Genomic DNA, 144,179 nt, shown 5'->3' with positions numbered 1-144,179 from the left:
TTAATCTCGGCTGGTGCTGCCAATGCAAGGTGAGGTATACTAATTTCAAGCAAAAAAGTGGAACTCTCTGAAGTCACTTGGAGTCTGACGATATGTGTTTCGAATTTTTGAGGAATACTGAAGATGAATTGACATGAGAAAGCTCTGATGCCTTCAGCACTGCATGGTGAGGTATTCTTATTTCATGCAAGCGAATATTTTACTCTCTAAAGCCTCTTGGAGATTGATCATGCATGTCCTCAATTTTTTAGGAATGTTGCCAACGAATTCACATCAGTAATCTCACATGAATGTGCCTACGCCAGGTTAGGTGCACTAATTTCCACCAAAAAGTGTACCTCGCTGAAGTCCCCTGGAGTCTGATCATGCATGATTTGAATGTCTGCGGACTGCTGCCCATGAATGCACTTCAGCAATCTCTGATGGAAGCGCCAGTACATGGACAGGTATACTGCTTTCAAGCAAAAACGTGTAACTCTCTGAAGTCACTTGGAGTCTGATCATTCATGTTCTGAATATTTTAGGAATGCTGCAGATGATTTGACCTCAGTAACATTTGATGGTGCCGCCAATGCAAGGTGAGGCATACGAGTTTCAAGCAAAATGGTGTTAGCCTCGGAAGTCAGTTGGAGTCTGATCGTACATGTTTTGATCTTTTTAGGAACGCTGCAGATGAATTGACTTCAGCAATCCCTGATGGTGGCGCTTTTGCAAGGTGAGGTAGACTAATTTCAAGCAAAAAAGTGTTACTCCCTGAGGTCACTTGGAGTCTGATGATATGTGTTTTGAATTTCTTAGGAATCCTGCAGAGGAATTGACATGGGAAATCTCTGATGGACCCACCGGTACAAGGTGAGGTATTCCAAATTCAAGCACACAAATATTTTACGCTGTGCAGTCTCGTACAGTCTGATCATACAGATTTTCAATTTTTTATTAATATTGCCAAGGAATTGACAGCAGTAATCTCACAGGAATGTGCCCCTGCAAGGTTAGGTATACTAATTTCAAGCAAAAAGTGTACCTCCCTGAAGTCACTAGGACTCTGATCATACATGTTTTCCATTTCTAAGGAATGTTGCACATGAATTGACATCAGGAATCTCCGATGGACGCACCAGTACAAGGAGAGGTATGCTACTTTCAAGCAAAAACAATGTAGTGTCTGAGGTCACCTGCACTCTGAGGATATGTATTTTGAATTTTTCAGGAATACTGCAGGGGAATTGACATGAGACATCTCTGATGGATCCGCCAGTGCTAGGTGAGGTGTAGTCACTGCAAACAAAATCGTGTAAATGTCTCTAGTCACTGGGAGTCTGATCATACATTTTTTGAAACTTTTGGGAATGCTGCAGATTAACGGACCTCAGTAATACCTCATGGAGCGGCCAATGCGAGGTGACGCATCTGAGTTTCAAGCAAAAATGCGTTACTCTCTGAAGTTACTTGGTGATTGATCACACATGTTTTGACTTTTTTAGGAATACTGCCAATGAATTGACGTGAGAAATCACTGATGGACCCAACAGTGCAAGGTGAGGTGGACCAATTTCAAGCAAGACAATATTTGACTCTCTGAAGTCTCTTGGAGACTGATCATACATGTTTTCAGTTTTTTAGGAATGTGGCCAATGAATTGACATCAGTAATCTCACATGAACCTACCAGTGCAAGGGGAGGTACACGAATTTCAAACAGAAAGGAAACCTCGCTGAAGTCCCTTGGATTCTGATAGCACATGGTTCAAAAGTTTAAGGAATGCTGCCGCTGAGTTGAGATAATTAATCTTGGCTGGTGCTCCCAATGCAAGGTGAGGTATACTAATTTCAAGCAAAAAAGTGGAACTCTCTGAAGTCACTGGAAATCTGACGATATGTGTTTTGAATTTTTGAGGAATACTGAAGACGAATTGACATGAGAAAGCTCTGATGCCTTCAGCACTGCATGGTGAGGTATTCTTATTTCATGCAAGCGAATATTTTACTCTCTGAAGCCTCTTGGAGATTGATCATGCATGCCCTCAATTTTTTAGGAATGTTGCCAAGGAATTCACATCAGTATTCTCACGTTAATGTGCCTACGCAAGGTTAGGTGCACGAATTTCCAGCAAAAAGTATACCTCGCTGAAGTCCCCTGGAGTCTGCTCATGCATGATTTGAATGTCTGCGGACTGCTGCCCATGAATCCACTTCAGCAACCTCTGATGGAAGCTCCAGTACATGGACATTTATACTACTTTCAAGAAAAAACGTGTAACTCTCTGAAGGCACTTTTAGTCTGATCATTCATGTTCTGAATATTTTAGGAATGCTGCAGATGATTTGACCTCAGTAACATTTGATGGTGCCGCCAATGCAACGTGAGGCATACGAGTTTCAAGCAAAATTGTGTTAGCCGTGGAAGTCAGTTGGAGTTTGATCGTACATGTTTTGATCTTTTTAGGAACGCTGCAGATGAATTGACTTCAGCAATCCCTGATGGAGGAGCTTTTGCAATGTGAGGTAGACTAAAGTCAAGCAAAAAAGAGTAACTCCCTGAGGTCACTTGTAGTCTGATGATATGTGTTTTGAATTTCGTAGGAATCCTGCAGAGGAATTGACATGGGAAATCTCTGATGGACCCACCGGTAGAAGGTGAGGTATTCCAAATTCAAGCACACAAATATTTTACGCTGTGCTGTCTCGTACAGTCTGATCATACAGATTTTCAATTTTTTAGGAATATTGCCAAGGAATTGACATCAGTAATCTCACAGGAATGTGCCCCTGCAAGGTTAGGTATACTAATTTCAAGCAGAAAGTGTACCTCCCCGAAGTCACTAGGACTCTGATCATACATGTTTTCCATTTCTAAGGAATGTTGCACATGAATTGACATGAGGAATCTCCGATGCACGCACCAGTACAAGGAGAGGTATGCTACTTTCATGCAAAAACAATGTAGTGTCTGAGGTCACCTGTAGACTGAGGATATGTATTTTGAATTTTTTAGGAATACTGCAGGGGAATTGACATGAGACATCTCCGATGGATCCGCCAGTGCTAGGTGAGGTGTAGTCACTGCAAACAAAATTGTGTAAATGTCTCTAGTCACTTGGAGTCTGATCATACACTTTTTGAAACTTTTGGAAATGCTGCAGACAAACGGATCTTAGTAATACCTCATGGAGCGGCCAATTCGAGGTGACGCATCTGAGTTTCAAGAAAAAATGCGTTACTATCTGAAGTTACTTGGTGACTGATCACACATGTTTTGACTTTTTTTGGAATACTGCCAATGAGTTGACGTGAGAAATCTCTGATGGACCCCACAGTGCAAGGGGAGGTGAACCAACGTCAAGCAAGAAAATATTTGACTGTCTGAAGTCTGTTGGAGACTGATCATACATGTTTTCAGTTTTTTCGGAATGTGGCCAATGAATTGACATCAGTAATCTCACATGAACCTGCCAGGGCAAGGGGAGGTACACGAATTTCAAGCAGAAAGGAAACCTCGCTGAAGTCCCTTGGATTCTGATCGCACATGGTTCAAACTTTTAAGGAATGCAGCCGATGAGTTGTGATAATTAATCTCGGCTGGTGCTGCCAATGCAAGGTGAGGTATACTAATTTCAAGCAAAAAAGTGGAACTCTCTGAAGTCACTTGGAGTCTGACGATATGTGTTTTGAATTTTTGAGGAATACTGAAGATGAATTGACATGAGAAAGCTCTGATGCCTTCAGCACTGCATGGTGAGGTATTCTTATTTCATGCAAGCGAATATTTTACTCTCTGAAGCCTCTTGGAGATTGATCATGCATGTCCTCAATTTTTTAGGAATGTTGCCAACGAATTCACATCAGTAATCTCACATGAATGTGCCTACGCCAGGTTAGGTGCACTAATTTCCAGCAAAAAGTGTACCTCGCTGAAGTCCCCTGGAGTCTGCTCATGCATGATTTGAATGTCTGCGGACTGCTGCCCATGAATGCACTTCAGCAATCTCTGATGGAAGCGCCAGTACATGGACAGGTATACTGCTTTCAAGCAAAAACGTGTAACTCTCTGAAGTCACTTGGAGTCTGATCATTCATGTTCTGAATATTTTAGGAATGCTGCAGATGATTTGACCTCAGTAACATTTGATGGTGCCGCCAATGCAAGGTGAGGCATACGAGTTTCAAGCAAAATGGTGTTAGCCGCGGAAGTCAGTTGGAGTCTGATCGTACATGTTTTGATGTTTTTAGGAACGCTGCCGATGAACTGACTTCAGCAATCCCTGACGGTGGCGCTTTTGCAAGGTGAGGTATACTAATGTCAAGCAAAAAAGTGTAACTCCCTGAGGTCACTTGGAGTCTGATGATATGTGTTTTGAATTTCTTAGGAATCCTGCAGAGGAATTGACATGGGAAATCTCTGATGGACCCACCGGTACAAGGTGAGGTATTCCAAATTCAAGCACACAAATATTTTACGCTGTGCAGTCTCGTACAGTCTGATCATACAGATTTTCAATTTTTTAGGAATATTGCCAAGGATTTGACAGCAGTAATCTCACAGGAATGTGCCCCTGCAAGGTTAGGTATACTAATTTCAAGCAGAAAGTGTACCTCCCCGAAGTCACTAGGACTCTGATCATACATGTTCTCCATTTCTAAGGAATGTTGCACATGAATTGACATCAGGAATCTCCGATGGACGCACCAGTACCAGGAGAGGTATGCTCCTTTCAAGCAAAAACAATGTAGTGTCTGAGGTCACCTGCAGTCTGAGGATATGTATTTTGAATTTTTTAGGAATACTGCAGGGGAATTGACATGAGACATCTCTGATGCATCCGCCAGTGCTAGGTGAGGTGTAGTCACTGCAAACAAAATCGTGTCAATGTCTCTAGTCACTTGGAGTCTGATCTTACATTGTTTGAAACTTTTGGGAATCCTGCAGATAAACGGACCTCAGTAATACCTCATGGAGCGGCCAATGCGAGGTGACGCATCTGAGTTTCAAGCAAAAATGCGTTACTCTCTGAAGTTACTTGGTGACTGATCACACATGTTTTGACTTTTTTTGGAATACTGCCAATGAATTGACGTGAGAAATCTCTGATGGACCCCACAGTGCAAGGGGAGGTGAACCAACGTCAAGCAAGAAAATATTTGACTGTCTGAAGTCTGTTGGAGACTGATTATACATGTTTTCAGTTTTTTCGGAATGTGGCCAATGAATTGACATCAGTAATCTCACATGAACCTGCCAGGGCAAGGGGAGGTACACGAATTTCAAGCAGAAAGGAAACCTCGCTGAAGTCCCTTGGATTCTGATCGCACATGATTCAAACTATTAAGGAATGCAGCCGATGAGTTGTGATAATTAATCTCGGCTGGTGCTGCCAATGCAAGGTGAGGTATACTAATTTCAAGCAAAAAAGTGGAACTCTCTGAAGTCACTTGGAGTCTGACGATATGTGTTTTGAATTTTTGAGGAATACTGAAGATGAATTGACATGAGAAAGCTCTGATGCCTTTAGCACTGCATGGTGAGGTATTCTTATTTCATGCAAGCGAATATTTTACTCTCTGAAGCCTCTTGGAGATTGATCATGCATGTCCTCAATTTTTTAGGAATGTTGCCAACGAATTCACATCAGTAATCTCACATGAATGTGCCTACGCAAGGTTATGTGCACTAATTTCCAGCAAAAAGTGTACCTCGCTGAAGTCCCCTGGAGTCTGCTCATGCATGATTTGAATGTCTGCGGACTGCTGCCCATGAATGCACTTCAGCAATCTCTGATGGAAGCGCCAGTACATGGACAGGTATACTACTTTCAAGCAAAAACGTGTAACTCTCTGAAGTCACTTGGAGTCTGATAATTCATGTTCTGAATATTTTAGGAATGCTGCAGGTGATTTGACCTCAGTAACATTTGATGGTGCCGCCAATGCAAGGTGAGGCATACGAGTTTCAAGCAAAATGGTGTTAGCCGCGGAAGTCAGTTGGAGTCTGATCGTACATGTTTTGATCTTTTTAGGAACGCTGCCGATGAACTGACTTCACAAATCCCTGACGGTGTCGCTTTTGCAAGGTGAGGTATACTAATGTCAAACAAAAAAGTGTAACTCCCTGAGGTCACTTGGAGTCTGATGATATGTGTTTTGAATTCCTTAGGAATCGTGCAGAGGAATTGACATGGGAAATCTCTGATGGACCCACCGGTACAAGGTGAGGTATTCCAAAATCAAGCACACAAATATTTTACGCTGTGCAGTCTCGTACAGTCTGATCCTACAGATTTTCAATTTTTTAGGAATATTGCCAAGGATTTGACAGCAGTAATCTCACAGGAATGTGCGCCTGCAAGGTTAGGTATACTAATTTCAAGTAGAAAGTGTACCTCCCCGAAGTCACTAGGACTCCGATCATACATATTCTCCATTTCTAAGGAATGTTGCACATGAATTGACATCAGGAATCTCCGATGGACGCACCAGTACCAGGAGAGGTATGCTCCTTTCAAGCAAAAACAATGTAGTGTCTGAGGTCACCTGCAGTCTGAGGATATGTGTTTTGAATTTTTTAGGAATACTGCAGGGGAATTGACATGAGACATCTCTGATGCATCCGCCAGTGCTAGGTGAGGTGTAGTCACTGCAAACAAAATCGTGTCAATGTCTCTATTCACTTGGAGTCTGATCTTACATTGTTTGAAACTTTTGGGAATGCTGCAGATAAACGGACCTCAGTAATACCTCATGGAGCGGCCAATGCGAGGTGACGCATCTGAGTTTCAAGCAAAAATGCGTTACTCTCTGAAGTTACTTGGTGACTGATCACACATGTTTTGACTTTTTGAGGAATACTGCCAATGAATTGACGTGAGAAATCTCTGATGGACCCCACAGTGCAAGGGGAGGTGAACCAACGTCAAGCAAGAAAATATTTGACTGTCTGAAGTCTGTTGGAGACTGATCATACATGTTTTCAGTTTTTTCGGAATGTGGCCAATGAATTGACATCAGTAATCTCACATGAACCTGCCAGGGCAAGGGGAGGTACACGAATTTCAAGCAGAAAGGAAACCTCGCTGAAGTCCCTTGGATTCTGATCGCACATGGTTCAAACTTTTAAGGAATGCAGCCGATGAGTTGTGATAATTAATCTCGGCTGGTGCTGCCAATGCAAGGTGAGGTATACTAATTTCAAGCAAAAAAGTGGAACTCTCTGAAGTCACTTGGAGTCTGACGATATGTGTTTTGAATTTTTGAGGAATACTGAAGATGAATTGACATGAGAAAGCTCTGATGCCTTCAGCACTGCATGGTGAGGTATTCTTATTTCATGCAAGCGAATATTTTACTCTCTGAAGCCTCTTGGAGATTGATCATGCATGTCCTCAATTTTTTAGGAATGTTGCCAACGAATTCACATCAGTAATCTCACATGAATGTGCCTACGCCAGGTTAGGTGCACTAATTTCCAGCAAAAAGTGTACCTCGCTGAAGTCCCCTGGAGTCTGCTCATGCATGATTTGAATGTCTGCGGACTGCTGCCCATGAATGCACTTCAGCAATCTCTGATGGAAGCGCCAGTACATGGACAGGTATACTGCTTTCAAGCAAAAACGTGTAACTCTCTGAAGTCACTTGGAGTCTGATCATTCATGTTCTGAATATTTTAGGAATGCTGCAGATGATTTGACCTCAGTAACATTTGATGGTGCCGCCAATGCAAGGTGAGGCATACGAGTTTCAAGCAAAATGGTGTTAGCCGCGGAAGTCAGTTGGAGTCTGATCGTACATGTTTTGATGTTTTTAGGAACGCTGCCGATGAACTGACTTCAGCAATCCCTGACGGTGGCGCTTTTGCAAGGTGAGGTATACTAATGTCAAGCAAAAAAGTGTAACTCCCTGAGGTCACTTGGAGTCTGATGATATGTGTTTTGAATTTCTTAGGAATCCTGCAGAGGAATTGACATGGGAAATCTCTGATGGACCCACCGGTACAAGGTGAGGTATTCCAAATTCAAGCACACAAATATTTTACGCTGTGCAGTCTCGTACAGTCTGATCATACAGATTTTCAATTTTTTAGGAATATTGCCAAGGATTTGACAGCAGTAATCTCACAGGAATGTGCCCCTGCAAGGTTAGGTATACTAATTTCAAGCAGAAAGTGTACCTCCCCGAAGTCACTAGGACTCTGATCATACATGTTCTCCATTTCTAAGGAATGTTGCACATGAATTGACATCAGGAATCTCCGATGGACGCACCAGTACCAGGAGAGGTATGCTCCTTTCAAGCAAAAACAATGTAGTGTCTGAGGTCACCTGCAGTCTGAGGATATGTATTTTGAATTTTTTAGGAATACTGCAGGGGAATTGACATGAGACATCTCTGATGCATCCGCCAGTGCTAGGTGAGGTGTAGTCACTGCAAACAAAATCGTGTCAATGTCTCTAGTCACTTGGAGTCTGATCTTACATTGTTTGAAACTTTTGGGAATCCTGCAGATAAACGGACCTCAGTAATACCTCATGGAGCGGCCAATGCGAGGTGACGCATCTGAGTTTCAAGCAAAAATGCGTTACTCTCTGAAGTTACTTGGTGACTGATCACACATGTTTTGACTTTTTTTGGAATACTGCCAATGAATTGACGTGAGAAATCTCTGATGGACCCCACAGTGCAAGGGGAGGTGAACCAACGTCAAGCAAGAAAATATTTGACTGTCTGAAGTCTGTTGGAGACTGATTATACATGTTTTCAGTTTTTTCGGAATGTGGCCAATGAATTGACATCAGTAATCTCACATGAACCTGCCAGGGCAAGGGGAGGTACACGAATTTCAAGCAGAAAGGAAACCTCGCTGAAGTCCCTTGGATTCTGATCGCACATGATTCAAACTATTAAGGAATGCAGCCGATGAGTTGTGATAATTAATCTCGGCTGGTGCTGCCAATGCAAGGTGAGGTATACTAATTTCAAGCAAAAAAGTGGAACTCTCTGAAGTCACTTGGAGTCTGACGATATGTGTTTTGAATTTTTGAGGAATACTGAAGATGAATTGACATGAGAAAGCTCTGATGCCTTTAGCACTGCATGGTGAGGTATTCTTATTTCATGCAAGCGAATATTTTACTCTCTGAAGCCTCTTGGAGATTGATCATGCATGTCCTCAATTTTTTAGGAATGTTGCCAACGAATTCACATCAGTAATCTCACATGAATGTGCCTACGCAAGGTTATGTGCACTAATTTCCAGCAAAAAGTGTACCTCGCTGAAGTCCCCTGGAGTCTGCTCATGCATGATTTGAATGTCTGCGGACTGCTGCCCATGAATGCACTTCAGCAATCTCTGATGGAAGCGCCAGTACATGGACAGGTATACTACTTTCAAGCAAAAACGTGTAACTCTCTGAAGTCACTTGGAGTCTGATAATTCATGTTCTGAATATTTTAGGAATGCTGCAGGTGATTTGACCTCAGTAACATTTGATGGTGCCGCCAATGCAAGGTGAGGCATACGAGTTTCAAGCAAAATGGTGTTAGCCGCGGAAGTCAGTTGGAGTCTGATCGTACATGTTTTGATCTTTTTAGGAACGCTGCCGATGAACTGACTTCACAAATCCCTGACGGTGTCGCTTTTGCAAGGTGAGGTATACTAATGTCAAACAAAAAAGTGTAACTCCCTGAGGTCACTTGGAGTCTGATGATATGTGTTTTGAATTCCTTAGGAATCGTGCAGAGGAATTGACATGGGAAATCTCTGATGGACCCACCGGTACAAGGTGAGGTATTCCAAAATCAAGCACACAAATATTTTACGCTGTGCAGTCTCGTACAGTCTGATCCTACAGATTTTCAATTTTTTAGGAATATTGCCAAGGATTTGACAGCAGTAATCTCACAGGAATGTGCGCCTGCAAGGTTAGGTATACTAATTTCAAGTAGAAAGTGTACCTCCCCGAAGTCACTAGGACTCCGATCATACATATTCTCCATTTCTAAGGAATGTTGCACATGAATTGACATCAGGAATCTCCGATGGACGCACCAGTACCAGGAGAGGTATGCTCCTTTCAAGCAAAAACAATGTAGTGTCTGAGGTCACCTGCAGTCTGAGGATATGTGTTTTGAATTTTTTAGGAATACTGCAGGGGAATTGACATGAGACATCTCTGATGCATCCGCCAGTGCTAGGTGAGGTGTAGTCACTGCAAACAAAATCGTGTCAATGTCTCTATTCACTTGGAGTCTGATCTTACATTGTTTGAAACTTTTGGGAATGCTGCAGATAAACGGACCTCAGTAATACCTCATGGAGCGGCCAATGCGAGGTGACGCATCTGAGTTTCAAGCAAAAATGCGTTACTCTCTGAAGTTACTTGGTGACTGATCACACATGTTTTGACTTTTTGAGGAATACTGCCAATGAATTGACGTGAGAAATCTCTGATGGACCCCACAGTGCAAGGGGAGGTGAACCAACGTCAAGCAAGAAAATATTTGACTGTCTGAAGTCTGTTGGAGACTGATCATACATGTTTTCAGTTTTTTCGGAATGTGGCCAATGAATTGACATCAGTAATCTCACATGAACCTGCCAGGGCAAGGGGAGGTACACGAATTTCAAGCAGAAAGGAAACCTCGCTGAAGTCCCTTGGATTCTGATCGCACATGGTTCAAACTTTTAAGGAATGCAGCCGATGAGTTGTGATAATTAATCTCGGCTGGTGCTGCCAATGCAAGGTGAGGTATACTAATTTCAAGCAAAAAAGTGGAACTCTCTGAAGTCACTTGGAGTCTGACGATATGTGTTTTGAATTTTTGAGGAATACTGAAGATGAATTGACATGAGAAAGCTCTGATGCCTTCAGCACTGCATGGTGAGGTATTCTTATTTCATGCAAGCGAATATTTTACTCTCTGAAGCCTCTTGGAGATTGATCATGCATGTCCTCAATTTTTTAGGAATGTTGCCAACGAATTCACATCAGTAATCTCACATGAATGTGCCTACGCCAGGTTAGGTGCACTAATTTCCAGCAAAAAGTGTACCTCGCTGAAGTCCCCTGGAGTCTGCTCATGCATGATTTAATTGTCTACGGACTGCTGCCCATGAATGCACTTCAGCAATCTCTGATGGAAGCGCCAGTACATGGACAGGTATACTGCTTTCAAGCAAAAACGTGTAACTCTCTGAAGTCACTTGGAGTCTGATCATTCATGTTCTGAATATTTTAGGAATGCTGCAGATGATTTGACCTCAGTAACATTTGATGGTGCCGCCAATGCAAGGTGAGGCATACGAGTTTCAAGCAAAATGGTGTTAGCCTCGGAAGTCAGTTGGAGTCTGATCGTACATGTTTTGATCTTTTTAGGAACGCTGCAGATGAATTGACTTCAGCAATCCCTGATGGTGGCGCTTTTGCAAGGTGAGGTAGACTAATTTCAAGCAAAAAAGTGTTACTCCCTGAGGTCACTTGGAGTCTGATGATATGTGTTTTGAATTTCTTAGGAATCCTGCAGAGGAATTGACATGGGAAATCTCTGATGGACCCACCGGTACAAGGTGAGGTATTCCAAATTCAAGCACACAAATATTTTACGCTGTGCAGTCTCGTACAGTCTGATCATACAGATTTTCAATTTTTTATTAATATTGCCAAGGAATTGACAGCAGTAATCTCACAGGAATGTGCCCCTGCAAGGTTAGGTATACTAATTTCAAGCAAAAAGTGTACCTCCCTGAAGTCACTAGGACTCTGATCATACATGTTTTCCATTTCTAAGGAATGTTGCACATGAATTGACATCAGGAATCTCCGATGGACGCACCAGTACAAGGAGAGGTATGCTACTTTCAAGCAAAAACAATGTAGTGTCTGAGGTCACCTGCACTCTGAGGATATGTATTTTGAATTTTTCAGGAATACTGCAGGGGAATTGACATGAGACATCTCTGATGGATCCGCCAGTGCTAGGTGAGGTGTAGTCACTGCAAACAAAATCGTGTAAATGTCTCTAGTCACTGGGAGTCTGATCATACATTTTTTGAAACTTTTGGGAATGCTGCAGATTAACGGACCTCAGTAATACCTCATGGAGCGGCCAATGCGAGGTGACGCATCTGAGTTTCAAGCAAAAATGCGTTACTCTCTGAAGTTACTTGGTGATTGATCACACATGTTTTGACTTTTTTAGGAATACTGCCAATGAATTGACGTGAGAAATCTCTGATGGACCCAACAGTGCAAGGTGAGGTGGACCAATTTCAAGCAAGACAATATTTGACACTCTGAAGTCTCTTGGAGACTGATCATACATGTTTTCAGTTTTTTAGGAATGTGGCCAATGAATTGACATCAGTAATCTCACATGAACCTACCAGTGCAAGGGGAGGTACACGAATTTCAAACAGAAAGGAAACCTCGCTGAAGTCCCTTGGATTCTGATAGCACATGGTTCAAAAGTTTAAGGAATGCTGCCGCTGAGTTGAGATAATTAATCTTGGCTGGTGCTCCCAATGCAAGGTGAGGTATACTAATTTCAAGCAAAAAAGTGGAACTCTCTGAAGTCACTGGAAATCTGACGATATGTGTTTTGAATTTTTGAGGAATACTGAAGACGAATTGACATGAGAAAGCTCTGATGCCTTCAGCACTGCATGGTGAGGTATTCTTATTTCATGCAAGCGAATATTTTACTCTCTGAAGCCTCTTGGAGATTGATCATGCATGCCCTCAATTTTTTAGGAATGTTGCCAAGGAATTCACATCAGTATTCTCACTTTAATGTGCCTACGCAAGGTTAGGTGCACGAATTTCCAGCAAAAAGTATACCTCGCTGAAGTCCCCTGGAGTCTGCTCATGCATGATTTGAATGTCTGCGGACTGCTGCCCATGAATCCACTTCAGCAACCTCTGATGGAAGCTCCAGTACATGGACATTTATACTACTTTCAAGAAAAAACGTGTAACTCTCTGAAGGCACTTTTAGTCTGATCATTCATGTTCTGAATATTTTAGGAATGCTGCAGATGATTTGACCTCAGTAACATTTGATGGTGCCGCCAATGCAACGTGAGGCATACGAGTTTCAAGCAAAATTGTGTTAGCCGTGGAAGTCAGTTGGAGTTTGATCGTACATGTTTTGATCTTTTTAGGAACGCTGCAGATGAATTGACTTCAGCAATCCCTGATGGAGGAGCTTTTGCAATGTGAGGTAGACTAAAGTCAAGCAAAAAAGAGTAACTCCCTGAGGTCACTTGTAGTCTGATGATATGTGTTTTGAATTTCGTAGGAATCCTGCAGAGGAATTGACATGGGAAATCTCTGATGGACCCACCGGTAGAAGGTGAGGTATTCCAAATTCAAGCACACAAATATTTTACGCTGTGCTGTCTCGTACAGTCTGATCATACAGATTTTCAATTTTTTAGGAATATTGCCAAGGAATTGACATCAGTAATCTCACAGGAATGTGCCCCTGCAAGGTTAGGTATACTAATTTCAAGCAGAAAGTGTACCTCCCCGAAGTCACTAGGACTCTGATCATACATGTTTTCCATTTCTAAGGAATGTTGCACATGAATTGACATGAGGAATCTCCGATGCACGCACCAGTACAAGGAGAGGTATGCTACTTTCATGCAAAAACAATGTAGTGTCTGAGGTCACCTGTAGACTGAGGATATGTATTTTGAATTTTTTAGGAATACTGCAGGGGAATTGACATGAGACATCTCCGATGGATCCGCCAGTGCTAGGTGAGGTGTAGTCACTGCAAACAAAATTGTGTAAATGTCTCTAGTCACTTGGAGTCTGATCATACACTTTTTGAAACTTTTGGAAATGCTGCAGACAAACGGACCTTAGTAATACCTCATGGAGCGGCCAATTCGAGGTGACGCATCTGAGTTTCAAGAAAAAATGCGTTACTATCTGAAGTTACTTGGTGACTGATCAGACATGTTTTGACTTTTTTAGGAATACTGCCAATGAATTGACGTGAGAAATCTCTGATGGACCCCACAGTGCAAGGGGAGGTGAACCAACGTCAAGCAAGAAAATATTTGACTGTCTGAAGTCTGTTGGAGACTGATCATACATGTTTTCAGTTTTTTAGGAATGTGGCCAATGAATTGACATCAGTAATCTCACATGAACCTGCCAGGGCAAGGGGAGGTACACGAATTTCAAGCAGAAAGGAAACCTCGCTGAAGTCCCTTGGATTCTGATCGCACATGGTTCAAACTTTTAAGGAATGCAGCCGATGAGTTGTGATAATTAATCTCGGCTGGTGCTGCCAATGCAAGGTGAGGTATACTAATTTCAAGCAAAAAAGTGGAACTCTCTGAAGTCACTTGGATTCTGACGATATGTGTTTTGAATTTTTGAGGAATACTGAAGATGAATTGACATGAGAAAGCTCTGATGCCTTCAGCACTGCATGGTGAGGTATTCTTATTTCATGCAAGCGAATATTTTACTCTCTGAAGCCTCTTGGAGATTGATCATGCATGTCCTCAATTTTTTAGGAATGTTGCCAACGAATTCACATCAGTAATCTCACATGAATGTGCCTACGCCAGGTTAGGTGCACTAATTTCCAGCAAAAAGTGTACCTCGCTGAAGTCCCCTGGAGTCTGCTCATGCATGATTTGAATGTCTGCGGACTGCTGCCCATGAATGCACTTCAGCAATCTCTGATGGAAGCGCCAGTACATGGACAGGTATACTGCTTTCAAGCAAAAACGTGTAACTCTCTGAAGTCACTTGGAGTCTGATCATTCATGTTCTGAATATTTTAGGAATGCTGCAGATGATTTGACCTCAGTAACATTTGATGGTGCCGCCAATGCAAGGTGAGGCATACGAGTTTCAAGCAAAATGGTGTTAGCCGCGGAAGTCAGTTGGAGTCTGATCGTACATGTTTTGATGTTTTTAGGAACGCTGCCGATGAACTGACTTCAGCAATCCCTGACGGTGGCGCTTTTGCAAGGTGAGGTATACTAATGTCAAGCAAAAAAGTGTAACTCCCTGAGGTCACTTGGAGTCTGATGATATGTGTTTTGAATTTCTTAGGAATCCTGCAGAGGAATTGACATGGGAAATCTCTGATGGACCCACCGGTACAAGGTGAGGTATTCCAAATTCAAGCACACAAATATTTTACGCTGTGCAGTCTCGTACAGTCTGATCATACAGATTTTCAATTTTTTAGGAATATTGCCAAGGATTTGACAGCAGTAATCTCACAGGAATGTGCCCCTGCAAGGTTAGGTATACTAATTTCAAGCAGAAAGTGTACCTCCCCGAAGTCACTAGGACTCTGATCATACATGTTCTCCATTTCTAAGGAATGTTGCACATGAATTGACATCAGGAATCTCCGATGGACGCACCAGTACCAGGAGAGGTATGCTCCTTTCAAGCAAAAACAATGTAGTGTCTGAGGTCACCTGCAGTCTGAGGATATGTATTTTGAATTTTTTAGGAATACTGCAGGGGAATTGACATGAGACATCTCTGATGCATCCGCCAGTGCTAGGTGAGGTGTAGTCACTGCAAACAAAATCGTGTCAATGTCTCTAGTCACTTGGAGTCTGATCTTACATTGTTTGAAACTTTTGGGAATCCTGCAGATAAACGGACCTCAGTAATACCTCATGGAGCGGCCAATGCGAGGTGACGCATCTGAGTTTCAAGCAAAAATGCGTTACTCTCTGAAGTTACTTGGTGACTGATCACACATGTTTTGACTTTTTTTGGAATACTGCCAATGAATTGACGTGAGAAATCTCTGATGGACCCCACAGTGCAAGGGGAGGTGAACCAACGTCAAGCAAGAAAATATTTGACTGTCTGAAGTCTGTTGGAGACTGATTATACATGTTTTCAGTTTTTTCGGAATGTGGCCAATGAATTGACATCAGTAATCTCACATGAACCTGCCAGGGCAAGGGGAGGTACACGAATTTCAAGCAGAAAGGAAACCTCGCTGAAGTCCCTTGGATTCTGATCGCACATGATTCAAACTTTTAAGGAATGCAGCCGATGATTTGTGATAATTAATCTCGGCTGGTGCTGCCAATGCAAGGTGAGGTATACTAATTTCAAGCAAAAAAGTGGAACTCTCTGAAGTCACTTGGAGTCTGACGATATGTGTTTTGAATTTTTGAGGAATACTGAAGATGAATTGACATGAGAAAGCTCTGATGCCTTTAGCACTGCATGGTGAGGTATTCTTATTTCATGCAAGCGAATATTTTACTCTCTGAAGCCTCTTGGAGATTGATCATGCATGTCCTCAATTTTTTAGGAATGTTGCCAACGAATTCACATCAGTAATCTCACATGAATGTGCCTACGCAAGGTTAGGTGCACTAATTTCCAGCAAAAAGTGTACCTCGCTGAAGTCCCCTGGAGTCTGCTCATGCATGATTTGAATGTCTGCGGACTGCTGCCCATGAATGCACTTCAGCAATCTCTGATGGAAGCGCCAGTACATGGACAGGTATACTACTTTCAAGCAAAAACGTGTAACTCTCTGAAGTCACTTGGAGTCTGATCATTCATGTTCTGAATATTTTAGGAATGCTGCAGGTGATTTGACCTCAGTAACATTTGATGGTGCCGCCAATGCAAGGTGAGGCATACGAGTTTCAAGCAAAATGGTGTTAGCCGCGGAAGTCAGTTGGAGTCTGATCGTACATGTTTTGATCTTTTTAGGAACGCTGCCGATGAACTGACTTCACAAATCCCTGACGGTGTCGCTTTTGCAAGGTGAGGTATACTAATGTCAAACAAAAAAGTGTAACTCCCTGAGGTCACTTGGAGTCTGATGATATGTGTTTTGAATTCCTTAGGAATCGTGCAGAGGAATTGACATGGGAAATCTCTGATGGACCCACCGGTACAAGGTGAGGTATTCCAAAATCAAGCACACAAATATTTTACGCTGTGCAGTCTCGTACAGTCTGATCCTACAGATTTTCAATTTTTTAGGAATATTGCCAAGGATTTGACAGCAGTAATCTCACAGGAATGTGCGCCTGCAAGGTTAGGTATACTAATTTCAAGTAGAAAGTGTACCTCCCCGAAGTCACTAGGACTCCGATCATACATATTCTCCATTTCTAAGGAATGTTGCACATGAATTGACATCAGGAATCTCCGATGGACGCACCAGTACCAGGAGAGGTATGCTCCTTTCAAGCAAAAACAATGTAGTGTCTGAGGTCACCTGCAGTCTGAGGATATGTGTTTTGAATTTTTTAGGAATACTGCAGGGGAATTGACATGAGACATCTCTGATGCATCCGCCAGTGCTAGGTGAGGTGTAGTCACTGCAAACAAAATCGTGTCAATGTCTCTAGTCACTTGGAGTCTGATCTTACATTGTTTGAAAGTTTTGGGAATGCTGCAGATAAACGGACCTCAGTAATACCTCATGGAGCGGCCAATGCGAGGTGACGCATCTGAGTTTCAAGCAAAAATGCGTTACTCTCTGAAGTTACTTGGTGACTGATCACACATGTTTTGACTTTTTGAGGAATACTGCCAATGAATTGACGTGAGAAATCTCTGATGGACCCCACAGTGCAAGGGGAGGTGAACCAACGTCAAGCAAGAAAATATTTGACTGTCTGAAGTCTGTTGGAGACTGATCATACATGTTTTCAGTTTTTTCGGAATGTGGCCAATGAATTGACATCAGTAATCTCACATGAACCTGCCAGGGCAAGGGGAGGTACACGAATTTCAAGCAGAAAGGAAACCTCGCTGAAGTCCCTTGGATTCTGATCGCACATGGTTCAAACTTTTAAGGAATGCAGCCGATGAGTTGTGATAATTAATCTCGGCTGGTGCTGCCAATGCAAGGTGAGGTATACTAATTTCAAGCAAAAAAGTGGCACTCTCTGAAGTCACTTGGAGTCTGACGATATGTGTTTTGAATTTCTTAGGAATCCTGCAGAGGAATTGACATGGGAAATCTCTGATGGACCCACCGGTACAAGGTGAGGTATTTCAAATTCAAGCACACAAATATTTTACGCTGTGCAGTCTCGTACAGTCTGATCATACAGATTTTCAATTTTTTAGGAATATTGCCAAGGATTTGACAGCAGTAATCTCACAGGAATGTGCCCCTGCAAGGTTAGGTATACTAATTTCAAGCAGAAAGTGTACCTCCCTGAAGTCACTAGGACTCTGATCATACATGTTCTCCATTTCTAAGGAATGTTGCACATGAATTGACATCAGGAATCTCCGATGGACGCACCAGTACCAGGAGAGGTATGCTCCTTTCAAGCAAAAACAATGTGGTGTCTGAGGTCACCTGCAGTCTGAGGATATGTATTTTGAATTTTTTAGGAATACTGCAGGGGAATTGACATGAGACATCTCTGATGCATCCGCCAGTGCTAGGTGAGGTGTAGTCACTGCAAACAAAATCGTGTCAATGTCTCTAGTCACTTGGAGTCTGATCGTACATTTTTTGAAACTTTTGGGAATGCTGCAGATAAACGGACCTCAGTAATACCTCATGGAGCGGCCAATGCGAGGTGACGCATCTGAGTTTCAAGCAAAAATGCGTTACTCTCTGAAGTTACTTGGTGACTGATCACACATGTTTTGACTTTTTTTGGAATACTGCCAATGAATTGACGTGAGAAATCTCTGATGGACCCCACAGTGCAAGGGGAGGTGAACCAACGTCAAGCAAGAAAATATTTGACTGTCTGAAGTCTGTTGGAGACTGATCATACATGTTTTCAGTTTTTTCGGAATGTGGCCAATGAATTGACATCAGTAATCTCACATGAACCTGCCAGGGTAAGGGGAGGTACACGAATTTCAAGCAGAAAGGAAACCTCGCTGAAGTCCCTTGGATTCTGATCGCACATGGTTCAAACTTTTAAGGAATGCAGCCGATGAGTTGTGATAATTAATCTCGGCTGGTGCTGCCAATGCAAGGTGAGGTATACTAATTTCAAGCAAAAAAGTGGAACTCTCTGAAGTCACTTGGAGTCTGACGATATGTGTTTTGAATTTTTGAGGAATACTGAAGATGAATTGACATGAGAAAGCTCTGATGCCTTCAGCACTGCATGGTGAGGTATTCTTATTTCATGCAAGCGAATATTTTACTCTCTGAAGCCTCTTGGAGATTGATCATGCATGTCCTCAATTTTTTAGGAATGTTGCCAACGAATTCACATCAGTAATCTCACATGAATGTGCCTACGCAAGGTTAGGTGCACTAATTTCCAGCAAAAAGTGTACCTCGCTGAAGTCCCCTGGAGTCTGCTCATGCATGATTTGAATGTCTGCGGACTGCTGCCCATGAATGCACTTCAGCAATCTCTGATGGAAGCGCCAGTACATGGACAGGTATACTGCTTTCAAGAAAAAACGTGTAACTCTCTGAAGTCACTTGGAGTCTGATCATTCATGTTCTGAATATTTTAGGAATGCTGCAGGTGATTTGACCTCAGTAACATTTGATGGTGCCGCCAATGCAAGGTGAGGCATACGAGTTTCAAGCAAAATGGTGTTAGCCGCGGAAGTCAGTTGGAGTCTGATCGTACATGTTTTGATCTTTTTAGGAACGCTGCCGATGAACTGACTTCAGCAATCCCTGACGGGGGCGCTTTTGCAAGGTGAGGTATACTAATGTCAAGCAAAAAAGTGTAACTCCCTGAGGTCACTTGGAGTCTGATGATATGTGTTTTGAATTTCTTAGGAATCCTGCAGAGGAACTGACATGGGAAATCTCTGATGGACCCACCGGTACAAGGTGAGGTATTCCAAATTCAAGCACACAACTATTTTACGCTGTGCAGTCTCGTACAGTCTGATCCTACAGATTTTCAATTTTTTAGGAATATTGCCATGGAATTGACAGCAGTAATCTCACAGGAATGTGCCCCTGCAAGGTTAGGTATACTAATTTCAAGCAAAAAGTGTACCTCCCCGAAGTCACTAGAACTCTGATCATACATGTTTTCCATTTCTAAGAAATGTTGCACATGAATGGACATCAGGAATCTCCGATGGACGCACCAGTACCAGGAGAGGTATGCTCCTTTCAAGCAAAAACAGTGTAGTGTCTGAGGTCACCTGCAGTCTGAGGATATAGATTTTGAATTTTTTAGGAATACTGCAGGGGAATTGACATGAGACATCTCTGATGCATCCGCCAGTGCTAGGTGAGGTGTAGTCACTGCAAACAAAATCGTGTCAATGTCTCTAGTCACTTGGAGTCTGATCGTACATTGTTTGAAACTTTTGGGAATGCTGCAGATAAACGGACCTCAGTAATACCTCATGGAGCGGCCAATGCGAGGTGACGCATCTGAGTTTCAAGCAAAAATGCGTTACTCTCTGAAGTTACTTGGTGACTGATCACACATGTTTTGACTTTTTTAGGAATACTGAAAATGATTTGACGTGAGAAATCTCTGATGGACCCCACAGTGCAAGGGGAGGTGAACCAACGTCAAGCAAGAAAATATTTGACTGTCTGAAGTCTGTTGGAGACTGATCATACATGTTTTCAGTTTTTTCGGCATGTGGCCAATGAATTGACATCAGTAATCTCACATGAACCTGCCAGGGCAAGGGGAGGTACACGAATTTCAAGCAGAAAGGAAACCTCGCTGAAGTCCCTTGGATTCTGATCGCACATGGTTCAAACTTTTAAGGAATGCAGCCGATGAGTTGTGATAATTAATCTCGGCTGGTGCTGCCAATGCAAGGTGAGGTATACTAATTTCAAGCAAAAAAGTGGAACTCTCTGAAGTCACTTGGAGTCTGACGATATGTGTTTTGAATTTTTGAGGAATACTGAAGATGAATTGACATGAGAAAGCTCTGATGCCTTCAGCACTGCATGGTGAGGTATTCTTATTTCATGCATGCGAATATTTTACTCTCTGAAGCCTCTTGGAGATTGATCATGCATGTCCTCAATGTTTTAGGAATGTTGCCAACGAATTCACATCAGTAATCTCACATGAATGTGCCTACGCCATTTTAGGTGCACTAATTTCCAGCAAAAAGTGTACCTCGCTGAAGTCCCCTGGAGTCTGCTCATGCATGATTTGAATGTCTGCGGACTGCTGCCCATGAATGCACTTCAGCAATCTCTGATGGAAGCGCCAGTACATGGACAGGTATACTACTTTCAAGCAAAAACGTGTAACTCTCTGAAGTCACTTGGAGTCTGATCATTCATGTTCTGAATATTTTAGGAATGCTGCAGGTGATTTGACCTCAGTAACATTTGATGGTGCCGCCAATGCAAGGTGAGGCATACGAGTTTCAAGCAAAATGGTGTTAGCCGCGGAAGTCAGTTGGAGTCTGATCGTACATGTTTTGATCTTTTTAGGAACGCTGCCGATGAACTGACTTCAGCAATCCCTGACGGGGGCGCTTTTGCAAGGTGAGGTATACTAATGTCAAGCAAAAAAGTGTAACTCCCTGAGGTCACTTGGAGTCTGATGATATGTGTTTTGAATTTCTTAGGAATCCTGCAGAGGAATTGACATGGGAAATCTCTGATGGACCCACCGGTACAAGGTGAGGTATTCCAAATTCAAGCACACAAATATTTTACGCTGTGCAGTCTCGTACAGTCTGATCATACAGATTTTCAATTTTTTAGGAATATTGCCAAGGATTTGACAGCAGTAATCTCACAGGAATGTGCCCCTGCAAGGTTAGGTATACTAATTTCAAGCAGAAAGTGTACCTCCCCGAAGTCACTAGGACTCTGATCATACATGTTTTCCATTTCTAAGGAATGTTGCACATGAATTGACATGAGGAATCTCCGATGCACGCACCAGTACAAGGAGAGGTATGCTACTTTCATGCAAAAACAATGTAGTGTCTGAGGTCACCTGTAGACTGAGGATATGTATTTTGAATTTTTTAGGAATACTGCAGGGGAATTGACATGAGACATCTCCGATGGATCCGCCAGTGCTAGGTGAGGTGTAGTCACTGCAAACAAAATTGTGTAAATGTCTCTAGTCACTTGGAGTCTGATCATACACTTTTTGAAACTTTTGGAAATGCTGCAGACAAACGGACCTTAGTAATACCTCATGGAGCGGCCAATGCGAGGTGACGCATCTGAGTTTCAAGCAAAAATGCGTTACTCTCTGAAGTTACTTGGTGACTGATCACACATGTTTTGACTTTTTTTGGAATACTGCCAATGAATTGACGTGAGAAATCTCTGATGGACCCCACAGTGCAAGGGGAGGTGAACCAACGTCAAGCAAGAAAATATTTGACTGTCTGAAGTCTGTTGGAGACTGATCATACATGTTTTCAGTTTTTTCGGAATGTGGCCAATGAATTGACATCAGTAATCTCACATGAACCTGCCAGGGCAAGGGGAGGTACACGAATTTCAAGCAGAAAGGAAACCTCGCTGAAGTCCCTTGGATTCTGATCGCACATGGTTCAAACTTTTAAGGAATGCAGCCGATGAGTTGTGATAATTAATCTCGGCTGGTGCTGCCAATGCAAGGTGAGGTATACTAATTTCAAGCAAAAAAGTGGAACTCTCTGAAGTCACTTGGAGTCTGACGATATGTGTTTTGAATTTCTTAGGAATCCTGCAGATGAATTGACATGGGAAATCTCTGATGGACCCACCGGTACAAGGTGAGGTATTCCAAATTCAAGCACACAAATATTTTACGCTGTGCAGTCTCGTACAGTCTGATCATACAGATTTTCAATTTTTTAGGAATATTGCCAAGGATTTGACAGCAGTAATCTCACAGGAATGTGCCCCTGCAAGGTTAGGTATACTAATTTCAAGCAGAAAGTGTACGTCCCCGAAGTCACTAGGACTCTGATCATACATGTTCTCCATTTCTAAGGAATGTTGCACATGAATTGACATCAGGAATCTCCGATGGACGCACCAGTACCAGGAGAGGTATGCTCCTTTCAAGCAAAAACAATGTAGTGTCTGAGGTCACCTGCAGTCTGAGGATATGTATTTTGAATTTTTTAGGAATACTGCAGGGGAATTGACATGAGACATCTCTGATGCATCCGCCAGTGCTAGGTGAGGTGTAGTCACTGCAAACAAAATCGTGTCAATGTCTCTAGTCACTTGGAGTCTGATCGTACATTTTTTGAAACTTTTGGGAATGCTGCAGATAAACGGACCTCAGTAATACCTCATGGAGCGGCCAATGCGAGGTGACGCATCTGAGTTTCAAGCAAAAATCCGTTACTCTCTGAAGTTACTTGGTGACTGATCGCACATTTTTTGACTTTTTTTGGAATACTGCCAATGAATTGACGTGAGAAATCTCTGATGGACCCCACAGTGCAAGGGGAGGTGAACCAACGTCAAGCAAGAAAATATTTGACTGTCTGAAGTCTGTTGGAGACTGATCATACATGTTTTCAGTTTTTTCGGAATGTGGCCAATGAATTGACATCAGTAATCTCACATAAATCTGCCAGGGCAAGGGGAGGTACACGAATTTCAAGCAGAAAGGAAACCTCGCTGAAGTCCCTTGGATTCTGATCGCACATGGTTCAAACTTTTAAGGAATGCAGCCGATGAGTTGTGATAATTAATCTCGGCTGGTGCTGCCAATGCAAGGTGAGGTATACTAATTTCAAGCAAAAAAGTGGAACTCTCTGAAGTCACTTGGAGTCTGACGATATGTGTTTTGAATTTTTGAGGAATACTGAAGATGAATTGACATGAGAAAGCTCTGATGCCTTCAGCACTGCATGGTGAGGTATTCTTATTTCATGCAAGCGAATATTTTACTCTCTGAAGCCTCTTGGAGATTGATCATGCATGTCCTCAATTTTTTAGGAATGTTGCCAACGAATTCACATCAGTAATCTCACATGAATGTGCCTACGCAAGGTTAGGTGCACTAATTTCCAGCAAAAAGTGTACCTCGCTGAAGTCCCCTGGAGTCTGCTCATGCATGATTTGAATGTCTGCGGACTGCTGCCCATGAATCCACTTCAGCAATCTCTGATGGAAGCGCCAGTACATGGACAGGTATACTACTTTCAAGCAAAAACGTGTAACTCTCTGAAGTCACTTGGAGTCTGATCATTCATGTTCTGAATATTTTAGGAATGCTGCAGATGATTTGACCTCAGTAACATTTGATGGTGCCGCCAATGCAAGGTGAGGCATACGAGTTTCAAGCAAAATGGTGTTAGCCGCGGAAGTCAGTTGGAGTCTGATCGTACATGTTTTGATCTTTTTAGGAACGCTGCCGATGAACTGACTTCAGCAATCCCTGACGGTGGCGCTTTTGCAAGGTGAGGTATACTAATGTCAAGCAAAAAAGTGTAACTCCCTGAGGTCCCTTGGAGTCTGATGATATGTGTTTTGAATTTCTTAGGAATCCTGCAGAGGAATTGACATGGGAAATCTCTGATGGACCCACCGGTACAAGGTGAAGTATTCCAAATTCAAGCACACAACTATTTTACGCTGTGCAGTCTCATACAGTCTGATCCTACAGATTTTCAATTTTTTAGGAATATTGCCAAGGAATTGACAGCAGTAATCTCACAGGAATGTGCCCCTGCAAGGTTAGGTATACTAATTTCAAGCAAAAAGTGTACCTCCCGAAGTCACTAGGACTCTGATCATACATGTTTTCCATTTCTAAGGAATGTTGCACATGAATGGACATCAGGAATCTCCGATGGACGCACCAGTACCAGGAGAGGTATGCTCCTTTCAAGCAAAAACAGTGTAGTGTCTGAGGTCACCTGCAGTCTGAGGATATGGATTTTGAATTTTTTAGGAATACTGCAGGGGAATTGACATGACACATCTCTGATGGATCCGCCAGTGCTAGGTGAGGTGTAGTCACTGCAATCAAAACCGTGTCAATGTCTCTACTCACTTGGAGACTGATCGTACATTTTTTGAAACTTTTGGGAATGCTGCAGATAAACGGACCTCAGTAATACCTCATGGAGCGGCCAATGCGAGGTGACGCATCTGAGTTTCAAGCAAAAATGCGTTACTCTCTGAAGTTACTTGGTGACTGATCACACATGTTTTGTCTTTTTTAGGAATACTGCCAATGAATTGACGTGAGAAATCTCTGATGGACCCAACAGTGCTAGGGGAGGTGAACCAATTTCAAGCAAGAAAATATTTGACTCTCTGAAGTCTGTTGGAGACTTATCATACATGTTTTCAGTTTTTTCGGAATGTGGCCAATGAATTGACATCAGTTATCTCACATGAACCTGCCAGGGCAAGGGGAGGTACACGTATTTCAAGCAGAAAGGAAACCTCGCTGAAGTTCCTTGGATTCTGATCGCACATGATTCAAACTTTTAAGGAATGCAGCCGATGAGTTGTGATAATTAATCTCGGCTGGTGCTGCCAATGCAAGGTGAGGTATACTAATTTCAAGCAAAAAAGTGGAACTCTCTGAAGTCACTTGGAGTCTGACGATATGTGTTTCGAATTTTTGAGGAATACTGAAGATGAATTGACATGAGAAAGCTCTGATGCCTTCAGCACTGCATGGTGAGGTATTCTTATTTCATGCAAGCGAACATTTTATTCTCTGAAGCCTCTTGGAGATTGATCATGCATGTCCTCAATTTTTTAGGAATGTTGCCAACGAATTCACATCAGTAATCTCACATGAATGTGCCTACGCAAGGTTAGGTGCACTAATTTCCAGCAAAAAGTGTACCTCGCTGAAGTCCCCTGGAGTCTGCTCATGCATGATTTGAATGTCTGCGGACTGCTGCCCATGAATCCACTTCAGCAATCTCTGATGGAAGCGCCAGTACATGGACAGGTATACTACTTTCAAGCAAAAACGTGTAACTCTCTGAAGTCACTTGGAGTCTGATCATTCATGTTCTGAATATTTTAGGAATGCTGCAGATGATTTGACCTCAGTAACATTTGATGGTGCCGCCAATGCAAGGTGAGGCATACGAGTTTCAAGCAAAATGGTGTTAGCCGCGGAAGTCAGTTGGAGTCTGATCGTACATGTTTTGATCTTTTTAGGAACGCTGCCGATGAACTGACTTCAGCAATCCCTGACGGTGGCGCTTTTGCAAGGTGAGGTATACTAATGTCAAGCAAAAAAGTGTAACTCCCTGAGGTCCCTTGGAGTCTGATGATATGTGTTTTGAATTTCTTAGGAATCCTGCAGAGGAATTGACATGGGAAATCTCTGATGGACCCACCGGTACAAGGTGAAGTATTCCAAATTCAAGCACACAACTATTTTACGCTGTGCAGTCTCGTACAGTCTGATCCTACAGATTTTCAATTTTTTAGGAATATTGCCAAGGAATTGACAGCAGTAATCTCACAGGAATGTGCCCCTGCAAGGTTAGGTATACTAATTTCAAGCAAAAAATGTACCTCCCGAAGTCACTAGGACTCTGATCATACATGTTTTCCATTTCTAAGGAATGTTGCACATGAATGGACATCAGGAATCTCCGATGGACGCACCAGTACCAGGAGAGGTATGCTCCTTTCAAGCAAAAACAGTGTAGTGTCTGAGGTCACCTGCAGTCTGAGGATATGGATTTTGAATTTTTTAGGAATACTGCAGGGGAATTGACATGACACATCTCTGATGGATCCACCAGTGCTAGGTGATTTGTAGGCACTGCAATCAAAACCGTGTCAATGTCTCTACTCACTTGGAGACTGATCGTACATTTTTTGAAACTTTTGGGAATGCTGCAGATAAACGGACCTCAGTAATACCTCATGGAGCGGCCAATGCGAGGTGACGCATCTGAGTTTCAAGCACAAATGCGTTACTCTCTGAAGTTACTTGGTGACTGATCACACATGTTTTGTCTTTTTTAGGAATACTGCCAATGAATTGACGTGAGAAATCTCTGATGGACCCAACAGTGCTAGGGGAGGTGAACCAATTTCAAGCAAGAAAATATTTGACTCTCTGAAGACTGTTGGAGACTTATCATACATGTTTTCAGTTTTTTCGGAATGTGGCCAATGAATTGACATCAGTTATCTCACATGAACCTGCCAGGGCAAGGGGAGGTACACGTATTTCAAGCAGAAAGGAAACCTCGCTGAAGTTCCTTGGATTCTGATCACACATGATTCAAACTTTTAAGGAATGCAGCCGATGAGTTGTGATAATTAATCTCGGCTGGTGCTGCCAATGCAAGGTGAGGTATACTAATTTCAAGCAAAAAAGTGGAACTCTCTGAAGTCACTTGGAGTCTGACGATATGTGTTTTGAATTTTTGAGGAATACTGAAGTTGAATTGACATGAGAAAGCTCTGATGCCTTCAGCACTGCATGGTGAGGTATTCTTATTTCATGCAAGCGAATATTTTACTCTCTGAAGCCTCTTGGAGATTGATCATGCATGTCCTCAATTTTTTAGGAATGTTGCCAACAAATTCACATCAGTAATCTCACATGAATGTGCCTACACAAGGTTAGGTGCACTAATTTCCAGCAAAAAGTGTACCTCGCTGAAGTCCCCTGGAGTCTGCTCATGCATGATTTGAATGTCTGCGGACTGCTGCCCATGAATCCACTTCAGCAATCTCTGATGGAAGCGCCAGTACATGGACAGGTATACTGCTTTCAAGCAAAAACGTGTAACTCTCTGAAGTCACTTGGAGTCTGATCATTCATGTTCTGAATATTTTAGGAATGCTGCAGATGATTTGACCTCAGTAACATTTGATGGTGCCGCCAATGCAAGGTGAGGCATACGAGATTCAAGCAAAATGGTGTTAGCTGCGGAAGTCAGTTGGAGTCTGATCGTACATGTTTTGATGTTTTTAGGAACGCTGCAGATGAATTGACTTCAGCAATCCCTGATGGTGGCGCTTTTGCAAGGTGAGGTAGACTAATGTCAAGCAAAAAAGTGTAACTCCCTGAGGTCACTTGGAGTCTGATGATATGTGTTTTGAATTTCTTAGGAATCCTGCAGAGGAATTGACATGGGAAATCTCTGATGGACCCACCGGTACAAGGTGAGGTATTCCAAATTCAAGCACACAAATATTTTACGCTGTGCAGTCTCATGCAGTCTGATCATACAGATTTCCAATTTTTTAGGAATATTGCCAAGGAATTGACAGCAGTAATCTCACAGGAATGTGCCCCTGCAAGGTTAGGTATACTAATTTCAAGCAAAAAGTATACCTCCCTGAAGTCACTAGGACTCTGATCATACATGTTTTCCATTTCTAAGGAATGTTGCACATGAATTGACATCAGGAATCTCCGATGGATGCACCAGTACAAGGAGAGGTATGCTACTTTCAAGCAAAAACAATGTAGTGTCTGAGGTCACCTGCAGTCTGAGGATATGTATTTTGAATTTTTTAGGAATACAGCAGGTGAATTGACATGAGACATCTCTGATGGATCAGCCCGTGCTAGGTGAAGTGTAGTCAGTGCAAACAAAATCGTGTAAATGTCTCTAGTCACTTGGAGTCTGATCGTACATTTATTGAAACTTTTGGGAATGCTGCAGATAAACGAACCTCAGTAATACCTCATGGAGCGGCCAATGCGAGCTGACTCATCTGAGTTTCAAGCAAAAATGCGTTACTCTCTGAAGTTACCTGGTGACTGATCACACATGTTTTGACTTTTTTAGGAATACTGCCAATGAATTGACGTGAGAAATCTCTGATGGACCCAACAGTGCAAGGGGAGGTGAACCAATTTCAAGCAAGAAAATATTTGACTCTCTGAAGTCTGTTGGAGACTGACCATACATGTTTTCAGTTTTTTAGGAATGTGGCCAATGAATTGACATAAGTAATCTCACATGAACCTGCCAGGGCAAGGGGAGGTACACGAATTTCAAACAGAAAGGAAACCTCACTGAAGTCCCTTGGATTCTGATCGCACATGGTTCAAACTTTAAAGGAATTCTGCCGCTGAGTTGAGATAATTAATCTCGGCTGGTGCTGCCAATGCAAGGTGAGGTATACTAATTTCAAGCAAAAAAGTGGAACTCTCTGAAGTCACTTGGAGTCTGACGATATGTGTTTCGAATTTTTGAGGAATACTGAAGATGAATTGACATGAGAAAGCTCTGATGCCTTCAGCACTGCATGGTGAGGTATTCTTATTTCATGCAAGCGAATATTTTACTCTCTAAAGCCTCTTGGAGATTGATCATGCATGTCCTCAATTTTTTAGGAATGTTGCCAACGAATTCACATCAGTAATCTCACATGAATGTGCCTATGCAAGGTTAGGTGCACTAATTTCCACCAAAAAGTGTACCTCGCTGAAGTCCCCTGGAGTCTGATCATGCATGATTTGAATGTCTGCGGACTGCTGCACATGAATCCACTTCAGCAATCTCTGATGGAAGCTCCAGTACATGGACAGGTATACTACTTTCAAGCAAAAACGTGTAACTCTCTGAAGTCACTTGGAGTCTGATCATTCATGTTCTGAATATTTTAGGAATGCTGCAGGTGATTTGACCTCAGTAACATTTGATGGTGCCGCCAATGCAAGGTGAGGCATACGAGTTTCAAGCAAAATGGTGTTAGCCTCGGAAGTCAGTTGGAGTCTGATCGTACATGTTTTGATCTTTTTAGGAACGCTGCAGATGAATTGACTTCAGCAATCCCTGATGGTGGCGCTTTTGCAAGGTGAGGTAGACTAATGTCAAGCAAAAAAGTGTTACTCCCTGAGGTCACTTGGAGTCTGATGATATGTGTTTTGAATTTCTTAGGAATCCTGCAGAGGAATTGACATGGGAAATCTCTGATGGACCCACCGGTACAAGGTGAGGTATTCCAAATTCAAGCACACAAATATTTTACGCTGTGCAGTCTCGTACAGTCTGATCATACAGATTTTCAATTTTTTATTAATATTGCCAAGGAATTGACAGCAGTAATCTCACAGGAATGTGCCCCTGCAAGGTTAGGTATACTAATTTCAAGCAAAAAGTGTACCTCCCTGAAGTCACTAGGACTCTGATCATACATGTTTTCCATTTCTAAGGAATGTTGCACATGAATTGACATCAGGAATCTCCGATGGACGCACCAGTACAAGGAGAGGTATGCTACTTTCAAGCAAAAACAATGTAGTGTCTGAGGTCACCTGCACTCTGAGGATATGTATTTTGAATTTTTCAGGAATACTGCAGGGGAATTGACATGAGACATCTCTGATGGATCCGCCAGTGCTAGGTGAGGTGTAGTCACTGCAAACAAAATCGTGTAAATGTCTCTAGTCACTGGGAGTCTGATCATACATTTTTTGAAACTTTTGGGAATGCTGCAGATTAACGGACCTCAGTAATACCTCATGGAGCGGCCAATGCGAGGTGACGCATCTGAGTTTCAAGCAAAAATGCGTTACTCTCTGAAGTTACTTGGTGATTGATCACACATGTTTTGACTTTTTTAGGAATACTGCCAATGAATTGACGTGAGAAATCTCTGATGGACCCAACAGTGCAAGGTGAGGTGGACCAATTTCAAGCAAGACAATATTTGACACTCTGAAGTCTCTTGGAGACTGATCATACATGTTTTCAGTTTTTTAGGAATGTGGCCAATGAATTGACATCAGTAATCTCACATGAACCTACCAGTGCAAGGGGAGGTACACGAATTTCAAACAGAAAGGAAACCTCGCTGAAGTCCCTTGGATTCTGATAGCACATGGTTCAAAAGTTTAAGGAATGCTGCCGCTGAGTTGAGATAATTAATCTTGGCTGGTGCTCCCAATGCAAGGTGAGGTATACTAATTTCAAGCAAAAAAGTGGAACTCTCTGAAGTCACTGGAAATCTGACGATATGTGTTTTGAATTTTTGAGGAATACTGAAGACGAATTGACATGAGAAAGCTCTGATGCCTTCAGCACTGCATGGTGAGGTATTCTTATTTCATGCAAGCGAATATTTTACTCTCTGAAGCCTCTTGGAGATTGATCATGCATGTCCTCAATTTTTTAGGAATGTTGCCAAGGAATTCACATCAGTATTCTCACGTTAATGTGCCTACGCAAGGTTAGCTGCACGAATTTCCAGCAAAAAGTATACCTCGCTGAAGTCCCCTGGAGTCTGCTCATGCATGATTTGAATGTCTGCGGACTGCTGCCCATGAATCCACTTCAGCAACCTCTGATGGAAGCTCCAGTACATGGACATTTATACTACTTTCAAGAAAAAACGTGTAACTCTCTGAAGGCACTTTTAGTCTGATCATTCATGTTCTGAATATTTTAGGAATGCTGCAGATGATTTGACCTCAGTAACATTTGATGGTGCCGCCAATGCAACGTGAGGCATACGAGTTTCAAGCAAAATTGTGTTAGCCGTGGAAGTCAGTTGGAGTTTGATCGTACATGTTTTGATCTTTTTAGGAATGCTGCAGATGAATTGACTTCAGCAATCCCTGATGGAGGAGCTTTTGCAATGTGAGGTAGACTAAAGTCAAGCAAAAAAGAGTAACTCCCTGAGGTCACTTGTAGTCTGATGATATGTGTTTTGAATTTCGTAGGAATCCTGCAGAGGAATTGACATGGGAAATCTCTGATGGACCCACCGGTAGAAGGTGAGGTATTCCAAATTCAAGCACACAAATATTTTACGCTGTGCTGTCTCGTACAGTCGGATCATACAGATTTCCAATTTTTTAGGAATATTGCCAAGGAATTGACATCAGTAATCTCACAGGAATGTGCCCCTGCAAGGTTAGGTATACTAATTTCAAGCAGAAAGTGTACCTCCCCGAAGTCACTAGGACTCTGATCATACATGTTTTCCATTTCTAAGGAATGTTGCACATGAATTGACATGAGGAATCTCCGATGCACGCACCAGTACAAGGAGAGGTATGCTACTTTCATGCAAAAACAATGTAGTGTCTGAGGTCACCTGTAGACTGAGGATATGTATTTTGAATTTTTTAGGAATACTGCAGGGGAATTGACATGAGACATCTCCGATGGATCCGCCAGTGCTAGGTGAGGTGTAGTCACTGCAAACAAAATTGTGTAAATGTCTCTAGTCACTTGGAGTCTGATCATACACTTTTTGAAACTTTTGGAAATGCTGCAGACAAACGGACCTTAGTAATACCTCATGGAGCGGCCAATTCGAGGTGACGCATCTGAGTTTCAAGAAAAAATGCGTTACTATCTGAAGTTACTTGGTGACTGATCAGACATGTTTTGACTTTTTTAGGAATACTGCCAATGAATTGACGTGAGAAATCTCTGATGGACCCCACAGTGCAAGGGGAGGTGAACCAACGTCAAGCAAGAAAATATTTGACTGTCTGAAGTCTGTTGGAGACTGATCATACATGTTTTCAGTTTTTTCGGAATGTGGCCAATGAATTGACATCAGTAATCTCACATGAACCTGCCAGGGCAAGGGGAGGTACACGAATTTCAAGCAGAAAGGAAACCTCGCTGAAGTCCCTTGGATTCTGATCGCACATGGTTCAAACTTTTAAGGAATGCAGCCGATGAGTTGTGATAATTAATCTCGGCTGGTGCTGCCAATGCAAGGTGAGGTATACTAATTTCAAGCAAAAAAGTGGAACTCTCTGAAGTCACTTGGAGTCTGACGATATGTGTTTTGAATTTTTGAGGAATACTGAAGATGAATTGACATGAGAAAGCTCTGATGCCTTCAGCACTGCATGGTGAGGTATTCTTATTTCATGCAAGCGAATATTTTACTCTCTGAAGCCTCTTGGAGATTGATCATGCATGTCCTCAATTTTTTAGGAATGTTGCCAACGAATTCACATCAGTAATCTCACATGAATGTGCCTACGCCAGGTTAGGTGCACTAATTTCCAGCAAAAAGTGTACCTCGCTGAAGTCCCCTGGAGTCTGCTCATGCATGATTTGAATGTCTGCGGACTGCTGCCCATGAATGCACTTCAGCAATCTCTGATGGAAGCGCCAGTACATGGACAGGTATACTGCTTTCAAGCAAAAACGTGTAACTCTCTGAAGTCACTTGGAGTCTGATCATTCATGTTCTGAATATTTTAGGAATGCTGCAGATGATTTGACCTCAGTAACATTTGATGGTGCCGCCAATGCAAGGTGAGGCATACGAGTTTCAAGCAAAATGGTGTTAGCCGCGGAAGTCAGTTGGAGTCTGATCGTACATGTTTTGATGTTTTTAGGAACGCTGCCGATGAACTGACTTCAGCAATCCCTGACGGTGGCGCTTTTGCAAGGTGAGGTATACTAATGTCAAGCAAAAAAGTGTAACTCCCTGAGGTCACTTGGAGTCTGATGATATGTGTTTTGAATTTCTTAGGAATCCTGCAGAGGAATTGACATGGGAAATCTCTGATGGACCCACCGGTACAAGGTGAGGTATTCCAAATTCAAGCACACAAATATTTTACGCTGTGCAGTCTCGTACAGTCTGATCATACAGATTTTCAATTTTTTAGGAATATTGCCAAGGATTTGACAGCAGTAATCTCACAGGAATGTGCCCCTGCAAGGTTAGGTATACTAATTTCAAGCAGAAAGTGTACCTCCCCGAAGTCACTAGGACTCTGATCATACATGTTCTCCATTTCTAAGGAATGTTGCACATGAATTGACATCAGGAATCTCCGATGGACGCACCAGTACCAGGAGAGGTATGCTCCTTTCAAGCAAAAACAATGTAGTGTCTGAGGTCACCTGCAGTCTGAGGAAATGTATTTTGAATTTTTTAGGAATACTGCAGGGGAATTGACATGAGACATCTCTGATGCATCCGCCAGTGCTAGGTGAGGTGTAGTCACTGCAAACAAAATCGTGTCAATGTCTCTAGTCACTTGGAGTCTGATCTTACATTGTTTGAAACTTTTGGGAATGCTGCAGATAAACGGACCTCAGTAATACCTCATGGAGCGGCCAATGCGAGGTGACGCATCTGAGTTTCAAGCAAAAATGCGTTACTCTCTGAAGTTACTTGGTGACTGATCACACATGTTTTGACTTTTTTTGGAATACTGCCAATGAATTGACGTGAGAAATCTCTGATGGACCCCACAGTGCAAGGGGAGGTGAACCAACGTCAAGCAAGAAAATATTTGACTGTCTGAAGTCTGTTGGAGACTGATCATACATGTTTTCAGTTTTGTCGGAATGTGGCCAATGAATTGACATCAGTAATCTCACATGAACCTGCCAGGGCAAGGGGAGGTACACGAATTTCAAGCAGAAAGGAAACCTCGCTGAAGTCCCTTGGATTCTGATCGCACATGGTTCAAACTTTTAAGGAATGCAGCCGATGAGTTGTGATAATTAATCTCGGCTGGTGCTGCCAATGCAACGTGAGGTATACTAATTTCAAGCAAAAAAGTGGAACTCTCTGAAGTCACTTGGAGTCTGACGATATGTGTTTTGAATTTTTAAGGAATACTGAAGATGAATTGACATGAGAAAGCTCTGATGCCTTCAGCACTGCATGGTGAGGTATTCTTATTTCATGCAAGCGAATATTTTACTCTCTGAAGCCTCTTGGAGATTGATCATGCATGTCCTCAATTTTTTAGGAATGTTGCCAACGAATTCACATCAGTAATCTCACATGAATGTGCCTACGCCAGGTTAGGTGCACTAATTTCCAGCAAAAAGTGTACCTCGCTGAAGTCCCCTGGAGTCTGTTCATGCATGATTTGAATGTCTGCGGACTGCTGCCCATGAATGCACTTCAGCAATCTCTGATGGAAGCGCCAGTACATGGACAGGTATACTGCTTTCAAGCAAAAACGTGTAACTCTCTGAAGTCACTTGGAGTCTGATCATTCATGTTCTGAATATTTTAGGAATGCTGCAGATGATTTGACCTCAGTAACATTTGATGGTGCCGCCAATGCAAGGTGAGGCATACGAGTTTCAAGCAAAATGGTGTTAGCCGCGGAAGTCAGTTGGAGTCTGATCGTACATGTTTTGATGTTTTTAGGAACGCTGCCGATGAACTGACTTCAGCAATCCCTGACGGGGGCGCTTTTGCAAGGTGAGGTATACTAATGTCAAGCAAAAAAGTGTAACTCCCTGAGGTCACTTGGAGTCTGATGATATGTGTTTTGAATTTCTTAGGAATCCTGCAGAGGAATTGACATGGGAAATCTCTGATGGACCCACCGGTACAAGGTGAGGTATTCCAAATTCAAGCACACAAATATTTTACGCTGTGCAGTCTCGTACAGTCTGATCATACAGATTTTCAATTTTTTAGGAATATTGCCAAGGATTTGACAGCAGTAATCTCACAGGAATGTGCCCCTGCAAGGTTAGGTATACTAATTTCAAGCAGAAAGTGTACCTCCCCGAAGTCACTAGGACTCTGATCATACATGTTCTCCATTTCTAAGGAATGTTGCACATGAATTGACATCAGGAATCTCCGATGGACGCACCAGTACCAGGAGAGGTATGCTCCTTTCAAGCAAAAACAATGTAGTGTCTGAGGTCACCTGCAGTCTGAGGATATGTATTTTGAATTTTTTAGGAATACTGCAGGGGAATTGACATGAGACATCTCTGATGCATCCGCCAGTGCTAGGTGAGGTGTAGTCACTGCAAACAAAATCGTGTCAATGTCTCTAGTCACTTGGAGTCTGATCTTACATTGTTTGAAACTTTTGGGAATGCTGCAGATAAACGGACCTCAGTAATACCTCATGGAGCGGCCAATGCGAGGTGACGCATCTGAGTTTCAAGCAAAAATGCGTTACTCTCTGAAGTTACTTGGTGACTGATCACACATGTTTTGACTTTTTTTGGAATACTGCCAATGAATTGACGTGAGAAATCTCTGATGGACCCCACAGTGCAAGGGGAGGTGAACCAACGTCAAGCAAGAAAATATTTGACTGTCTGAAGTCTGTTGGAGACTGATCATACATGTTTTCAGTTTTTTCGGAATGTGGCCAATGAATTGACATCAGTAATCTCACATGAACCTGCCAGGGCAAGGGGAGGTACACGAATTTCAAGCAGAAAGGAAACCTCGCTGAAGTCCCTTGGATTCTGATCGCACATGGTTCAAACTTTTAAGGAATGCAGCCGATGAGTTGTGATAATTAATCTCGGCTGGTGCTGCCAATGCAAGGTGAGGTATACTAATTTCAAGCAAAAAAGTGGAACTCTCTGAAGTCACTTGGAGTCTGACGATATGTGTTTTGAATTTCTTAGGAATCCTGCAGAGGAATTGACATGGGAAATCTCTGATGGACCCACCGGTACAAGGTGAGGTATTCCAAATTCAAGCACACAAATATTTTACGCTGTGCACTCTCGTACAGTCTGGTCATACAGATTTTCAATTTTTTAGGAATATTGCCAAGGATTTGACAGCAGTAATCTCACAGGAATGTGCCCCTGCAAGGTTAGGTATACTAATTTCAAGCAGAAAGTGTACCTCCCCGAAGTCACTAGGACTCTGATCATACATGTTCTCCATTTCTAAGGAATGTTGCACATGAATTGACATCAGGAATCTCCGATGGACGCACCAGTACCAGGAGAGGTATGCTCCTTTCAAGCAAAAACAATGTAGTGTCTGAGGTCACCTGCAGTCTGAGGATATGTATTTTGAATTTTTTAGGAATACTGCAGGGGAATTGACATGAGACATCTCTGATGCATCCGCCAGTGCTAGGTGAGGTGTAGTCACTGCAAACAAAATCGTGTCAATGTCTCTAGTCACTTGGAGTCTGATCGTACATTTTTTGAAACTTTTGGGAATGCTGCAGATAAACGGACCTCAGTAATACCTCATGGAGCGGCCAGTGCGAGGTGACGCATCTGAGTTTCAAGCAAAAATGCGTTACTCTCTGAAGTTACTTGGTGACTGATCACACATGTTTTGACTTTTTTTGGAATACTGCCAATGAATTGACGTGAGAAATCTCTGATGGACCCCACAGTGCAAGGGGAGGTGAACCAACGTCAAGCAAGAAAATATTTGACTGTCTGAAGTCTGTTGGAGACTGATCATACATGTTTTCAGTTTTTTCGGAATGTGGCCAATGAATTGACATCAGTAATCTCACATGAATCTGCCAGGGCAAGGGGAGGTACACGAATTTCAAGCAGAAAGGAAACCTCGCTGAAGTCCCTTAGATTCTGATCGCACATGGTTCAAACTTTTAAGGAATGCAGCCGATGAGTTGTGATAATTAATCTCGGCTGGTGCTGCCAATGCAAGGTGAGGTATACTAATTTCAAGCAAAAAAGTGGAACTCTCTGAAGTCACTTGGAGTCTGACGATATGTGTTTTGAATTTTTGAGGAATACTGAAGATGAATTGACATGAGAAAGCTCTGATGCCTTCAGCACTGCATGGTGAGGTATTCTTATTTCATGCAAGCGAATATTTTACTCTCTGAAGCCTCTTGGAGATTGATCATGCATGTCCTCAATTTTTTAGGAATGTTGCCAACGAATTCACATCAGTAATCTCACATGAATGTGCCTACGCAAGGTTAGGTGCACTAATTTCCAGCAAAAAGTGTACCTCGCTGAAGTCCCCTGGAGTCTGCTCATGCATGATTTGAATGTCTGCGGACTGCTGCCCATGAATCCACTTCAGCAATCTCTGATGGAAGCGCCAGTACATGGACAGGTATACTACTTTCAAGCAAAAACGTGTAACTCTCTGAAGTCACTTGGAGTCTGATCATTCATGTTCTGAATATTTTAGGAATGCTGCAGATGATTTGACCTCAGTAACATTTGATGGTGCCGCCAATGCAAGGTGAGGCATACGAGTTTCAAGCAAAATGGTGTTAGCCGCGGAAGTCAGTTGGAGTCTGATCGTACATGTTTTGATCTTTTTAGGAACGCTGCCGATGAACTGACTTCAGCAATCCCTGACGGTGGCGCTTTTGCAAGGTGAGGTATACTAATGTCAAGCAAAAAAGTGTAACTCCCTGAGGTCCCTTGGAGTCTGATGATATGTGTTTTGAATTTCTTAGGAATCCTGCAGAGGAATTGACATGGGAAATCTCTGATGGACCCACCGGTACAAGGTGAAGTATTCCAAATTCAAGCACACAACTATTTTACGCTGTGCAGTCTCGTACAGTCTGATCCTACAGATTTTCAATTTTTTAGGAATATTGCCAAGGAATTGACAGCAGTAATCTCACAGGAATGTGCCCCTGCAAGGTTAGGTATACTAATTTCAAGCAAAAAGTGTACCTCCCGAAGTCACTAGGACTCTGATCATACATGTTTTCCATTTCTAAGGAATGTTGCACATGAATGGACATCAGGAATCTCCGATGGACGCACCAGTACCAGGAGAGGTATGCTCCTTTCAAGCAAAAACAGTGTAGTGTCTGAGGTCACCTGCAGTCTGAGGATATGGATTTTGAATTTTTTAGGAATACTGCAGGGGAATTGACATGACACATCTCTGATGGATCCGCCAGTGCTAGGTGAGGTGTAGTCACTGTAATCAAAACCGTGTCAATGTCTCTACTCACTTGGATACTGATCGTACATTTTTTGAAACTTTTGGGAATGCTGCAGATAAACGGACCTCAGTAATACCTCATGGAGCGGCCAATGCGAGGTGACGCATCTGAGTTTCAAGCAAAAATGCGTTACTCTCTGAAGTTACTTGGTGACTGATCACACATGTTTTGTCTTTTTTAGGAATACTGCCAATGAATTGACGTGAGAAATCTCTGATGGACCCAACAGTGCTAGGGGAGGTGAACCAATTTCAAGCAAGAAAATATTTGACTCTCTGAAGTCTGTTGGAGACTTATCATACATGTTTTCAGTTTTTTCGGAATGTGGCCAATGAATTGACATCAGTTATCTCACATGAACCTGCCAGGGCAAGGGGAGGTACACGTATTTCAAGCAGAAAGGAAACCTCGCTGAAGTTCCTTGGATTCTGATCGCACATGATTCAAACTTTTAAGGAATGCAGCCGATGAGTTGTGATAATTAATCTCGGCTGGTGCTGCCAATGCAAGGTGAGGTATACTAATTTCAAGCAAAAAAGTGGAACTCTCTGAAGTCACTTGGAGTCTGACGATATGTGTTTTGAATTTTTGAGGAATACTGAAGTTGAATTGACATGAGAAAGCTCTGATGCCTTCAGCACTGCATGGTGAGGTATTCTTATTTCATGCAAGCGAATATTTTACTCTCTGAAGCCTCTTGGAGATTGATCATGCATGTCCTCAATTTTTTAGGAATGTTGCCAACAAATTCACATCAGTAATCTCACATGAATGTGCCTACGCCAGGTTAGGTGCACTAATTTCCAGCAAAAAGTGTACCTCGCTGAAGTCCCCTGGAGTCTGCTCATGCATGATTTGAATGTCTGCGGACTGCTGCCCATGAATCCACTTCAGCAATCTCTGATGGAAGCGCCAGTACATGGACAGGTATACTGCTTTCAAGCAAAAACGTGTAACTCTCTGAAGTCACTTGGAGTCTGATCATTCATGTTCTGAATATTTTAGGAATGCTGCAGATGATTTGACCTCAGTAACATTTGATGGTGCCGCCAATGCAAGGTGAGGCATACGAGATTCAAGCAAAATGGTGTTAGCTGCGGAAGTCAGTTGGAGTCTGATCGTACATGTTTTGATGTTTTTAGGAACGCTGCAGATGAATTGACTTCAGCAATCCCTGATGGTGGCGCTTTTGCAAGGTGAGGTAGACTAATGTCAAGCAAAAAAGTGTAACTCCCTGAGGTCACTTGGAGTCTGATGATATGTGTTTTGAATTTCTTAGGAATCCTGCAGAGGAATTGACATGGGAAATCTCTGATGGACCCACCGGTACAAGGTGAGGTATTCCAAATTCAAGCACACAAATATTTTACGCTGTGCAGTCTCATGCAGTCTGATCATACAGATTTCCAATTTTTTAGGAATATTGCCAAGGAATTGACAGCAGTAATCTCACAGGAATGTGCCCCTGCAAGGTTAGGTATACTAATTTCAAGCAAAAAGTATACCTCCCTGAAGTCACTAGGACTCTGATCATACATGTTTTCCATTTCTAAGGAATGTTGCACATGAATTGACATCAGGAATCTCCGATGGATGCACCAGTACAAGGAGAGGTATGCTACTTTCAAGCAAAAACAATGTAGTGTCTGAGGTCACCTGCAGTCTGAGGATATGTATTTTGAATTTTTTAGGAATACAGCAGGTGAATTGACATGAGACATCTCTGATGGATCAGCCCGTGCTAGGTGAAGTGTAGTCAGTGCAAACAAAATCGTGTAAATGTCTCTAGTCACTTGGAGTCTGATCGTACATTTATTGAAACTTTTGGGAATGCTGCAGATAAACGAACCTCAGTAATACCTCATGGAGCGGCCAATGCGAGCTGACTCATCTGAGTTTCAAGCAAAAATGCGTTACTCTCTGAAGTTACCTGGTGACTGATCACACATGTTTTGACTTTTTTAGGAATACTGCCAATGAATTGACGTGAGAAATCTCTGATGGACCCAACAGTGCAAGGGGAGGTGAACCAATTTCAAGCAAGAAAATATTTGACTCTCTGAAGTCTGTTGGAGACTGACCATACATGTTTTCAGTTTTTTAGGAATGTGGCCAATGAATTGACATAAGTAATCTCACATGAACCTGCCAGAGCAAGGGGAGGTACACGAATTTCAAACAGAAAGGAAACCTCACTGAAGTCCCTTGGATTCTGATCGCACATGGTTCAAACTTTAAAGGAATTCTGCCGCTGAGTTGAGATAATTAATCTCGGCTGGTGCTGCCAATGCAAGGTGAGGTATACTAATTTCAAGCAAAAAAGTGGAATTCTCTGAAGTCACTTGGAGTCTGACGATATGTGTTTCGAATTTTTGAGGAATACTGAAGATGAATTGACATGAGAAAGCTCTGATGCCTTCAGCACTGCATGGTGAGGTATTCTTATTTCATGCAAGCGAATATTTTACTCTCTAAAGCCTCTTGGAGATTGATCATGCATGTCCTCAATTTTTTAGGAATGTTGCCAACGAATTCACATCAGTAATCTCACATGAATGTGCCTATGCAAGGTTAGGTGCACTAATTTCCACCAAAAAGTGTACCTCGCTGAAGTCCCCTGGAGTCTGATCATGCATGATTTGAATGTCTGCGGACTGCTGCACATGAATCCACTTCAGCAATCTCTGATGGAAGCTCCAGTAAATGGACAGGTATACTACTTTCAAGCAAAAACGTGTAACTCTCTGAAGTCACTTGGAGTCTGATCATTCATGTTCTGAATATTTTAGGAATGCTGCAGATGATTTGACCTCAGTAACATTTGATGGTGCCGCCAATGCAAGGTGAGGCATACGAGTTTCAAGCAAAATTGTGTTAGCCTCGGAAGTCAGTGGGAGTCTGACCGTACATGTTTGATCTTTTTAGGAACGCTTCAGTTGAATTGACTTGAGCAATCCCTGATGGTGGCGGTTTTGCAAGGTGAGGTAGACTAATGTCAAGCAAAAAAGTGTAACTCCCTGAAGTCACTTGGAGTCTGATGATATGTGTTTTGAATTTCTTAGGTATCCTGCAGAGGAATTGACATGGGAAATCTCTGATGGACCCACTGGTACAAGGAGAGGTATTCCAAATTCAAGCACACAAATATTTTACGCTGTGCAATCTCGTACAGTCGGATCATACAGATTTTCAACTTTTTAGGAATATTGCCAAGGAATTGACATCAGTAATCTCACAGGAATGTGCCCCTGCAAGCTTAGGTATACTAATTTCAAGCAAAAAGTGTACCTCCCTGAAGTCACTAGGACTCTGATCATACATGTTTTCCATTTCTAAGGAATGTTGCACATGAATTGACATCAGGAATCTACGATGGACGCACTAGTACAAAGAGAGGTATGCTAACTTTCAAGCAAAAACAATGTAGTGTCTGAGGTCACCTGCAGTCTGAGGATATGTATTTTGAATTTTTTAGGTATACTGCAGGGGAATTGACATGAGACATCTCTGATGGATCCGCCAGTGCTAGGTGAGGTGTAGTCACTGCAAACAAAATCGTGTAAATGTCTCTAGTCACTTGGAGTCTGATCATACATTTTTTGAAACTTTTGGGAATGTGGCAGATAAACGGACCTCAGTAATACCTCATGGAGCGGCCAATGCGAGGTTTCGCATCTGAGTTTCAAGCAAAAATGCGTTACTCTCTGAAGTTACCTGGTAACTGATCATACAAGTTTTGACTTTTTTAGGAATACTGCCAATGAATTGACGTGAGAAATCTCTGATGGACCCAACAGTGCAAGGTGAGGTGAACCAAATTCAAGCAAGAAAATATTTGACTCTCGGAAGTCTCTTGGAGACTGATCATACATGCTTTCAGTTTTTTAGGAATGTGGCCAATGAATTGACATCAGTAATCTCACATGAACCTGCCAGGGCAAGGGGAGGTACACGAATTTCATGCAGAAAGGAAACCTCGCTGAAGTCCCTTGGATTCTGATCGCACATGGTTCAAACTTTTAAGGAATGCAGCCGACGAGTTGTGATAATTAATCTCGGCTGGTGCTGCCAATGCAAGGTGAGGTATACTAATTTCAAGCAAAATAGTGGAACTCTCTGATGTCACTTGGAGTCTGACGATATGTGTTTTGAATTTTTGAGGAATACTGAATATGAATTGACATGAGAAAGCTCTGATGCCTTCAGCACTGCATGGTGAGGTATTCTTATTTCATGCAAGCGAATAATTTACTCTCTGAAGCCTCTTGGAGATTGATCATGCATGTCCTCAATTTTTTAGGAATGTTGCCAAAGAATTCACATCAGTAATCTCACATGAATGTGCCTATGCAAGGTTAGGTGCACTAATTTCCACCAAAAAGTGTACCTCGCTGAAGTCCCCTGGAGTCTGCTCATGCATGATTTAATTGTCTGCGGACTGCTGCCCATGAATCCACTTCAGCAATCTCTGATGGAAGCGCCAGTACATGGACAGGTATACTACTTTCAAGCAAAATCGTGTAACTCTCTGAAGTCACTTGGAGTCTGATCATTCATGTTCTGAATATTTTAGGAATGCTGCAGGTGATTTGACCTCAGTAACATTTGATGGTGCCGCCAATGCAAGGTGAGGCATACGAGTTTCAAGCAAAATGGTGTTAGCCTCGGAAGTCAGTTGGAGTCTGATCGTACATGTTTTGATGTTTTTAGGAACGCTGCAGATGAATTGACTTCAGCAATCCCTGATGGTGGCGCTTTTGCAAGGTGAGGTAGACTAATGTCAAGCAAAAAAGTGTTACTCCCTGAGGTCACTTGGAGTCTGATGATATGTGTTTTGAATTTCTTAGGAATCCTGCAGAGGAATTGACATGGGAAATCTCTGATGGACCCACCGGTACAAGGTGAGGTATTCCAAATTCAAGCACACAAATATTTTACGCTGTGCAGTCTCGTACAGTCTGATCATACAGATTTTCAATTTTTTATTAATATTGCCAAGGAATTGACAGCAGTAATCTCACAGGAATGTGCCCCTGCAAGGTTAGGTATACTAATTTCAAGCAAAAAGTGTACCTCCCTGAAGTCACTAGGACTCTGATCATACATGTTTTCCATTTCTAAGGAATGTTGCACATGAATTGACATCAGGAATCTCCGATGGATGCACCAGTACAAGGAGAGGTATGCTACTTTCAAGCAAAAACAATGTAGTGTCTGAGGTCACCTGCACTCTGAGGATATGTATTTTGAATTTTTCAGGAATACTGCAGGGGAATTGACATGAGACATCTCTGATGGATCCGCCAGTGCTAGGTGAGGTTGTAGTCACTGCAAACAAAATCGTGTAAATGTCTCTAGTCACTGGGAGTCTGATCATACATTTTTTGAAACTTTTGGGAATGCTGCAGATTAACGGACCTCAGTAATACCTCATGGAGCGGCCAATGCGAGGTGACGCATCTGAGTTTCAAGCAAAAATGCGTTACTCTCTGAAGTTACTTGGTGATTGATCACACATGTTTTGACTTTTTTAGGAATACTGCCAATGAATTGACGTGAGAAATCTCTGATGGACCCAACAGTGCAAGGTGAGGTGGACCAATTTCAAGCAAGACAATATTTGACACTCTGAAGTCTCTTGGAGACTGATCATACATGTTTTCAGTTTTTTAGGAATGTGGCCAATGAATTGACATCAGTAATCTCACATGAACCTACCAGTGCAAGGGGAGGTACACGAATTTCAAACAGAAAGGAAACCTCGCTGAAGTCCCTTGGATTCTGATAGCACATGGTTCAAAAGTTTAAGGAATGCTGCCGCTGAGTTGAGATAATTAATCTTGGCTGGTGCTCCCAATGCAAGGTGAGGTATACTAATTTCAAGCAAAAAAGTGGAACTCTCTGAAGTCACTGGAAATCTGACGATATGTGTTTTGAATTTTTGAGGAATACTGAAGACGAATCGACATGAGAAAGCTCTGATGCCTTCAGCACTGCATGGTGAGGTATTCTTATTTCATGCAAGCGAATATTTTACTCTCTGAAGCCTCTTGGAGATTGATCATGCATGTCCTCAATTTTTTAGGAATGTTGCCAAGGAATTCACATCAGTATTCTCACGTTAATGTGCCTACGCAAGGTTAGGTGCACGAATTTCCAGCAAAAAGTATACCTCGCTGAAGTCCCCTGGAGTCTGCTCATGCATGATTTGAATGTCTGCGGACTGCTGCCCATGAATCCACTTCAGCAACCTCTGATGGAAGCTCCAGTACATGGACATTTATACTACTTTCAAGAAAAAACGTGTAACTCTCTGAAGGCACTTTTAGTCTGATCATTCATGTTCTGAATATTTTAGGAATGCTGCAGATGTTTTGACCTCAGTAACATTTGATGGTGCCGCCAATGCAACGTGAGGCATACGAGTTTCAAGCAAAATTGTGTTAGCCGTGGAAGTCAGTTGGAGTTTGATCGTACATGTTTTGATCTTTTTAGGAACGCTGCAGATGAATTGACTTCAGCAATCCCTGATGGAGGAGCTTTTGCAATGTGAGGTAGACTAAAGTCAAGCAAAAAAGAGTAACTCCCTGAGGTCACTTGTAGTCTGATGATATGTGTTTTGAATTTCGTAGGAATCCTGCAGAGGAATTGACATGGGAAATCTCTGATGGACCCACCGGTAGAAGGTGAGGTATTCCAAATTCAAGCACACAAATATTTTACGCTGTGCTGTCTCGTACAGTCTGATCATACAGATTTTCAATTTTTTAGGAATATTGCCAAGGAATTGACATCAGTAATCTCACAGGAATGTGCCCCTGCAAGGTTAGGTATACTAATTTCAAGCAGAAAGTGTACCTCCCCGAAGTCACTAGGACTCTGATCATACATGTTTTCCATTTCTAAGGAATGTTGCAACATGAATTGACATGAGGAATCTCCGATGCACGCACCAGTACAAGGAGAGGTATGCTACTTTCATGCAAAAACAATGTAGTGTCTGAGGTCACCTGTAGACTGAGGATATGTATTTTGAATTTTTTAGGAATACTGCAGGGGAATTGACATGAGACATCTCCGATGGATCCGCCAGTGCTAGGTGAGGTGTAGTCACTGCAAACAAAATTGTGTAAATGTCTCTAGTCACTTGGAGTCTGATCATACACTTTTTGAAAACTTTTGGAAATGCTGCAGACAAACGGACCTTAGTAATACCTCATGGAGCGGCCAATTCGAGGTGACGCATCTGAGTTTCAAGAAAAAATGCGTTACTATCTGAAGTTACTTGGTGACTGATCAGACATGTTTTGACTTTTTTAGGAATACTGCCAATGAATTGACGTGAGAAATCTCTGATGGACCCCACAGTGCAAGGGGAGGTGAACCAACGTCAAGCAAGAAAATATTTGACTGTCTGAAGTCTGTTGGAGACTGATCATACATGTTTTCAGTTTTTTCGGAATGTGGCCAATGAATTGACATCAGTAATCTCACATGAACCTGCCAGGGCAAGGGGAGGTACACGAATTTCAAGCAGAAAGGAAACCTCGCTGAAGTCCCTTGGATTCTGATCGCACATGGTTCAAACTTTTAAGGAATGCAGCCGATGAGTTGTGATAATTAATCTCGGCTGGTGCTGCCAATGCAAGGTGAGGTATACTAATTTCAAGCAAAAAAGTGGAACTCTCTGAAGTCACTTGGAGTCTGACGATATGTGTTTTGAATTTTTGAGGAATACTGAAGATGAATTGACATGAGAAAGCTCTGATGCCTTCAGCACTGCATGGTGAGGTATTCTTATTTCATGCAAGCGAATATTTTACTCTCTGAAGCCTCTTGGAGATTGATCATGCATGTCCTCAATTTTTTAGGAATGTTGCCAACGAATTCACATCAGTAATCTCACATGAATGTGCCTACGCCAGGTTAGGTGCACTAATTTCCAGCAAAAAGTGTACCTCGCTGAAGTCCCCTGGAGTCTGCTCATGCATGATTTGAATGTCTGCGGACTGCTGCCCATGAATGCACTTCAGCAATCTCTGATGGAAGCGCCAGTACATGGACAGGTATACTGCTTTCAAGCAAAAACGTGTAACTCTCTGAAGTCACTTGGAGTCTGATCATTCATGTTCTGAATATTTTAGGAATGCTGCAGATGATTTGACCTCAGTAACATTTGATGGTGCCGCCAATGCAAGGTGAGGCATACGAGTTTCAAGCAAAATGGTGTTAGCCGCGGAAGTCAGTTGGAGTCTGATCGTACATGTTTTGATGTTTTTAGGAACGCTGCCGATGAACTGACTTCAGCAATCCCTGACGGTGGCGCTTTTGCAAGGTGAGGTATACTAATGTCAAGCAAAAAAGTGTAACTCCCTGAGGTCACTTGGAGTCTGATGATATGTGTTTTGAATTTCTTAGGAATCCTGCAGAGGAATTGTCATGGGAAATCTCTGTTGGTCTCACTCTTACAAGGTGAGGTATTCCAAATTCAAGCACACAAATATTTTACGCTGTGCAGTCTCGTACAGTCTGATCATACAGATTTTCAATTTTTTAGGAATATTGCCAAGGATTTGACAGCAGTAATCTCACAGGAATGTGCCCCTGCAAGGTTAGGTATACTAATTTCAAGCAGAAAGTGTACCTCCCCGAAGTCACTAGGACTCTGATCATACATGTTCTCCATTTCTAAGGAATGTTGCACATGAATTGACATCAGGAATCTCCGATGGACGCACCAGTACCAGGAGAGGTATGCTCCTTTCAAGCAAAAACAATGTAGTGTCTGAGGTCACCTGCAGTCTGAGGATATGTATTTTGAATTTTTTTAGGAATACTGCAGGGGAATTGACATGGGACAGCTCTGGTGCATCCGCCAGTGCTAGGTGAGGTGTAGTCACTGCAAACAAAATCGTGTCAATGTCTCTAGTCACTTGGAGTCTGATCTTACATTGTTTGAAACTTTTGGGAATGCTGCAGATAAACGGACCTCAGTAATACCTCATGGAGCGGCCAATGCGAGGTGACGCATCTGAGTTTCAAGCAAAAATGCGTTACTCTCTGAAGTTACTTGGTGACTGATCACACATGTTTTGACTTTTTTTGGAATACTGCCAATGAATTGACGTGAGAAATCTCTGATGGACCCCACAGTGCAAGGGGAGGTGAACCAACGTCAAGCAAGAAAATATTTGACTGTCTGAAGTCTGTTGGAGACTGATTATACATGTTTTCAGTTTTTTCGGAATGTGGCCAATGAATTGACCATCAGTAATCTCACATGAACCTGCCAGGGCAAGGGGAGGTACACGAATTTCAAGCAGAAAGGAAACCTCGCTGAAGTCCCTTGGATTCTGATCGCACATGGTTCAAACTTTTAAGGAATGCAGCCGATGAGTTGTGATAATTAATCTCGGCTGGTGCTGCCAATGCAAGGTGAGGTATACTAATTTCAAGCAAAAAAGTGGAACTCTCTGAAGTCACTTGGAGTCTGACGATATGTGTTTTGAATTTTTGAGGAATACTGAAGATGAATTGACATGAGAAAGCTCTGATGCCTTTAGCACTGCATGGTGAGGTATTCTTATTTCATGCAAGCGAATATTTTACTCTCTGAAGCCTCTTGGAGATTGATCATGCATGTCCTCAATTTTTTAGGAATGTTGCCAACGAATTCACATCAGTAATCTCACATGAATGTGCCTACGCAAGGTTAGGTGCACTAATTTCCAGCAAAAAGTGTACCTCGCTGAAGTCCCCTGGAGTCTGCTCATGCATGATTTGAATGTCTGCGGACTGCTGCCCATGAATGCACTTCAGCAATCTCTGATGGAAGCGCCAGTACATGGACAGGTATACTACTTTCAAGCAAAAACGTGTAACTCTCTGAAGTCACTTGGAGTCTGATCATTCATGTTCTGAATATTTTAGGAATGCTGCAGGTGATTTGACCTCAGTAACATTTGATGGTGCCGCCAATGCAAGGTGAGGCATACGAGTTTCAAGCAAAATGGTGTTAGCCGCGGAAGTCAGTTGGAGTCTGATCGTACATGTTTTGATGTTTTTAGGAACGCTGCCGATGAACTGACTTCAGCAATCCCTGACGGTGGCGCTTTTGCAAGGTGAGGTATACTAATGTCAAGCAAAAAAGTGTAACTCCCTGAGGTCACTTGGAGTCTGATGATATGTGTTTTGAATTTCTTAGGAATCCTGCAGAGGAATTGACATGGGAAATCTCTGATGGACCCACCGGTACAAGGTGAGGTATTCCAAATTCAAGCACACAAATATTTTACGCTGTGCAGTCTCGTACAGTCTGATCATACAGATTTTCAATTTTTTAGGAATATTGCCAAGGATTTGACAGCAGTAATCTCACAGGAATGTGCCCCTGCAAGGTTAGGTATACTAATTTCAAGCAGAAAGTGTACCTCCCCGAAGTCACTAGGACTCTGATCATACATGTTCTCCATTTCTAAGGAATGTTGCACATGAATTGACATCAGGAATCTCCGATGGACGCACCAGTACCAGGAGAGGTATGCTCCTTTCAAGCAAAAACAATGTAGTGTCTGAGGTCACCTGCAGTCTGAGGATATGTATTTTGAATTTTTTAGGAATACTGCAGGGAAATTGACATGAGACATCTCTGATGCATCCGCCAGTGCTAGGTGAGGTGTAGTCACTGCAAACAAAATCGTGTCAATGTCTCTAGTCACTTGGAGTCTGATCTTACATTGTTTGAAACTTTTGGGAATCCTGCAGATAAACGGACCTCAGTAATACCTCATGGAGCGGCCAATGCGAGGTGACGCATCTGAGTTTCAAGCAAAAATGCGTTACTCTCTGAAGTTACTTGGTGACTGATCACACATGTTTTGACTTTTTTTGGAATACTGCCAATGAATTGACGTGAGAAATCTCTGATGGACCCCACAGTGCAAGGGGAGGTGAACGAACGTCAAGCAAGAAAATATTTGACTGTCTGAAGTGTGTTGGAGACTGATCATACATGTTTTCAGTTTTGTCGGAATGTGGCCAATGAATTGACATCAGTAATCTCACATGAACCTGCCAGGGCAAGGGGAGGTACACGAATTTCAAGCAGAAAGGAAACCTCGCTGAAGTCCCTTGGATTCTGATCGCACATGGTTCAAACTTTTAAGGAATGCAGCCGATGAGTTGTGATAATTAATCTCGGCTGGTGCTGCCAATGCAACGTGAGGTATACTAATTTTAAGCAAAAAAGTGGAACTCTCTGAAGTCACTTGGAGTCTGACGATATGTGTTTTGAATTTTTGAGGAATACTGAAGATGAATTGACATGAGAAAGCTCTGATGCCTTCAGCACTGCATGGTGAGGTATTCTTATTTCATGCAAGCGAATATTTTACTCTCTGAAGCCTCTTGGAGATTGATCATGCATGTCCTCAATTTTTTAGGAATGTTGCCAACGAATTCACATCAGTAATCTCACATGAATGTGCCTACGCCAGGTTAGGTGCACTAATTTCCAGCAAAAAGTGTACCTCGCTGAAGTCCCCTGGAGTCTGTTCATGCATGATTTGAATGTCTGCGGACTGCTGCCCATGAATGCACTTCAGCAATCTCTGATGGAAGCGCCAGTACATGGACAGGTATACTGCTTTCAAGCAAAAACGTGTAACTCTCTGAAGTCACTTGGAGTCTGATCATTCATGTTCTGAATATTTTAGGAATGCTGCAGATGATTTGACCTCAGTAACATTTGATGGTGCCGCCAATGCAAGGTGAGGCATACGAGTTTCAAGCAAAATGGTGTTAGCCGCGGAAGTCAGTTGGAGTCTGATCGTACATGTTTTGATGTTTTTAGGAACGCTGCCGATGAACTGACTTCAGCAATCCCTGACGGGGGCGCTTTTGCAAGGTGAGGTATACTAATGTCAAGCAAAAAAGTGTAACTCCCTGAGGTCACTTGGAGTCTGATGATATGTGTTTTGAATTTCTTAGGAATCCTGCAGAGGAATTGACATGGGAAATCTCTGATGGACCCACCGGTACAAGGTGAGGTATTCCAAATTCAAGCACACAAATATTTTACGCTGTGCAGTCTCGTACAGTCTGATCATACAGATTTTCAATTTTTTAGGAATATTGCCAAGGATTTGACAGCAGTAATCTCACAGGAATGTGCCCCTGCAAGGTTAGGTATACTAATTTCAAGCAGAAAGTGTACCTCCCCGAAGTCACTAGGACTCTGATCATACATGTTCTCCATTTCTAAGGAATGTTGCACATGAATTGACATCAGGAATCTCCGATGGACGCACCAGTACCAGGAGAGGTATGCTCCTTTCAAGCAAAAACAATGTAGTGTCTGAGGTCACCTGCAGTCTGAGGATATGTATTTTGAATTTTTTAGGAATACTGCAGGGGAATTGACATGAGACATCTCTGATGCATCCGCCAGTGCTAGGTGAGGTGTAGTCACTGCAAACAAAATCGTGTCAATGTCTCTAGTCACTTGGAGTCTGATCTTACATTGTTTGAAACTTTTGGGAATGCTGCAGATAAACGGACTTCAGTAATACCTCATGGAGCGGCCAATGCGAGGTGACGCATCTGAGTTTCAAGCAAAAATGCGTTACTCTCTGAAGTTACTTGGTGACTGATCACACATGTTTTGACTTTTTTTGGAATACTGCCAATGAATTGACGTGAGAAATCTCTGATGGACCCCACAGTGCAAGGGGAGGTGAACCAACGTCAAGCAAGAAAATATTTGACTGTCTGAAGTCTGTTGGAGACTGATCATACATGTTTTCAGTTTTTTCGGAATGTGGCCAATGAATTGACATCAGTAATCTCACATGAACCTGCCAGGGCAAGGGGAGGTACACGAATTTCAAGCAGAAAGGAAACCTCGCTGAAGTCCCTTGGATTCTGATCGCACATGGTTCAAACTTTTAAGGAATGCAGCCGATGAGTTGTGATAATTAATCTCGGCTGGTGCTGCCAATGCAAGGTGAGGTATACTAATTTCAAGCAAAAAAGTAGAACTCTCTGAAGTCACTTGGAGTCTGACGATATGTGTTTTGAATTTCTTAGGAATCCTGCAGAGGAATTGACATGGGAAATCTCTGATGGACCCACCGGTACAAGGTGAGGTATTCCAAATTCAAGCACACAACTATTTTACGCTGTGCAATCTCGTACAGTCTGATCCTACAGATTTTCAATTTTTTAGGAATATTGCCAAGGAATTGACAGCAGTAATCTCACAGGAATGTGCCCCTGCAAGGTTAGGTATACTAATTTCAAGCAAAAAGTGTACCTCCCGAAGTCACTAGGACTCTGATCATACATGTTTTCCATTTCTAAGGAATGTTGCACATGAATGGACATCAGGAATCTCCGATGGACGCACCAGTACCAGGAGAGGTATGCTCCTTTCAAGCAAAAACAGTGTAGTGTCTGAGGTAACCTGCAGTCTGAGGATATAGATTTTGAATTTTTTAGGAATACTGCAGGGGAATTGACATGAGACATCTCTGATGGATCCGCCAGTGCTAGGTGAGGTGTAGTCACTGCAAACAAAATCGTGTCAATGTCTCTAGTCACTTGGAGTCTGATCGTACATTTTTTGAAACTTTTCGAATGCTGCAGATAAACGGACCTCAGTAATACCTCATGGAGCGGCCAATGCGAGGTGACGCATCTGAGTTTCAAGTAAAAATGCGTTACTCTCTGAAGTTACTTGGTGACTGATCACACATGTTTTGACTTTTTTAGGAATACTGCCAATGAATTGACGTGAGAAATCTCTGATGGACCCCACAGTGCAAGGGGAGGTGAACCAACGTCAAGCAAGAAAATATTTGACTGTCTGAAGTCTGTTGGAGACTGATCATACATGTTTTCAGTTTTTTCGGAACGTGGCCAATGAATTGACATCAGTAATCTCACATGAACCTGCCAGGGCAAGGGGAGGTACACGAATTTCAAGCAGAAAGGAAACCTCGCTGAAGTCCCTTGGATTCTGATCGCACATGGTTCAAACTTTTAAGGAATGCAGCCGATGAGTTGTGATAATTAATCTCGGCTGGTGCTGCCAATGCAAGGTGAGGTATACTAATTTCAAGCAAAAAAGTGGAACTCTCTGAAGTCACGTGGAGTCTGATGATATGTGTTTTGAATTTTTGAGGAATACTGAAAATGAATTAACATGAGAAAGCTCTGATGCCTTCAGCACTGCATGGTGAGGTATTCTTATTTCATGCAAGCGAATATTTTACTCTCTGAAGCCTCTTGGAGATTGATCATGCATGTCCTCAATTTTTTAGGAATGTTGCCAACGAATTCACATCAGTAATCTCACATGAATGTGCCTACGCCAGGTTAGGTGCACTAATTTCCAGCAAAAAGTGTACCTCGCTGAAGTCCCCTGGAGTCTGCTCATGCATGATTTGAATGTCTGCGGACTGCTGCCCATGAATCCACTTCAGCAATCTCTGATGGAAGCGCCAGTACATGGACAGGTATACTACTTTCAAGCAAAAACGTGTAACTCTCTGAAGTCACTTGGAGTCTGATCATTCATGTTCTGAATATTTTAGGAATGCTGCAGATGATTTGACCTCAGTAACATTTGATGGTGCCGCCAATGCAAGGTGAGGCATACGAGTTTCAAGCAAAATGGTGTTAGCCGCGGATGTCAGTTGGAGTCTGATCGTACATGTTTTGATCTTTTTAGGAACGCTGCCGAAGAACTGACTTCAGCAATCCCTGACGGTGGCGCTTTTGCAAGGTGAGGTATACTAATCTCAAGCAAAAAAGTGTTACTCCCTGAGGTCACTTGGAGTCTGATGATATGTGTTTTGAATTTCTTAGGAATCCTGCAGAGGAATTGACATGGGAAATCTCTGATGGACCCACCGGTACAAGGTGAGGTATTCCAAATTCAAGCACACAACTATTTTACGCTGTGCAGTCTCGTACAGTCTGATCATACAGATTTTCAATTTTTTATTAATATTGCCAAGGAATTGACAGCAGTAATCTCACAGGAATGTGCCCCTGCAAGGTTAGGTATACTAATTTCAAGCAGAAAGTGTACCTCCACGAAGTCACTAGGACTCTGATCATACATGTTTTCCATTTCTAAGGAATGTTGCACATGAATGGACATCAGGAATCTCCGATGGACGCACCAGTACCAGGAGAGGTATGCTCCTTTCAAGCAAAAACAGTGTAATGTCTGAGGTCACCTGCAGTCTGAGGATATGGATTTTGAATTTTTTAGGAATACTGCAGGGGAATTGACATGAGACATCTCTGATGGATCAGCCAGTGTTAGGTGAGGTGTAGTCACTGCAAACAAAATCGTGTCAATGTCTCTAGTCACTTGGAGTCTGATCGTACATTTTTTGAAACTTTTGGGAATGCTGCAGATAAACGGACCTCAGTAATACCTCATGGAGCGGCCAATGCGAGGTGACGCATCTGAGTTTCAAGCAAAAATGCGTTACTCTCTGAAGTTACTTGGTGACTGATCACACATGTTTTGACTTTTTTAGGAATACTGCCAATGAATTAACGTGAGAAATCTCTGATGGACCCAACAGTGCAAGGGGAGGTGAACCAACGTCAAGCAAGAAAATATTTGACTGTCTGAAGTCTGTTGGAGACTGATCATACATGTTTTCAGTTTTTTCGGAATGTGGCCAATGAATTGACATCAGTAATCTCACATGAACCTGCCAGGGCAAGGGGAGGTACACGAATTTCAAGCAGAAAGGAAACCTCGCTGAAGTCCCTTGGATTCTGATCGCACATGGTTCAAACTTTTAAGGAATGCAGCCGATGAGTTGTGATAATTAATCTCGGCTGGTGCTGCCAATGCAAGGTGAGGTATACTAATTTCAAGCAAAAAAGTGGAACTCTCTGAAGTCACTTGGAGTCTGACGATATGTGTTTCGAATTTTTGAGGAATACTGAAGATGAATTGACATGAGAAAGCTCTGATGCCTTCAGCACTGCATGGTGATGTATTCTTATTTCATGCAAGCGAATATTTTACTCTCTGAAGCCTCTTGGAGATTGATCATGCATGTCCTCAATTTTTTAGGAATGTTGCCAACGAATTCACATCAGTAATCTCACATGAATGTGCCTATGCAAGGTTAGGTGCACTAATTTCCAGCAAAAAGTGTACCTCGCTGAAGTCCCCTGGAGTCTGCTCATGCATGATTTGAATGTCTGCGGACTGCTGCCCATGAATGCACTTCAGCAATCTCTGATGGAAGCGCCAGTACATGGACAGGTATACTACTTTCAAGCAAAAACGTGTAACTCTCTGAAGTCACTTGGAGTCTGATCATTCATGTTCTGAATATTTTAGGAATGCTGCAGATGATTTAACCTCAGTAACATTTGATGGTGCCGCCAATGCAAGGTGAGGCATACGAGTTTCAAGCAAAATGGTGTTAGCCGCGGAAGTCAGTTGGAGTCTGATCGTACATGTTTTGATGTTTTTAGGAACGCTGCCGATGAACTGACTTCAGCAATCCCTGACAGTGGCGCTTTTGCAAGGTGAGGTATACTAATGTCAAGCAAAAAAGTGTAACTCCCTGAGGTCACTTGGAGTCTGATGATATGTGTTTTGAATTTCTTAGGAATCCTGCAGAGGAATTGACATGGGAAATCTCTGATGGACCCACCGGTACAAGGTGAGGTATTCCAAATTCAAGCACACAAATATTTTACGCTGTGCAGTCTTGTGCAGTCTGATCATACAGATTTTCAATTTTTTAGGAATATTGCCAAGGATTTGACAGCAGTAATCTCACAGGAATGTGCCCCTGCAAGGTTAGGTATACTGATTTCAAGCAGAAAGTGTACCTCCCCGAAGTCACTAGGACTCTGATCATACATGTTTTCCATTTCTAAGGAATGTTGCACATGAATGGACATCAGGAATCTCCGATGGACGCACCAGTACCAGGAGAGGTATACTCCTTTCAAGCAAAAACAGTGTAGTGTCTGAGGTGACCTGCAGTCTGAGGATATGGATTTTGAATTTTTTAGGAATACTGCAGGGGAATTGACATGAGACATCTCTGATGGATCCGCCAGTGCTAGGTGAGGTGTAGTCACTGCAAACAAAATCGTGTCAATGTCTCTAGTCACTTGGAGTCTGATCGTACATTTTTTGAAACTTTTGGGAATTCTGCAGATAAACGGATCTCAGTAATACCTCATGGAGCGGACAATGCGAGGTGACGCATCTGAGTTTCAAGCAAAAATGCTTTACTCTCTGAAGTTACTTGGTGACTGATCACACATGTTTTGACTTTTTTAGGAATACTGCCAATGAATTGACGTGAGAAATCTCTGATGGACCCCACAGTGCAAGGCGAGGTGAACCAACGCCAAGCAAGAAAGTATTTGACTGTCTGAAGTCTGTTGGAGACTGATCATACATGTTTTCAGTTTTTTCGGAATGTGGCCAATGAATTGACATCAGTAATCTCACATGAACCTGACAGGGCAAGGGGAGGTACACGAATTTCAAGCAGAAAGGAAACCTCGCTGAAGTCCCTTGGATTCTGATCGCACATGGTTCAAACTTTTAAGGAATGCAGCTGATGAGTTGTGATAATTAATCTCGGCTGGTGCTGCCAATGCAAGGTGAGGTATACTAATTTCAAGCAAAAAAGTGGAACTCTCTGAAGTCACTTGGAGTCTGACGATATGTGTTTCGAATTTTTGAGGAATACTGAAGATGAATTGACATGAGAAAATTCCGGTGCCTTCAGCACTGCATGGTGAGGTATTCTTATTTCATGCAAGCGAATATTTTACTCTCTGAAGCCTCTTGGAGATTGATCATGCATGTCCTCAATTTTTTAGGAATGTTGCCAGCGAATTCACATCAGTAATCTCACATGAATGTGCCTACGCAAGGTTATGTGCACTAATTTCCAGCAAAAATTGTACCTCGCTGAAGTCCCCTGGAGTCTGCTCATGCATGATTTGAATGTCTGCGGACTGCTGCCCATGAATCCACTTCAGCAATCTCTGATGGAAGCGCCAGTACATGGACAGGTATACTACTTTCAAGCAAAAACGTGTAACTCTCTGAAGTCACTTGGAGTCTGATCATTCATGTTCTGAATATTTTAGGAATGCTGCAGATGATTTGACCTCAGTAACATTTGATGGTGCCGCCAATGCAAGGTGAGGCATACGAGTTTCAAGCAAAATGGTGTTAGCCGCGGAAGTCAGTTGGAGTCTGATCGTACATGTTTTGATCTTTTTAGGAACGCTGCCGATGAACTGACTTCAGCAATCCCTGACGGTGGCGCTTTTGCAAGGTGAGGTATACTAATGTCAAGCAAAAAAGTGTAACTCCCTGAGGTCACTTGGAGTCTGATGATATTTGTTTTGAGTTTCTTAGGAATCCTGCAGAGGAATTCACATGGGAAATATCTGATGGACCCACCGGTACAAGGTGAGGTATTCCAAATTCAAGCACACAAATATTTTACGCTGTGCAGTCTTGTACAGTCTGATCATACAGATTTTCAATTTTTTAGTAATATTGCCAAGGATTTTACAGCAGTAATCTCACAGGAATGTGCCCCTGCAAGGTTAGGTATACTGATTTCAAGCAAAAAGTGTACCTCCCCGAAGTCACTAGGACTCTGATCATACATGTTTTCCATTTCTAAGGAATGTTGCACAAGAATGGACATCAGGAATCTCCGATGGACGCACCAGTACCAGGAGAGGTATGCTCCTTTCAAGCAAAAACAGTGTAGTGTCTGAGGTCACCTGCAGTATGAGGATATGGATTTTGAATTTTTTAGGAATACTGCAGGGGAATTGACATGAGACATCTCTGATGGATCCGCCAGTGCTAGGTGAGGTGTAGTCACTGCAAACAAAATCTTGTCAATGTCTCTAGTCACTTGGAGTCTGATCGTACATTTTTTGAAACTTTTGGGAATGCTGCAGATAAACGGATCTCAGTAATACCTCATGGAGCGGCCAATGCGAGGTGACGCATCTGAGTTTCAAGCAAAAATGCGTTACTCTCTGAAGTTACTTGGTGACTGATCCCACATGTTTTGACTTTTTTAGGAATACTGCCAATGAATTGACGTGAGAAATCTCTGACGGACCCCACAGTGCAAGGCGAGGTGAACCAACGCCAAGCAAGAAAATATTTGACTGTCTGAAGTCTGTTGGAGACTGATCATACATGTTTTCAGTTTTTTTGGAATGTGGCCAATGAATTGACATCAGTAATCTCACATGAACCTGCCAGGGCAAGGGGAGGTACACGAATTTCAAGCAGAAAGGAAACCTCGCTGAAGTCCCTTGGATTCTGATCGCACATGGTTCAAACTTTTAAGGAATGTAGCCGATGAGTTGTGATAATTAATCTCGGCTGGTCCTGCCAATGCAAGGTGAGGTATACTAATTTCAAGCAAAAAAGTGGAACTCTCTGAAGTCACTTGGAGTCTGACGATATGTGTTTCGAATTTTTGAGGAATACTGAAGATGAATTGACATGAGAAAGTTCTGGTGCCTTCAGCACTGCATGGTGAGGTATTCTTATTTCATGCAAGCGAATATTTTACTCTCTGAAGCCTCTTGGAGATTGATCATGCATGTCCTCAATTTTTTAGGAATGTTGCCAGCGAATTCACATCAGTAATCTCACATGAATGTGCCTACGCAAGGTTAGGTGCACTAATTTGCAGCAAAAAGTGTACCTCGCTGAAGTCCCCTTTAGTCTGCTCATGCATGATTTGAATGTCTGCGGACTGCTGCCCATGAATCCACTTCAGCAATCTCTGATGGAAGCGCCAGTACATGGACAGGTATACTACTTTCAAGCAAAAACGTGTAACTCTCTGAAGTCACTTGGAGTCTGATCATTCATGTTCTCAATATTTTAGGAATGCTGCAGGTGATTTGACCTCAGTAACATTTGATGGTGCCGCCAATGCAAGGTGAGGCATACGAGTTGCAAGCAAAATGGTGTTAGCCGCGGAAGTCAGTTGGAGTCTGATCGTACATGTTTTGATCTTTTTAGGAACGCTGCCGATGAACTGACTTCAGCAATCCCTGACGGTGTCGCTTTTGGAAGGTGAGGTATACTAATGTCAAGCAAAAGTGTAACTCCCTGAGGTCACTTGGAGTCTGATGATATGTGTTTTGAATTTCTTAGGAATCCTGCAGAGGAATTGACATGGGAAATCTCTGATGGACCCACCGGTACAAGGTGAGGTATTCCAAATTCAAGCACACAACTATTTTACGCTGTGCAGTCTCTAACAGTCTGATCCTACAGATTTTCAATTTTTTAGGAATATTGCCAAGGAATTGACAGCAGTAATCTCACAGGAATGTGCCCCTGCAAGGTTAGGTATACTAATTTCAAGCAAAAAGTGTACCTCCCGAAGTCACTAGGACTCTGATCATACATGTTTTCCATTTCTAAGGAATGTTGCACATGAATGGACATCAGGAATCTCCGATGGACGCACCAGTACCAGGAGAGGTATGCTCCTTTCAAGCAAAAACAGTGTACTGTCTGAGGTCACCTGCAGTCTGAGGATATAGATTTTGAATTTCTTAGGAATACTGCAGGGGAATTGACATGAGACATCTCTGATGGATCCGCCAGTGCTAGGTGAGGTGTAGTCACTGCAAACAAAATCGTGTCAATGTCTCTAGTCACTTGGAGTCTGATCGTACATTTTTTGAAACTTTTCGAATGCTGCAGATAAACGGACCTCAGTAATACCTCATGGAGCGGCCAATGCGAGGTGACGCATCTGAGTTTCAAGTAAAAATGCGTTACTCTCTGAAGTTACTTGGTGACTGATCACACATGTTTTGACTTTTTTAGGAATACTGCCAATGAATTGACGTGAGAAATCTCTGATGGACCCCACAGTGCAAGGGGAGGTGAACCAACGTCAAGCAAGAAAATATTTGACTGTCTGAAGTCTGTTGGAGACTGATCATACATGTTTTCAGTTTTTTCGGAACGTGGCCAAAGAATTGACATCAGTAATCTCACATGAACCTGCCAGGGCAACGGGAGGTACACGAATTTCAAGCAGAAAGGAAACCTCGCTGAAGTCCCTTGGATTCTGATCGCACATGGTTCAAACTTTTAAGGAATGCAGCCGATGAGTTGTGATAATTAATCTCGGCTGGTGCTGCCAATGCAAGGTGAGGTATACTAATTTCAAGCAAAAAAGTGGAGCTCTCTGAAGTCACTTGGAGTCTGACGATATGTGTTTCGAATTTTTGAGGAATACTGAAGATGAATTGACATGAGAAAGCTCTGATGCCTTCAGCACTGCATGGTGAGGTATTCTTATTTCATGCAAGCGAATATTTTACTCTCTGAAGCCTCTTGGAGATTGATCATGCATGTCCTCAATTTTTTAGGAATGTTGCCAACGAACTCACAACAGTAATCTCACATGAATGTGCCTACGCCAGGTTAGGTGCACTAATTTCCAGCAAAAAGTGTACCTCGCTGAAGTCCCCTGGAGTCTGCTCATGCATGATTTGAATGTCTGCGGACTGCTGCCCATGAATGCACTTCAGCAATCTCTGATGGAAGCGCCAGTACATGGACAGGTATACTGCTTTCAAGCAAAAACGTGTAACTCTCTGAAGTCACTTGGAGTCTGATCATTCATGTTCTGAATATTTTAGGAATGCTGCAGATGATTTGACCTCAGTAACATTTGATGGTGCCGCCAATGCAAGGTGAGGCATACGAGTTTCAAGCAAAATGGTGTTAGCCGCGGAAGTCAGTTGGAGTCTGATCGTACATGTTTTGATGTTTTTAGGAACGCTGCCGATGAACTGACTTCAGCAATCCCTGACGGTGGCGCTTTTGCAAGGTGAGGTATACTAATGTCAAGCAAAAAAGTGTAACTCCCTGCGGTCACTTGGAGTCTGATGATATGTGTTTTGAATTTCTTAGGAATCCTGCAGAGGAATTGACGTGGGAAATCTCTGATGGACCCACCGGTACAAGGTGAAGTATTCCAAATTCAAGCACACAACTATTTTACGCTGTGCAGTCTCGTACAGTCTGATCCTACAGATTTTCAATTTTTTAGGAATATTGCCAAGGAATTGACAGCAGTAATCTCACAGGAATGTGCCCCTGCAAGGTTAGGTATACTAATTTCAAGCAAAAAGTGTACCTCCCGAAGTCACTAGGACTCTGATCATACATGTTTTCCATTTCTAAGGAATGTTGCACATGAATGGAAATCTCTGATGGATCCGCCAGTGCTAGGTGAGGTGTAGTCACTGCAAACAAAATCGTGTCAATGTCTCTAGTCACTTGGAGTCTGATCGTACATTTTTTGAAACTTTTGGGAATGCTGCAGATAAACGGACCTCAGTAATACCTCATGGAGCGGCCAATGCGAGGTGACGCATCTGAGTTTCAAGCAAAAATGCGTTACTCTCTGAAGTTACTTGGTGACTGATCACACATGTTTTGACTTTTTTAGGAATACTGCCAATGAATTGACGTGAGAAATCTCTGATGGACCCCACAGTGCAAGGGGAGGTGAACCAACGTCAAGCAAGAAAATATTTGACTGTCTGAAGTCTGTTGGAGACTGATCATACATGTTTTCAGTTTTTTCGGCATGTGGCCAATGAATTGACATCAGTAATCTCACATGAACCTGCCAGGGCAAGGGGAGGTACACGAATTTCAAGCAGAAAGGAAACCTCGCTGAAGTCCCTTGGATTCTGATCGCACATGGTTCAAACTTTTAAGGAATGCAGCCAATGAGTTGTGATAATTAATCTCGGCTGGTGCTCCCAATGCAAGGTGAGGTATACTAATTTCAAGCAAAAAAGTGGAACTCTCTGAAGTCACTTGAAATCTGACGATATGTGTTTTGAATTTCTGAGGAATACTGAAGACGAATTGACATGAGAAAGCTCTGATGCCTTCAGCACTGCATGGTGAGGTATTCTTATTTCATGCAAGCGAATATTTTACTCTCTGAAGCCTCTTGGAGATTTATCATGCATGTCCTCAATTTTTTAGGAATGTTGCCAACGAATTCACATCAGTAATCTCACATGAATGTGCCTACGCCAGGTTAGGAGCACTAATTTCCAGCAAAAAGTGTACCTCGCTGAAGTCCCCTGGAGTCTGCTCATGCATGATTTGAATGTCTGCACACTACTGCCCATGAATCCACTTCGGCAATCTCTGATGGAAGCTGCAGTACACGGACATTTATACTACTTTCAAGAAAAAACGTGTAACTCTCTAAAGGCACTTTTAGTCTGATCATTCATGTTCTGAATATTTTAGGAATGCTGCAGATGATTTGACCTCAGTAACATTTGATGGTGCCGCCAATGCAAGGTGAGGCATACGAGTTTCAAGCAAAATTGTCTTAGCCGTGGAAGTCAGTTGGAGTCTGATCGTACATATTTTGATCTTTTTAGGAACGCTGCAGATGTATTGACTTCAGCAATCCCTGATGGTGGCGCTTTTGCAAGGTGAGGTAGACTAATGTCAAGCAAAAAAGTGTAACTCCCTGAGGTCACTTGGAGTCTGATGATATGTGTTTTGAATTACTTAGGAATCCTGCAGAGGAATTGACATGGGAAATCTCTGATGGACCCACTGGTAGAAGGTGAGGTATTCCAAATTCAAGCACACAAATATTTTACGCTGTGCAGTCTCGTACAGTCTGATCATACAGATTTTCAATTTTTTAGGAATATTGCCAAGGAATTGACAGCAGTAATCTCACAGGAATGTGCCCCTGCAAGGTTAGGTATACTAATTTCAAGCAAAAAGTGTACCTCCCTGAAGTCACTAGGACTCTGATCATACATGTTTTCCATTTCTAAGGAATGTTGCACATGAATTGACATCAGGAATCTCCGATGCACGCACCAGTACAAGGAGAGGTATGCTACTTTCATGCAAAAACAATGTAGTGTCTGAGGTCACCTGTAGACTGAGGATATGTATTTTGAATTTTTTAGGAATACTGCAGGGGAATTGACATGAGACATCTCTGATGGATCCGCCAGTGCTAGGTGAGGTGTAGTCACTGCAAACAAAATCGTGTAAATGTCTCTAGTCACTTGGAGTCTGATCGTACATTTTTTGAAACTTTTGGGAATGCTGCAGACAAACGGACCTCAGTAATACCTCATGGAGCGGCCAATGCGAGGTGACACATCTGAGTTTCAAGCAAAAATGCGTTACTCTCTGAAGTTACTTTGTGGCTGATCACACATGTTTTGACTTTTTTAGGAATACTGCAAATGAATTGACGTGAGAAATCTCTGATGGACCCAACAGTGCAAGGGGAGGTGAACCAATTTCAAGCAAGAAAATATTTGACTCTCTGAAGTCTGTTGGAGACTGACCATACATGTTTTCAGTTTTTTAGGAATGTGGCCAATGAATTGACATAAGTAATCTCACATGAACCTGCCAGGGCAAGGGGAGGTACACGAATTTCAAACAGAAATGAAACCTCACTGAAGTCCCTTGGATTCTGATCGCACATGGTTCAAACTTTAAAGGAATTCTGCCGCTGAGTTGAGATAATTAATCTCGGCTGGTGCTGCCAATGCAAGGTGAGGTATACTAATTTCAAGCAAAAAAGTGGAACTCTCTGAAGTCACTTGGAGTCTGACGATATGTGTTTCGAATTTTTGAGGAATACTGAAGATGAATTGACATGAGAAAGCTCTGATGCCTTCAGCACTGCATGGTGAGGTATTCTTATTTCATGCAAGCGAATATTTTACTCTCTGAAGCCTCTTGGAGATTGATCATGCATGTCCTCAATTTTTTAGGAATGTTGCCAACGAATTCACATCAGTAATCTCACATGAATGTGCCTATGCAAGGTTAGGTGCACTAATTTCCACCAAAAAGTGTACCTCGCTGAAGTCCCCTGGAGTCTGATCATGCATGATTTGAATGTCTGCGGACTGCTGCACATGAATCCACTTCAGCAATCTCTGATGGAAGCTCCAGTACATGGACAGGTATACTACTTTCAAGCAAAAACGTGTAACTCTCTAAAGTCACTTGGAGTCTGATCATTCATGTTCTGAATATTTTAGGAATGCTGCAGATGATTTGACCTCAGTAACAATTGATGGTGCCGCCAATGCAAGGTGAGGCATACGAGTTTCAAGCAAAATTGTGTTAGCCTCGGAAGTCAGTGGGAGTCTGACCGTACATGTTTGATCTTTTTAGGAACGCTTCAGTTGAATTGACTTGAGCAATCCCTGATGGTGGCGGTTTTGCAAGGTGAGGTAGACTAATGTCAAGCAAAAAAGTGTAACTCCCTGAGGTCACTTGGAGTCTGATGATATGTGTTTTGAATTTCTTAGGAATCCTGCAGAGGAATTGACATGGGAAATCTCTGATGGACCCACTGGTACAAGGTGAGGTATTCCAAATTCAAGCACACAAATATTTTACGCTGTGCAATCTCGTACAGTCGGATCATACAGATTTTCAACTTTTTAGGAATATTGCCAAGGAATTGACATCAGTAATCTCACAGGAATGTGCCCCTGCAAGCTTAGGTATACTAATTTCAAGCAAAAAGTGTACCTCCCTGAAGTCACTAGGACTCTGATCATACATGTTTTCCATTTCTAAGGAATGTTGCACATGAATTGACATCAGGAATCTACGATGGACGCACCAGTACAAAGAGAGGTATGCTAACTTTCAAGCAAAAACAGTGTAGTGTCTGAGGTCACCTGCAGTCTGAGGATATGTATTTTGAATATTTTAGGAATACTGCAGGGGAATTGACATGAGACATCTCTGATGGATCCGCCAGTGCTAGGTGAGGTGTAGTCACTGCAAACAAAATCGTGTAAATGTCTCTAGTCACTTGGAGTCTGATCATACATTTTTTGAAACTTTTGGGAATGTGGCAGATAAACGGACCTCAGTAATACCTCATGGAGCGGCCAATGCGAGGTTTCGCATCTGAGTTTCAAGCAAAAATGCGTTACTCTCTGAAGTTACCTGGTAACTGATCACACAAGTTTTGACTTTTTTAGGAATACTGCCAATGAATTGACGTGAGAAATCTCTGATGGACCCCACAGTGCAAGGGGAGGTGAACCAAATTCAAGCAAGAAAATATTTGACTCTCTGAAGTCTCTTGGAGACTGATCATACATGCTTTCAGTTTTTTAGGAATGTGGCCAATGAATTGACATCAGTAATCTCACATGAACCTGCCAGGGCAAGGGGAGGTACACGAATTTCATGCAGAAAGGAAACCTCGCTGAAGTCCCTTGGATTCTGATCGCACATGGTTCAAACTTTTAAGGAATGCAGCCGACGAGTTGTGATAATTAATCTCGGCTGGTGCTGCCAATGCAAGGTGAGGTATACTAATTTCAAGCAAAATAGTGGAACTCTCTGAAGTCACTTGGAGTCTGACGATATGTGTTTTGAATTTTTGAGGAATACTGAATATGAATTGACATGAGAAAGCTCTGATGCCTTCAGCACTGCATGGTGAGGTATTCTTATTTCATGCAAGCGAATATTTTACTCTCTGAAGCCTCTTGGAGATTGATCATGCATGTCCTCAATTTTTTAGGAATGTTGCCAACGAATTCACATCAGTAATCTCACATGAATGTGCCTATGCAAGGTTAGGTGCACTAATTTCCACCAAAATGTGTACCTCGCTGAAGTCCCCTGGAGTCTGCTCATGCATGATTTAAATGTCTGCGGACTGCTGCCCATGAATCCACTTCAGCAATCTCTGATGGAAGCACCAGTACATGGACAGGTATACTACTTTCAAGCAAAATCGTGTAACTCTCTGAAGTCACTTGGAGTCTGATCATTCATGTTCTGAATATTTTAGGAATGCTGCAGATGATTTGACCTCAGTAACATTTGATGGTGCCGCCAATGCAAGGTGAGGCATACGAGTTTCAAGCAAAATGGTGTTAGCCTCGGAAGTCAGTTGGAGTCTGATCGTACATGTTTTGATCTTTTTAGGAACGCTGCAGATGAATTGACTTCAGCAATCCCTGATGGTGGCGCTTTTGCAACGTGAGGTAGACTAATGTCAAGCAAAAAAGTGTAACTCCCTGAGGTCACTTGGAGTCTGATGATATGTGTTTTGAATTTCTTAGGAATCCTGCAGAGGAATTGACATGGGAAATCTCTGATGGACCCACCGGTACAAGGTGAGGTATTCCAAATTCAAGCACACAAATATTTTACGCTATGCAGTCTCGTACAGTCTGATCATACAGATTTTCAATTTTTTATTAATATTGCCAAGGAATTGACAGCAGTAATCTCACAGGAATGTGCCCCTGCAAGGTTATGTATACTAATTTCAAGCAAAAAGTGTACCTCCCTGAAGTCACTAGGACTCTGATCATACATGTTTTCCATTTCTAAGGAATGTTGCACATGAATTGACATCAGGAATCTCCGATGCACGCACCAGTACAAGGAGAGGTATGCTACTTTCAAGCAAAAACAATGCAGTGTCTGAGGTCACCTGCACTCTGAGGATATGTATTTTGAATTTTTCAGGAATACTGCAGGGGAATTGACATGAGACATCTCTGATGGATCCGCCAGTGCTAGGTGAGGTGTAGTCACTGCAAACAAAATCGTGTAAATGTCTCTAGTCACTGGGAGTCTGATCATACATTTTTTGAAACTTTTGGGAATGCTGCAGATTAACGGACCTCAGTAATACCTCATGGAGCGGCCAATGCGAGGTGACACATCTGAGTTTCAAGGAAAAATGCGTTACTCTCTGAAGTTACTTGGTGATTGATCACACATGTTTTGACTTTTTTAGGAATACTGCCAATGAATTGACGTGAGAAATCTCTGATGGACCCAATAGTGCAAGGTGAGGTGGACCAATTTCAAGCAAGACAATATTTGACACTCTGAAGTCTCTTGGAGACTGATCATACATGTTTTCAGTTTTTTCGGCATGTGGCCAATGAATTGACATCAGTAATCTCACATGAACCTACCAGTGCAAGGGGAGGTACACGAATTTCAAACAGAAAGGAAACCTCGCTGAAGTCCCTTGGATTCTGATAGCACATGGTTCAAAAGTTTAAGGAATGCTGCCGCTGAGTTGAGACAATTAATCTCGGCTGGTGCTCCCAATGCAAGGTGAGGTATACTAATTTCAAGCAAAAAAGTGGAACTCTCTGAAGTCACTGGAAATCTGACGATATGTGTTTTGAATTTTTGAGGAATACTGAAGACGAATTGACATGAGAAAGCTCTGATGCCTTCAGCACTGCATGGTGAGGTATTCTTATTTCATGCAAGCGAATATTTTACTCTCTGAAGCCTCTTGGAGATTGATCATGCATGTCCTCAATTTTTTAGGAATGTTGCCAAGGAATTCACATCAGTATTCTCACGTTAATGTGCCTACGCAAGGTTAGGTGCACGAATTTCCAGCAAAAAGTATACCTCGCTGAAGTCCCCTGGAGTCTCCTCATGCATGATTTGAATGTCTGCGGACTGCTGCCCATGAATCCACTTCAGCAACCTCTGATGGAAGCTCCAGTACATGGACATTTATACTACTTTCAAGAAAAAACGTGTAACTCTCTGAAGGCACTTTTAGTCTGATCATTCATGTTCTGAATATTTTAGGAATGCTGCAGATGATTTGACCTCAGTAACATTTGATGGTGCCGCCAATGCAACGTGAGGCATACGAGTTTCAAGCAAAATTGTGTTAGCCGTGGAAGTCAGTTGGAGTTTGATCGTACATGTTTTGATCTTTTTAGGAACGGTGCAGATGAATTGACTTCAGCAATCCCTGATGGAGGAGCTTTTGCAATGTGAGGTAGACTAAAGTCAAGCAAAAAAGGGTAACTCCCTGAGGTCACTTGGAGTCTGATGATATGTGTTTTGAATTTCGTAGGAATCCTGCAGAGGAATTGACATGGGAAATCTCTGATGGACCCACCGGTAGAAGGTGAGGTATTCCAAATTCAAGCACACAAATATTTTACGCTGTGCAGTCTCGTACAGTCTGATCATACAGATTTTCAATTTTTTAGGAATATTGCCAAGGAATTGACATCAGTAATCTCACAGGAATGTGCCCCTGCAAGGTTAGGTATACTAATTTCAAGCAAAAAGTGTACCTCCCTGAAGTCACTAGGACTCTGATCATACATGTTTTCCATTTCTAAGGAATGTTGCACATGAATTGACATGAGGAATCTCCGATGCACGCACCAGTACAAGGAGAGGTATGCTACTTTCATGCAAAAACAATGTAGTGTCTGAGGTCACCTGTAGACTGAGGATATGTATTTTGAATTTTTTAGGAATACTGCAGGGGAATTGACATGAGACATCTCCGATGGATCCGCCAGTGCTAGGTGAGGTGTAGTCACTGCAAACAAAATCGTGTAAATGTCTCTAGTAACTTGCAGTCTGATCATACACTTTTTGAAACTTTTGGAAATGCTGCAGACAAACGGACCTTAGTAATACCTCATGGAGCGGCCAATTCGAGGTGATGCATCTGAGTTTCAAGAAAAAATGCGTTACTATCTGAAGTTACTTGGTGACTGATCAGACATGTTTTGACTTTTTTAGGAATACTGCCAATGAATTGACGTGAGAAATCTCTGATGGACCCAACAGTGCAAGGGGAGGTGAACCAACGTCAAGCAATACAATATTTGACACTCTGAAGTCTCTTGGAGACTGATCATACATGTTTTCAGTTTTTTAGGAATGTGGCCAATGAATTGACATCAGTAATCTCACATGAACCTGCCAGTGCAAGGGGAGGTACACGAATTTCAAACAGAAATGAAACCTCGCTGAAGTCCCTTGGATTCTGATCGCACATGGTTCAAAGGTTTAAGGAATGCTGCCGCTGAGTTGAGATAATTAATCTCGGCTGGTGCTCCCAATGCAAGGTGAGGTATACTAATTTCAAGCAAAAAAGTGGAACTCTCTGAAGTCACTTGGAGTCTGACGATATGTGTTTTGAATTTTTGAGGAATACTGAAGATGAATTGACATGAGAAAGCTCTGATGCCTTCAGCACTGCATGGTGAGGTATTCTTATTTCATGCAAGTGAATATTTTACTCTCTGAAGCCTCTTGGAGATTGATCATGCATGTCCTCAATTTTTAGGAATGTTGCCAACGAATTCACATCAGTAATCTCACGTGAATGTGCCTATGCAAGGTTAGGAGCACTAATTTCCACCAAAATGTGTACCTCGCTGAAGTCCCCTGGAGTCTGCTCATGCATGATTTGAATGTCTGCGGACTGCTGCACATGATTCCACTTCAGCAATCTCTGATAGAAGCTCCAGTTCATGGACCGGTATACTACTTTCAAGCAAAAACGTGTAACTCTCTGAAGTCACTTGGAGTCTGATCATTCATGTTCTGAATATTTTAGGAATACTGCATATTATTTGACCTCAGTAACATTTGATGGTGCCGCCAATGCAAGGTGAGGCATACGAGTTTCAAGCAAAATGGTGTTAGCCTCGGAAGTCAGTTGGAGTCTGATCGTACATGCTTTGATCTTTTTAGGAACGCTGCAGATGAATTGACTTCAGTAATCCCTGATGGTGGCGCTTTTGCAAGGTGAGGTAGACTAATGTCAAACAAAAAAGTGTAACTCCCTGAGGTCACTTGGAGTCTGATGATATGTGTTGTGAATTTCTTAGGAATCCTGCAGAGGAATTGACATGGGAAAACTCTGATGGACCCACCGGTACAAAGTGAGGTATTCCAAATTCAAGCACACAAATATTTTATGCTGTGCAGTTTTGTAGAGTCTCATCATACATATTTTCACTTTTTTAGGAATATTGCCAAGGAATTGACATCAGTAATATCACAGGAATGTGCCCCTGCAAGGTTAGGTATACTAATTTCAAGCAAAAAGTGTACCTCCCTGAAGTCACTAGGACTCTGATCATACATGTTTTCCATTTCTAAGGAATGTTGCACATGAATTGACATCAGGAATCTCCGATGGACGCACCAGTACCAGGAGAGGTATGCTCCTTTCAAGCAAAAAGAATGTAGTGTCTGAGGTCACCTGTAGTCTGAGGATATGTATTTTGAATTTTTTAGGAATACTGCAGGGGAATTGACATGAGACATCTCTGATGGATCCGCCAGTGCTAGGTGAGGTGTAGTCACTGCAAACAAAATCGTGTAAATGTCTCTAGTCACTTGGAGTCTGATCATACATTTTTTGAAACTTTTGGGAATGCTGCAGATAAACGGACCTCAGTAATACCTCATGGAGCGGCCAATGCGAGGTGACGCATCTGAGTTTCAAGCAAAAACGCGTTACTCTCTGAAGTTACCTGGTGACTGATCACACATGTTTTGACTTTTTTAGGAATACTGCCAATGAATTGACGTGAGAAATCTCTGATGGACCCAACAGTGCAAGGGGAGGTGAACCAATTTCAAGCAAGAAAATATTTGACTCTCTGAAGTCTGTTGGAGACTGATCATACATGTTTTCAGTTTTTTAGGAATGTGGCCAATGAATTGACATCAGTTATCTCACATGAACCTGCCAGGGCAAGGGGAGGTACACGAATTTCAAGCAGAAAGGAAACCTCGCTGAAGTCCCTTGGATTCTGATCGCACATGGTTCAAACTTTTAAGGAATGCAGCCGATGAGTTGTGATAATTAATCTCGGCTGGTGCTGCCAATGCAAGGTGAGGTATACTAATTTCAAGCAGAAAAGTGGAACTCTCTGAAGTCACATGGAGTCTGACGATATGTGTTTTGAATTTTTGAGGAATACTGAAGGTGAATTCACATGAGAAAGCTCTGATGCCTTCAGCACTGCATGGTGAGGTATTCTTATTTCATGCAAGCGAATATTTTACTCTCTGAAGCCTCTTGGAGATTGATCATTCATGTTCTCAATTTTTTAGGAATGTTGCCAACGAATTCACATCAGTAATCTCACATGAATGTGCCTATGCAAGGTTAGGTGCACTAATTTCTGGCAAAAAGTGTACCTCGCTGAGGTCCCCTGGTGTTGGCTCATACATGATTTGAATTTCGGGGGAAAGCTGCACATGAATTGACTTCAGCAATCTCTAATGGAAGCGCCAGTACAAGAACAGGTATACTACTTTCAAGCAAAAACGTGTAACTCTCTGAAGTCACTTGCAGTCTGATCATTCATGTTGTGAATATTTTAGGAATGCTGCAGATGATTTGACCTCAGTAACATTTGATGGTGCCGCCAATGCAAGGTGAGGCATACGAGTTTCAAGCAAAATTGTTTTAGTCTCTGAAGTCAGTTGGAGTCTGATTATACATGTTTTGAACTTTTTAGGAATGCTGCAGATGGATTGACTTCAGCAATCCCTTATTGTGGTGCTTTTGTAAGGTGAGGTATACTAATGTCAAGCAAAAAAGTGTAACTCCCTGAAGTCACTTGGAGTCTGATGATATGTGTTTTGAATTTTTGAGGAATCCTGCAGAGGAATTGACATGAGAAATCTCTGATGGACCCACCAGTACAAGGTGAGGTATTCTGAGTTCAAGTACAGAAATATTTTACTCTGTGCAGTCTTGTAGATTCTGATCATACATATTTTCTATTTTTTAGGAATATTGCCAATGAATTGACATCAGTAATCTAACATGACTGTGCCCCTGAAAGGTTAGGTATACTAATTTCAAACAAAAAGTGTACCTCCCTGAAGTCACTTGGACTGTGATCATACATGTTTTCCATTTTTAAGGAATGTTGCACATGAATTGACATCAGGAATCTCTGATGGATGCAACAGTACAAGGAGAGGTATGCTACTTTCAAGCAAAAACATGTAACTCTCTGACATCTCTTGGAGTCTGACCATATGTGTTTTGAATGTTTTAGGAATACTGCAGTGGAATTGACAAGAGTAATCTCTGATGGCTCCTCCAGTGCAAGGTGAGGTGTTCTAATTTCAAGCAAAGAAATATTTATCTCTCTGAAATCTCTTTGAGTCTGATCATACATCTTTTCAATTTTTTAGGAATGTTGCCATTGGATTGACATCAGTAGTCTCACATGAATGTGCCAATGCAAGTTTAGGTATACTAATTTCAAGCAAAATGTGTGTCTCCTTGAAGTCACTTGCAGTCTGATCATACATGTTTTGAATTTTTTAGGAATGCTGCACATGAATTGTCATCAGCTATCTCTGATGCAACCGCCAGTACAAAGAGAGGTATACATACTACTTTCAAGCAAAAATGTGTACCTCTCTGAACTCACTTGGAGTCTGATTATACTTGTTTTGAATTTTTTAGAAATGGTGCCGGTGAATTGATATCAGTAATCTCTGAATGACCTGTCAGTGCAAGGTGAGGTGTAATCATTTCTACTAAAAATATGTAACTGTCTGAAGTCACTTAGAGTCTGATCATACATGTTTTGAAATATTTAGAAATGCTGCAGTTGAACTGACATCAGTAATACCGTATGGAGTGGCCTATGCATGGTGACACATTTCACTTTCAAGCAAAAATATGTTACTCTCTTAAGTCACTTAGAGGCTGATCATGCATGTTTTGACTTTTTTGCAATGCTGCCGATGCATTGACATGGGAAATCTATGATGGACCCACCAGTGCAATGTGAGGTATACTAACTTCAAGCAAGAAAATATTTTAATCTCTGATGTCTCTTGGAGACTGATCATACATGTTTTCAATTTTTTAGAAATGTTTACAATGAATTCACGTCAGTAATCTCACATGAATCTGCCAAGGCAAGGTGAGGTATACTAATTTCAAGCAAAATGTGTTCCTCACTGAAATCACTTGGAGTCTGATCATACATGATTTGAATTTTTAAGGAATGTTGCTGATGAATTGAGATAATTAATCTTGGATGAAGCTACCAATGGAAGGTGAGGATGAATTTCTCCCAGGAATTTCAGGGACAAAAGAAAGGATGAATACGCAGAAAACAGGGTAATTTTGGTATAGTGAAACTATTCTCTATGGTACTTTACTGGTAGACACAGTATATGTGCTGGAACCTATGTAGTCCACAATGCAGAGCGAACCCTAATGTACATGGCAGACTTCATTTAATACTCATGAATAAATATTGTTTTTTCATTTGTAACAAATGTACTACACTAATGGAAGATAAGAGCAACAGGGGAGATGGAGTACACTTTTTACACTTTCTACTCAATAATCCAGAAATTCCACCCCTAGTTACTTACCCAAGATAAATAAAAACATACATCCACACAATTACTTGTACATCATCATACATAGCAGGATTATTCCTTCCCTGCAAGTCCTACCTCCAACGAAAGCTTAGGAGCATTGTTGGGTGCTACTTCCAATGATTGGCACTACACAAGACCTCAGTGAGCCTGGGGAACACTCTCAGGGTATATGTGAACTGCTTGCAGGGCCCCTTCTCTGGTGGGGGACATGAAAATATTTGGGAAAGATGGTGGCATGAGAGGTGAGGCAGAGACTTCCTCCTAATACCACATATAATACAAAAATATAATTCATACAACCAACTCTGAAAGAGCAACCGGAAAAAGGACTGCACCAGACTGCACACACATGGAGAAAAGAACAGACCTCCCAGAATAGGATAACATACCAAAGCTGTGGCCCTGTGAGACGCAAGCCCTTCCCCCACCCCATCTCACCAGTGGGAGGAAGAGAAATTGAACAGGGAGGGAGTGGAGGCCTGGGGCTGCTGAATATCTAACTCCAGAGATCTGCCCTGGAAGCACAAACCTACATTTCCTGGTGTTTGCATGGTACTCTCGTGATTAGGGGGTTGGAAAGCTAAGACAGGCAGAATTCCTGGAGAGACTGAGATTTCAGCTGCTTGTGAAAAGCAGGGATCCATATAAGGCTGCTCTGGGACAAAAGAAAGACAGGAAGTCTGAGAGACTTTGTAACAAGGAAGCCCTTAGCAAGAGGGCTGGTAAAGGGGCAAGGATTGCACAGAGCTTACTGCTCAGGAGAAAGGACAGGTAGACAAAATTGTCTGGGTGCACTGTGCCCAGCAAGTTGAGAGCTTTCACGATCCTCAGGTGCTCCAGCTCCCTGCCTGGCTACACAGCTCCAAGAACCCCCTCCATAATACACAGCCTACTGTGCCTTTCTCCCGGCCAGCCCCACTTGGCTCGCAAATGGGCAAACTCTACCTGGTATTAGGCCAGCCAGAGGATGACCTGTCTAAAGCAACTACAAACACAAAGCATAGAGGCTTATACTGGGGTACTTGGCCCACTGGTTCAGGCAGTCGAGACAGGCATAGCAGCTGGGAAGCAGGAAACAGCTCTTTCCTACCCCCAGGCACCAATACCCTACCCTGCCACCCCAGACATTGCTTCAGGGGCTGAGCAGCTTGACAGTAGAGCTTCTGGAAACTAGAGGGTGCCGTATACAAATATGAAACACCAAGGGAAACTGGTTCAAAGTAAAATTATTAATACAAGTCCTGAGAAAGATTTAAATGACATTGACCTCATGAATCTTCCTGAAAATAATTTCAAAATAAAAATCATTAGCATGCTCATGGAGCTACAAAAAGATATTCAAGAACTCAGGAATGAATTCTGGTCAGAAATCCAATTACTGAAGAGCACAATGGAGGGTACTAAAAGCAGATTATGTGCAGTGGAGGAGATGATAAATGAAATAGAAACTAGAGAAGAGGAATATAAAGAAGCTGAGGCACAGAGAGAAAAAAGGATATCTAAGAATGAAAGAATATTGAGAGAACTGTGTGACCAATCCAAATGGAACAATATTTGCATTATAGGGATACCAGAAGAAGAAGAAGAGAGAGAAAGGGATAGAAAGTGTCTTTGAGGAGGTAATTGCTGAAAACTTCCCCAGTCTGGGGAAGGATATAGTCTCTCAGGCCATGGAGATCCACAGATCTCCCAACACAAGGGACCCAAGGAAGAAAACACCAAGACATTTAGTAATTAAAATGACAAAGATCAAGGATAAGGACAGACTACTAAAAGCAGCCAGAGAGAGAAATAAGATCACATACAAAGGAAAGCACATCAGGCTAACATCAGACTTCCCAGCAGAAACGTCACAGGTCAGAAGGGAGTGGCATGATGTAATTAATGCAATGAAGCAGAAGGGCCTTGAACCAAGATTACTTTATCCGGCAAGATTATCATTTAAATTTTTTGAAGGAGGGATTAAAGAATTTCAAGATAAGCAAAAGCTGACAGAATTTACCTCCCACAAACCATCTCTACAGTCTATTTTGGAGGGACTGTTATAGATGAAGGGTTCCTAAGGTTTAATAGCTGTCACTAGAGGTAATAAAACCACAGTAAAGAAAGTAGAACAGCTAATTACTAAGGAAATGTAAAATTAAATTAACTATCCCCAAGTCAATCCACGGACAGACAAAGAGCACAGAATATGATGCGTAATATATAAAGAATAGAAGAGGAAGAAAAGGAGAAGAAAAAGAAAAGAACCTTTAGATTGTGTTTGTCATAGTACATTGAGCTAAGTTAGACTCTTAGATAGTAAGGAAGAGTTAACCTTGAACCTTTGGTTCACAAATCTAAAGCCTGCAATGGCAATAAGTACATACCTATCGATAATCACCCTAAATGTAAATGGACTGAATGCACCAATCAAAATACATAGAGTTAAAGAATGGATCAAAAAACAAGACCCATCTATATGCTGCCTACAAAAGACTCACTTCAACCCAAAGACATACACAGACTAAAAGTGAAGGGATGGAAAAAGATATTTCATGCAACTAACAGGGAGAAAAAAGCAGGAGTTGCAGTACTTGTATTAGACAAAATAGACTTCAAAACAAAGAAATTCAGAAGAGACAAAGGAGGACATTACATGGTGATAAAAGGGTCAATCCAACAAGAAGATATAACTGTTATAAACACCTGTGCACACAACACAGGAGCACCTACATATGTGAAACAAATACTAACAGAATTAAAAGGGGAAAGAGAATGCAATGCATTCATTCTAGGAGACTTCAACACTCCGCTCACTCTGAAGGACAGATCAACCACACACAGAAAATAAGTAAGGACACAGAGGCACTGAACAACACATTAGAACAGATGGACCTAACAGACATCTACAGAACTCTGCACCCAAAAGCAACAGAATACATATTTTTCTCAAGTGCACATGAAACATTTTCAAGAATAGATCATATACTAGGCCACAAAAAGAACCTCAGTAAATTAACAAACTTTGAATTTGTACCAACCAGTTTCTCAGACCACAAATGAAACTAGAAATAAATAATGCAAAGAAAATGAAAAATCTCACAAACACATGGAGGCTTCACAACATGCTGCTAAATAACCAATGGATCAATGACCAAATAAAAACAGAGATCAAGCAATATATGGAGACAAATGACAACAATAATTCAACACCACAAAATCTGTGGAACACAGTGAAGGCCGTGCTAAGACCAAAGTATATTGCAATACAGGCCTACTTCCAGAAAGAAGAACAATCCCACACAAGCATTCTAAACTCACAATTAATGAAACTATAAAAAGAAGAACAAATGAGGCCCAAAGTCAGTAGAAGGAGGCACATAGTAAATATTAGAGCAGAAATAAATAAAATTGAGAATAAAACAATAGAAAGAATCAATGAAAGCAAGAGCTGGTTCTTTGAGAAAATAAACAAAATAGATAAACTCCCAGCCAGACTTACCAAGAAAACAAGAGAGTCTACTCACATAAACAGAATCAGAAATGAGAAAGGAAAAATCACTACGGACACCACAGAAATACAAACAATTATTAGAGAATACTATGAAAAATTATATGCCAAAAAACTTGATAACCTATAAGAAATAGACAACTTTCTAGAAAAATACAACCTTCCAAGACTGACCCAGAAAGAAACAGAAAATATGAAGAGACCAATTACCAGCAAGGAAATTGAATAGGTAATAAAAAAACCTACCTAAGAACAAAATACCTGGGCCAGATGGCTTCACCACTGAATTTTATCAAACATTTAGTGAAAAACTAATACCCATCCTCCTTAAAGTTTTCCAAAGAGTAGAAGAGGGAATACTTCCAAACTCATTCTATGAGGCCAGCATCAGTCTAATACCAAAACCAGGCAAAGATACCACACAAAAAGAAAATTACAGACCAATATCCTTGATGAACATAGATGCAAAAATACTCAACAAAATATTAGCAAACCAAATTAATAAATACATCAAAAACATCATCCATCATGATCAAGTAGGATTTATTCCAGGGATGCAAGGATGGTACAACATTCAAAAATCCACCAATATCATCCACCACATCAACAAAAAGAAGGACAAAAACCACATGATCATCTCCATAGATGCTGAAAAAGCATTTGACAAAATTCAACATCCATTCACAACAAAACCTCTCAACAGAATGGGTGTAGAGGGCAAGTACCTCAACATAATAAAGGCCATGTATGACAAACCCACAGCCTACATTATACTTAACAGCGAGAAGCTGAAAGCTTTTCCTTTAAGATCAGGAAGAAGACAAGGATGCCCACTTACCCCACTTCTATTCAACATAGTACTGGCAGTCCTAGCTATGGCAATCAGACAACGCAAAGAAATAAAAGGCATCCAGATTGGCAAGGAAGAAGTCAAACTGTCCCTGTTTGCAGATGTCATGATACTGTACATAAAAAACCCTAAAGAATCCACTCCAAAACTACTAGATCTAATATCTGAATCCAGCGAAGTTGCAGGGTACAAAATTAATATGCAGAAATCTGTGGCAATACTATACACTAACCATGAAGTAGCAGAGAGAGAAATCAAGTAGCAACAAGAATAAAATACTTGTTGAAATCCTCATGCTTAATATGACAGTGTTATCAGGTTGGGCCTTTAGGGTGTGATCACATCATGAGGGGGGAGCCCTCAATAGTGGGGTTATTGCCTCATAATAGGGACCCAGAGAGCTCCCTTGCCCTTTGCCATGTGAGGACACAGCCAGAAATTTCTGTTATGCCCGAAACACGGCAAGTCCCAAGAACCACTAAGGACTCAGATGGCATGTAAAGACAAAGAGCCTTTATTAAAGCAATACAAGCTCGAGCTTGGGCACCCAACCGGCCCGACGCAGCGGGACTTGGTTCGGGAGCCCCTGTGAATGTTTTAGCAGGATTTTTATACACACAGGAGAAGCAGTTAGGGAGTTTCCTTCCAGGCAAAACTGGGATAGGTTGACCTTTAACTAGGGCTGGTTTGTCTCAAGCTGATTTGGTCGTTTGGGGGGTCGCCACGATTAGTTCCCCTTTTTTCTGTTTGTGTAATGCCTTTCAAGAGGGGGTTTTTCGGTAAGTTTGTGGTTTTTCTTAGTAACTGACTTGTGACACTGTGACACTGACTTGGGGTTAGTTTTAGCCTCTTGAGATGGAGTCACTTTGGTCAAGTCTTGCTTGGTTCTCTCATTTCCTTTCAGGAAGTGGGCCCTCACTCACCCATGGTGGCACCCTGATCTTGAATTAAACCCTCCGTATCTGTGAGAAATAAATTTCCATTGTTTATAGGCCACCAGATCGGTGGTACTTCGCTAAAGCAGCCCAAAAGGACAAAGAAAGTAGTGTATCTGCTACTAGAGGAATGCAAGGTAATGACCCCAACAACCTAGGAAATCCCTGAAAGAAAAAAAAAAGGAAAAAGGTCTATTTAATAGGTTCTGAGCAATATTTAACACAATTTACAGCTTTAGTTTTAATAAGAAACAACAAAGAGGAAACCCAACCAGGATTTATAAAGTCCGTTGTCCCTGGAAGTCACAAGCCTGAGATAGAGGTGCTGTGCTCAGCCCGAGGGACAGCCCGCTGTGCCGACCCCTGCTGCAGTGTGGGCATGCAGTGTGGCCTGTGCAAGCAGAGGAGAACGGAACTATCATTGGCGATCACCTCCACAAGGAGAAAATGAAGCCTGGAGGATGGACCTGAAAAGACAGGCACAAATACAATGATGAGAAACTAGCTGGCTGCTCTGGAAACATCCGAACTTAAACCAGCAGCCAATATCTGCCAAAGACATTTACCACTGTGATTAACCATAACGGCTCTTTGCAGACTCCTAAATTTACCCAAGTGAGACCGAGAACACACACAGAGGATTCAAAGTTGCAGCGCCGGATACCCCCGACCACGGGAAGGTCAACTCTCGCGAGAACGCCTGGCCTGTCCGAGGCTCAAAGGCAGTGGGAACGCGAACTCTCGCGGGAGCGGACCCGCGGATGCAAGTTCTCGCGAGAGAGGACTCACTCAGTCGGCACTCACCGGCGCGGCGACCGCTGGGTTGGTATGGCTCGGCCGGGCCCGTCCTGGAGCTGCCTGGACCAGCAGCAGGAGCGCGACGTGCGGGCGCTCGTTCGCCTTGTGACCCTCCTCCAGGACGAAGCGGATCCTAACTTTCAGCTAGCGCTGAACTTCGCCTGGTCCAGCTTCAGGTGAGGCCGCGACCCCGCCAAGCCCTCGCGGACCCCTCCGTCGCGGCTGGGCCCGGTGCCCTCTGCGTCCCAGCGGGGGGTGACCCACGCGTGCCAGCGCAGTGGGCTGCGGTTGTCGGGATCGGCTTCCCCCTCGGGAGCGCGCTCCTGGAGGTCGGGATGTGCGCGTCCTGCTCCCCAGCCCGGCCGTTGCTCGTGGCGCGCACCGCTGCAAGTCAGGCGTCATTTCTGAAATAGATGGGAAGTGAGCTTTCGAGGGAAACTATGGCCACGCCGCATTTAAAACTCTTCCTACCGACCCTTCTCCCTGCTCGGTCCTCTCCGCAGGTCTCCCACCCTGGTCTCTTTTTCTTTTTCCAAAACGCATAGCATAACGCATTGGGTGACTATCTTTGTTTACCGTTTGTCTCCTCCACCTTTGCCTCCAGTTAGAATGTAGTTCCAGCAGTGGTAGGGATCTTGGCCTGCTTTATTCATTTCTCATTCCAACGCCTAGAACAGTTTATGGCACATAGTAAATGAAGCCACCTAATAACACAACTTCTAATACAGTTTCTCACGTACCTTTTCAAGATTTTTCTAGTTTGAATACTTAGGTGAAATCAGAGCGCCAATCATTGTTTATCGAGGATGTAATTAAGGCCATATTGTTAGGATCATTACCTGTAATGGCATTATTGCTGAAAGAATGTTAGTCAGTGTTAATATACTACCTGTTTCATTTCAGTAGAAATCGTGACTAGTAGTTTTTCAAAATCTGTAATCTTGATAATCAACTTTAATGATCATACATAAAGTGCCCACTTCGTTTATGAGAATAGACAATGAGTCTAAAAGCGCACCAAGTTTCTGAAATAAATTCAGTTAAGTGTAACTTATAAATATAACAATGTCTGAATAGGTCATATAAGACAAATTTAGGTGCTGTATCCAAAATAGTGTTTCTGTTAGTATTTCTAAGTGGCAGTAGGTAGATGGATGTCATTTTAGAGTTGGGAGGTACATTTTACATGTTGAGAAACTAACAGATGAGTGGTGTTACACTCAGCCATTTACTGGAGTAGAATTAGATCTGTTATTTAGTAGTATAATTTACTTCTTTTAAGTGCAGATTGTTGGCTTTGATCCTAAAAAATGGAAAATTAGCTGAGATATACTTTAATTTTATGATGCTTTAATCCATCAGGAAAAATGAACAATTCATGTTTGCTTTTTTTAATTGCAGCCATGTTCTAGGCCCTAAAAATTCAGAGGTAAGTGAGATATAGCCTCTATTCTTAAGGAAGACAGACGAAAGTTAATTACATATGATGTAGAATAGTTGTTAATCTGAGGACTTGAAGACAATTCAGGTGTTAAGAATTTGAACAAGAAAAATTAACACTAACTTCTGACTAAAAAATAGCATTTCTTTCCATTATGAGTGAAAGCAACAAGCAATACTAGCTTACCTACGACTGTGTCACCAGTAGAAATTACATTATTTCGTATCATATTATAGTTGCTGATATTTCTAAATATCAATTACTGGTACATTAATGGTAGTTACAGTTATGGATCCATTGCTAGATCTTTTTATTTAATGCTTTAATAAAGAAATAAATCTTACTATATCACAAACTTTAAAAAATATTTCATAACTGTATTTTCAAAGTGCTTGGTTTCCTTTGTATTTCATGATTTAAAAACATTATTCTGAGAAGGGATCTCTAGCCTTCACTGGACTTTCCTGTGGCATAAAAAGTTAGGAACCCCTGATAAAGAATGTGCTAAGCCAGATTTAGACACAGGATATTATGAGAAGACGGGAGGCTCAGGATGGCCTGGATCCTGTGGAGAGGGTGCTTGAGCAGTCTGTGAGATGCAGTGGTTTTTTGACTGGGTGGTGGAAGTGATGTGGGAAGAGAGGTGCACTCCTGGAAACAACAGCGTAGAATGTCTGTGGGTTATGGAGGACTATGAGACTAGTCTGCTTAGCTATATGACAAGATTGGTGTAAGAATTTTATTGTATCTTTTAGATTTCATCGTTTCTTGGATGTCAACAGCCACAAAGTAGAAAAGACAATAGAAGGGTAAGTCAGTTTTATAAATAGAAATGTATATATATATACACATACACATTTTCTGAAATACATGTATTTGCTTACAAATATTTTTATTAATAGAGCTTTTCAATGCAGTTGATTTTTTAACAATATATTTTAGAATTTATGAAAAATTCATCATCCATTCTGATCTCAGCAAAGCTGCTAGTTGGAAGAGATTAACTGAGGAATTTCTAAATGCATCACTTATGAGCACAAAGGACAAAAAGGTATTGCATTATATTTTGTGATGGTTGTATATTTTACCCTTTACAATCTGATTGTCAACTTGTTTCTGTTAATATTTAAACTTTCATTCTGTTAGTATTGTCCACTGCGTACAGCAGAATCTCCTGGATATTGACTTAAATATTGTCATCAAACCCAGTGTGCTTCAGGGTGTGTGTGAAAGAAAAAGCATGATGTAGTTTAATCATTTTCTCAGCCCCAACCTCCTATGGAAATTGAGACCAGAGATTGGCACAAGTAAGAGCACTGTCTGGCTATCTTAAAACTTTTACATGGCTTCTCAGCACTTAGTAATAGTAACTACCTATACGCACTTACTAGGTGCCAAGTGCTATTCTAAGCCTTTTCATATTCAGTCATGGATTTCCAGGACCACACAGAACTCAAAAAAAGCTGCTTTCCTCACTATTAAGGCTTATTACAATGAAAGGATACAGATTTACAATGAGTAAAGGGAAAAGATGTGTAGGGTAAAGTCCAGAAGAAATCAGACCCACGCTTCCACATGTCACTTCCCAGTGGAGTCACATGGGGATGCCTTTAATTCTCCTAGTGACCACACATGCAAAGTGTTGCAAACCAGGAAAGCTCATCTGAGCCTTGGGGTCCAGGGTTTTTGTTGGGGGTCACATGGATGTGCACTGCCCATGTGGCTGACCTTAACTGTGCAGGCTCTAGTCCCCCAGTGATCAAACCAAGGACCTCAGGCATAACAAAGCAGGCAATGATCATAAGTCATATTGTTAGCATAAGCTGGTGAACCCGATATAGTGTGTCCAAAGTTCTTAGGCTCCCTGAAAACAGTGGAGCCACAGAACCCAGCTGTGCTGTGGCATATCCCATGTCCTGTGCCTGCACTGCCCTCCCCTTCCCCCGGTTTTTTATTTCCTGCCTAATTACACTGTATAGCAGCTCCAGTGCAATGCTGAACCATTTCGTTCAGCGTTTCACCTCCCAAAGACCCCATCTCCAAATACCATCACATTGCGTGTTAGAGTTTCAGTACATGAATTCGAGGGGGAAACAAACATTGAATCTGTAATATAATATGTATTACATTAAATGATTTTTAAATATTAATTTGATGTATTTGTGCATGCACTGAAAAGTACATTCACACTTAAGGCCATTTTCAAGACTGTCCTTGCTTTGTATTAGCTCTCTTAGCTTCTCTTATCTAGCTCTAAGGGCCAAAAATGTGTGAGTGGCTTAGCTCCATTCCAGTCTCTGCTGTGCACATCACAGCCTCTAGTCAACCAAAGACATATAGAGAGTTTAGCAAGCCCCTTTTGGATATCTTGTCTCCAGGAGCTCCATGATAAACACAACTATTCTGCCGGCTCACTGCTTGCCCCGCACAGGTTTCCAGCTGCGGGCTTCTCTGCTCACTTGCCACTACAGTCACCAATTTAACTGACAACTCTGTGATATGAGAAATTTCACAGCCTCCTCCATCAACAGCAACAAAGCTGCTAGTTTTCACTTCCTGTCCAGCCCTAGTCGAGTTACAACTCTAATGTAGAGCTGGTGGGGGAAGGGAGATAGCTCCAGACAAATATGCCAGTAAAAATACCTTCTTACCTGAAGTCATTTTCATAGATAGATGCTTCTCAGCCTTTGTTTGCCTCTGTTTAATCGAGAGCCCTGAAATGCTGTCGTTGGCAGTTTTGTCCAACTTTATAGTCAACTTCCTGAGGAGAGGATTTGAAGACTACCTCCCTCTGTCATGCCAGAAGTGAATCTCTAACCTCAGTGTATTATAAATAGAAATATATAATATCCGTAGGAGTTACTCAATAAATGACAGCTTTCCATCCTCCAGGCTCTAAGTGAAATTTGGTAAAGGAGAATTTGCGGTTGTTTGTTCTAGGATAAATAAGCAAAAACTTTGCATATCTACAAAACCCCATTGGAACTGGGAATTTTAGCTCCTTGTAGCTTTTTGGTCTAAAGAATGTGGAAGTGGAGAAGTTATCCCTGAGATTTAAAACCACCTCTGATACAATGTACAGCACATGGGACTGCTGCTTTCAACATACACGCATAGATAGATGTACATGTGTTTGTCGACTTTCCAGAGTAGCAGGAACGGTGCAGGGCTTCAGACACCAGGAAGGTACATGTGGCTGATGTGGAGATGGAGCTCCAACTCTTGACCTTCGTATCTTCTATGAAGAGGTAGCATAAAAGAGCAAGTTAGCCCATGTTTTAAAGGTTAAGTAAAATAATTTGTATTTTCTAAATGGAAGTGCCAGACTGACTCTTCCCTGTCTTCTTTTTTCCTTAATACAGTTAATGACTTTGGTCAAAGGGTGATATAAGACTGGTTGATAGGCTATGTTTTGACCATTACTGCTGATTTGTAGTGAAGTGATAACCTCAATTAATGAGTCCTCTAGGTGTCAAGCTCCTTCATAGATGTCACCAAAGAATGAGCAAGGTACAGGAGGGAGGGGTGGCACCATCTAGGTCCTCCTTCCGTCACCACACATGCTTCTGTGCTCCCTGCACAGCTACAGGGCGGTCATTCTGGTCCTTGCTAAGCAGGGGGGTCTGCAGGGGTGTGGTGTGTGCCTGCCTTCTTCTCTACACACTTCTTTCCTCTTTCACTGGTAACAGGTGCACAAAGTCCTTCCCAAAACAGTACTCTGACATTAGCAATTATTACTAAATAACAGATTTATATAGTGAGTTTTTCTTCAAGTATGTGTCTGCTGTGTCTCTAGCATCATACTAGGTGGTAGGAATACAAAATAAATAAGACATGATCATCACTACCAAAATATTTATTGTTTAGTAGTTATTTAGCTTTTGTTTATGGTGAACCCTATTATGATGTATATTAAGGTACTACAGTCTGTCCCTGACTTACAGAGAGTGAGAAAGTGATACACATTGAGTAGAAACTGCTTTGAATTTTGATCTTTTCCCAGATCATGTGGTATAATAATCTTTCATGATACTGAGCAGTAGCTGTGAGCTGCAGCTCCCAATGAGCCACATGATCATGATGGTAAACAACTGATACACCCATACAACCACCCTGTTCACTTTTCAGTACAGTATTAGATAAATTACACGGTATTCAACTCTTACTATAAAATAGGCTTGTGTGAGATGATTTTGCCCAGCTGTAGGCTAATGTATGTGTTCTGAATGTGTATAAGGTAGACTAGGCTAAGCTATGATGTTCAGTAGGTTAGGTTGTTGGATGCATTTTTAACTTAGTTTCACTGTAGGATGGGTACGTAGCAGAGGGAGAGCTCACGTGGTCTTTTGGCATCAGAGACTTCCTCACCTTCCTGGACTTTAGCCCATCTCCTTTTTCCATGCATAGTTTATGACTTTAGCACATTTGGGTATTTTTAGTTTTTGGTAACTTTAGTAATACCATTTTTTAAATGTAATTTGATTTTTAAAAACTTGAGTTGAAAAATTGTGAGAGAAACTGCAATGCACCCTTTACTCAGGCTCACGTGTTGGTGTCCTTTAGTCTGGAGTAGTTCCTCAGGATTCCTTCTCCTGACCTTGACATTTTTGAAGAGGACAGGCCAGTTACTTAGTAGCTTGTCCTTCACTTTAGCTTTGTATCACAGTTCTTCATTCATTATGATTCAGATGATGCATATTTGACAGGTTCCTTATGTGTAGCCATTTGAACTTTTTAAGTTTGGGGATTAGGATTTATTTAGGTACAATTCATGTTTTCTCAAACCAGGAAAAATATTGGCACATAATTGATGTGGGGTTAGTTAAGAAACCTCTTACCAACCTCTGTGGTTCATATTCTTCATTTTTTGTTTTAAAGACAGATGCACATTATTCCATACTGTTACTTCTTCTATGTCTGTCCGATTCTCCTTCAAACAGCAATTATGTGGAAACGCCAAGAGATAAACAAGTGGGTATGTTACCAAATGTTTTAATACATAACACATAATAGATTCACTTTATTACTGAATTATTAGACAGTGATATTTTATAAAAATTTTAAAAACCCTATGAAACTAGACTATTTCTGTGGCTTCTGATCCAGTTGCCATTGCCAATTTTCATTTAGTTAAGTTCTGTCAATGTAAGTTAAACTACTTTCTGACTAAACTACTTTCAATTATATTAAGAGAAAAATCACTTTTGAGGGTAAAGAAATTTTTTTTAATTAAAATGTGTTAGTTGAAATAAACCATGTTATTCACTCACCAAAAAAATGTGTTAAGAGTATTAATTTATTGAGTGTTTCAATATTTTTGAATTTTAATTAACTGAGTGCATTTTGTTTTGAGTTTAAGACTTCTTTTCCTATAGTTCTGGGACCTATTCCACGTATTTTTGATAATGCTGATGAGATTCTTCTGTTACATTTTAGAAAATAAAAATGATTTTGACTGGGGAAAATACTTGATGGAAGGTGAAGAAATTGACCTTGGTCCAAATGTAGACACACCAGTAAGTGGCAATAGTTTACTATTAAAAATATAAATATATGCTAAGTGACAAAGGTCCTTCTGCCCTAGAGCAACTTAACTAAAACAGGAACACTTTTTACTAGGTTACAGTAGTTTATTGTGGAAGATTTATTAATGTTTTGCACCAAATCATTAGTACTAGGAAGTCTAGTGGAACCAATGTAAGTATCCCTTAAGGAGCTGTGAATCTTGGGATTTTTGCCACCAAAAATAATTACATCCTATAATCATAACTTTCAAGACATTAGTATAGTTTTTGCTTTTCTTCTGAAATGTTTTTAATCTAAATAGCTCCAATTGTTTTATACTCTAATGGTAAGGTATATTTCCCTTTTCATCAGAATTGGTCTGAAGAAAGTGAAAATGAAGATGATCAACAGCCCTTAAGCAGGGAGGACTCTGGGATTCAGGTGGACAGGACACCATTAGAAGAATCAGATCAGAACAGAAAAGTAGGGCCTCGTGTCAGCTGGAAAGGTAATAATGAGTGTTTTCAGATGTTGGCATCATTTTCTAATAGAATTCTCTAGAAGGAAAGCAAAACTTTGAGAATCAGTTCCATTTGATTTAGATAATGGTAATCTCTGTTAACCTTATAAAACAAATCTTTTGAAACTATTAGATCTTTCTTCTATAGTGCCAGAGAAGTACCACTATAGAATTAATGGTGAAAGGGATTTAGAGAGCAATCTTATTTTTTTTATAGTCTTGGGAACTTTGCTATTTCTGAATGTTGCAGTTATTTTTGTTTGAAGAAGTATTAACTTTGCTGAAGTTAGTTACTAAATAAAATCTATACAATTTAATTTTTAATTTGCATGATGCTTTTTGCATTTTTAGTGAAGATCTGTGAATAGGTAGAATCTAGAAAGTTGGAAGCAACCTTAGAGATTAGATTACCTACTGCTACTTATCATTTTGTAGATAAGGCAACAAAAGTCCTGGTCACAATGATTTTCCCGTGGTCTTGTAGCAGTGAAGCCAATGTCAGGAACTCAGATCTGTGTCCAGGCCCAGCTCACTATACTTGAACCTTGTCAGGTAGACATGAAATAGAGCTGATTTTACATCCTAAAAATTTTCTGGTTCTCTTCTTTTCTTCCTAATTCTTGATGGACCTTTTAGAGCAGAGCATGATTAACCATTTCAGAAAACATCATCGCCACTAGTCCACACTGGACCTTTTGATTTAGTTTCTCTGAGCTACACCCTCTTGCCCTTTCTCTGATAGCCCAGTTTCAGGCACTTGTTCTAATGGACTTGATATCTGCGTTCTCTTATATGTTGACTTCTTATAAAATACATTGGATTGGTTGGTATATTCTGTTTTTAAATCACATACTGTTATGATGCTATGTGTAAACTTTGTTCTCTTTTCATTTATCTCTGTTTTAAACTATCCACATAGCTCTATGAGTACCTCTTCTGTCGCTACTCACTGCTGCATAGGATCCTGCATAATTTCTGTTTACACTCCTGTGTGGACAGACCCTGAGCTGCCATAATGTCCTGTACCTACTGCCTGGCCCACAGTCACATCCCTAATGATGAGATGCATACCTCCAGTTTGGGCCTCTGTTTTCTTTTGTGTTTTTCTGACTCCTAGGAGTAAGTGCCTGTGGCCCCCTAAGGCCCTTCAGTCATGTTCCTTCTGTGAGGTGCCCATTGACACCCTCAGCTTCTTTTTCTTCTGGGGTTCAAGTCCTTCCTGCCTACCCCCACCCAGCAGAGTTCTTCATATGTACAGATAGTAATTCTTCAGACTGAGACATTACCTTTATCTCTCCCAGTTATTCGCCTGACTTAACTTTTTCATGGTGTCCTTCAAACAGAATCTGATTTTTTTACTATTCTCTTGCATCCAAATCCATGTAAATTTTTCATGATATGGTTAGCATTTGGATTTTGATATTTTTCTCCACCAAAGCATTTCCCTGCATTTTCCTCCACTTTGCTGTTTTACAGCTTGTGCTTAGGTCTTCAGTGACCACCAGGTCCACTTTATATAGAAAGCGAGGTTAAGGGGTACAGCTTATTTTCTTTCCCTCTGTCATGAACCAGTTTTTCCAGCAGCATCTAGTAAAGAGTCCATTCTTTCCAAAGTGCTTTGTAGTTCTACCATTCTCATCTGTCACGTTCCTATATCTACTCGTATTTATGTCTGAGCAGTCTGCTTTCTTCCCCTAGAGTGAGTGATAAGGAACAGACTTCCTACTTTAGTGGCTCTGTGACAGGGCTCCAGTTCCCCTCACCTTCTTTACCTTTTCTCAGAATTAGCTCAGTATTTCTGGACTTTCATTCTTCCATAAACATTTCAAAAGCAGTCTGATAAGTTCTTTTTTAAAAATCCAGCTGAAATTTTTATTGAAATTGCTTTGAAATCAGATATTTAGCTGGGGAGATTTGAGATCTTTACTTTCAGATATCTGCATTTATTCTAATATTCAATCTTTCTAGATTTTGGAAATTTTCTTTGTCAAGATCTTTAAGTATTCATTTGTTAATTACTTTCTACATATGTTAATAGTTTTGTTGTTGCACATGATGTCCTTTTTTTTGTTTATTACTGGTGTAGGGGAACACGGGGGGTTTTTGCAAATGGTTCCTATATCTGACTCGTTGCTGAGCTGTCATATTAATTATAATACTTTGTTGATTCCATTGCATTTTCAGTGTAGATGATCAGTACCATCTGCAAGTATTGACAAGTTTTTCGCCTTCTGCCAAATCTTTTTTTCTTTTTCTAGGTTTTTCGCCTTCTGCCAATTCTTTTTTTCTTTTTTTAAGGTATCGTTGATATACAATCTTGTGAAGGTTTCACATGAGCGACACTGTGATTACTACATTCACCCATATTATCAAGTCCCCCCACACACCACATTGCAGTCACTATCACCATAAGATGCTATTAAGTTAGTTGTCTTCTCTGTGTTATACTGCCTTCCCTGTGACCCCCTACGTTATGTAGGTTTATCATAATGCCCCTTAATCCCCTCAGTCCCCACCCACCCTCCCCAACCCATTACCTTTGATAACCTCTAGTCCCTTCTTGGAGTCTGTGAGTCAGCTACTGTTTTGTTCCTTCAGTTTTGCTTTGATGTATACTCCACAAATGGGTGAAATCATTTGGTGCTTGTATTTCTCCTCCTGGCTTATTTCACTGAATGTAATACCCTCTAGCTCCATCCATGTTGTTGCAAATGGTAGGATTTGTTTTCTTATGACTGAATAATATTCCATTGTGTATATGTACCACCTCTTTAGTCTGTTTGGAATAACAGAGCAATGGATTACAAACAGGATAATACTGTAAGATATTAATTCTGAACTTGGTGATATAAAGATTACAAGCTACATTACAAAAATATATGTTATCGTTATATTGGTGAATCTATAGTCTTTGATTCTTTCATTCAATAAATTTATTTTCTGAAAAATACACAGTGTTAAAGAAAAATGTCTTGACATGTCTTTCTCATTTAGAGGTTAATAATTTACTGAGCAAAAAGAGGGCAATGGAAGATTTGAGGAGACAAAGATTAATTTTGTTTAGGAGAATGCTCTGGAGAGGAAGCTGTGTTGTTACAAGCTTGCCACGTCCTCTTCTGAAGGCAAATATCATGCTCAGGACCTCAGGCTTAACAAAGCAACTGTAGCATTTTTTTTTCTTTTTAGCTTAAGTGGCCATGTTTTCAACCAGTTAACCTTGTTCAGCCACTTATCCATTCATCTACTGACCTGACGGACACTTAGGTTGCTTCCATATATTGGCTATTCTAAAGAGTGCTGCGATAAACGTAGGAATGCATATGTCCTTTTGAATCTGGGATCTTGTTTTCTTAGTGTAAATTCCTAGGAGTGGAATTCCTGGGTCAAATAGTATTTCTGTTTTTAGTTTTATGAAGAACCTCCATATTGCCTTCCACAGTGGTTGAACTAATTTACATTCCCACCAACAGTGTAGGAGGGTTCCCCTTTCTCCACATCCTTGCCAACATTTGGTTTTTCTTGTCTTTTGGATGTTGGCCACCCTAACTGGTATGAGGTGATATCTCACTGTGGTTTTATTTACATTTCCCTGATGATTAGCAATGTGGAGCATCTTTCCATGTGCTTGTTGGCCATGTGAATTTCTTCTTTGGAGAAGTGTCTGTTCATATCCTCTGCCCATTTTTTAAGTAGATTATTTGCTTTTTGGGTGTTGAGGCATGTGAGTTATTTCTGTATTTTGGATGTTCACCCCTTATTGGATGTCATTTATGAATATATTCTCCCATACTGTAGGATGCCTTTTGGTTCTGCTGATGGTGTCCTGTGCTCTACAGAAGCTTTTTACTTTGGTGTAGTCCCATTTGTTCATTTCTGATTTTGTTTCCCTTACTGAAGGAGATGTGTTCAGGAAAAAGTTGCCCATGTTTATATTCAAGAGATTTTTGCCTATGTTTTCTTGTGAGGGTTTTATGGTTTCATGACTTACATTCAGGTCTTTGATCCAATTTGAGTTTACTTTTGTGTATGGAGTTAGACAATAATCCTGTTTCATTCTCTTACATGTAACTGTCCAGTTTTGCGACAGTTGTTGAAGAGGCTTTCATTTACCCATTGTATATCCATGGCTCCTTTATCATACATTAATTGGCCAAATATCTGTGGTTCTGTATCTGGCTTCTCTATTCTGTTCCATTGATCTATGGGTCTGTTCTGTGCCAGTACCAAATTGTCTCGATTATTGTGGCTTTGTAGTAATTTGGTGAGTGTAATCCCCCCAGCTTTATTCTTCCTTCTCAGGATTTTTTTGGCTATATGGGGTCTTTTGTGTTTCCATATGAATTTTAGAACTACTTGTTCTAGTTGAATAATGCTGTAGGTGTTTTGATAGGGATAGCATTGAATCTGTAGATTGCTTTAGGCAGGATGGCCATTTTTACAATACTAAATATTCTATCCATGAGGTTCGGATGCATTTCCATTTATTGTGTCGTCTTTAATTTCTCTCATGAGTGTCTTGTAGTTTTCAGAGTATAGGTCTTTCATGTCCTTGGTTAGGTTTATACCTTGGTATTTTATTCTTTTTTTTTTTTTTTCACGTTTTTTTTTTTTTTTTTTTAAGGAGAGCAAGGCAGAGGCTTATATTTAGAGAGAAAGCCAGAGGACAGAGCTCCCGGCTCAGGCCAGGAGGGGACAAGAGAGCCCCGTATTTTATTCTTTTTGATGCAAATGTAAATGGAATTGTTTTCCTGATTTCTCTTTCTGCTAGTTCATCATTAGTATACAGAAATGCAACAGATTTCTGTGTATTTATTTTGTATCCTGCAACTTTGCTGAATTCAGTTATTAGTTCTAGTAGTTTTGGGATGGATTCTTTAGGGTTTTTTATGTACAATATCATGTCATCTGCAAACAGTGACAGTACAACTTCTTCCTTACCAATCTGGATGCCTTTTATCTCTTTGTGTTGTCTGAATACTGTGGCTAGGACCTCCAGTCCTATGTTGAATAAATGTGGGGAGAGTGGGCATCCTTGTCTTGTTCCCAATCTTAGAGGAAAAGCTTTTAGCTTTTCACTGTTAAGTATGATATTGGCTGTGGGTTTGTCATATATGGCCTTTTATTATGTTAAGGTACTTGGCCTCTATACCCATTTTGTTGAGAGTTTTTATCCTGAAGGGTTGTAGAATTTTGTCAAATGCCTTTTCAGCATCTTATAATGGTGATTTTTGTCCTTTTTGTTGATGCAATATATGATATTAATAGATTTTAAAATATTGTATCATCCTTGCATCCCTTGAGTATATCCCACTTGATCATGATGGATTATCTTTTTTATTTATTATTGAATTTGGTTTGCTGTCGGTCCCCTCCCTACTTCTGACCCGCAGACAAGGGAGGAGACTCTATGAGATATCGAAGACCTGAATGGGCCAGCCAGGGGTCTCAAGGCGTAACAGCGCAAGAGTGGTGCTGAAAGAGCACCTCTCATATTTATTGATTGAGAATCGCATTCTTGAGTGGGTTAACAAGTTTCTAGACACAATGATTAACTTGCTTTGCTCCAGGAATGTAATTGCCTCCAGGTCGCCGGAAGATGACCCTGGCGCCAGTGAGGGGGTAGCTAGGTCACAGAGCCAGATTTCAGTTAAGATGAGGTGTGCTGCAGCACACATCACAGTTTCCAAGGAAGGCAATCGATTCTTGTAAAGACAGAGTGCTCTATGAATAACAACCTGCAGTTTGCTAATATTATGCTGAGTATTTTTGCATCTATGTTCATCAGGGATATTGGTCTGTAATTTTCTTTTTGTGTGGTGTCTTTGCCTAGTTTTGGTATTAGAGTGATGCGGGCCTCATAGAATGAGTTTGGAAGTATTCTCTCCTCTTCTACTTTTTGGAAAACTTTAGAAGGATTGGTATTAGGTCTTTTCTAAAATTTGGTAAAATTCAGCGGTGAAGCCATTTGGGCCAGGTGTTTTGTTCTTAGGTAGTTTTTTGATTACCAAATCAATTTCATTGCTGGGAATTGGTCTGTTCATATTTTGTTTCTTTGTCAGTCTTGGAAGGTTGTATTTTTCTCGAAATTTGTCCATTTCTTCTAGGTTATCCAATTTGTTAGCATGTAATTTTCCATAGTGTTCTCTACTAATTCTGTGGTGACCATGGTGATTTTTCCTTTCTCATTTCTGATTCGTTTTATGTGTGTAGACTCTTTTCTTCTTGATAAGTCTGGCTAGGGGTTTATGTATTTTTTTATTTTCTCAAAGAACCAGCTCCTAGTTTCACTGTTTCTTTCTGTTGTTTTATTCTTCTCAATTTTATGTATTTCTGCTCTGATCTTTATTATGTCCCTCCTTCCACTGACATTGGGCCTCATTTGTTCTTCTTTTTCTAGTTTCATTAATTGTTAAGTTTATACTGCTCATTTGGGATTGTTCTTTCTCAGGTAAGCGTGTATTGCAATATACTTTTCCTCTTAGAAGTGCCTTCACTGCATCCCACAGATTTTGGGGTGTTGAGTTGTTGTTGTCATTTGTCTCCATATATCGCCTGATTTCTGTTTTTGTTTGGTCATTGATCCATTGATTATTTAGGAGCATGTTGTTAAGCCTCCTGTGTTTGTGGGCCTTTTTGTTTTCATTGCATAATTTATTTCTAGTTTCATACCTTTGTCGTCTGAGAAGCTGATTGGTACAATTTCAGTCCTTGTGAATTTATTGAGGCTCTTTTTGTGGCCTAGTATGGAATCTATTCTGGAAAATGTTCTGTGTGCACTTGAGAAAAATGTGTGTCCTATGGATTTTGGGTGGAGTGTTCTGTAGATGTCTGTTAGGTCCATCTGTTCTAATGTCCCTCTGTCTCCTTGATGCCAAGTTCTTGTTCACGAAGCCAAAGAATGAGCTTCACAAACACTCAAGGTAGGAGAGCAAGGTACAGGCTTTTATTTAGAGATAAAGTGAGAGGACAGAGCTCCCGGCTCACGCCAGGAGGGGACAAGAGAGTCCGTGGTTGGCTCATTGTCTAGGGGTTTTATGCGCAGTTGAGGATTTTCAGGAATGAGGGTTAAGGGTTAGGAGTGCAGACTTGTAAGACCACCTGCCCTGCCCTCAAGGTGGGATGGGCTGTTGTCTGTTTGCTTGGGTTGTTTATAGTTGAGATTGCTTACCAAAGTAGTCTTTTGCCTAGATTGTAGATTACGATTAGAGAAGGGAAAATAGCACATAGTTACAATTAAAATAAACTGGGCCTTTTATCAGGATAAGGTAAATTTTACATTGGCATGATGCAGTTGATACAATAAAGTGATGGTTTGTGCTGAGATACCCTTCTTTATCTGCAGAACACTCAAACATTCCAGACCAAGTTGCTCCTGGCCTTTTGAGCTTTAAGTGATTTTACTGAAGAATGTCTATATTCCCACTCATGTATACAAATCTTTACCCTAGAGAATTAGTGTGACTCTGACTGTGCATAATGCTTAACAGAGAGTTTTGACAAGGACTTCTTTGCATATTGTTACATTGTTCTGATTGTAATTATCTTGCTCTTCTTTTTCTCCGGAGGCCCTCACCCTACTCTGCCTAGTCCCATGGTCCCTGTCTCATTCCCCCCTCTACAGATGGAGACCCTAGCTGCTGCTAGGGAAAGGGGGCGATGACCACTCTGGCTGCTTCATGCTGAGAAGGGACACCATAAGGGGTGCAGTTAGGTCTCCATCAGTGGTCAGTCAAGAGGGCCTCAGAAGATGAGCATTTCCATCCTGGGTTCCATTTCTATCACCATTTGCAGTCTTATGGCTTCTAGATCAGATAGAACAAATCATGTTATTAGGTTAAGTATACAGGGGCTAAATATTAGTATCAGGATAATGATGAACCCGATGAGTAAAATGGCATTATGGTATCTGATAGGGAATCTTTCTGTTTTTTTTCCACATGGCTGCATGGGCATGCAGCACTAGGTATGCATACTTAGAGTCAGTGTATATATTGACTGTCTTTCCTTTCCCTATTTTAAGGGCTCTAGTGAGGGCTGTTAATTCTACCATCTGGGCACTCGTGCCCGGTGGAAGTGGTTGGCACTCAGTAGTATCCCACAGAGTGACAACTGCATAGCCAGCTTTCCACTGGCCTTGCTCAATAAAGGAGCAGCCGTCTGTGAAGAGAACAAGCTCTGGGTTCTCTAAGGGGCTCTCTTTTAGGCCTTCTCTGGCAGAATAGTTTAGGGCAAGGACCTGTTGGCAGTCATGCTCAGGTCCTTTACTCATGGATTCAGGTAGAAAGGTATGTGGATATAGGGTGGAGCATGTCCACAGCTGGGTTACAGGGCCCTCAAGGAGAAGTGACTGATATTTTAGTAGCCTGCTGTCTGATAACCACAGGTCTCCCTGGGTGTTCAATAAGCTGGTGATATTATGGGGTGCGTGCACTATCACGTCTGTTCCCAGGGCCAGTTTTGTAGCTTCAGGTACAAGCAGGGCTACGGCTGCCACAGACCTCAGACAGTGTGGCCAGCCCTTAGCTAGTGGGTCTAGTTCCTTGTTTAGATAGGCTACAGGCTGCTGCATTTCTCCTCGAGGTTGAGTTAGTACTCCCAGCACCACTTCTGACCTCTCAGTAACAAATAGGCTAAACCGGTTTCCAGTGGGCAGGCTCAAGGCAGGGGCCTGGGAGCAGGGCTTTTTTCAAAGCCCCATAAGCTTTAATAGCATCAGGTTCCCACTGGAGTTTTATGGTACCTTCCCTTTGGGCTTCCTTAAGGATCTGGTAGAGGGGTCTGGCTAACTCTCCATATCTGGGGACCCAAATTCTGCAATACCCAGTGATGCCCAAGAATCCCCTCAGGTGCCTGATAGTAGAGGGTAATGGGTGGCAGAGAATGGGCTGGATTCTCTCTTCCCCCAGGGCTCTAGTTCCCCAAGAGAAATTAAGGCCCAGATATTTTACTTGCTGCTGACAGATCTGTGCTTTCTGACGAGAGAACTTATAGCCACAGTCAGCTAGGAAGTTCAGTAATCTCTGAGTACTTTCCTGACACTCTGTCTCTGTAGTGGTGCAGAGAAGTATATCATCCACATATTGGAGGATTTCTGCCTCTCTTGAATCAAAGGAGGCCAGGTCCTTGGCTAAGACCTGCCCAAATAAATGTGGGCAATCTCTGAATCCCTGGGGCAAAACTGTCCAGGTTAATCGAGCTGAGGGATTTACAGGATCCTCAAAGGCAAAGAGAAACTGGGATTCAGATGCAAGTGGAATACAAAAGAAAGCATCTTTCAGGTCTAGCACAGTAAACCATGCCGCTCCCTCAGGAATCCTGGATAACAGGGTATAGGGATCAGGTACTACAGGATGTAGGGGCACAACTGCCTCATTAAGGGCTCATAGATCTTGTACAAGGCACCAGCTTCCATCTGACTTTTGTACTCCTAATATGGGAATGTAGCAGGGACTGTTACAGGCTATCAAGAGGCCTTGAGTTTTTAGGTTATTGATAACTGGTTTCAAGCCTTCATGAGCTTCTGGTTTTAAGGGATACTGCCTTTTATGAGGGAAGTAATTAGAGTCTTTAAGATGGACTTGCACTGGTTGGGCTGATTCTGCTTTTCCAATGATTCCATTAGTTGCCCAGACTTCAGGATTAATGTCTACTTCCACTAAGGGAAGACATCGCTCATCTCTTTCTATGTTCTTATGCACAGAGGCTTGTACTTTAGAAAGTATACCACAGCCTAGAAGTGGTGTTGGACTTTCTGGGACCACTAGGAAGGCATGGGAGAATAGCACTGAGTCCCAGTCACAACTTAAAGACTGAGTAAAATATTTGGTCATGGGCTTCCCAGATCCACCTCTTAACAGTAGCTGACTGGGAGGAGGGAGGGCCAGGATTATGGAGGAGGACCGAATAGGTGGCTCCTGCTTCGAGCAGGAAATTGATGGTGTGGCCTCCTACAGAGAGAGTCACCCGGGGCTCCTGTGGGGTTATGACGGTGACAGGAGCCAGCATAGGCAGCCCCGGGCCCCTTCAGTCCTGACCACATTGTTGCAAGTCCGACCCCAGTTGCCTATGCCTCTGAGGGCAGTCTCACTTCCAGTGGTCTCCTTGACAGAGCGGACAGGGCGTTGGTGGTTTGGAGCGCCTACCCCTGGGGCACTCTGGCTTAAAATGCCCCTCTCTGCCACAGAGGAAACAAGCCGCCCGGGGCCCGGTCCCTGGGGCTGCTGTCCCCTTCTCCAGCCTTGGAGGCCCAAAGTTGACTCTCTGTAAGGCCATGGTTAATGCCTCTGCCTTTCAGTTGTCTTTCCTGTCCCAGTCCCTCTTTTCCTCCTCGTCTCTATTATAGAAAACTGAGGTGGCGACCTTCAGGAGGCTTTCCAGATTTGTTCTGGGCCAAATGCCAATTTTTGTAACTTCCTCCTGATATCTGGGGCTGACTGGGAGATGAATTTATCCTTGAGAATGACTTGGCCCTCTGGGGACTCTGGGGACATATATGTATGTGCTTCACCAGTGCCTCCCTGAGCCGCTCCAGAAAGGTTGAGGGGCTTTCTTTTACTTCCTGCATTGCAGCTGATAATTTAGAGTAATTTATAGGTTTTACTTATGCTCTTTTCAGCCCTCCTAAAATACAAGTTATGAAGTGGTTCCTGTGCCAGTTATCAGCATCGTCTGTATCTTGGCCCCACTCTGGGTCAGTGAAAGGCACTGCCTGACAGCCAGTGGGGACTCGGGTTAGCTCCTCTGGAGATCTCCCATGTGCATTTATAGTGTACCATTCATCTCCAAACTCTAAGGCTTCTCTGATTACTTTCTCTTTCTCCCCTCTGGTAAGGGTTTGGTCCAGTATGAGTATAACATCCTTCCAGGCCAGTTCAAAAGATAAAAGAAATACTTACCTGGCAGGGGAGATACCATGATCACGAAGGTGGTTTTCCCAGGGCGAGGCTTATCCATTGCACTGCGGATGTGCTGACCCCTGCTATTTCCCCAAATGTGGGAAACTCGACTGCATTATTTGTGGTAGTGGGGGACTGCGTTCGCGCTTTCCCCTGAAAAAAAAAAAGATAAAAGAAGTTCTTCGAAGGATTCTATGTACTTGTCTGGGTCATCTGAAAATTTACCCATGTCCTGTTTAATTTGCCTCAGATCTTGGAGTGTAAAGGGGACATGGACCCGAGCCAATCCCCACTCTTCATTGGCTACTTCCTGTAAAGGCAATAAAGATGGCTGTAACTGTCTTTTCTTCACTCCCTGGGAAGCCTGGTGGGGTGATTGGGCCAATGATACTTGGGGTGGCAGTTCTCCGGTGGTGTGACTTTTAAGCTTCTTGGCAAGTGGACTTGGATCTGGATAAGGTGGGCATGGCAGAGCCAATGGGGCTGAATTAGGGTTTGGAGTAGAGTCAGGAATTAATCCACCTTTTTTGCATAGCCCTTTACTTTCTCTAAGGGCTGAGAAAGCTTGTACATATGTGACTTCTGACCATTTTCCTTTCTTGCGGCAAAATAAATCTAGCTGCGTGATCTTATTATACAGTATACTTCCCTCAGGGGGCCAGGCCTTCCCATCAGAGAGTTTGTATTGAGGCCAGGCTTGTGTGCAGAAGATAAGGCACTTCTTTTTCAGGGTCTGGGGATTGAATTGCTCCCAGTTCCTCAGAATGCATGCCAGAGGCGTATCTGGCTTTAGACTTGAAGAGGATGCTCCCATCTGGAAGAGAGAGAAAGACGGGTGTCCAGCACCTCATTGGCCTCTCTCTGTGTGAGGGTGTCCCCTTGCCTTGGAGCCTAGGTGACAGTGGTTAGTCACCCCCTCTGCCAGCCTACCGGAATTAACCACTCCTTACCAGCATGGCCTGCACCTTGCCTTGATTCCCCTCTTGCCTTCCCACTCAGCAAGAGTCACCTGGGAGCTCTAGATTTAGTGGGACCTTACCAGTGTGCTCCTACTTACACCTTTTGGGAGTTTCCCTAGTTTTCTCTGCATGAGCTTTCCTTGAGAGCCCCCTGCCTGTCTGATAAGTGCAGGGACTGTGTGACTTCTTGCTGCCAGAGCCCTGATCTAAGTCACAAGCCTGTTTCGCTTCCCTGGGACTGCAGAAAAGGAAATGCCTAGCCCTAGGATGATTGCCTCTAAGGAAAGGAAATCAATAGAATAGAGCCATGGCTAGAATTTAAATGGGGCTATTTACATGTACAGTTATGGAGGGGGGTGTCTATACTCTTAAACACCAGTTTCTGCCACTGCCTGAGAATTATTTAGCCAGTCACCCACTATAACAAATCTGATCTGTGAGACAAGAGGTCAGGTGTCATCTGCGACTCTCGTTGGAGGTTGACTCAGCGCCATCGGATCAGTCGGCCAGAGCCAAGATCCAAGGACCACTGTCCACTAGTCCGGTCTCCCCTCGGAGTCCACAGATTAGGATAGGAAAGTAGGAAGTCAGCTCAGCCACTCCCCAACATTCCCGTCCATCCGGAGGTGGGCATCAAGGAGCGGCAGACACTGGGAAACCTTTCACCCAAGATTTAAGACTGGTAGCCAACGCTAATCATCTTTTAAGTGGCTAACGGGTGCCCAGACACATTTTGATGAGATAAAAAAAGTGCAGTATTAAGTCAGGAATAAGAGTGAAGCGTGGATCTCCTACCTTGCAGTGGTGAATATTGGGGTCCATGAAATTGATGAAGTTAGAAGAGAGTTAGGAACGCCCCCTGCCTCACTGAGGCCAGGGCGGCCTGAAGAAGCAGGCTGGGAGTCAGAGACAGAGAAAGAGACACTCCTCATGGACACCCAGTTGGGCTGTCAGGGTCTGATTCCAGACACGTGGGCCTTTGAGGAGCCGCTGCAGTGTAACGTCAGCCTAGACTCTTGCAGTTGCTCACGGCTTTCCTCAGTCCCTCACATCTGAGGAGATGCCTCTGAAGGGGAATCCTGGCCTCCACTCAGGTGACATTCCCGGCTCCCAAGGGAGACGGGGGATCCACTGAGGGAGACGCAGGGGAACCTGTCACTCGAGACTTTGAGATGGGCAGCCAGGCTAGTCCCATTTAAGTGGCTGAAGAGCGCCCAATTTTGTGTGCTACAGACGGCTTCCTTCTATAAGGACAGTGAAAGAAAAGGCAGGCTTGGATGCCGATACTCACCTCCGAAGTTATCCCAGATGAGCCCCCAAAGATGATGCCGGGGTTCTTGTTCACGAAGCCAAAGAATAAGCTTCACAAACACTCAAGGTAGGAGAGCAAGGTACAGGCTTTTATTTAGAGATAAAGTGAGAGGACAGAGCTCCCAGCTCACGTCAGGAGGGGACAAGAGAGTCCGTGGTTGGCTCATTGTCTAGGGGTTTTATGCGCAGTTGAAGATTTTTCAGGAATGAGGGTAAAGGGTTAGGAGTGCAGACTTGTAAGACCACCTGCCCTGCCCTCAAGGTGGGATGGGCTGTTGTCTGTTTGCTTGGGTTGTTTATAGTTGAGATTGCTTACCAAAGTAGTCTTTTGCCTAGATTGTAGATTACGATTAGAGAAGGGAAAATAGCACATAGTTACAATTAAAATAAACTGGGCCTTTTATCAGGATAAGGTAAATTTTACATTGGCATGATGCAGTTGATACAATAAAGTGATGGTTTGTGCTGAGATACCCTTCTTTCTCTGCAGAACACTCAAAACATTCCAGACCAAGTTGCTCCTGGCCTTTTGAGCTTTAAGTGATTTTACTGAAGAATGTCTGTATTCCTAGTCATGTATATAAATCTTTACCCTAGAGAATTAGTGTGACTATGACTTTGCATAATGCTTAACACAGAGTTTTGACAGGGACTTACTTGCACATTGTTCTGACTGTAATTATATTGCTCTGCTTTTTCTCCGGAGGCCCTCACCCTACTCTGCCTAATCCCATGGTCCCTGTCTCATCCTTACTTATTTTCTGTCTGGTTGGTCTGTCCTTTGGAGTGAGTGGTGTTTTGAAGTCTCCTACAATGAATTCATTGCATTCTATTTCCTCCTTTAATTCTGTTAGTATTTGTTTCACATATGTAGGTGCTCCTATGTTGGGTGCATAGGTATTTATATTGGTTATACCCTCTTATTGGACTGACCCCTTTATCATTATGTAATGTCCTTGTTTGTCTCTTGTTACTTTGTTTGTTTTGAAATCTATTTTTGCTGATTGAAGTGCTGCAACTCCTGCTTTTTTCTATTAGTGGCATGAAATATCTTTTTCCATCTGTTCACTTGTAGTCTGTGTATGTCTTTGGGTTTGAAGTGAGTCTCTTGTAGGCAGCATATAGATGGGTCTTGTTTTTTTTATCCATTCAGTGACTCTGTGTCTTTTGATTGGTAAATTCAGACCATTTACATTTAGGGTGATGATTGATAGATATGTACTTACTGCCATTGCAGGCTTTAGATTTCTTCAAGAGTAGCCTCTTTACTCTCTAACAGTAACTTAACTTGCTTAGTCGGCTATTTCAAACACAATCTAAAGGTTGTGGTTCTTTTTCCCTCTTCTTTTTTTCTCCTCCACTCATTATATGTTAGGTTTCATATTCTGTACTCTTTGTGTATCCCTTAACTGACTTTGTGAGTAGCTGAATTGATCTACATCCTTTACTGTGGTTTATTTTCTCTAGTGACAACTATTTAGCCTTAGGAGCACTTCCATCTAGAGCAGCCCCTCCAAAATACACTGTAGATATGGTTTTAAGGAGGTAAATTCCCTCAACTTTTGCTTATCTGAAAATTGTTTAATCCCTGCTTCATATTTAAATGATAATATTGCCAGGTAGAGTATTCTTGGTTTGAAGCCCTTCTGTTTCGTTGCATTGAATATATCATGCCCCTCCCTTCTGGCCTGTAAAGTTTCTGCTGAGAAGTCTGATGATAGCCTGATGGGTTTTTCTTTGTATGTGATCTTTTTTCCTCTCTCAGGCTGCTTTTAGTACTCTGTCCTTCTTCTTGATCTTTACCATTTTAATTATTGTATGTCTTGGTGCTGTGTTCCTAGGGTCCCTTGTGTTGGGAGATCTCTGTTCTACTATGGCCCGAGAGACTGTTTCCTTCCCCAGATCGGGGAAGTTTTCATTATTTCCTCAGAGAGACTTTCTATCCCTTTTTCTCTCTCTTCTGGTACCCCTATAATGCGAATATTGTTCTGTTTGGATTGGTCACACAGTTCTCTTAATATTCTTTCATTCCTACAGATCCTATTTTCTCTCTGTGCCTCAGCTTCTTAGTATTCCTGTACTCTAATTTCCTTTCCATTTACTGTCTCCTATACTTTATCTAATCTGCTTTTAAATCCCTCCATTGTATATTTCATTTCAGATACTGTATTTTTCAAAGTTTCTTTCTCTTTTTTGAATTCCTTCCTTAGGTCTTGAATATTTTTCTGTAGCTCCATGTACTTGTTTATGATTTTTATTTTGAAATCTTTATAGGAAGATCGGTGATTTCAGTTTTACTTGGCCCTCTTTCTGTTGTTTGAGGGATTGTGGTTTGTATAAGATTCTTTTGCTGTTTCTTATTTCTAATGATTACTGTGGAATAATAACTTTGTGCATGCAGCCCCCTCTAGTGCCCAGGGGCTCTACTCTCTAGAGCTGCCCAGCACCTGGAGCTATGGCAGGGGCACAGACACGTGCCTCTTGCTACTGCCAGAAGGAAAGAGCTCTTTCCTGCTTCCCAGCTATAGTGCCTGCCTCTACTGCCAGGGTCAGTGGGCCAAGTGGGCAGGGTGGAGCCTCTGTGCTATACTCTTGTATCTCCTAATGGTGTGGCCCCCCCTCCGGCTAGCCTGATACGATGGTAAGGGCAGCAGATTTGTGGATGGGTTCCTGCTGGGAGGAAGGAGTGGCAGACTGTCTATTGCAGTTGATGGCCTTGGGGCTGCATTCCCATCCAGGGGGATGGAGTATCTGAAGGTCCTGAACATTCCCAACCTGCTGGGCTGAGTGTGCCAGTACAATTTTGTCCACCTATACTTTCTCCTGAGCTGAAAGCTCTAATCCCTGCCCCTATAGCACCCCTCTTGCTGATGGAAAGTCTTTCAACTTGCTCACCTTTTGTCCCAGAGCAGCCAGTTGTGGCTACCTGTTCTCCACTCAGTCTCTTCCAAGTATTCTGACTAACTTTGCTTTCCAACCACTCTAATCTCCAGACCACCATGTAATGTGGATTCGTGCTCCTGGAGCAGATATCCACGGTCGGTGTTCACCACTCTTGGGCTTCTACTCCCTCCTCCACTCCATTTCTCTTCCTCCCACCAGTGAGCTGGGGCGGGGGAGGGCTTGTATCCCACTGGATCCTTTTCTGTAACGTTTTCCCCAGATGTAGGCAGTCTGTTTCAGTCTTCAGGTTCCCCTTTCAGGATTAGTTAGTTGTATTTGCTGTATTTTCCTGTTATATGTAGTTTCGGGATTAGGATTCTGCCTCAGTTCTCATGCTGCCATGTTTTTCCCTCACCTGCTATTTGTGAGATAATCTTATGATTTTTCTCTTTTACTCTATTTCTTCATTGATAGATGTTCTAATAGTGAATTGCCCTTGAAATCCTGAGCTAAGCTTCTTGATCATTGTGTTATTTTCTACTAAATTACTGGATTGGGTTAGCTATTTTTTAATTCAGATTTTTCATCTTTATTCTTTGATGAACTGATTTTCTTATTTTGTATTTGGTTTTAGAAACAAGGTTATATTAGCCTCATAAAATGTCAGGCCCCTTTCAGTTTTTCTGGAACAACCTGTATAAGGTAATCCTTCAAAGCTTTAGTATCAGTCCTTAGGCTTCGGGAGTGCTTGAGAATGTTACCATTTCAATTCCTTTAATGACTATTGAATTATTCAAATATACTGTTTCTTTTTATTCATGGGATCATTTTAAAGTTGAGTAAGTTTTTTTTTTATTTTTAGCCAATGACAATTAAGTTTTGCATGTTTGCATCAATATATATATTGTTTTAAATAAATAATTATACAGATAAATGTCTGGTAGCTCTTATTTTAAAGAGCCTTTTTCAGTGGAATATTTGAATGGAGTCTTAAGTCCAGATATTGTGGTAAATTTGAAGTGTGTTTTTTTTTTAATTAATTCTTAAGACTTAAACTTGATAAATTTCCTTCCAGCAGTTGAGTCAGATGGCCGAAGCTGGCTGGAACAGCATGTGGTCCATCAGTACTGGACAGACAGATCCCCACGGTTTCCTCATAGTTTACATTTGCATTCCAATTTAGCTGCTATCTGGTAAGAAGCTAAATATTTCATTTAATGTGTTGATAGAAGAAACTTTCATGTATTAATATTGTTTTTGATTTATGATTTAAATCAAGTACTTCCCTGAAATTTAAGTTTGTTTTGTTCTTAACAGTGGTAAAAGGTTTTAATTATTTAATTATTTTTTGATGGAATTTTTATTTAATTATAACCTGTCTTTGATATTTACTTGAATGGATCGGTCTGTATTAGGCCATTTATTTCTGTTAAAAGTGTACGTATTGCAAAAATACAGATACTGCTTTATCAAGATGATAATGCATAGTTTAAAATATTTGCCTAAATCAGCAGTAAACATAACTGTAATTGCTGTGAAACTGCTTTTCAGCATATTTCAGTTGATATTTGAAAATGACTATTGGAAGGGCATTTAAAGCATGTATTTATGTTTATTTGTTGATTGATTCGTAGTTAAATTACCACTAAAGTGCATATGTTTTTTGAGACATATAATTTTACCTTCTCACTGACATTTGATGTTTGTTATCTAATAGGGACCAACACTTGTACAACAGCGACCCATTATATGTTCCAGATGACAGAGTTTTTGTTACTGAGACGCAAGTTATTCGGGAAACCTTATGGTAAGATCTTCTAATCTAATTAATAGTGTAGAAGACATTATTTATTAACGATAAGTAGAATTTTGGATTTTTAAAGAAGTGTTCAGGATTTTTTCACACGCACACTAGAAACAGGCTTTTAGGTATGAGCCCAAAACTATTCCAAGTAGGCATATAAACTTTGGGTGACTGGAAAAATTCAAACTTTAGATTTGACTGTGGAAATCATGAGATTCTAATGTATTTACTTCTTTTCCATCTTTAATAGTATATTTAGATTAGACCTTCACTTTTTTAATATCTATGAGTTCAAAGAACAGTTCCTAATTTGCTGCTTACTGCTTCTGATAGGCAAAATATATCAGTGAGAGTTAGCCTGTGTCCTGAACCTGGAAACCAGGAGCCTGTGTCCTGAACCTGGAAACCGGGAATCTAAGAATTTAGAATGTCTTCACAAAAAGAAAAATGAAAAATATCACATGTAGTGCTTTTATGACTTCGATTTCCAGGTTCAGCTCCTCTCTGCCATAAAGTAGAAGACATCTTAAAAATGGGAAGATCTTGGTGGGGTGCACAGGGAAGGCAGTATAGCGCGGAGAAAACAAGTAGTGACTCTACAGCATCTTACAATGCTGATGGACAGTGACTGTAATGGGGTGTGTGGAGGGGACTTGATAATGGGGGGAAAGTAGTAACCACAGTGTTGCTCATGTGATTATATATTAATGGTACCAAAATAAAATAGAATAAATAAATAAATAGAGAGAGAGAAGGAAGGAAGAAAGGAAGGAAGGAGGAAGGGAGGGAGGAAGGAAGGAAAGGAAGGGAGGGAGGGAAGAAGAAGGAAGGAAGAAAGGAAGGAAGGAGGGAGGGAGGAAGGAAGGAAGGAGGAAGGAAGGAAGAAAGAAAGAAATGCTTTGACAACACTGTTTTGGACTTGTCTCTAAGATTGTGTGGAAATATCTTGAGTTTTAATCAGATAAGAGGATTGATATATTTTCTAATTATTTGACCCCCCACACCCCCAAATTCTGCATCTTTAATTAGAATTTCTTAGGCATTCTTGTAGTGAATATTTTTCTAAACTTAAAGTACATTCATCTTTTTAATTTCATTTCAGGTTACTCTCAGGGGTAAAAAAGCTCTTTATATTTCAGTTGATAGATGGGAAGGTAACTGTGAGAAACAATATTATAGTAACTCATTTGACACATGTAAGTTACTTGTATTTATTGTAACTAAATTTTAATAGGTTTATATAAACTAGTTATATAACTGTGGAACATTTTATAATATTAAATTAATTATTAAATATATTTAAGAACCAAAAGACAAAATAAAGTTGTGCATCTTTACAGTGCTTAGAGAGTTCTTTAATACTGTTTGTGATGTTTATATTTAGTTCTGATTTGTGCTTTCTGCTTTTTATTTCAGTTATTCTGTATTAGGAAAGCTGTATGCTGTAATTTCTTTTACCTGTAGTGCATTTACCTTATATATGTTGTTAAAAAGTATAAGCCACAGTTCTGTATTCTTTAGAAATCAGTGCTTATACTATTTACTTTGAATATAAAACTAAATATTTATTTTATTACTTTGTTTTCTACTAAGTATGATGTTTACAACAGTCACAAAAGACATACTTTACAGTGAGGTAATATGAATTTGAATGCTTGCCAAAGACTCACTTCAAATATATGTGCTCTGCTTCTGCTCTAGAGATGCCTACGATCAGTGCTGGAACAAATAGCAGCATATGGCCAGGTTGTCTTTCAACTCCAGGAGTTCATCGATGAAGTCATGGGGCACAGCTCTGAAAGCATGTTACCTGGAAATGGCCCCATTCCTAAGAAGCTAGCCGAAGCTCCCTTTAGAACGTATCAGGCTTTCATGTGGGCCCTGTACAAATACTTCATTAGTTTCAAAGAGGAGCTTACAGATATTGAGAAGTGCATCATCAATAATGGTATTTAAATGTTCTTCCCTTTTACTCATAAAACGTATAACTCCTTTATTGAATGCTATCTAGATTAACCGCCGTAAGATATGAAAATTACATAAAAAGTAAGATTCTCATGGTCATTTTTATATTACTTTAAATTTATATTTTTAAGCTATTCATATCTAAAAATCCAAATAGAACAGAAAGGTTTTGGTAAAAGTTCTTCCTCCTGTGCCAGTTCTCTACCAAGTACTCAGTCCCCTCCCCAGAGGCAGCCAAGTCACCAGTGTCTTGTGTGTCCTTCCAGAAATAATTGAGACATGTTCAGGCAATGCACATTCATATACTTACCTAGTCTATTAGCTGCTCTTTTCAAATCGTGGTCTAGTTTAAATTTTGAGGATTATACCATATAGATACATAAAGAGCCACTTAATTATTTTTTCATAAATCAAATGTTTTGCATGGATGTATCAAACCAATCCCCTTTTGATGGACATTTAGGTTTTTGGTCATTTGGTATTGTCAACAGTGCTGCACTGATAATCACGTACATGTAACTAACTATAGAATGGAATCACTAGGTCAGAGAGTATGTGTAAGGTAATGTGTGATTTTAATAGATACTCTCCATGAAGGTACAATAAATGACTATACTCTTGCTGCAGTACGTATACAAACCTGTTTTATCACACTCTTGCCATCAGTGTGTCATCAGACTTTTTGTTCTCTATCTGATAGGTGTAAAATGGTATAGGATTTTTTCCCCCTCAGTTATTTTCAACTACTACCAAAAGTAATAGAGAGACCCCATATTCCCTTCACCCAAATTCCTGCAGTGGTGACTTCCTTAACATAATTATAGACTTTATCAAAATGAGGAAATTGACACTGGCACAACACATTAACCAGTCTGCAGACCTGACATGGGTTTTCACCAGTTTTGCAGGTACTTGATTTTTTTGAGGGGTGAGGAATAATATCTTTGTATGTAGTTCTGTGATGTTTTATCATGTGGATATTCGAATATCCGTTTCCACAGTTATGATCCAGAGCTGTGCCATCCCCACCAGGAATTTGCTCTTGCCACCCCTTTATAGCCACTCCTTCCCCTCACTAAAATAGTAGTCCATTATTGTCTTTTTTATTTAGGCAGTGTAATTTTAATTTTCATTCTTTTGTGAGATCAAATGTCTTCCTATATGTTAAAGAATCACTTGTATCTCCTTTTCCTTGAACTGTCAGGCCTTTATATGCTATTTTTCTGTTGAGTCATCTTTTCTTTCTTTTGGGAAATAAGCTTCTTGTGATGATGAGATGAAAACCCACCACCCTCCAGTTGGCTAAGCCTTCCCTAAGTGACACATTTATATCACATTTTGAATGCAGGTATTTGTCCTTGCTGATGAGTTTGATTTCTTAATGTTTTAGAAACTACAGTAACTCTTGCAGTAGTGGTGGGCAAGTTGTCACCTCGACTGGCTCAGCTTAAGGTTCTACACAAAGTGTTTAGTACTGGAGTAGCAGAAGTTCCACCTGACACTCGAAATGTCGTTCGGGCATCTCATCTGCTCAACACACTGTACAAAGCCATTCTGGAATATGACAACGTTGGAGAAGCCTCTGAGCAAACTGTATGTAAGGCCCTTCTCTAAAGTTTGTGACTCCATTCTGCTCAGCCAGATGAGTGGTGCATAGCCTGTCATAACTCTTCATAAAAGTGCTTAAATCATGGTGTATCACAGTTGTTCAGTTTTTAAATTACCTAAATTTGAGGCTGCAGAAAACTGGCTTTTCAGCTATAATTGCCAGGATCACCAGGATGAGGCAAGGACAAAGCAAAACATTAAAGTAAGATGGAAAAATACCTAGCTGACTTACACAGATATTTGCAATAACCCCTTCTTAAGTAAGAATATAAATCTTTTATTTGAGGTACTTAGAGTAGTCAAATTCTTAGAAAAAAAAGTAGAGTAGTGGTTACCAGGACTAGTGGAGAAGTTTAATGGGTATAGAGTCACAGTTTTGCAGCTTGAAAAAGTTCTGGAGATCTGTTTTCACAATGTGAACATACTTAACACTGCAGAACTGTGCACTTAGGAATGGTTGTGATAGTACATTTTTATGTTATATTTTATGTTACCTTATATGTTATAGTTCATAATTTTTTTTTTTACCACAATTTAGAAAAACACATCTAACTAGAGTCTATAATCTAGAAAGCTGCAGGTTTGTTTGGAGGCATATTCTTGAATGTGTTTGCTAGTTCATTGGTGTAACTTTGTTTTCTCACCATTTTGGTTCTATAGCTCAGTATAATAGAGGGTGATTTCTTCCAGCTATGCAAGTTTTCTTCCTCCTGAGAGCTATAATAGAATGAGCTAATTTCCCATTCTTAGTTGACATTTGCTGATAGCACTGTTTAGTTGGGATAACCATATTGTGGTTGGTCTGTCCCGTTTAGAACTTTAGTCCCTATGTAACTCACGCTCAAGACATCCTGGTACAGACTGCAGACAGTCTGGTCTTCTCACATTTAGGTGAGTTTTCATAAAGACTTTATAGGGTTATGTTTTGGATTTTTATTTTCTTTGTTTCAAAAAAACATAGAAATTCAGTCACTTTTTAAAAGGCATTTCAGGAATGTCTGGACCTCATTTTACCCAGAGATGAGGGTGGCCTCTGCACTGTCCTCAGGTCTCCCTACTCTTCTCTCTCTGGGTGGAAACGGTGAGGCCCTACCTGCAGACGGTGGATGAGTGGATCGCACATGGGCAGCTATACGACTGTGCCCGGGAGTTCATCATCCAGAGGTGGGTGACACCACACACCAGTGGGGCACGAGGGTGCCGGCCTACCTCCTTACCTCCCTTTTCTCATGTGAAAAGCATGCACTTCCATTAGTTGGAATCATCCCCAGGGAGAGCAGTCCTAATGATAGAGCTGTCTTACATTTTTATAGCTCATCTCAGGCACCAGCCAAAAAAATACCTTTCTCTGAGTTTTATGTCAGTTCCTAGCTTTTCTTAGCAAATTATATTTTTGAGCGATAGTGTGCTGTGACAGTATGACAGGCTGGCTGATAATGTACAAGGCATACTGCTTCCCATAAAATGAATTTAGGTGATAACAAATGGCTTCAACTATTCCTATTATAAATTATCAGTAACATAAAGGATAGGAAAATATTATGCAACATGCCTCTCACTTATTTCTCCAAAGTAGCTACTATTTTATTTTTTACCTTGATAGTATAAGATTTAATACAACAATTAAGGCAAATCTTAATCATTCACTTATGATGATTCCCTTTCAGTTCATTGATTTTTCTGAACAGTATCATATAAACTGCAACACAGAACCATTTGCACTCTCAACTCAGTTTTAAGTCATGTACTCTTATTTAGATGTATGTTTTTATGGACAGCTATCCATGTAACTCATCAGGAAGAATAACTTGTAAGCCCCTAGAGCTCTGGAAAAGTGACCCGATTACACAGTGCTTTCTTTAACTGACTTTAACTGTGTCTGTCGTTACATGCTGTTTCTTACATGATAATTTTTGTGAAAATGGGATTCTGACTATTCTTAAATGGTGATGAGTGACCATGATTTTGTTGTTAAAAATCCAATTAAGAATCTGTGTAGAAGAGAAGATGTGGAAGTGTGGAGATTACTTTTACAGGAGATGGCAAAATGGATAATCTTTTACTCTGCCTCTGAAGAGACCAAATAAATCATTTTGTTTGATTCCAATTTGGGAAACTTTCTACTTAAATTTTATCTGTGCCATTCAGAGTATTTATCCATTTTTCTGTGTTAAACTGAAGTCAGATAAAACCTCTGCCCCATTTTGGCTGAAATTTCTTTGTTTTGCTAAGCTGATACTACTGTGTTTGGGAATGTCTGGAGAACACGTCTAAGCTGGAACAGACACTGTTTTTTTAAGGAAGAAAAATTAAAATGTAAAATTCTTTTGAATCTCTATAGAAACAAAAATGTTCCGGTAAATCACAGAGACTTTTGGTATGCAACCTACACACTATACAGCGTGTCGGAAAAGATAGAAAACGAAGAAAAAATGAGTGATAACACTAGTGCAAGCTCTGGCAGTGACCAGGGACCCTATGGCAGGCAGCACACCATGGTGTCCTTCCTCAAACCTGTCCTTAAGCAGATCATAATGGCTGGGAAGTCAATGCAGCTGCTGAAGAACCTGCAGTGTTCGGAGAGCACCACATGCCAGACAACGGCCAGAGGTGGGGGGTCCCTTTGTGTATCTCCTGTGGCATCGGGGCAGCTGCACTCTTCACACTTGCCGTCCTGAGATACATAATTATTTTGTAGTTTGAAAGTTATCAAAACCTTTGTTTTCATGGAAATTGCATTATGATCAAATTAATCATGCTGTTCCTGACTCGAAAACGATTGTTCGCCTTGGAAACTTTCAGCACTGTGTTTGAAAGACAGTATAATAAATTCCACATGCATTTTTCTTACTCTTGATTCCTTTGGACTGGTCCTTTAAAAAATGATTCTCTGGTATTTCTTAATGCAGCACAGCACCAATTAGCTCTTGGGGACCATAAATCTTGGCAGATAGGAATTTGTTGGTGGACAGTTCAAATTTGATTGTTGATTTCAAGAAAATCTTGATAATATCTGGTCTTTTTCTGTGCAATTTAAGCAGTATACTTGAAGTTCTATCAACTGACTGAAAAGACTTAAAAGTGTAGATGTTGTTACATTTGTAAATCACCCTAATGTTACACTAATTATTTTGTATTATTGCATCTACTTTGGGTTGTATTTTCACTATGGAATATTTCCTTTTCGACTGAGTAGTATATGAGCTTTCAGGGCCATTGTCAGAAGTGTTCTTTTCAATAAATTATGGCTCCTATTAGTGTTACCATAGTGCTATCCAGAATGGTATTAAGTTCTAAGCATCCTGCTTAGGGTATTACTCTATTGAGAAAAAATTAGCTTACACTTGGAATATTTAACCATAAATTTTGCGATTGTCCAACAGGCTAGAAAACTTAGTTTTACTGTAAAGGTAAATACTGTAGGGTACTTTAGTATAAAGGTAAAGATATCAGGCTATATTAAGATGGAATTACATAACATTTCTTAGTATTATGTAGTATTATTTACCAGAACATGATTCACTTTATATATTCCTTTATCTTTCAGATGCAGAAAGAAAAAGCTTGTATACCCTCTTCTTGGAATCTGTGCAGTCACGTCTTCGACATGGAGAAGATTCCACTACACAGGTCCTCACTGAGCAGCAGGCGACCAAAGAGAATCTCATTAAGATGCAGTCCATCGCTGAAAGGCATCTCGAACTGGATGACATTCACGATCCACTGCTGGCAATTAATTTCGCAAGGTGATAACCATCTGTAAGATTTTCCGTGATTAAAATGCAGATATTTGCTATATTCAGTAACTTTTTATTTCTGTCAGGTAGGGCTTTCCAGCCTTAAAAATAAGAACCGTTGTAGCCATTACTAATGAATGGAATACAAGAAGATACTGTGTTCAATTATTTCAGACTGTACAGTTTGGCCTCCTTGTTGTTTGTGAAAGTCTACAGACTATCATGTGCCAGGCCCATGGGGAGTGCTGTCACTCATGCAGAAGATGATTATAGAAAGCTGAATCATGGCCCCTCCCTTTGCATAAAATGCATCTTGGCCATTAGCCTGGAGTAAGTCATTAATTACCCATGCAGTGCCTTATTGTCTGATGGCTGTCATTCACTGCCCATGACTTTAGTGGCTCGAAAGACCTACTCAGTACTTGACTGTAAAGGCAGCAGTGACTGAACGAGTGCTTCACTTAAAGGGTATTTTTCAGGGGGAAAATTTATTCCTGTAATACTTGGTAATTTGAAGATTAAAGGTAAAAGTGGGAACCTGGAATTCTGATTTAAGACTATTCTGTTGACAGTAAGTCATAGAAAGAAGATTAAATGTTTTTGTCTTTAAAGGTTGTATTTGGAACAGAGTGACTTTCACGAGAAGTTTGCTGGTGGAGATGTATGTGTGGATAGATCATCAGAATCTGTGACATGCCAGACTTTTGAGTTAACACTGAGATCTTGCCTATATCCTCATATTGATAAGCAGTATTTAGATTGCTGTGGAAACCTCATGCAAACTCTAAAAAAAGATTACAGGTACAAGGGTTTAGTTTTGGAAGTAGACAGTAGTTTATTGTACTTTAAGAATAGTTCAAATTATTTTAAAATCCTCTATTTCAAGTTAATTTTTCTGAGAGTAGGAAATGGATATACAATAAACAATTTTATTTCAAGAGGGTTAATTAACCATCAGTGTTTTTCTTACCTATGTTGTGAAATTTAGTTAGTTATTTCTGAGAATCTTTTCCAAAAGAAATAAGAGAAAACCTTGCTGCACAAAAATGCCTATCACAAAGTTTGCTATCAGAGGGAAAACATGAAATTACTTATTAACAGATGACTGGTTCTTTTAATTATGGCATATCCACACATATGGTATATCCATAGTAAAATACAGCATATTGTATTATATATGAGCTTTGTGAAGTTCATTCAAGTTATATTTATACAGTTTTTTTGTTGTTATTTTGGTATCATTAGTCTACGATTACATGAAGAACATTATGTTTACTAGGCCCCCCCTTCACCATTTATACAGTTTTAAATAATATAAAATGTTCTTTAAGCAGAAAAAGCAGGATATATAATGGGATAGGAACCGTGATTTTTTTAATGCATAGTAAAAAGACTGAAAAGAAGTATCTCATATTAATAGTAGAAATTCAGTATGAATGATAGGATTTGGATTAACTTTTTTTTGTTACAGTTTTGTGACTTTGCCCGATTTTCTACAGTGTTATGGGGAAGTAACTTAATACATAAATACTATTTTTATTATTTAAAAGGTCTTTAAGAGGTGTTAGTATTTCTGAATTTAGTCAGTAGAGAACATAAACCTGTTTCACTGAAAGTATTAGCGTATAAAACCTGGTATTGATCCAGAATCCTGTCTTAAAAGCTTAAGATCTTTCTGTTGCTTACTTCCTCTCTGTTCAGGTTGGTTGAGTACTTGCAGGCCATGAGAAATTTTTTCTTAATGGAAGGTGGAGATACCATGTATGACTTCTACACATCAATTTTTGATAAAATAAGAGAAAAGGAAGCCTGGCAGAATGTGTCTTTCCTTAACGTCCAGCTCCAAGAAGCAGTAGGACAGCGTTATCCTGAAGACAGTTCACGGTAAACTGTGGGAGGCACCTTTTATTTTAAATATTATCAAATAATCCGTGTGCCACAACTCTTCTGTGCATTTTTATATATAATATCTTTCTTAATCCTCACCCTGTGAATTTCACCATTATTATTTTACGTACTAGAAAACTGTGGCAGCAGGTAGCTACATGACTTGCCTACCAAGTGGACCTGTGGCCTGAGTCTAGCCTCCCTCACATTACTAGAGTCACATGGCTACCCTGCTCCACAGCCTTGCCCTCCAGCGAGCTGCACTGACTGCTTAACATAGGAGTGGTCCTGTGTGGTGTTCTGAGATAGAAGCACTTCCTGAGGCCCAAACTCCAGACCTCACAGACCTCACTTCCATCACATTGTTGGTCAACCAAGTCACAGGCCAGCCCAGGTGCAGGGATAAGAAGTAGATACCATCACTCGGTGGGCAGAGTTACATGTTTTCAAACTGTTATTTCAGCTTATGCTTTGCTGTGGAGCTACCCAGCTCTTCCCTCCCTGTCTGTCTGCCTGCTGAGCAACCTGGCCAGGTCTGTGGGTTCTTGCCCCTAAATCTTTTTATAGCAGACACTCATCCTTCCACATGGCATGCAGTCCTTTTCCTGTTCCATGTTCCTGCTCAGCTACTTCCTCAGCTCTCTCAGTGGTCCTTCCAAAGTAATCATAGATAGTAGTTAACATTTATTACATGCCAGATAAAGCACCCTTTTCCTCACAGCCATTCCAGGTTACCAACCATCTACTACTTAGATTATTTTGATTCCTTTTGTTTTTATTATTCTTTTATTACCTTGAAATCATTCCATAAAAACTGAATTTTTATCAATTATGTGGTTAGTAAAAGCAAGTAGCTGCTAGATTCTTTCCATAATGAGATTTGGTGCCCAGCATCTCCCAGAGGGAACCAAGAAAGGTTGTTTTTCATTATCAGCAGAAACTCATGAAGTTTGTTGTATTTAATATATTTCAATCTATTACAGTTATTTTGTTGCTCAGACTGCCCCATGTTAACTGAGAGGGAACCCCTTCATTGCACCCTAGTAATCTCAGAGTGTCCTTGCCTTCAGGATTAGACGCCCAGTGGACCTCCTGCCCTGAGCCTGTGTGCCTCCCCCAGGAGCACTGCTCCTGTTGGGTGGCTTAAAAAACCCTCTTTCTGGGTGCCAGAGTATCATCAGTACCGGGCTGTAAATGGACAGAAGAGCTAGGAAATATGCAGGAAAAAATGAATCATCAGCTCTTATTGATATTTCCAATTTATAATAAAGACTACAGTTTTTCATTTCTTTTATTTTCTTTTGTGTTTCTTCAGTTGAGTGCTTACTAGCACATTAACGTACTTACTGGTTTTATTCTACAAGTAGTAATAGAGTCAAAGTAACAATAATAGCACACCCACTGAGAGTTTAAAACAGACTTGTGATTGCTTTATTTCCTATACTTTCAAGTCATCAGTATCCTGTGTTTCAAGGTCACTTGGGATACTCCATGTGATCATGTCGCCACCTTGATAACAGAGTCAAGTTCACAATTATTTTAGTTTACTTTCTACTTCTAGGAATTGCCTTTTTTTCTTTTCTTGATTCAATTCTGTTTCTTAATTATGTAAAACATAAAACAGCTCTATGTTTCTTAAGTTAGAATCATAGGTGCCGAGGTACTTCTAGGGAAACCTGGCTCCTGTTCATGCCCATTTTCTCCCTTCCCTATAGGTAACCATTTTTATAGATTTGCCTAGTATTTGTTTTTTGGAACCAGAGATACATGTATATGTATTTCTTTTTCTCCTCATATGTTACACAAAAGGTAGTATGCAGTGAGCACTCCTCAACACCTGGCTTATTTTTCTTACATACCTAATATACCCGAGACCCACTCCATTTGCAGGATAGGGAGCTTGCCTCACTCCTTTACAAAGCTGACTGGCTTTCCATTGTGTGCTTTCAACCAGGTATCCTGTTGGTGGATATTTGGGTTTCTCTTTGCTAGGCATGTATGCAGTAACTAGTTTTGTACATTTCACTTCATATTTTTATAGCATAGCTTCCAAGTATATTCCTAGAGTGGGATTACTGGGTGAAAGGGTAAGTGCATGTGTAATTCTGCTAGCTGTCACCAAATTCCTCTGCGTAAAGGCTGTATCTTCCCTAATTCCCACCAGCAATGTGTAGTAAAGATTACTCTCCACAGCCCCACCAACAGGATATGTTGCCAGACTTAGGGATTGTTGTCAGTCTGATGAGAGAAATGGTATCTCAGTGTAGTTTTAATTTCCATTTTTCTAATAATGGAAATAAACTACCTGTTGTTAGTTGCTTTCTTTCTGTTGAGAGTCACCTTCAAATGTGTGTGAGGAAACAAAGCTTAGTCATCTTCACATATGTTTGTTTTGCATTTCTTTGGATGTGAGCTGTCCGTCACCTGCTGCCACGGTCTCAGTGTCAGGTTGTTGGTGTTCACTGTCTCCATGTTTAGAAGCTCTTTATGTACAAGAAAATGTTTTCCAATTTGATGTTAGTCTTTTAACTTGGCTTATGGTATAACAATTTTGTTGTGTTTCAAGGCAGGTGATTTTTAGTTTTAATAATGTACAGTCTTTCTCCTATCACTTTTGTATTTTAAGTTATAGTTAAGAAAATTTTACTCTCTCCCAAGTTAGAAAAAATACATCTTTTCTTGTAATACTTGGCTTTTTTTTTTACACTTAGATGTTGATCCATTTGGAATTTGTTCTGCTTAAAAATAGGTGAAATAAATGGAGTTTTATCTTTCTTCAAATGCCTTTTTGGTTCCCATCACTTATTTCTTTAAGAGAAAAAAAGTCTCCCTTTATTTAAGATATGCTTTGATCATTAACTTTTCATATGCACTTGGGTTTTTTTCTACATTTTCCATCCTCTTTCCTGGTTCTGTCTCTTTATTCACATGTTAGTAGCACCCTATTTAATAGGGCTTTCCAAGCCATTCTTGCTTATTTAGTACTTGATCATTAACTTGTCTAACTCTGCCAAAACAGAAACCTTGCTGGTGTTTTTATTGAGATGGCATTCCATTTATAGATTAACTCAAGACAAATGAGCCACCCGAGAGCCCTTCTGCTGTGGTTCCGTGTGTGCCTTGGGGCTCACTGAGCCCATCCCCACTGGTTCCAACGCCAGTGCCACACTGCTTCGCTGCTCTTTACCCTGCCCACATCCCTGCTGCCCTTTCTGCAGCCTCCTGTGAGACCTTGCCTCCACCCACCTGTGGCACAGCTGCTGCTTCTCCTGTCTCAGCACTCCTGCTTTGGGCATCTCAAGTCCGTGTTGATGGCTTCAACGAACCTTAATGAACTGAAAATCAGTGCCTTTAGCCCAGGTGTCTGCAGAGCCAGAACCTTGTGACTATACTCAAATGTCATGTATCAAAAACAGCTCATTTTTGTTGCATCCCAAACCATGCTTTGTTTCTGCTGGTCAAACACCACTGTGCATTCAGTGCCAGGATCTGGTCTGTGGCTCACCCTAGGTTCCTACTTCTCTTCTGCCTCCCACATATCCCTGCTTACTCAGTTCTGCCTTCTGGAAAAGTTCCCCGTGACCATCTGTCTCTCAGCTTCTCTCCTTCCTACCTGACCCTGCAGTGCCACCAGAATGACCACAGTAAACCAGCAGTTCCCTCCACAACTTGTGCTCAGAATCCTTGTAAGTGGCTCATAACTGATGGGCTGAACTGCTTCTCACCAGAGAAAAAGACTTTCACTGTCTGGGTCATTTTCCCAGCCTTGCAGACACATACAGACACAGCATGTTCCCTCTTACCACACTTTACACTTCAGGTATTTGGAGTATTTATGGTTTCTCCAAGAGCTGTACCCTGTCTGCATTGGACCCTTCAATTGTCCACTTCTTCCAGTTGCGTTTGCACAGCCTAGCAGTGGCCTTCTCTCCCATAGACCCTGCCTGGCCTGGGTGGGTACAGCACCCAGCTTCTCTTAGTGACAGGAGGATGACTCCACATGTATGCCCTGGACTGTGGGCCCCTGAAGGGGGAGAAAGGATCAACATACTTTCTTTCACCTGTTTAGCACAGCACCTGACAAATATGTGTTCAGTAGGTGCCTACTAAGTACTTACTGGATGCACATGTAACAGACTTAGAAGATAAAGAAAATTCTGGTGCCTGTCACATAGAATGAACCAGCTAATTTGTAAATCACGCCAGTCTTTACATCTCTGGTTGTAAGGCTAACTCCCTGCCTCTCCCACTAAAACCCTACATGGGCTGCCTCCAGGCGTTAGCACTGGGTGCCTCAAACTGTGGAGAGTTATATAATTTCTCAGTCCATTGATAGGACCACTCTGAGGATTAAATGCGACAGTACCCAAATAGTGCCTGGCGCAGGGGCATTTCCATGCACTGTGTTAGTTGGTTTCTGTTGAGAATTACCTTCAAGTGTGTGTAAGGAAACAAAGCAATGTGTGACACCTTTGCTGTAGGAGGAGACCCCCTTCTCAGCAACGTTCTTGTACATGCATTCCCTCCTGGGCGAAGAGAGCCGTCCCCCTACACCACCCTCCACAGACGGTCCTTTTGAGCCTATGGCCTGATGAATTCTACCAAAATTAAGCACCCAGACTCGTTGTTAACATTGTATCATCTTTGCTGACTTTATCTTTTTTCCTAATTAATGCACTTTTTAAGTATCTGTTCGCTTATAGCAACTAAACCCATTATTTAAAGATTGGCCCTCTGCCTATTTCTAAAACCAAATTCCTGTTTTAGTACATAGGCTAAAAAATACACCTTCACTGGAATGCCTGCATTCCTTTTATGAAATACAGTGTCTTTTTTGGAATATGATATAAGTGTTAAAATGCTAATGACTTTTTAAAAAAATCATTTCATGAGCATAGTACTTTCACAAACTAAAACTGAAATTTCTTTATCTAGTCTATCTATATCTTTTGAAAATATTGACACAGCTAAGAAGAAACTCCCTGTTCATACCTTAGATGGTTTGACCCTGAGCTACAAGGTATGTGCTTAGATACTTTGTGAAAACATTTTCTATTAAAATTAAAACATTCAAGTAATGGATTACTTTCTACCCTAATTGTCTGGTTTTGTTTTCATAGGTCCCATGGCCTGTGGACATTGTTATAAGCTTGGAATGTCAAAAAATTTATAATCAGGTGTTCCTTCTCTTATTGCAAATAAAATGGGCAAAATATAGTCTAGATGTTCTGCTATTTGGTGGTAAGATGTACTTTTTTTTTATTATTAATCTACAATTACATGAAGAACATTATGTTTACTAGGCTCTCCCATTCACCGTTTCCCCCCCGCCACATACGCCAATACAGTCATTGTCCATCAGCGTAGTAAGATGCTGTACAATCACTACTTGTCTTCTCTGTGTTGTACAGCCTTCTTCATGCCCCCCTCCACATTACACATGCTAATCATGATGCCCTCTTTCTTTTTCCCCTCCCTTATCCCTCCCTTCCCACCCATCCTCCCCAGTCCCATTCCCTTTGTTAACTTTTAGTCCATTCTTGAGTTCTGTGATTCTGCAGCTGTTTTGTTCCTTCAGTTTTTCTTTTTTCTTATACTCCATGACTGAAATCATATGGTACTTGTCTTTCTCTGCCTAGCTTATTTCACTGAGCATAATTCCCTCTAGCTCCATCCATGTTCTTGCAAATGGTAGGATTTGTTTTCTTCTTATGGCTGAATAATATTCCATTGTGTATATGTACCACATCTACTTTATCCATTCATCTACTGATGGACACTTAGATTGCTTCCATTTCTTGGCTATTGTAAATAGTGCTACAATAAACATAGGGGTGCATCTGTCTTTTTTAAACTGGGCTGCTGCATTCTTAGGGTAAATTCCTAGAAATGGAATTCCTGGGTCAAATGGTATGTCTATTTTGAGCTTTTGGAGGAACCTCCATACTGTTTTCCACAATGGTTGAACTAATTTACATTCCCACCAGCAGTGTAGGAGGGTTCCCCTTTCTCCACAACCTCGCCAACATTTGTTGTTGTTTGTCTTTTGGACGGTGGTGATCCTTACTGGTGTGAGGTGATATCTCATTGTGATTTTTATTTGCATTTCTCTGATAATTAGTGATGTGTAGCATCTTTTCATGTGTCTGTTGGCCATCTGCATTTCTTCTTTGGAGAACTGTCTGTTGAGCTGCTCTGCCCATTTTTTAATTGAATTATTTGCTTTTTGTTTGTTGAGGTACATGAGCTCTTTATATATTTTGGATATCAACCCTTTATCGGATCTGTCATTTATGAATATATTCTCCGATACTATAGGGTACCTTTTTGTTCTATTGATGGTGTCCTTTGCTGTACAAAAGCTTTTCAACTTGATGTAGTCCCACTTGCTCATTTTTGCTTTTGTTTACCTTTCTGAGGGAGATATGTTCATAAAGAAGTCGCTCATGTTTATGTCCAAGAGATTTTGTTTTGTTTTGTTTTTGAGAGGGCATGTCTCATATTTATTGATCCAATGGTGTTAAGAACAATAAAATTCTGTATAGGGGACGCAATGCACAGTCATTAATCAACCCCAAGCCTATATCTCAACAGTCTCCAATCTTCTGAAGGACAACAAACAAGTTCTTACATGGTGAACAAATTCTTACATAGTGAATAAGTTCTTAAATGGTGAACAGTGCAAGGGCAGTCATCACAGAAACTTTCAGTTTTGATCACGCATTATGAACTATAAACAATCAAGTCAAATATGAATATTCGTTTGATTTTTATACTTGATTTATATGTGAATCCCACATTTCTCCTTTATTATTATTATTATTATTATTTTTAATAAAAGGCTGAGGTGGTAGGTAGATGCAAGATGAAGGTAGAAAACATAGTTTAGTGCTGTAAGAGGGCAAATGTAGATGATCAGGTGTGTGCCTATACACTAAGTATTAATCCAAGCTAGACAAGGGCAACAAAACATCCACGGATGCAGAAGATTTCTCTCAAAACAGGGGGGGTGAGGTTCTAAGCCTCACCTCTGTTGATCCCCAATTTCTCACCTGATGGCCCCCCTGCGACTGTGCCTGTCTTAGGTTGTTCCTCCCTTGAGGAATCTTACCCGTCTCTGGCTAACCAGTTATCTTCCAGGGCCATACAGGGAAATGTAAAGTTGGTAAGAGAGAGAAGCAATATTGTTTGAAAAGGTTAGCTTTTTACTTTGCAGATTTATGCCCTGTGGCTTCTATGCCCAGCATTTGTCTTGAGGTATCTTTACCACTTGGAAGAATTATGATACTCAGTAATTTCGATATGAGGCACGAATTCTACTTAAGGGTTATAATTAGGAAGGAAGAAGAGAGGCTATAGAAGTAGCAGATGGTAGAAAACATGGGAAGATTGATTATTTCTTTGACATATCTTCTTGTAGAGTACCTTAAGCATGTATAGGTTTTAAACTACTAATTAAATTGCACACACACATTAACATAATAGGAATACAGCTACATAACCAAAGCAGACCTACAATTACCAGCCATATCCAGTGAAACCAAGAAAACCAGTTAGGCACCCTAGGCATTTGTGAAAACTTATCAATGATATGATGGATATTGTCTAACTGAAATTGAATAGTTTCAGAAAAATCAGACAAAGTAAAACAACACATTCCTGGGAACTGTTCACATCACATATGTTCTTTTAACAGTAGATAGTCTATAGTCACAAGATTTTGGAGCGCTGCAACTTGCACTTCTCCTAATTCTTGGTTGAGTTCCAACAGTATAGATCCAGTCAAATTTGTTGTTTTACTGTATGCACAGGCCAGCTTAGATATCTCCTTCATTCCAATGGCAAGTCCAGGAACTGGTGGGATGAATGCAGCTACAACTGCAACAGCGCCAGGATCTTTGTTGAAGTTTTTTGATGATCATCTTCTGGAATGACAACAGAGAATGTTGATGTTGGAAGTTCTTCTTCATATCGTATCTTAACTCATTTTCTGGGTAGCCAAATTAGCCTTTGATCCTCTGTATAAACACAAACAAACCCTTTGCTCACACTTTGATATGCCCTTTATACCATTGTGAAGAACCTATTGGAGATCACCAAACAGGAGCTGCTTTTTTTTTTTTAAGAGAAAGGAATATTATCAGAAAAATGTACTTCCATACCTGATCATCTGACACCCTTTGAAAGATCAAAATTAAGTATATGTAAAGCATGCATTAATTGTTGCTTTGCAGTTAGTTTTACCCTATCAGGTAGTAATCCCCCTTTTATTTCTCTTTTTTTTTTAATCATTAATCTAGAATTACATGAAGAATATTATGTTTACTAGGCTCTCCCCATACCAAGTACCTCCACAAACCCCATTACACTCACTGTCCATCAGCATAGCTAAATGTTGTAGAATCACTACTTGTCTTCTCTGTGTTGCCCAGCCCTCCCCTTTCTCCCACCCCCCACATTATGCATGCTAATCATAATACCCCCTTTCTTCTTCCCCCCCTTTATCCCTCCCTACCCACCTATCCTCCCCAGTCCCTTTCCCTTTGGTACCTGTTAGTTCATTCTTTGGTTCTGTGATTCTGCTACTGTTTTGTGCCTTCAGTTTTTCCTTTGTTCTTATACTCCACAGATGAGTGAAATCATTTGGTGTTTCTCTTTCTCCGCTTGGCTTATTTCACTGAGCATAATACCCTCTAGCTCCATCCATGTTGTTGCAAATGGTAGAATTTGTTTTCTTCTTATTGCTGAATAATATTCCATTTTGTATATATACCACATCTTTATCCATTCATCTTCTGATGGACACTTAGGTTGCTTCCAATTCTTGGCTATTGTAAATAGTGCTGTGATAAACATAGGGGTGCATCTGTCTTTTTCAAACTGGAGTGCTGCATTCTTAGGGTAAATTCCTAGGAGTGGAATTCCTGGGTCAAATGGTAAGTCTATTTTGAGCATTTTGAGGAACCTCCATACTGCTTTCCACAATGGTTGAATTTACATTCCCACCAGCAGTGTAGGAGGGTTCCCCTTTCTCCACAACCTCGCCAACATTTGTTGTTTGTCTTTTGGATGGCAGCCATCCTTACTGGTGTGAGGTGATACCTCCTTGTGTTTTTTATTTGCATTTCTCTGATAATTAGTGATGTGGAGCATCTTTTCATGTGTCTGTTGGCCATCTGAATTTCTTTTTTGGAAAACTGTTCAGTTCCTCTGCCCATTTTTTAATTGGTTTATTTGTTTATTGTTTGTTGAGGTGGGTGAGCTCTTTATATATTTTGGATGTCAAGCCTTTATCGGATCTGTCATTTAAAAATATAGTCTCCCATAATGTAGGGTACCTTTTTGTTCTATTGATGGTGTCTTCTGCTGTACAGAAGCTTTTCAGCTTAATATAGTCCCACTTGTTCATTTTTGCTTTTGTTTTCCTTGCCCGGGGAGATATGTTCAAGAAGAGGTTACTCATGTTTATGAGATTTTTCCCTATATTTTTTTCTAAGAGTTTTATGGTTTCATGACTTACATTCAGGTCTTTGATCCACTTTGAATTTACTGTTGTGTATGGGGTTAGACAGTAGTCCAGTTTCATTCTCTTACATGTAGCTGTCCAGTTTTTCAAGCACCATCTGTTGAATAGACTGTCATTTCCCCATTGTATGTCCATGGCTCCCTTATCAAATATTAATTGACCATATATGTTTGGGTTAATGTCTGGAGTCTCTAATCTGTTCCACTGGACTGTGGCTCTGTTCTTGTGCCAGTACCAAATTGTTTTGATTACTATGGCTTTGTAGTAGAGCTTGAAGTTGGGGAGTGAGATGCCCCCCACTTTACTCTTCCTTCTCAGGATTGCTTTGGCTCTTCAGGGTCTTTGGTGTTTTCCATATGAATTTTTGTACTATTTGTTCCAGTTCATTAAAGAATACTATTGGTAATTTGATAGGGATTGCATCAAATCTGTATATTGCTTTGGGCAGGGTGGCCATTTTGACAATATTAATTCTTCCTAGCCAAGAGCATGGGATGAATTTCCATTTATTAGTGTCCTCTTCAATTTGTCTTAAGGGTGTCTTGTAGTTTTCAGGGTATAGGTCTTTCACTTCCTTGGTTAGGTTTATTCCTAGGTATTTTATTCTTTTTGATGCAATTGTGAATGGAATTGTTTTACTAATTTCTCTTTCCATTAGTTCATTGTTAGTGTATAGGAAAGCCACAGATTTCTGTGTGTTAATTTTGTATCCTGCAACTTTGCTGAATTCCAATATTAGTTCTAGTAGTTTTGGAGTTGAGTCTTTAGGGTTTTTTATGTACAATGTCATGTCATCTGCAAATAGTGACAGTTTAACTTCTTCTTTACCAGTCTGGATTCCTTGTATTTCTTTGTTTTGTCTGATTGCCATGGCTTGGAACTCCAGTACTATGTTAAATAACAGTGGGGAGAGTGGGCATCCCTGTCTTGTTCCCGATTTCAGAGAAAAAGCTTTCTTCTTCTAGCTGTTCAGTATGATGTTGGTTGTGGATTTATCATATATGGCCTTTATTATGTTGAGGTACTTGCCCTCTATACCCATTTTGTTCAGAGTTCTTATCATGAATGGGTGTTGGATTTTGTCAAGTGCTTTTTCAACATCAATGGAGATGATCATGTGGTTTTTGTCCTTTTTGTTGATGTTGTGGATGATGTTGATGGATTTTCGAAAGTTGTACCATCTTTGCATCCCTGGGGTGAATCCCACTTGGTCATCGTGTATGATCCTTTTGATGCATTTTTGAATTCGGATTGCTAATATTTTGTTGAGTATTTTTGCATGTATGGTTCATCAATCTGTAATTTTCTTTTTTAGAGGGTCTTTGCCTGATTTTGGTACTAGGATGATATTGGCTTCATAGAATGAGTTTGGGTGTATTCCCTCCTCTTCTATTTTTGGAAAACTTTAAAGAGAATGGGTATTATGCTTTCTCTGTATGTCTGATAAAATTCCAAGGTAAATCCTTCCGGCCCAGGGGTTTTGTTCTTGGGTACTTTTTTGATTACCGCTTCAATTTCTTTGCTCGTAATTGGTTTGTTTAACTTCTGTGTTTCTTCCTTGGTCAGTGTTGGAAGGTTGTATATTTCTAGGAAGTTGTCCATTTCTTCTAGGTTTTCCAGCTTGTTAGCATGTAGGTTTTCATAGTATTCTCTAATAATTCTTTGTATTTCTGTGGGGTCTGTCGTGGTTTTTCCTTTCTTGTTTCTGAATATGTTGATGTGTGTAGATTCTCTTTTTCTCTTGATAAGTTTGGCTAGAGGCTTATCTATTTTGCTTATTTTCCCAAAGAATCAACTCTTAGAAACTTGGAAAACCAAGTTTCATTGATTTTTTTCTATTGTTTTATTCTTCTCACTTTTATTTATTTGTTCTCTGATCTTTATTATGTCCCTCCTTCTGCTGACTTTAGGCCTCATTTGTTCTTCTTTTTCCAATTTTGATAGTTGTGACATTAGACTATTCATTTGGGATTTTTCTTCCTTCTTTAAATATGCCTGGATTGCCATATACTTTCCTCTTAAGACTGCTTTCGCTGCATCCCACAGAAGTTGGGGCTTTGTGTTGTTGTCATTTGTTTCCGTATATTGCCTGATATCTATTTTAATTTGGTTGTTGATCCATTGATAATTTAGGAGCATGTTGTTAAGGCTCTATGTGTTTGTGAGCCTTTTTTCTTTCTTTGTACAATTTATTTCTAGTTTTATACCTTTGTGGTCTGAAAAGTTGGTTGGCAGAATCTCAATCTTTTTGAATTTACTGAAGCTCTTTTTGTGGCCCCATATGTGGTTTATTCTGGAGAATGTTCCATGTGCACTTGAGAAGAATGTGTATCCTGCTGCTTTTGGATGTAGAGTTCTATAGATGTCTATTAGTTCCATCTGTTCTAGTGTGTTGTTCAGTGCCTCTGTGTCCTTACATATTTTCTGTCTGGTGGATCTGTCCTTTGGAGTGAGTGGTGTGTTGAAGTCTTCCAAAATGAATGCATTGCATTCTGTTTCCTCCTTTGATTCTGTTAGTATTTGTTTCACATATGCTGGTGCTCCTGTATTGGGTGCATATATAGTTATAACGGTTATATCCTCTTGTTGGACTGACCCCTTTATCATTATGTAATGTCCTTCTTTATCTCTGTGACTATCTTTGTTTTGAAGTCTATTTTGTCTGGTACTAGTACTGCAACACCTGCTTTTTTCTCCTTGTTGTTTGCATGAAATATCTTTTTCCATCCCTTGACTTTTAGTCTGTGCATGTCTTTGGGTTTGAGGTGAGTCTCTTGTAAGCAGCATATTGATGGGTCTTGCTTTTTTATTCATTCTATTGCTCTGTGTCTTTTGATTTGTGCATTCAGTCCATTTACATTTAGGGTGATTATTGAAAGATATGTACTTACTGCCATTGCAGGCTTTAGATTCATGGTTACCAAAGGTTCAAGGTTAGCTTCTTTAGTATCTTACTGTCTAACTTAACTCACTTATTGAGCTATTATAAATACTGTCTGATGATTCTTTATTTGTCTCCCTTATTCCTTCTCCTCCATTCTTTATATGTTGGGTGTCTTATTCTGTGCTCTTTTGTGTTTTGTTTATTTAACCTCTTTTGTGGGTAGTTGATTTTATTTTTTTCGTTTAGTTAGTATTTGATTGATCTGCTTTTTTTGCTGTGATTTTATTTTCTCTGGTGACATCTATTTAGCCTTAGGAGTGCTCCCATCTAGAGCAGTCCCTCTAAAATACCCTGTAGAGGTGGTTTGTGGGAGGCAAATTCCGTCAACTTTTGCTTGTCTGGGAATTGTTTAATCCCTCCTTCATATTTAAATGATAATCATGCTGGATACAGTATTCTTGTTTCAGTGCTCTTCTGTTTCATTGCATTAAATATATCGTGCCATTCTCTTCTGTCCTGTAAGGTTTCTGTTGAGAAGTCTGATGATAGCCTGATGGGATTTCCTTTGTAGGTGACCTTTTTCTTCTCTCTACCTGCCTTTAAAACTCTGTCCTTGTCCTTGATCTTTGCCATTTATTATGTGTCTTGGTGTTGTCCTCTTTGGGTCCCTTCTGTTGGGAGTTCTGTATACTGCTGTGGTCTGAGCAACTATTTCCTCCCACAGTTTGGGGAAGTTTTCAGCAGTTATTTCTTCAAATACACTTTCTATCCCTTTTTCTCTCTCTTCTTCTGGTACCCCTATAATGTGAATATTGTTCCTTTTGGATTGGCCATACAGTTCTCTTAATATTGTTTCATTCCTAGAGATCCTTTTCTCTCTCTCTGTGTCAGCTTTGCTGTGTTCCTGTTCTCTGGTTTCTACTCCATCAATGGCCTCTTGCATCTTATCCATTCTGTTTTTTTATGGCCTTCCAGAGGTTGTTTTATTTCTGTATGCTCCCTCCCTACTTTGTCCATTAGCTCTTGCATTTTTCTCTGCAGCTCCATCAGCATGGTTATGACCTTTATTTTGAATTCTTTTTCAGGAAGATTGGTTAGGTCTCTCTCTCCAAGCTCCTTCTCAGGAGTTGTCTCTGTTAGTCTGGTCTGGATCAAATTCTTCTGCCTTTCCATGGCAATAGAGGTAGTTGTGGGGAGCTGGCGCATGTGTCAGCTGGGAGAACATCCCTTGTTGCTAGTTTGTGGCCTTCCTTTCCTGAGAGAACGGCGACCCCTAGCAGCTTGTGCTGGGCAGCTGCGTGCAGATGGTATCTCTGATTCTTGCCCGGCCGCTGTGGAAGAAGCTCTGCCCGGTTGCTGTGGGCATGGCCAGCCTCAGGCTGCTGCTCTGTTACTGCAGGGCCACACCGGAGGGGAAAGAGGCGGAAGGCTGTTTATCGCCATGAGGGGCCTCAGAGCTGCGCTGCCACCCAGGGTGTTATGAATCCCGGAGTTGCCTTTTCATGGCAATGATGTACTTGCCCGGGATTCCCAGCTGCTGGGCTGAGTGTCCTGAGACACTTCCCTCCAGCTGTGGGATCCCTGTCTCTTTAAGACTTTCAAAGGGCACTCGCTTTTCTTTGTCCCAGGAGCACTGGCTGCCAAGACCCACTCGCAGGTTTTACTGTTCCATTTCCCTGGTATCCAGCACACCTCGCACGCACTGTGTGTCTGCTCTCCTGGTGTGGATGGCTGGGACGGGGTATTTACCAGTCCTGGTTCCCTCTCCCTCCCCGCTCTGACTCCTCTCTTCCCACCAGGGAGCTGGGGTATGGGTGTCGTTCGGGTCCTGCCAGGCTGCGGCTTGTATCTTACTCCCTTTGTGAGGCGCTGGGGTCTCGCAGATGTAGATGTAGCCTGGCTGTTGTACTGTATCGTCTGGTCTCTCTTTTAAGAATAGTTGTATTTGTTGTATTTTCAAAAATATATATGTTTTTGGGAGGAGATTTCTGCTGCTCTACTCACACCGCCATCTTGGCTCCTGCCCTGGTAAGATGTACTTTTAACAGGTAAATTATAATTTAATTTTAGCCCAAAAGAAAAGAGGTGGGTTATCTTTGGTCATTTTTTATGTATACGTAAGTTCCCAAATAACATGAATTTATGGCAGGTTTTATAGTTTTCAGAATTAACTTGCCTGATTGAAATGCCAGGAAATCATACTCTAGTCAGTTTGAAATAAAATAACTTGATTAGGAATTTAGCAATAAGAAATATTCTTAGGTAATGCAAACATTGTTAATGACAAGTAAATGAGACTTTGCATTTACATTTTAATACCACTTATAATCAAGGGGACATGGGGACCTTTCACTGCTTCCCTTTCTAGAGTCTTAAGGTGGGTACCTCTGTGCCTCCAACAGAGTACCCTTTGCAGGACTGGCAGTGACACTCAGAGCTGCCCTGCACAGTTCTGGCGGGGTTTGGTTAGATACCCTTTTCCACCCACTCAGCTCTTTCAATCTGTTACAGAGCTAGCAAGTACTGCCAAAAAACCCCAACTCAAAGGACTTTTATGTGAACAAGACACAGCTGCACAGTTTGGACCACAAAAGGAACCAGTAAGACAGCAAATCCATCGCATATTCCTCTTGAGAGTGAAGCTCATGCACTTTGTGAACAGCTTACACAACTACATCATGACCAGGGTTCGTGTTTGTCTGTCTACTTCCAGCTTGTCATCTTGTTTACAGCTATTCACAGAGAATGACTTGTGATACATTTATAAATACAAAGGAGCCCACAGAATACTTGGAGACTGTATAGGTTAAAATAGTACATATTAAAAACTTGATCACAAAATAACATGGGAGCAAAGGAGATTTTTTTCTTAACATGCCAGAGCATGTGAACCCCAAGACTGCTGTCCCTCCTGCCCAGTGTCCTCCTGGGACAGGCATGCCTCAGAGCCTGCTGCACAGCCCTTTAAATATCAATGGTGACGGAGCTGTCCCTGGAAAATGGCTTCAATTTTTTGTAACAGCCAAAATCTGTCAGGTTAGTGTGGGGTGTAAGAGGGTAGGTGCAGCCAGATTGTACACTTTCTTCTTAAAAACAAGAAGTAACTCATTACAAAGTAAATGAAACTGTTCTGCTTACATGTCTTAAAATCAGAATTAGAGGAAGTTTGGAAGAAGTTTAGATGCTTGAACAGAAGCAGTATTATTGGGGAGGCTTCATTTGGGGTTTAAAATGCTGAAAAAACTAATTTGCCGTCATTCCAGTACACAAGCTTTAAAACCCATTTTGTTTGGATGAAGTGAGCCTTTGGAACCTGTGCTTTAAGACATGGTACATAAAATGTGCTCTCTGCTTCCAACATGTGAGTGGCTTTGAGAGGGCCAGTCTTACACCTTTAATTTTTGAAAGTAAGTGCTAGGAGATTAAGTTTTTCTTATTTTGGTTTTTATTTTCTATTTGAAGTACATCTATGCTTCTTTTAAGGAAAAATAAATACAAACAGTAGGACTTAACAAAACCTTAGAGATTCAATTTACCTGATAATTGTTTTTAAAAATCAGTGCATTTTCTATACTGTTTGATGTACTTGCCCCTCCCCACCAGGAGCGGTCTATTAGTCCAAAGGGAGGCATTCATTCACTGTGCAAGTGGATGACCAAAAGGACTGCCTCCTTCATTCTAGGATAGGAACACCAGCCTTTAGAGAAGGTCCTTTATAAACGTCAACAATGTAATTATTGAAGGAAGAATTTTAGAGGAGTAGAAATTGGTAAAAAACTTTTGTGTCTGACATACAAGTCATCAAAGAAGACATCTGCTGATTAAACTTTGCATTTTTCTCTTCCAAGATTCTTCACAGTACAGGGCTGGAATTTCAACATCAAGTTGAAGAAGCCAAGGATTTAGATCAGTTGATTAAAATTCACTATAGATATTTGTCCACCATTCATGATCGATGTTTGCTGAGAGAAAAGGTACATGAGATGGTCTCTCTGCTTTGGAATTTTATATGTACTAAGCTTCCGTTCTGCAGAATATTCTTTAAGGAAGGACCAAATCAAATGTAGTTACGAATTTGTACCATATTATAGGCATTCGTATCTGAGAGAAACCAGTGAGATACACTGTGACCTGTGTACTCTGCACTGTGCTTGGCCCCAGGTAGAAAATAGGAGCTGCAGCTGTGGAATGATAGTGCTTTAGTTTAGCCTAGTGTGACGCATGGGATTAAATCATTTTACAGCCATTATCATTTCTTGCTCCATTTCATTGGTGAATTTAAATGGCCATCCCAGGAAATGGTGACTTGTTCTGTGGATGAAACTGCTGCTTGTACTACATGCATTGCAGGTACATTACATTTGTGTCCCAGTCCCCAGAGCAGTTTGTTCAGAGGCTGTTGCCCCCTATCACAGAGAAAGCAGCCATTGCATTGATGGGCTTTTTCTGTTACTCATTTAAATTAAGTAAAAATGATAGTGGTGTATCCAGACATAGTTACAGAGCCCATGTTTTCTCTGTGGCTTTGATCTCCAGGTCAGTTTTGTGAAGGAAGCCATCATGAAGGTATTAAATTTGGCTCTCATGTTTGCAGACGGCTGGCAGGCGGGCCTGGGAGCTTGGCAGTAAGTATGTGGCTTGCAGACCTTCTGTGTTGTGACCATTGCAGTTTCCCTTCTAACTGGTTTCATTCTGGGAACTTTTTCATATCACATATCACTTATACTTAAGATTGAAGAATTGAATTTGTTCAACTAAACCAGGTGACATCAAGAATTATGTGATTCTTTTATGAGCAGTAAAATGATAGCAAAAGTCTTGTCTTTTAATTAAGATAAGCACATATTTTTAGATTACATTTATGTTATGTTACATAGGCTTTATTAAATTTTTATTGTGAATGCCTTCAAACATACACTGAAGTAGAAAGGATGGCATGACAACCCCTCACCCTACTTCAGCAGTTACCAATGATGACCAGTTATGGTGTGGGTTTACCACCCACCCCCACTCATACTTGCAGAATTATTTTAAAGCAAATTTTGGACATCATGCTAGAGTCCAAAGTTAAATTTTCGATGAGCTCTAAAAGATCATGTATTTTACTTGTAGAGTGTTTATTATCCATACCTATCTCACAGAAAGGCAAATGCCCCGAAGCCAGAGGCCAGTGTGGAACCAGGAGCTTGCTCTCCCTATCTAGTACCATTATCTGTTGGTAACTTGAAGGTACAGCTCTGTATTTGTCCCTGTCTTGTTTGTAAAGTTAATGTAATAATAATGGTGCTCTTACTTCCCTGAAATAAAAGTGCTGGTCTGGCTGACTGGCTGATAGGGTAATGACCTGTACTTGGTGTCAGGAAAGAAGTCAGAAGTCGTTGTAGTGGGAGTCTGATTTAAAATCTTAATCTATGGCTGTGTCATTGTAGTCTAAACAAAGAAACTAAGGTGCAGTTCATATTTGCAGGGTTGAAAAAGGAAGTCTTGCTGTCTTTATTACTGCTGTCTCAGTGTGCAGAGTGTATTTCTTTTTCCAAGTCACTGTAAGGTGGAGATTAAAATAACACTGCTGCATATGCTTTGCTAAAATTCACCTACTTCAGTTTCTTCAACAAATAAATTGTAAGCAAAAACCTGGGAATGAGGAGGATTAAGCATGTAAACCATCACAGTTTATGGCAATTCATTGATCTGATTAATGCAGAAAAGTAAAAAGTTAGAAAAGTGAAATTTGAAAACTGATGGTTATTTGATGAGATTAAGGATTGGCTAAGTATTTTTAAGCAAATGGTATCATGACTTTAAAAGGAGTCTTTAACATATACACACTATAGAATTTATGACTGAAATGTGTGATTCCAGTTTGTTCTAAATTGGGGTGGGGCTGTGGGTGAGAGTAGGGCCTCCTGGGGTGGGGACTGCTTACACTGTGTGGGTGCTTACAGGTCTGCTATGTCACTTGCCTGTGTGTGTGATATTTCCCATACTAAAAAGGTTTTCAACAATTTTAAAATTTAGGGTTTTAATGTATTGTTTATTTCAAAAAAAATAAATAATGCTTGTGAAAAGTAAAAGTACAGAACTGTATAATGGAAAAGGGTATATCCCTAGGTATTCTAGCTCCAGAACTCATCACCATCCTGAAACAGCACAATTTTATATCCCAGTGAACCTTTCCTTCAGATACTTGTAAAGTTTTTGTTCTAAAGTAGGGCAGGAAGTTTTATATTTTATAATCTCTCTAGATTTACGATTCTAAATAATTAAAGTATGTTTGAAATTACTCCAAAGATGTTTTGTAGCCTACCTATTAACTCCTTCTGTACTTGTCTAAAGTGAAATATACTTTCTTTCCTAGAATGGAATCTATTGAGAAAATGGAGTCTGATTTTAAAAACTGCCACATGTTTCTTGTAACCATTTTAAACAAAGCCGTCTGTAGAGGATCCTTTCCCCATTGTGAGTCCACCGTGATGACTTAGTCCTGCTTTTCTGTCTCCTTGGAGCTAGGTCTAGTGTGATTGTTTTGGCACTGACCTCATGAAGAACTAAGAATTGCCACCAATTTTAGACCTGGAAAGTTCCTTAGCAGTTGTGCCATGTTTTGACCTGTTTTTTTTTTTTTTGTCTTTTTTTAGTTTGTTTTTTCAGAATTACAGTAGGGCAAGTGGGTGTTAAACATAAAACACTGAGACTGAAGATCCTGCTTTCTAATATATCATTTATTACACCTGTTGATTTCTAAAACTGCTAAAGCAAATGGCAGTGTAAATTGCAGTCATAATTTACTATCATGTTATATATGTAGCTTTTGTAACTAGGCCTTTTCAAAAGATGGGGGGAGGGGGGTTGTTTCTTTTTTAGCAATTTAAGAGCTCCCAAGGCTGCCTCTCTCACACGGAAATGAAACCTTGACAAGTGCAAAGACAGTATGTGAGTCTATGGATGACTCATGGAGAAGACAGCTGATTAATCTGCAGAAAAAAAGGACTAAGGAGTATCTCTGCACAGTTTTTGGAAACGATTGCAGGGTTATTCTCTCCCTTGTCAGCAAATTCAGTTGTACTGTATTCATTAGGAGTAGCTGGACATTTTTTTAAAATACTGTGTTAAAAGTGTAAGAGGAAATATTGATGCATTTGTCCATTTTTGCACTGAGTGGTGGTTATACAAGTAGATTTCATTCATAGGTTAGAACATGGCACGTTAGGAACTCCAGGTTTGGCATATAAGACAGATGTGATTTGTTCAGTGAAATGCTCAGATTTTTTGTTTTCAAAATTAAAATGATCTGAAATATAAATAAGTCATACTCTTTCAAAATGTACATAAAAAAGATTATCATCTACATTATGTTAAAAACAATCAGTATTTAATTAAAAAAAGGAAAGTCTATGTACTTTTAGTTCTGAATTTAATAAAGCCTTATTCAGACATTTTCAAATATTTAAACCTATTCTTTAACCTTGTTTTTTTTCAACAGTGGAATCTCTAGCCTTGTCACTCATGGCTGGCATGGAGCAGAGTTAAGCATCTTCAGTGTAATAAATACCTCAGATTTCATCTTAGTGCATACGAATTTCTACCACATGAAGCTGTGACTTGGGAATCTTAATTTTGATTCATTTTAAAAACTATTGTCTGCTGTCCAGACTAGCGTGTTCCCTCTGGAAATTGTTGGATAGCATATAGGATTATGTATATAAAACTATCAATTATGCAGAGTGTGTATAAGCTGTTTATTTCCTTCTGCTAGTTATAGATGTATTGATATATATGTATTAAATGTGAGTTACATCATTTTTTAAAACGCAAATATTGATGTTAAAAATTGGGATGATTTATATTATTTTATTCTCCTTTTGCTTGGTCACAGAAGTTTTTCATATAGAGTTTTACATGCTGTCTTCCCTAAAGGTTGTGTTAGATCTGCCTGTCTGAAAATGTATTTTTATGTGCCTGGGAAGTTCCAGTTCACCCCTTTGCTTCTATGAAGGACTTTGTTGTAGTTGTTGGAATAATAATCCCTTACTATTTTGTCAGCTGTCCTTAAAGCTTTTGAGATTTCTAAAACGTAGTTATCAACATGTTTAGTAGTTGCAACGAAGTTTATTCTGAAAAACCTAACCCGTCAATATCTAAAACAAGTTCCCCCATTTATAGTAAATTAATTATCCTAGAAGCAATTCTGTCAAATGTGATAGCATTAAATAAGCTGGAGCAGTGGGCTGTGAGCCCCTGGTGATGGAAGCCAGTGCCATTCACAGGGCTAAGACCAAGTGTGTGCTCCTCAGGGCAGGGCCTTCTGAGAGGAGTTTATGTGCCCTTGGGGTTCATGAAGACCCCACGTTACATGGGCATGAAAAGGGAATCTCTATATCTGTCACTCCCAGAATTAGGATTCAGAAGTGAAATGGTTGGCCTGGGCTAACACTTATGAAATTTAAAAATGAAATTGCATTTTCTGACAGGAAGTAATCTGACTTGGCTGATTGATTTGATGATGAGAACTGTTTCTGTCAATTACATTAAACATGGGAACATTTACCATAAATTGTGTAAGGTGTAACTTAAAAATTTTAATGAAGACATATTTAAAAACTTTTGTGATAAGCCAATAGAGCAGAAATGGTACTCTTGCAGAGTTATTTTAAAATGTAAAAAGCAAATAAAAGTCAACTTTAAAATTTGGGGGAGGTACTGATTTCTGAAGCTTTATAGGAGACAAAATGTTTGAAAACATTAAGATAGAGCACAAGCTGTAACAGAGACAAAGCACATTTCCATGAAGGAAACAGAAGTTCATGCTCTCCCATAATAGTGCAAGTGCAGCAATCAAGAGTTGGTTCAGGATGTTAGGGTGGCTCTGCGCCATGAAGCTGTTCAGAATGCAGGTCTCTTCTAGCTTGCTCTGCTGTTACATATGGTGTTGCCCTTGTTTGCATGGTCAAAGCTGGCTGGCAGAACTCTGTCCACCATCCAGTCCACAAGAGGGAGTGTCTTGCCAATGGGTTTCAGCCCTGGGCAAGTTCGCTATGGATTCAATGTGACCAAAGAAAAATGACAGCAAACATTCTTTGGGGTGAAAGGGTTTATTACCCGGCTTGTTCTCCCGGCGGTAGGTCGAGCACTAGTGTCTCTGCCTCCGCCCAGAGCACTGGGTGGAGCTCTCCATAAGTGCAGTAATAGCTTATTGCCTAAAGGTGTGGCAGCAGTAGCCTAGCAACAGGCCAGTTACATCATCAGGTGAGGATCCTGGGCATAGGAACCCCAACTTCCCCACAAGGAGGAAGAGAGGAAGCAGGCAGAGGGCAAGCAACTTTCTTACACATCATCACAGTTGCAAGGAGGCTAGGAATTTAGTTGAACTATGTAGAGTTCTAGCCTTTTTCAAATACTGAGATAAAATTTACCTAGGTTTTTCACTTTTATCAGAGATTGATCTGAGACTTGATCCAAATACTCTTATCTCAGTAAATGATCTGCATACATCCACTTTGGGTTAGGATATAAAGGACACTAAAGACCTCCCCTTCTGTGGCTAACAAGAAAAAAAATGGCAAAATAAAATGTGTACTTGCTGTGGGATTAGTACAGCCTCTGTATACAGAGACCTTATACTACATTCCAGAGAGAAGTAAGTTCTTTTTAAGAGTGAATAGCTGTGCAACTCCCATGCCCTGGAAGGGATGCCTGGTTAGAATGTGGGTAGTCACTGGGATTTCATCTGCTGTAGATGGAGAGAATATATAGGAAATAAAAGAATCAGTTGAGCCTTAGACTAGCAGTGTGAACTGGTAGGATGGATTGGAATGTGAAAACTGCAAATGTAAAAATCAGTCACTTGTTCCAACAATTTTCTCCCCCACTCCTACCCAAATTGTCCTGAGAACATGACAGTGAATACAAAGCTGGGAGTGTCGTCCTGTGCATTCTCAGTGATTGGATTCTCCAGCCCTATCAGCTAAATCTAATGGTGAAACAAAAGTGACAAACCTCAGCTCAAACCCTCAGTTCAAGCACAAGATAAAAACGGTCAGGTTTTGGAGGTTAGATATTGGGGATCACAGGTGACTTTTTGCTGGGCAGGTACATCTGGGATGGCCTCTCCCTGCATGCTAGGTGAAACCTCAACCCACACAGAGCAGGGCTCTTGACTCTGATCAGGAAAGAATTACTGATCAGGTCAAACAAATGCCAGCAAGAAAGGAATTCATTAAAGCAAGAGTAGAAGCAAACAGCAGCAGCCATGCAGACAGTGGAGAACAAGGAGGAACAGGAAGGAAAGTAAAGTTCATTGAACTGCTTGGCATAGGGCAAATCTCTTGACAACTAAAGCCAGAGTAACCAACCCAGTGTCTGGTGTCTATTTGATCTGCATGGTAAGGGAATTATATCTGTACCACCCTAGAATTTGGGGGAGCCACGGAGCACTGGGTGGAGTGAGATTATGTTCTGAGAATTTCCACTTCCCTGCTGGTCTAAAATAAGGGAGAGAGAAAAGGACTGTTAAAACTAGATAGTTGAATGAAGTAGTGAAGAAAAGGCAGGCACTTTACACCAGAGATGGAAGGAGGAAAGTTCTTATCTTTGCCACAGAAAAAAATTCAGAGACAAAGTGCAATAGGCTTAGGCACCAAGAAAATTTATTTGAAAAGAGCACATGCTCAGGTAGGATTATGGGCAACCTCAGGAGGCATGCTTAAGCATTTAGAGTTTTGAGTTTTATAGGATAATTGTGTAGGGTTTGGCATAAGGCATGATATATACAGGTGATTATTAATTCCTCTGAAGTTTTGTCTTAATAAGGTTATTCAGGTGACTGTTGATCCAGATCTTGGCATTCTTTACCCACATAGGTTCACTTATACTCTGAGGGGCTGCCTCTTACCCTGGTTACAAAGTTAGTTAATTAAGGGGCTGGATGAAGAGGAAGAACAGCAGATAGATTGTTAGAGAATATAAACTGGGCCTGTTATGCAGGTAAATCGATTTTATAATGGCATGACCCTTGTCCTATTTCCCTGCTCTATCTCAAATCCAATATAATGAAAGCTGAGGCCCAACTATAATTCAGCTCAAATCTAGGAGGAATCTGATGAATACTTTTCTGTTACCCAATATATCTGAAATTTTAATCCACATGTGTGTTTTTCCCCACCAAGCAGTTCTCTGACACTAGCTAGGTGTCCTACAGTTCACTTCAGTCCTGATACTGTCAGCCTGCAGATAGCATCAGATCCCACAGGTAAGGGCCCGGTTCCCAAGACGGCTCCCTGCGCACCCCATGTATGTTAGAAACTAATTACAAGTCCAGGTTTATCACCTGTGCTGAATGATGGCCATAGATTGGGGATTCCAGTGGCCCCTTTCTTAGGTTGGATTAGTTTGCTAGAGCAGCTCACAGAACTCAAAACATTTCACTCAGGAGGTTATCAGCTTATGGAAGGATATAATTCAGCAACAGCAGTTAGAAGAAATGAATAGGTAGGGCATATGGGAATAAGCATTGGGGCTCCACACCCTCTCTGGGCACACCACTCTCTCCCAGCGCCTCCATATGCTCAACAACCTAGAAGCTCTCTCAAACCTGTCTTTTAGGTTTTTATGGAGGTTTCGTTACATAGGCATGGTTGATTAAATCATTGGCCATTCGCTTGTTGAACTCAACCTCCAGCCCACTCCCCTCCACAGAGTCAGGGAGGAACTGAAAATTTGAATCATCTAATCACATGGTTCCTCTGGTGACTGGCCCCCATCCTTAGGTCTTCATGGGCTTTTCATAAGTCACCTCATTAATAACAAAATAAATGTTTATTGCTCTCCATACAGGAAGTTCCAAAGATTTTAGGAATTCTGATCAAATGTGTTTCTAATTATAAATCACAATACCACAAAGGCAGACTTGCATTCTCCAGGAAATAAAGCAAAGTGATATGATAGTGTTCAATATTCTTTTATAGATGAGGTCTAGAATACAATTTTAACACAAACATGCAATATAACTAAAATGTGACCCATAATCAAGGAAAAATATAGTCCATAGAAGCATACCCATACTTGACAGAGTTGTTAGAATAAGCAGGAAATAATTCTTTTAATATGTTCAGGAATTTGCGAGAATAAATGGCATATACTAAGAGAAAGATAGGTATTTCAGGTGAGAAATGGGATTCAAAGTAAATTTTAGAGCTTACAAGTCTTGAAATTTATAAATTCATTGGAAAGATGTATCAGAAAATCTGACACTGAAAACAGTTAAGAAGCATGGGGAAAGGTCAATAAAAATTGCAGGGAGAGGAATTGGATATAAAATATCAGTAACTTGTGGTAAAAGTTTGTCTAACATATCATTGATGAACCCAGAAGGAAAGGACAGAAAGCATATGTTAAGAAATAGTTGCCTAACTTTTCCAGATTGATGAAAAACATTGACCCACAGATACAAGATGTTCAATGACTCTCAAGTTGGATAAAGACAAAATCATAGGTCCATTATAGTCAAACTGCTGGAAGTCCTAAAAAGCAACTAGAGGAAAGGAGGTGTATTACATACAGTGTAACAATGATAAAAAATTATACTGACATAGCAGAAAAAGCAACCAAGAATAAATTGAAACATCTTTAAATTACTGAGACAGATTGAAGGTTCTTGTGATGGCAAACTAGTGCATATTGAGAAAAAAATTATGCCAACAATGATAATCTCTAGACTAAATGTTAAAAATGGTACTAGAGACTGAACAAAACCAGGCCGAAAATTAAGGGAATTCCCATGAAAAAGGAACCATACTAGGTGAGACCCACATTTATTTACATGGCTTTCTCTAAAGACTGCCCTGAAGGGGGAGTCCTAAAATATGTATTAAACTCTTAGATCCCAGATTACCAGGCTATGCATGTGTGGCATGTATGACACGACTTCAAAGAGCCAAGGGGTAAAACAACAGCTGGCAGACAAAAGAGCCAAGGATTTTGAAAGATTCTCCCTGAATAGAATGTTAACTTGAAGACCTATTTCTTAGTCTCAAAAAAGCTAGAAAAAAAAAATTGAAAGTAAGTTGAAGCTAGATAATGACGGAGATAAAGGCATAAGACAATAAGAAACATGAGTACAATATAACTTTGATAACAAACTCACTAGAGAAGAAAATTACAGAAAAAAACCCTCATGAAACAGGCCCAAATTCCCTAATGAAATCAAGTCCTTAAGCAAATCAAGTTCACGAGACGATTTGTCCCAGGAATACAGTGGTTCACCCTTTGAAAATGACAATGTAACCACTGTATTAACAACATAAAGGACAAAAGTCACCTAATCATCTCGACGTAGGAAATATAACTGGAAAAACACAAACATTCATGATAAAAACTGTCAACTAGGAATAGAAAAACACTTTCTCAACCTAATAAAAAGTATCTTTAAAAAAATCATGCTTAGTACATATACACAATGGAATATTATTCAGCCATAAGAAGAAAACAAATCCTACCATTTGCAACATGGATGAAGCTAGAGGGTATTATGCTCAGTGAAAGAAGCCAGGTGGAGAAAGACAAGTACCAAATGATTTCACTCGTATGTGGAGTATAAGAAGAAAAAAAACTGAAGGAACAAAACAGCAGCAGAATCACAGAACCCAAGAATGGACTAACAGTTACCAAAGGGAAAGGGACTGGGGAGGATGGGTGGGAAGGGAGGGATAAAGGGGGGTGGGGAAAGAGGGGGCATTACGATTAGTGTGTATAATGTGGGGGCAGGCATGGGGAGGGCTGTGCAACACAGAGAAGACAAGTAGTGATTCTACAGCATCTTACTACACTGATGGACAGTGACTGTAATGGGATTTGTTGGGGGGACTTGGTGATGGGGGGAGTCTAGTAGACATAATGTTCCTCATGTAATTGTAGATCAATGCTACCAAAAAAAAAGTAATAAAAAGAAAATCATGCTTAATGATGAAAGACCAAATGCTTTACCCTAATTTCAGGAACAAGGCAAATCTATGCAATCTTATACTGGAAGGCCCAGCCAATGAAACAAATAAGAAAAAAAAAGAAAATGGACAATGGGTTAAGGACAAGATGATGGCATGAGAAGTGAGGCAGAAACAGACCTCACAAAACCACACATAATATGAAAATACAGCAAATAAAACTAATCCTGAAAGCAAATGGAAAAAAGACTGCAATAAGTGGCCTACATCTGGAGAAAAAAGAAGAGAAAAAAAAAGTAGCAAAGCCATGATCTGGCAGGACCCAAGCCTGACCCAAACAAGCTCACCTCCAGGAGGAATAGAAAAGGAGTGGGGAGGGGGTAGAAGCAAAGGATTGCTAAGCACCCACTCCGGAAGATCTCCAGGTGCATGAACCCACATTACATGTTTCTCTGGAGATTAGAAGGGTTGAGACAGGTGGAATACTCAGAGAGAGTGAGATTCCAGCCATTTGTGGAGAACAGGTACCCACAACCTGCCGCTCCAGCACAAAATGCGGGCACTTTGAAGACTTCTCAACAGTGAGAGGGCTGCTAAAGGGGCAAGGATTACACAGAGCTTACTGTTCAAGAGAAAGTACAGGTAGACAAAATTGTCCTGAAACATTCAGCCAAGTGGGTTGGGAACCTTTAGGATCTCCATGCTATCCATCCATCTGGATAGTAGTGCAGCATGGAGGTCCCCCCCCACACTGTGATATGCAGCCTGCCTCTCCTACCTCCATTGTTTCCTAAATCAGCTGACCCCACCATCGTATGAGGAGGGTAGCCCCCCTACAGCAGCTACAGTGGCATAGCATAGAGGCTCCTCCCTGCATTCATGGCCCACTTGCCCTGGCAGTGGAGGGTAGGAACTACTGAGAAGTGGGAAAGAGCTCTTTGCTCCCAGCAGGCACTGGCCCCGCATGCCAGTAACCCCCACCATCACTCCAGGGTTTTGGCAGCTACAGGAAGTAGAGCTTCTGAGCACTAGAGGGTGCCACCTACACAGAGTTATTCCATAGGAATCATTAGAAATATGAAATGGCAAAAGAACATGGTACAAACCAAAATGCTTCAAAGACCAGAAACAGACTAAGTGAAACTGAAATCACCAGTCCTCCTAATAAAGACCTCAAAATAAAAATCATAAACATGCTCAGGGAGCTACAGAAAAATACTCAAGACCTCAGGGACAACTTCAAGAAGAGAAACTTTGAAAAATACAGTATCTGAAATGAAACATACAATGGAGGGATTTTAAAAGCAGATTAGAAGAGGTAGAAGAGATGGTAAAGGAAATACAGAACAGAAAAAAAATGAGGCACAGGGAGAAAAAAGGATCTCTAAGATTGAAAGAATAATAGAACTCTGACCAATCCAAACAGAAGAATATTCACATTATGTGGGAACAAGAAGAAGAGAGAGAAAGGGATAGAATATCTCTGAGGAAATAATTACTGAAAACTTCCCCAATCTAGGGAAAGAAATAGTTTCTAGGGCCACAGAAGTGCAGAGATCTGCCAAAACAAGGGACCCAAGAAAGACAACACCAAGACATAATAATTAAAATGGCATAGATCAAGGACAAGGACAGAGAATTAAAAGCAGCCAAAGAGAATAAAATCATATACAAAGGAAAAACCATCAGGCTATCATCAGACCTCAGCACAAACCTTAGAGGCCAGAAGGGAATGGCATGATATATTTAATGCCGTGAAACAGAAGGGTTTCATTCTTGACCAAGAATATTCTACCCAGCAAGATTAAAATTAAAATCTGAAGCAGGGATTAAACAATGTCCAGATAAGCAAAAATTGAGGCAATTTACCTCACATAAACCATCTCTACAGTGTTTTTAAAGGGACTGCTCTAGATGTAAGTGCTACTGAGGCAAAATAGCTGTCACCAGAGAAAAAAACCACAGTAAAGGAAGTAGATCAATTAATTACTAAGCAAATGCAAAAGTAAATCAACTACCCACAAAGTCAGCCAAGGGATACACAGGGTACTGAATATGACACCTCACATATAAAGAATAGAGGAGAAAAAAGAGATAAAAGAACCTTTAGATTGTGTTTTTAATAATTTAATAAGCAAGTTAAGTTAGACTGTTAGTAAAGAAGCTGCCCTTGAACCTTTGAGAACCACAAATCTAAAGTCTGCAGTGGCAATAAGAACATACCTATCTATAATCACCCTAAATGTAAATGGATTGGATGCACCAAATGCACCAAACACATAGAGTTACAGAATGGATCAAAAAGCAAGACCCATCTATATGCTACCACAAGAGACTCATTTCAAATCCAAAGATGTAGACTAAAAAGTAAAGGAATGGAAAAAGATATTTCATGCAACTGACATGGAGAAAAAGCAGGAGTAGCAGTACTTCTATCACATAAAATAGATTTCAAAACAAAAGTTACAAGAGACAAAGAGGACATTATATAATGCTAAAGCGGTCAGTCCAAAAAGAGGATATAGCCATTATAAATATCTATGCATCCAACATAGGAGCAACCAAATATATGAAGCAAATATTAACACAATTAAAGGGGGCAATAGAATGCAATACATTCATTTTAGGAGACTTCAACACACCAATCCAAAGGACAGATCAACCAGACAGAAAATAAGGACAGAGGCATTGAACAGCACATTAAAACAGATGGACATAACAGACATCTACAGAACACTCCACCCAAAAGCAACAGAACACACATTCTTCTCAAGTGCACATGGAACATTTTCCAAAATAGATCACAAACTAGACCCAAAAAGAACATCAGTAAATTCACAAGTATTGGAATTGTACCAACCAGTTTCTCAGACCCCAAAGTTATGAAACTAGAAATAAATTATGCAAAGAAAACAAAAAGGCCCACAAACACATGGAGGCTTAATGATATGCTCCTAAATAATAGATCAATGACCAAATAAAAATTGAAATCAAGCAATATATGGAGACAAATAGCAACAACTCAACACCCCAAAAATCTGTGGGATGGAGTGAAAGCCGTTCTAAGAAGAAAGTATGTTGCAATACAGGCTTACCTCAGGAAAGAACAATCCCAAATGAACAGCCTAAACTCACAATTGCTAAAACAAGAAAAAGAAGAACAAATGAGGCCCAAAGTCAGTAGGAGGAACATAAAGATCAGAGCAGAAATAAATAAAATGGAGAAGAATGAAAACAATAGAAAGAAACAGGGAAACTAGGAGCTGGTTCTTCAAGAAAATAAACAAAACAGATAAACCCCTAGTCAGACCTACCAAGAAAAAAAGAGAGTACACAAACAAACAGAATCAGAAATGAGAAAGGAAAAATCAATATGGGCACCACAAAGAATTATTACACAATACTGTGGAAAATTATATGCTAACAAATTGGATAACCTAGAAGAAATGGACAACTTTGGAGAAAAATAGAACCTTCCAAGACTGACCTAGGAAGAAATAAAATATGAAGAGAGCAATGAAATTGAACTGGTAATCAAAAACTACCTAAGAACAAAACCCTGGACCAGATGGCTTCACTGCTGAATTTTATCAAACATTAATGAAGACCTATACCCATCCTCAAAGTTTTCCAAAAAGTAGAAGAGGAGGGAATACTTCCAGACTCATTCTATGAGGCCAGCATCACTCTAATACCAAAACCAGGCAGACACCACAAAAAAAGAAAATTACAGACCAATATCACTGATGAACATAGGCACAAAAATGCTCAACAAAATATTACCAAACCAAATTTAAAAATACATAAAAATGATCATCCATCATCACCAACCTGGATTTATTCCAGGGATACAATATTTGGAAATCCATCAATATCATAATCAACAAAAAGGACGAGAATCACAAGATCATCTCAATAGATGCTGAAAAAGAATTTGACAAAATTTAACATCCATTCATGATTTTAAAAAACTCTCAACAAAATGGATATAGAGGCCATAATATAATAAAGTCCATATATGACAAACCCATGGCCAACATCATACTTAACAGTGAAAATATGAAAGCTTTTCCTCTAAAATCAGGAACAAGATGAGGATGCCCACGCTCCCACTTTTATTTAACATAGTCCTGGACATCCCAGCCATGGTAATTAGACAACACAAGGAAATAAAAGGCATCCAGATTGGTATGGAAGAAGTTAAGCTTTCACTGTTTGCAGATGACATGATATTGTACATACAAAATCCGAAAGAATCCACCCCAAAACTCCTAGAACTAATAACTGAATTCAGCAAAGTTGCAGGATATAAAAATCAATACACAGAAATCTGTTACATTCCTGTGTACTAATGATGAACTAGCAGAAAGAGAAATCATAAAAGCAATTCCATTCACAGTTGCATGAAAAGAATAAAAATACCTAGGAAT

The 144,179-nt window shown here is 40.9% G+C and overlaps 1 protein-coding gene, 2 long non-coding RNA genes and 1 other non-coding gene across 18 annotated transcripts; 3 read left to right on the top strand and 1 right to left on the bottom strand.

Annotated features, from left to right (window-relative positions):
* Positions 1 to 70,506: 70,506 nt before the first annotated feature.
* Positions 70,507 to 71,454, top strand: LOC140847302 (uncharacterized). The gene is made up of 3 exons (XR_012127219.1): positions 70,507 to 70,965; positions 71,049 to 71,102; positions 71,188 to 71,454. It is a non-coding gene; the product is annotated as an uncharacterized lncRNA (long non-coding RNA).
* Positions 71,455 to 77,647: 6,193 nt separating this feature from the next.
* On the bottom strand, positions 77,648 to 78,773 carry LOC108402495 (uncharacterized). Of its 2 annotated transcripts, XR_001854457.3 has the most exons (3): positions 78,656 to 78,773; positions 78,362 to 78,556; positions 77,648 to 78,254 (listed from the first exon to the last, which is right to left on the bottom strand). It is a non-coding gene; the product is annotated as an uncharacterized lncRNA (long non-coding RNA). The 2 variants fall into 2 exon arrangements; XR_005060756.2 differs by having other exon boundaries at positions 77,648 to 78,556.
* A 109-nt stretch (positions 78,774 to 78,882) lies between these two features.
* Positions 78,883 to 134,503, top strand: TUBGCP5 (tubulin gamma complex component 5). 14 transcript variants are annotated; one of them, XR_001854459.3, is made up of 24 exons: positions 78,883 to 79,063; positions 81,084 to 81,137; positions 81,271 to 81,379; positions 85,207 to 85,303; positions 85,765 to 85,844; positions 86,206 to 86,341; positions 103,477 to 103,594; positions 104,119 to 104,208; positions 105,308 to 105,401; positions 105,907 to 106,153; positions 107,561 to 107,763; positions 108,827 to 108,942; positions 110,120 to 110,388; positions 111,326 to 111,524; positions 112,128 to 112,316; positions 113,217 to 113,399; positions 118,338 to 118,422; positions 118,523 to 118,643; positions 128,324 to 128,499; positions 129,661 to 129,786; positions 130,349 to 130,437; positions 130,954 to 131,041; positions 132,171 to 132,271; positions 133,296 to 134,503. XR_001854459.3 is itself a non-coding variant. In XM_037016186.2 (24 exons), the coding sequence occupies exons 6-24, from the start codon at positions 85,800 to 85,802 to the stop codon at positions 133,340 to 133,342; spliced, it is 2,634 nt and encodes an 877-aa protein (XP_036872081.1). In that variant the 5' UTR covers positions 78,924 to 79,063; positions 80,289 to 80,316; positions 81,084 to 81,137; positions 81,271 to 81,379; positions 85,207 to 85,299; positions 85,765 to 85,799; the 3' UTR covers positions 133,343 to 134,503. The 14 variants fall into 14 exon arrangements, 10 of the variants coding, with proteins under 10 accessions (XP_017524579.1, XP_017524578.1, XP_036872079.1 ...); XR_012127216.1 differs by having other exon boundaries at positions 130,925 to 131,041; positions 133,296 to 133,312; XM_037016186.2 differs by lacking the exon at positions 130,954 to 131,041 and adding an exon at positions 80,289 to 80,316 and having other exon boundaries at positions 78,924 to 79,063; positions 85,207 to 85,299.
* LOC118972052 (U1 spliceosomal RNA) lies at positions 97,241 to 97,404 on the top strand. Its single transcript, XR_005060863.1, has one exon. It is a non-coding gene; the product is annotated as a U1 spliceosomal RNA (small nuclear RNA).
* Positions 134,504 to 144,179: the final 9,676 nt, after the last annotated feature.

This window comes from Manis javanica, chromosome 18 (genome assembly GCF_040802235.1).
Source record: "Manis javanica isolate MJ-LG chromosome 18, MJ_LKY, whole genome shotgun sequence".
Classification (NCBI taxonomy): Eukaryota; Metazoa; Chordata; class Mammalia; order Pholidota; family Manidae; genus Manis; species Manis javanica.
Note: the sequence above shows the minus strand (reverse complement) of the source record. Positions and strands in the feature narration are given on the sequence as shown.

Excerpts from the sequence above, each read along its gene's own strand:
- TUBGCP5 (XM_017669089.3), top strand. The coding sequence starts at position 78,918 with ATGGCTCGGCCGGGCCCGTCCTGGAGCTGCCTGGACCAGCAGCAGGAG. Across the intron at positions 106,154-107,560 it reads GAAGTGCATCATCAATAATG|AAACTACAGTAACTCTTGCA; the intron begins GTATTTAAATGT and ends TTAATGTTTTAG. Across the intron at positions 112,317-113,216 it reads ACTCTAAAAAAAGATTACAG|GTTGGTTGAGTACTTGCAGG; the intron begins GTACAAGGGTTT and ends CTCTCTGTTCAG.